Here is a 144,179-nt window from a genome sequence, read left to right as displayed (position 1 = left end):
TTATATGGATGTATTTCTGCATCAGGGTCCCAGTTGAATATGTATTTTGCCATTAATGCCTTAGCAGGTGTCTTTCTGCATGTCAGTGAAAAAGGGGCACATTTACCTGCTATCACAGGCTTCACTTACATCCATTATTATGTCTTTGACTTTCTAGTGGTGTACTATTGCACCAGAGTCCAAGGTACATTCAAATGTTTCCATTACTTTTTAATCAAGTTTGTGCGGCACATGGTGGTGCACAGCTCCACTGAAACATGCTTAGTGACTGTAACTGGCAGTTACTATATTTTGTTTAAACCACCTGTATTAATTAAGAGTTGTGTGACATGGCAGGTTAATGAAGTGGTCTGGAGGTGTGATGATCTTGGGTTTGAAATATGGGACAGGTGTTTATTTTCTAACTATGTATTACAGTTTTAAAAACACATATATTCATTATAGGTCTATTTAGCTGAGCTAAGCAAAGCTGAGTGATGTGGTGCATCATGCAGAGCCATGCTAAAAAAATATAAAGAAAAGAAAAATGGGGAGATAGGAAAGTGGTGAAATGGGGTGCTAGCAGGGAGAAAACATGTCCAAGAAGGGTGTAGGAAAGAACCATAGCTATCCATTTCTTGTACAGCAACAAATGTGCACTTTGACAGAATTTGTACATGACTTTGGACTCTTACCTCCAGAGAGAGAGGGGTGAGGACAACATAACTGTGTTGACAAGCCAAATGTATTGTGTCCAGTGGACACGTGAAATGGAGAGCTATGTATGGAATGATATATATATATATATATATATATATATATATATATATATATATTTTGGGACAGGTGCCCATTTTTTTTTAAGGTGAGAGTGGAATGTTGGGGAAGGGACATAGGTATGTGTGGGGGAGGTAAGTTGGGTAGGTGAGAATGCATTTGCAGACAGACAAGACAAACAAGACAGCAGACAGGGGCAGTGTGTGATACATGAGGGGGTGAACACCTTGGATAAGGAGGGTGTTGTGGAATTTAAGTCCCATGTGCCTCCACAAGGCAGCAGCATGACTCACATCTCCACCCATGGGACTGTCTGTACTGCTCTGTCACTATCCCATGGGTTCCAGTGGAGGCTGGGTACTGGAGCAAGGCTACCCCACCAGGTTGGCCAGCATGTCCTCAATCCAGTGCAGGCGATGGTCAAACCCATGGTAGACTATCCTGCACACCAAAACCAGCAGCTGAAGACTCCCCCTCCACCACTGCTCCCAGAGGGGGGCTCATCCCTTTCCCGTGGGGTGGTACTACCTGATGCTGCAGGAAGTCCAGGGGCAGCAGAAGGGGCACCACTTTTCTAGGTCCCAGACTTGCTAGGACCCGAAGCCTCGGCCGGATGAGGCAAGGTAGGGAGATCAGCCTGAACTGACCTACCTTGACCTGCTGTGGTAAATGAAGTATAGCAATAAGTTAAGGTTGTAATAAACAAACCACTGTTAGTATTCACAGAATGGAACCTCATATTTATCAATCCAAATACATAGTAATGTATATTATGTGTAACAGAACATTAAGTAACATAACATTCAGTATCTTAACAGCATGCCAGGAAGATGTAAACCATAAGGCAAACAAAACAGTTTAACAAAATATGTTAATATTGAATCATAATAAAATATAACAGTAAAACATCACATTTTGCAAAAATATAGTTAGTTTAACAAAATATGTTAATATTAAACCATAATAATAAATAACAAAAATAAATGAAGATAAGGGATGGGGAGAGAGAGAGAGAAAAACATTCCATTACTGATAATGCAGACTATACCCCTGAAAACTCTGTTAATACTCTACAGGTGTGTACTGTCAGTTTTGAGTACAGCGACTACAATTATAGCTAATGTAACACATACCTCTCAAGCTGTTAGCATGGGTCAGTATAGGCCAAGCAATAACAAATGCAGGTACACAACTACACATAACACTTTCACATAATGTGGACTTCTATAACTATCAAGCTGTTGTGTAAGCAGATTTGGTAATACATTGCATTCCAGGTGATCATTTTTCTAGTAATCCTATGACAGATGGATTAGGCAGTTCTAATTACATTACAAGAAATTGTGACACTTGAGAGGCATGTTTGTGGACAGTATATAAACTAGACAGCCATCATGCCTTAGGTGGCAGGCATGGGAATAGAACCCAATAGCTGTCACTGCAGGGGACATCTGCAACAAATGTAACAATTGACTGCAGCTACTTAGACAGACATGCAATGAATACAGACATACAGCCTTTATTAACAGATTTCTTTAAGAATCAACAATGCTGCTTAACACTTTATTGGTATTGCTGATAAGTGTCTGGGAAATATAAACACAATCATATCTGCTCATACTTCAACCACTTTTGTTCCTGGAGTGGGAGGAAACGAAAGCATTATGTGACTGACTTCATTTTGCATTCTGGGAAGTATTACACTGTTATAATTGATTGCAGTGACAGTAGAACACTCATGCATGAAATACAGCCATTTATTAATTTATTATGTTATCTATTAAAACAGATTTCTTTAGGAATCAGCAATGCTGCTTAACACTTTATTCATATTTCAAATAAATGTCTGTGAAGTCCACACAATATCTGCCCATAGAGTGGGCTACCTCACCCATATAGCTTTATTACCTGGTGTTGGAGGAACAAAGAGCATAATGGGACTGATATTGGCCTGGAGAGTGTGTTACACTTGACTGCAGTGACCTTAGCATTAACAAGCAATGCACACAGCTGTACTGCAATGGTTATGACAACACTATTCTTCTGTACACCATTTTACTTACTGTTATTGGTATTGTTTATTGCAATACAGTTTTTATTGTTCATTTATTCCACTATAGCTTTAATTGCTCATTTATTGCACTACAGATATACTTGCCCATCTATTGCACTACAGTTTTTATTGTTTATACATTATTGCAGTAAATGCTTTACTCTTTTTTGACTGCAATTAGCATAATAAATCCATACTCACGCCACTCATGCAACAGCCTGGCCAGGTGCCCAACATGGGACTCAACATTGTGTGTCCTTTCAGCTGCAGCTGTTGGAAAAGAAGCACACCGTTATGCATACCAGTTTTGTAGACATTCAGCTTGCAGTTTGATAAAACAGTGGAAAACATATTTACATATTTGTGGGGCATTCCCGGCTCATGCCTCTTGGACCCAGGTGTCCAAGATTCCTCTCTTTCTCCTCTTAAGGACATCATAATGATGATGACACTGTTCACCAGTGCAGGGGATATCAGTAGCACTGGTAAGTTCCATGGCCAACTGGTCCTAGGCCTCAGCCTTGCATTCTGAGCCCAGGAAACATTCTTGCAGCAGCCTGGGATCATAATCTTTTAACTGAGGCCAACAAAGACCATGGATTCCTGAACACCCCATCTCTGCACCCAAAAGCGTGCACCTTCACCAGTACCACCTGCCAGATCACAGTCGATTATACTCCAGTGAATGGTACAGAATTCTCACCTATTGTGCCTAATATAGGCTGTTTTCCCACCCTTACACATCATTGATCAATATTCAAAAAAGTGTTCCATCACTTAGTAGCACAGAAACCAGCTAAGCAGAGGTAAGCAGGGAGACAACTCACACAACCGAGGTTTTAGCGAAGCCTAGCACTGTGCAAACAGTAGTAGCTGTTAGTATGTTTAAGCAGAGCTCAGCACAGTGCAGCAGTGCCATGTTTCACAAATTTGTTTTTAAAATTAAACATATTTAATACATTAAATTACAGACATCTTCTCACTGCTACAGACTTGAACCCGGGACTTACAAAGCATTAGGCTGTAACTCTACCCATTTACCTACTTGGATATTATGAAAACTAGTATGCCTTCACATATACTACTGGGCTACCTGTTAGAATTGCTAACCATAACACTGCGCCATGCAAACACAGTTAAACATACCAAGAAATAAATAATTAATTACATCTGGTTTCTATTTTAAGATGTCTGGCATCCATTGGCTATGTATATATGAGCGCCACTTGGCTCTGCAGTAAAAAAATAAATAAAAAAACGCAAACTATATAATTATGATAATTAATGACATCCAGTTTTTATTTTTAGATGTCTTGCAGGTGTCAGCTGTCTATATATGACCATAGCTTGCACTGCTGTGCTCCATGCTGCACCGCAAAAACATACAGAATGGAAAAAATCATAAAAATAAAATATTGACATATTTAAAACAATTGACAGCATTTTAACAGTAGCAGGGACTAGTAAAGGGAGCCTCTCCATGTACGCATCCACAACCATGAGTAGCCTCTACACTTCTCCCTACACAGATTCAATATCCCTGTTCCTATGCTCTCCCTCAGCAACGTGCCATCATTAATATGCATGGCAAATTGCCGAAGAGGAACCATGGCCATGTACATGGATACATTCCATGTAGGCTCTACACAGTGCCTACACAAATTTTATTAAATCCTGGGGTCTGTTCCTAAATGTGGACAAACAACTATTCATGCCTTACATCTCTTTATTCTCCTGTCTTCACTCACTTCCTTATTTCTGTCACTTTCTTTCCTCTGCTTTCTTTCTAGATATACCATAAGCCTGCTTTTTCTCTCATTTTGTATTAGAAGTCCTGTTTGTATTATACTAACTTACCTTTAACTTCTCTATAACTGGCTAAAATTTCTCTAACTATTAAATCATTGTCATATAACTTGCACCTATTCTTAACCAATGTTTTCATATTATGTCTAATTTGGTATAATTATTTAATACGTATTTGTTGGGGCTTATTTATATTATTTTTCAAGACTATAAAATTATTTTTCTTAACATGTTTGTAATACTTTGAAGATTTTGTCCCTGGGCCTCTGCTGAAAATGGGCTCCTAACAGTCAGACTTTCCCAGTAATCAAATGTCAATAAATAACTAATAAATCAGATTTTCACACTTAATCTGTCACTTCCTTTTCCAGGGAAACCAAAGTTTTTTTGTCTAAGTATTTTTTTCTTAAATATGTTATATTAATGAATACACATCTTTATTTGAAGGATTTTACAGCTTTTCTTGTGAAAGCATTTTTCTTTCAACTAATTTCTCTTTTAACTCTTCTAAATATCTTCAATTTGGAAAATATGGTTCTCTTGCATAATAATAACAAATACATCATTTGTCACTTATTCTCAGTTGTCTACTTTGTCATCTTTATAGATATTTTTATCCTGCCAGATTTTGTGTTTTTTTGTGGACTACTTCCTCCGTCTACAACAGAAGGCTATCACTGACAGCATGTGTCATAGGGAGGGTGGGTGACATCAAAATGCATACAAGAATACATGTAATTGAGGTAGCAATTTCACACTAAAGGAGACAGACTGTGTACAGGGCAACAAAGCTATAGTCATCCACATGTGTGGTGGTGGGTATACATGTTATGTTATGGGGGCAATAATACATAGAACACTTGTCAGGAAGCAGAGATCCAGTCAGGCTACAAAGGCATGCTGTACGGGTACACACTGCCTAGTGCAGTGTATTAAAGCTACAGCTACAATACATTTCAAATTGTTGCCCTGCTGCAGTCACCTTTAAAGGTGGGCTGTGCTTCTGTGTGGGTCAGGTGTTGCATAGTCAGTGGTACTTGTGGATTATGTGATGGGGTACCGTAATGTAGGTGTGGCAAATATCATAGGTAAAAAGATTAACATATGTCTTTCTTCACATTGTCAGGACAGGATGGCTCCAACTGAGAGGCAGAGAATGGAGAATTTCTCCTAGGAAGAGACTCATATTTTCTTGCAGGTCCTCTGAGAACATGGTCAGTAGATATTCCTTACAAGAGTAACCAGGCCATCCATGTACATGACTAGCATGACCTTGTTGCACCAGTAGACATTGTTGTTGACTATAACATGTTGCAATAGCAGATACATCATTGGCCACGGACATGATCTATCATGTCTATAATAAGGAGCACATGGACATGGGTGGAGGTCTGACTATCCAGTCATCCCTAACAGAGACAGAGGATTTCTTAGCATTTCTGTCTGAGGACAAGTCTGCTCCCTCATGCCCACTGAAGAGCTTGCTATTGGTAAGAATTTCACCCACCACCACAGGTGCCCAAGTGGGTATTGCCTTGAATTCATTATGTGTATATATATATATATATATATATATATATATATATATATATATATATATATGTGTGTGTGTGTGTGTGTGTGTGTGAGTATAGACACTATATATTCCAGATTTCTATACTTGTAATATAAATCTTATGATAGTCATATATGTAATTGTCTCTGGACCTACTTTACATCCTACCTCTTAAATACACATTAACATTTTCTGCCCTACCTAGTTCCTTCCTTCACTTCCATTTCTTTGAATTACTAAGTACTAATTACATGATCTATTATCTATTATCTATTTGACAAACACACTAATACACCTTTTCAAATCCTCAGTGTTCCGCATCTACTAATGCATAAGTATCTTTTATACAGTAACAGTTAACGTCCAATTAAATATAAATTCCATCTAATTAGCAAACATATGTTTAATTGTTGGTATGTTATTTAATGTGTGCTCATGTATATTACAAAATATAATATTTTGTAGCTTTTCTCCCTGGTCCTATATATATGATATATACACATATTTTTTTTGATCAGCATGTTTACTTCCTGAATGTGCCTGGACCTCTCACAAAAACACATGCACAGTGCAGTAAATTCTTTAGAAGCTGTGTTCGCACACAAACTCTCACATCAAACACCACTACCCACCTCTGTCATTTTAACCCACACTGGAGGCAGCACACCCTCCCAGAGCAGTCATCCCAACTTACCACATACACCAGGCCATGATACACAGACACATACACATTCATTAGCCACCACACAGTGTTCACTAATCACTTTTATTACTGTGACCCTCATTTCTTGTGCATATGATGACAACTGCACCTGTGCAACCTACTGTCAGTGCTGTGTTACCAAGGTAACCCTTGCTGTGTCACATTATAGCCAGTCTGTATATGATGTAGCATACCCTGGCTGTAGCTTTGCATGCATAATTGTTACTCTTCATTATATCAAACCTGCCCAACAACTTTGAACCTGATGCTGACTGTTAGCCAGTGGCACAGCATACTGAGCCCATAACTACCATGTTTCATCATCTCCTTCATTTGGGACCTCCACAAATTCCTCTCCAGGCACCTCTTCCACTACTGTCTCATCCTGTCTCCTGATGTCAATACCTTACTTTATCTGTTTACATACCAACATTGTATGTAACAGTGTACACATGGTCATTATCTTCCATATGCTTCTGGGATAAAATACTGGGAATCACTGGAGGCTTATAAATACTGGAAGTGGGCCTTCATCAATCCAAACCCATTTGACCATGTTTCAGATCTGCAGCAACATATTGTTGCATTAATTCTCTGCTATGCTGTTTTGGTTTCATATCAGTGCTATTAGTCACAGCACTAAGCTATGTCTTGCATCACCAACAAGATATCTCCGGGGGACGTCAGCTAACTCAGATCATTGATATAAGTTACACATAAGCCAAATGTAGTTACTTTGGCAATGCCTGAGTGGTGCACTGATACATTGTATGTTGTACACTGTGCATTGCAGAGCACCTGGAAATTGATGGAGTGGAATCCCTATCTGTTGATATACTGTTGTCCCTGTGCTCCTGGAGGGGTCTTAATTGCAATGAGGAAGATGTCCCCTTTTGGATATTGAATGGTCCTTATAGCTAGGATTTTCAGTGCTACCTATACCTTGTTGTCCACAGAAATGTGCGTTATATGCATTTTACAGGCCTGCATGTGAGGGTAACACATCTCTTCTAGCTTCTGAATATTGTCTGTCTCTATGGGTCATTGCTCCAATATTTCTGTGTCATGGACTGGGTGAAATATTAGTTGCATTAAGAGGCTTCTGCAAGTGCATGTGTTTGGGCTGCTGAAGTCAGGGTTCCAGTGCCTAGATATATCTGGTGGAGTCCTGCAGTATTCTTCAGCCACACATGCACATATATTCACAGTATGTGCTATGCTACAGAATATGATCCTCCAGAAACAGCTGCAGCCAGAGCAGCAAAGGGAAGGGATACACATCCCCCCACCAGTGCCTAGGTCACCACAGCCACAGACACAGGAGAATTCAGAAGCGGAGCCCCCTACTGATGTCCCTGTAGGCAGACATAGGTGTGCTAAGTACACCCTATCATTGGCTAAGAGGCAATGCATAGCACATTCACTGACAACATAGGGCTCTAGGGACTGACATCTTACTCCTACTCACCTCACATACAGAAATAAAAAATGATGGCAGGCAACCCACACATCCCGTACCTGTATTGGCTGTGTACTGCTTGCATCAGACATAGTCAGCCCAGATCTACAGTTGTGTCAGCTTCTGCATTTGCAAGGTAAGTCTGTATCATCCACAGTACTCATAAGGATTATAATGATATGGCATTGTATGTTGGATGTGGTACATTATACAAGTAAATATAGTGGAGTACTTGCACAGAAATTCAATCCATGTGGGACTATAGATACCCATTCCACTAATTGTTTCCAAGAGTATTCTCTAAGCCCTATGCATAGAATACTCATGCAGAACTTCTGCAACAGATTACTGGTACATCTGTCAAGGGAGATGTTAGACAGTGGGGTGACATGATAGTCAGACTACTGTGTATCCCAGCAGAACAACTTATGGTGTTCCACCACCCCAACACAGCGGTGTTCCCTTGAAACTGCTGTAACACAGACTCAGCAATGGTATAGCAGTACACCAGGCAGTATCAGGACAGTAACAAAGAAATTGATCATACATTCTATATCTTACTTAGTGCAGGAGTAACTATATACATATGGCTGCAGTGGAATAAGTGATGAATGTTTGTAATCTGTCAAGTAGCCTGTGAGGCTCAAAAGACTAGGGCAGTTATCTTGTGAAGTGGTGTTCAGGATTCTAATCTAGACAGAGTCACTTATTTTGGATGTCAGGTCGTATTGCCTTTTGTTTTAAAGACCATCAATCTTGTGTGCGGAACAATATTATTAACCTTTGTAACATATTAATTACATCACACAACTGAAAAAATTCATAGCCAAGTTCAGTGATGTGCAGCAGTGCAGAAAAAGGGACAGGTGTCATATGTTATGTGTAACACAAAAATCCTGAACTAGAGTACAGTTAATGTGGGCTGGGGTCAGGTTTTAACTAGTAAAACCCCCATTGGGCATGCTCAAACACTTAGTTAAGCATAATGAAAGTCTGTTGCTCCCCACTCAGAATGACTTGTTAAACATAGATATGTCTACAGATACAGACATATATGTATACATATTTTGTCTGTCAGTATCTCACTCTCCCTATAGAGATATATGTATGTATATATATATATATATATATATATATATATATATATATATATATATATATATATCTGTATGAATATAAACATCTATACACACACAGGCACACACACCCACAGATATATATATATATATATATATATATATATATGTATACACACACACACACAGACATCTCTGTCTCCACTCATGCATCTACATAAGAAATATACATATAGCATGCACACAAACACATACATACACACACACACACACACACACACACACACACACACACACACACACACACACACACACACACACACACACACACACACACACACATCCATGTATAGTTACTTCCCTGCTATCTACTAATATATGTTTATACATCTGTGTATGTTTGTATTGTCCTACATACCCTGATAATGGTGATTAAAGCTGCTGTATGACAAATATAAAATGTTGCTTTATGGATTAAACATAAGGGTTTAGCATTAGATAATGCACTTCCCTACAGACTCCTGTGCCTGCTGGATGTCACAACATATACAACAACAGGTGGTATGTACCATGTTGTGTATGCACACATTGACATGGCACGCTGTTTTTTCCCACATGCTTGCCCATCCAAATGCAAACAGCCAGATATGGGAAAAATGGCTACTGTTGACACATAGCTAGGATAAACAACAGTTATCTGACTGCAAGGCTACTAGATGCAGAGAACAGTTGAGTAGCAATGTCACTTTGTAGCCCACACATGCTGTTCAACACAAGCTTAGTTTATGTACTCCACTAGTATTTGCCTGCAGGCATGTGTAAAATTAACTTAAGCTGTGGCATGTGCTGTAAATACTGTGATCTGTAGTGTATAACATTAGATGGGTGGGGTACTAATCTCATACCGGTCCATTTGCTGTGTGTGTCTATGCATCCCCCTTTAATAACAATCCCACTTTTCAATGGGCCTACACTTTTGGCCCTTGCAGGTGCTGCCAGCCTCCAAACTGCTCTCTTCCACAAGACCTGCTGATGTCATGTACCTTAACACTACCAATTGCCATAGCAATATCACACTTAAGCTGTGGCATGTGCTGTAAATACTGTGACACCCCTGCACTGGTCCAGTAATCAAGAAGCCTAAATCCTCACCACTGGCAACAGTGAGGGATGTACATAATGGGAGGATGACAAGTACACACATAGTAAAGTACAATTTCCCTTAAGAGCACACAGAGATCACAGTCAGCGTGGGGCTGCATTCTGCCTCTTTCTCTATATCCCCAGTACGATTTCCCACTGGCACAGCTATAGGGTTAAGATCTCAGCCAAGTGGTCAAGCCAAAACCTCCAGCCCCCTCTCTGTACAACCAGTGCTTCATTTCCCTGTCCAATTAGCTGACACACACACACACACACACACACACACACACACACACACACACACACACACACACACACACACACACACACACACACACACACACACACACACACACATACACTTTGAGATTTGATTTATATACAAACACATAGACACTCCTGGGGAAGACTGGCACAGGTTTACTAGCTATGCTCCCTTTTGCCCAGACAATAAGGTAGTTATCACTGCCATCAAACACTACTTATCAGCTATTCTAAGGCCCTTACAAAGGGTGACCAATCCTACTGTGTAATGTTACTATTATCCAAATGGTAAGTGTGACCAAGAGCAAGGCTAATGGAATAGCCTATACCGTGTCAACAAATACATATGCAAGTACTCTAAGAGCTTAATTATCTCTAAATAAACCAGCCACAATTGAAAGGTTTAAATATATTTAATAATAAATATAGATACCAAATGCCCAGCCTTTCTCTGACAGAGTTCTTAAATTAATAATCAACATTACTGCTGGGTTAGCTCGGATGACATTACTCTTTGTCACCTGACTTCAGTTCCCAGGCTAAACAGATACTTAGAATTTAACACCTCTGTGTCAAAAATACATATCTCTCAGAAGTGTGCAGCTGCTAGGATGTCATAGAGCAATAAATAAACTTTTACATTTGAAACCTAGTAATTATTCCTGTTTCAAGACAATAGGAAAAACGCCAGCTCTAAACATTGTGTCTGCTTGTTGCACTGAAACTGAGATAACACAATCGTAAAACATTTTAATTTTCAACTTATTTTCTTGAAGTTTTGCAAGTTAACTATGTATGTTCCAGCTTCTACTATTAAAACATACATTTACACAGATATATAGTTTATATACATTTCTGTTCATTTCCAGTAGGGTACAGTGTGGTTACATTCTTGAAGCTCAGTGCATAACATACAGTTCTCTTACATTTGCAGGTCAAACATATATGAATTATATTACTATTCACAAATTATATATGATTATTTACAAAATTCTAGATAGCTGGGGTGGCATTGTTACAAATACTGTGACCTATAGTGTGCAACACTAGATAGATAAGGGTTCTAATCTCACTCCAGTCCACTTTGTATGTGTGTGTGTGTGTGTGTGTGTGTGTGTGTGTGTGTGTGTGTGTGTGTGTGTGTGTGTGTGTGTGTGTGTGTGTGTGTGTGTGTGTGTGTGTGTATGTGTGTGTGCATCCCCTTGCATGCCAAAGGGAAATCCCATATTTCAATGGGCCTGTACCTTTTGGGCCTTGCAGGTGATGTCGGTCTCCAAACTCCTCTCTTCCACAAGTCCTGCTGATATCATGTACCTTAACACTACCGATGGCCATAGCAATGTCAAACATAAGCCATGGTGTGTCCTACAAAATAAATCTGATCATTACTCTGACTTAGACAGAGGTAGGGTTTTGCAGTATTTTGTCTGTCGTAGGTGACATGCCTACAGAGTCCCGACCAGAACAAGGCCTGCTGATGTCATCTACCATAACATTACCTAAAGAGATGTTAATAGCACATGAGACATGTGGTGGGTGTGTTAAGTCCTGTGATCTTTAGTATGTACTGTTAGACAGGTATGGATTTTAATCTAATTGCAGCCAACTTGAAATGTGTATGCTGTGCACTGTCCTGTATATATGATTTGAAAGTGGTACTACTCTTACTGTAGCCAGGTGTTTGTGTGTACAGATGTTACAGCTTTTTACATCAGTGTATGGGATCACAGGATCACTGGACAGTAGTAACCTAATGGACATAGGTGACATAAAATTCTAGTTATGTTCTAACCCTTATTTACACAATCAGCATATATTGCCCCTGACCACAAGGGACACACACAGAAGCCCTATGGTGACTTGACAATCTTCCATGCAATCATACAGATTGCATCTGAGGAGGGCCAATAAGGTGCACTGTTTTGCCATTAGGTGGGAGTCTGTTTCAGCAGTTTGTGACAAGGTGGTACACATATCTCCCCTACCAGCATGTATTATTAATGTCACATACCAGGTAATGACACCCACTGACATCCCAGGATGCAGCCTACATGAACACAGGCAGGGACTTACAGCATCTTTAGGCATTCTATTCAACCAAATCCTGAGTACCAGCTTTGTCCCAGCTGAGTGGAGAACAGCCACTGTCATCCCTCTGCACAAAGGTGGAGGTTTCACTGATCCAGCAAATTATAGACCCATCAGCCTAACTAGCCTGATCTGCAAGGCCATGGGATGGACTATCATGGAACTCATTAAGAAGGACATTGGCAACCTCCAAATACTCAATCCCACACAGTTTGGTTTAATCAGAAGAGGTCATGCCTGTTAAATGTGGTTGACTTCTTTGAGACTGTCTCCAAAGCCATGGACAAGGGGAAGATGGTGCACAGTGCCTACCTTGACCTGTCCAAAGCCTTTAACACTATTCCTCACTTAGGTATAATAGATAAACTCTATCAACTAGGTATCACTCTGTATTTTACCAGATGGGTAGCAAACTGGCTGACTGATAGAACCCACCTACTCAAAATAGGGTAAGCCACCTCAAGAAGTAGACTCGTAACGAGTGGCGTACACCTGGGATCATTCCTGGGGCGGATGTTGTTTGGGATATAGTTTTCTGAGGTGCAGGCCAAAACCAGTGGGTTATGGATGACCAAGTTTGCAGATGACTGCAAGCTGGCCACTGTTATCAATTCCCCTTGTGATGTGGAAATCTTCCAAATGGGTCTCACCCAAACAAATGCCTGGTGCCAGAAACATGGCCTCAAACTGAATGCTAAAAAAATCCTCATCATCCCCTTTGGGAAGAGTGATGTCCCCATAAATTATCACAATAATAACAAGGACCTAAGCACCCAGTCAGTCATGAGAGACTTGGGCACCCAGGTTGATAGCAAAATGACTTTTGACCCTCATATTACTTCCATTGTACAGAAAGCTTTCTACACCGCCCACCTCAATAGGAAGGGTCTCTCATCCAGGGGCAAGGAGATCATAACATCCCTGTATTCTTTCCTTATAAGATCCATTATTGAATACAATGCCCCTTTTGGCATGTACCTCACAAAGCATATGCAGCAGCGTGAGAGAACACAGAGGTTTTCACCAGGATAATCCGGGGCCTCAAACATCTAACCAACACAGATAGGCTAAAAGCCCTGTCCCTCTACTCAGTCTCATACAGACTCCTCAGAGGTGGCTTCTGTCTGGCATACACAGCAATCTGAGACCATTGATGGGACTGCTGCATATATGCAAGTCAAGCTCCACTTGCGTAACCCACATACATGACCTCAACCTGGTTTGTGACATCAATAGGACTTGTTGGTGGGACAGATTTGTGTCCCAGAGACTCACCCTTCTGTGGAATAGACTCCCTCTCAACAACAAGCTGAGTACCTCATTAACCCATCATAAGCACAACCTTGATAACTGCATGGGGAACAGAAAATACAGGGGCATCGGGTGCTAATGTGTCAGAGCAAAGGCTAAATTCTTGGGTAGGCTTTTAAGGGGCTCGGGGCCAATAGCCTAGTAACTTCCTATGATCCTTTGAACCTATGTCCTTACAGTGGGTAATACATGTACCATTCCACTCACAGAGTTGCAGCATGTCCAATACAGCAGGGTCACACAATGCTGTGTGTGCAAGGCAGAGATCACTTCTGAGTGCAATATATGACACAAGCTACAATGACAGTAATTGCACACGATATCCATAGGTCAGATACTGATGACTTGACATTCCCTTGTGAGGAATGTTTGTGTTGTGTCCAGTTGCCAGTGGTGCTTGCAAAGGTACATGAAAAAATGGCCATTGCAGTGAAATATTGGCATGCTGATGGAAGAGCACACAGAGATTATAAACACAGCATTATTGAGTGACAGTGCCCTCACTAATGACATGAGCATGATATACTACCCATCTTACTCCTGTTGAGACGTGGTGGTCTATGGTAAAGTAGGTGTAAACCTGTGTGGCCAGGCATGTGCCCATGTATATCAACCCTGAGTATGTACATCAGGTGTGGCTAATGAACTACTTACCAGGAACATTGCTATTACTGACGGAAATTATATTACATAGACATTTGCATAGGGTTATGGGCATGAGTATGCAAACAGGCATTTGTTCATGAAGACTCTCTTGTGACAGAGTGACATAACTGGTAGATTGTATGACTGTTCCCAGTTTGCTGTGCTATGAGGTGTTACTTGTCCTCCTGTCAGCTACAGCCAAGTTTATGCAGTTGTACAGGTGCCACACCTTGCAGTGAAGATGTGGATGTCCGTGCATGCACAGAGAACTTGTTCAACTCTGTCATAGTTACTCTGGCCTTCCTAGTCTGCACTGCCTGTCAGACTACCAGACAGCACACTGGATGTTGTGTGGCATGATGTGGGACCACAGACATGCGTTCTGGTTACATAAATGTACAGTTTGACATACATAGGACAAGTGTGGGTACACAAAGTTTGGACAAAGGTGCCCACCCCTCTGCAGTATGCCTCAGATCCACGGCATGCAGACATGCACCATGAAGCTGATGATGGCCAGGCTGCATGAACTCCTGTGACATTCTGACCTGGCAGGGATCACTGCCACTGTGGTGCTTGCCCGAGTAACCTTGCACGTGTATGTCACCGGACATTGTACATCATAGTGTGGCACTGCAGCTGTGCTCCAACTCACCATCTGCACATCACCCTATTGAAACTCAAGAACCCTGGAATACTAGGCATAATACATGCCACACTGTAATGATTGCTCTGATTGCTACTCAAGGAATCTACCTGGTAAAGGGTATGTCAAGGATACAGAGACTTGTATGAAGTGGGACAACTATGTGGATGAACAAAGAGGCTGTGGCCTGCACCTTGTGTAGAGTTTGGTACTAACAGTTTGCTTTTGGTGTGAGATGAGGTGTAAGGGCATGGCATCCCAGGAGATAGTGGTTGTGATGAAACCAGCAGTTGTAGTAGCCAGGCAATAGCAATTCAGGGGATCCCCTTTTGTCAGCATTCCTCACAAGGTAATTGTGTCAGGGCAGTACACAGTGATTGAGTGGTGTGCAGCTGCAGGATAACTGTATGAACAGTGCCTCCTTACCTTTCCAGGGTGTATGTATGAATCCCCCCCACTGCTTGCCTATTGTCTCTATAGACACAGACATATTGGTAGACTACCTTATTTGAAACCATGCTGGAATTAAAGTCAATACATACTTGCACATGCAGTGACAACTGGTGTCCCCCGATGCCTCAGTAGTGTCACATTTCCAGCCCTGAAAACACTTATCATGGAAATGATCACTAACAATGCAATACACCTGCAGACACTGGCCCAAACCCAGTTTATGTTGTTCAAGGTCAGGTCATGCCTACCCTAAGCTTTGTACCGAATTCAGTGTTATGGACTGTGATGTATGAGGGGAAAATGACTCATTCCACCTACCATGGCCTGACAACGCATTTGTCAAGATTAGGCCATTAGGCATTGTGGACACACTGTGGAGGTGTTTTACAAACTTGCATGAAAGACATTGGATAGCCAACTGTCTAACAGTCATTATCTGGGAAGATAGGTTTTTGTAGGCCAGTGCTACAGTGAGCCCAGCACCAGTGGACACACATCATTCCTGGGACTACCTCTCCTAGAAATTCCCTGCTCTGCAGTCATGGCCACTGTCAGTGACCTCAGACTGGCTACATTTGCAGATGATTGCAAATAAGGGATGATCAATGTTTCGCCCACAGAACCAACAGTTACCCAGGATGGGCTGACATACACATTCAGTTGCTGTCAGAGCCATTGACAAATACTACATGCCAAGGTATGCACAATACTATAGTTTTGGCAGTCAGCCACCCCCTGGACAATAGCGTATTGTCTGCACACTTCCAAAATTTGACCATATAGGCAGGAACTTATGGACACAGAGAGCGATGTAGCCTTCGACTTTCACTGGTAAGTAAGATGTGGGACTTCATGCACTGTTGTAAAACTATAGATAAAGGTATGGCATGTAAATCTCAGAATGTCATTGTTACACTGTATGCGGCACTCAAAACACCTATCATTAAGTGCAATGACACCTGCGGTATGTAAGTGCACAGGCATATCTGACACATGTAACAGCCAGAGAAGTCCCACAGTAACCAAATACACAGTGTACATAACATGTCTAATGCAGACTGTGTCAAGGGCAAAACTATGTATTCTGTCCATTACATGATTTGGAGGGGAGGTGTATGGCTGCCATACAGGGAGCTATCAGCTCCCACTGTGTGCCAACTGTACATCCAGGAAAGGACTAGTATGGGACATACCTGTTGTAAACAGCTGCACCTTGACTGAGATATAAATAGGCCATACTGGGGAGACAGGTATGTAACCATGACACTATACACTACATGTAACAGGCTCCCCATCCATATGAACCACACTTCTGCTGTAATGCACATCATGTGTAAGTAACACAAGGGGATGCAGAACAAGGCAAACATAAATAGATGGGGACAAATGTCTGTAAAGGGCACAGGGTTGTAGATGGTGCATCTTCAACACCACAGCTTATAGATGTGTCAGCTCCCAGAACTCTGCTTACACTTATCAAAGAAACCACATTGTGTTAAAGATTATGGATTCAGGAGTAGGCTGCATGACAGTATTGTCTCTGTTAGCCTGTGATGCATATATAAAGCTATGGAGCCATGCACCTCTATTGCTTTATGTTTGCAAAGACATTTTGATTCTGTGCTGACATTCCTTCCTGTCCTCTGATGTTTACTGGCTTATTGTAGCACTGTAGCCACAGGTCTGTTCTAAAAAATCCATAATCTGAAACATAAACAGTTCTATGAGACACCATTCATTTTGTAAGTATACAGCCATTACAACATCATCCAACTTAATCTACACAACATAATGTGGTGTGCTCAGTACAAAATCCAGCAGACATCTGTCAGTGATGAGTACAAGTAGCATGTGAAAGGCAGCAACAGTGGACTAAAGGAATACACAGCAATTTAGGAAGTCATCCTGTGCATTAGACACATAGCTCCATTTCCCTGCATCAATGACAAGGATGACAGGGATGTGACATAGGTATCATCACTTGCACAGGGTGTTGTGTGGTGGTAAAGGAGGCCAGAGCTAACCCAATAGGTTGGCAAGCATGTGTTTATGAGTCAGGAAGAGAAGCAAGCAAGATAGACCATGGAATGTGTTGTGTGTGTCTGCAGGTGACCTGATTATGACAGTGCTGTGTGTGAGTATCTGCATGAACAGTCAAGTTCAGTGCTAGCCCTATGTGACTGTATCTTGTTCAGCTTTGAACCATGCATGGCAGAGCTGATAGTTCACTGTCTCCACCACCCGAACATGAGAACTGCCGCTGCCAGGAGTTACACTGGCACCTCCATGCCCAAGGTCAGAAGTGGCACTACTACCTGAGGGTGACTGCTGTCTGCTGGGACCATGTTCTCCATTGGAATGCCAGGACCATGTGTTCATGACCTGCCATGTCTTGGTGTAGACAACACGCTAGCCTCTGGGGCACTAGATGTACTGCCACTATAGGAGCGTGAGTGAGCATGGCCATGTGGACTCCTAGCTGATGTAGTTGCTGAACTATGTCCATGGGGTCTGACACTCAACTCCAACCAGATGTTCTATCACAGACAATGACCATTCCAAGACACATAATCTGCAGTCTCTCTCAGACCACTGCCTTTCCACTGCATCAGTCAGCCAGTCAAGGGTATCAGCATCATGGTGGAGGCAGTCACAGATGTCAGACTATACTGCATCTATAACCCTGAGCATTCATCTGGCATTCCTTTTGGAACATGCCTGTGTCTCCATGATGGTCTTAAACATACGCTGAGTGACTCATGATGGGACACCTGCAACATGTGGTGGAAGGACAGCAGGCCTCCTACGAGCACCCCTATCAATCTGCCTGTGTATCTCACCATTTCTTTGTCTATGGACAGTATCAACACTCACTGCAGCCATAGTACCAACACTTTCCTGTTCAATGTCCCCAACTTCTGCTGTCCAGTATCTGTGGCTTCAGGAGATTGGGTATGTATAGGCATACTGACTGTGTGCAGTGATAATGAGGGCAGAAGAGAGATGTCAACCTCTGTGATAGATTCAGCTCCTGTAACCCCCCCCCCCATAACTTACTTTGGCCACCATCATCATCAGAGTCTGAAGAGACATTAAAATCAGGTTGTGAGAGAGACAGAGACCAACCCCCTGGTCACCTGTAATAAAAAGGGAAAAGTACATTAGTATATGCACTACTACACTCTACAGTACTATCTTGCAATATATATCAAGCTGTATATAATGCTGTCAGTATTACAGACTTGTGTAACCCCCACCTTCATAAACCAGGACCTGAGGACATTACTTTCTAATAAACTTCTGTAGTTGCTTGTAGATAATAAGCTCCTTATTCAAGGTTCTCATGAGCAACAGTGATGTACACTGCTGACATTTTTCAACACTCTGCACAGATGACACATAAGGCGATCTGAACTGTCCTACAAATACTGCAAATCTATCAGTGTGGTCACAACTACAAGGCATAAGTATGAGTGCAAACTGTGTTCCATTGGTAAAACTGTGAGGTTGGCAATCATGCAGACAGTACATTAATCCAGCCATCAGGCCTGGGATGACACTTTAGCAAATACAATGCACTCAATCTGCATCTGTATAACAACAGTGCTGTGCTTACCAGGAGCAGGATCATGGCTGTGCATGATTCCTGATGGTCCTTTGAAAAATTGAGGGGGAGGTAATGTAAACAGCACCCTATGTTGCACTATGACAGGTCAATACATTCACAGATCTCACATTTACAGTACATACTATTTTACTTGGTATACATACCACAACCTAGGCATGAGAGTTACACTGCAACTAACCCCCCCCAAAAAAATAACTGCCACCCACATAAAAGTATGTACAGCATGAAACACCGAATGCTACAGTATTCCAATGCGTATCCAACTAAGCATACCTGGATGTTCCTCTTGTTTGGAAACTGTTGCACCCACATCCACAGCATACTGTGTGATGGATGCCTGGGAGCTGTCCTTTGTTCCTAGCTTTGCCAGGAATTCCTCTGTGGCTGACAGTAGTTGTTCCACTGCAGGCCCTCTAGTGGTGACATTAAGATACCTGGCCACATATGCTGCTATTCTGCAGGTAGAATTTATCATATCTGAGGCACGGTGTTATACCTGCTCATATGTCCTGTTCTGGTGTCCAATGGCATTCACATTGCAAACTAGGTCAGCCCACAATGCTGCCCTCTCTTACCTGTCTGTCCTTCCCCTGGACAGCAGGAGTCAGTGATGCTGACACAGGGTATCCAGGATAGCTTCATTTTCTGCCTCTGTGTAAGGGCCCTGGCATATCGGATGTATATCTCCTGAAAGACAACAAAATAGGAACATATGTCAGATCACATATGTGGCATAGTATGTAGAGATACAGCAGTAACAGATGGCCACCAGTAACCACTGCTTGGTTACACATCTCACATTCAACACCATGCAAACATAGTAAGGGTGTGGATGTGAGTAGGATAGTGACAGTACTCATTTATCCCTGCTTGTACCATGACAGATACTGTTGTATGGTCACACAACCAACACAAAAGTCCATTAAGTTGTGGTCCATATGTGTAAACCCCCTTGTAATATGTAAAACAAGCAGTGCCACATAAATAGCAGTGTAGCATTTCCACCTCTATCAGCATGAAATTTCCAAGAAAGTGGTATACCTATCTTACAGAGAGTATTCTACCTGTACTGTACAGTAGTTCCTCTGTAGGTGTAACCCATCTGCAGATCAATGACATGTCAGAAGTACAGTTTCACGCAAGGCTTCACATTCCCCCTAAGTACATGGACAAAGTCATGTTGGGAAACAAAATGGTTACATACTTGATGGAATACAATACTCCTTTGTTGAATGATACCGATATATAGATGCTGTGGCAATGTGTTGACAATGAAAAGTAATTCTCATGCACAATGTTTTTCCCAGCTATCTGTTTTCCTTTTTAACATGGTTCTGTATTAGAGAGTGATTGCCTCAGAACCAATCTGTGCTTCTGAACTGCTAATTGCAGCCAGCACATCTGCTTTACATTATAATCAGCCATTCCCATGCAACCACTGAGCAAGATATAAGACCTCAGTGAACATTACAACCCCTTTCTCTATGCTGTGTTTGGAAATAGTGGGGGGTGGATCCTATGTCTGTAGCAGCTACTATTTACATACACATATGTATTCTACAGGCTGAAGCTGAAGGTGATGCTGCAGGCAATAGGCATAAGCAGTGAGGGTGAACATTTTGAAGGATAGCAAGCGTAAGAGTAGGTGTGGGACTTGTGGCAACCTTGGTTTATAGCCAGAGCCAGACTGAGTGTAGCCACCCCACTGGGAAGTAAGATATGAGTGTCAGGTAAGTGTGTCAGCCAAGGGTAACAGTAAGACAGTGCAAGCCAAAATGCTTGGTGTGTCCTACAAAAGAGGTAGGTGTACATTAACCATGATGTCAGTCAGGTGGACAACTGCTAGATCAGTTGTTATGCTATGGTATACCCCTGCTGAATGTGTGCTGGCAACCCTTGCGTCTAGCTCAACCACTATATATATATATATATATATATATATATATATATATGTTACTTGTGCATCTGTGGTTGTCTGTGATATCACCAGCAAAACATTGTGGGCTGCAGTGTGATACTCCTGGGGCACAATTTCAGTACACACTTCAACAACCAGTGGGAATGTAGCCTACTGCATTACCTTTTGCACTATGAGTAGGATGATAGTGGTCTTATCTGTATGCCTCTCCCCTCAGTAATATAGATGCAGACATTCCAACTGTACTGTTTTGGGTGGATAAATAGGTGATGAGACAGGCATACATATCACACTTTATAATATTAATGGCCACATACATGTATTTTCATTGGTAGACGCAGCTGTACTTGAACCTAAGGCCATGTGTACTAAAAAGTTGTTTTTTCAGTGCATTACACAGACTGAGCTACAGAGTCACTGTCATGGCAGGTGAGTTCTTACATGTTGTAGTTGTCATTCCATTGTTATCTGCTGTTAAATACCACACTTACATCTATTAGTATGTACATGGCTTTAGAGTGGTGTATTTGTACAACAGAGTCCCAGTTAACATTCCCATCCCCTTTTCCATTAATGTTTTATCAAGTGTGTTCTTACATGTTGTAGACGTAACAGCAGGATTACCTGCTATAAGATACCTCAATTATGTCTAAGCTTATCTATGTGCCCTTATAGTGATGCATTTGTGTATTAGAGTGCTAATTGCAGTACTATTTTTGTATGAATTTCTTAGCTGATTTGCATGGTGTGGTACTATGTGCCTCACCATTTAAACATGCTTAATGGGGGATCTACAACGCTGCTATGTTTTGCTTAAAACAGCTGCTTGTGTTAGCAGCTGTGTGGCTTGATGGAATGATCCACTGTTCTGCAGGTGCGAGGGTCATGGATTTGAAATAGGATGCAGCTGTACATTTTGAATGTGATTAATATTGTTCCAAAAGCATTTATCAGTACAGCTCTGTTTAGCATATTTAAGCAATGTGGCGCACTGTGCCACAATTGTGAAAAAATCTTTAAAGAAAAGAAAAATGGGGAGATAGGACAGTGGTGAAAAAAGAAGTGCAAGCAGGTGGAAAACATAGTGAAAGGCAAATAGGGATGTGCAGGATGGGTGTAGAAAAGAACCATAGCTATCCTTTTTTTCATCAGCAACAACTGTGCATTTTAACAGATCTTTTAGCTGAATTTGGACTGTCACCCCCAGAGAAGGGTGACGACAACTTAACTGTGTTGTCAAGCAAATTGGACCAATTTACATGTGTCCAGAGGACACGTGTGCAAAATGGAGAGCTATTTATGGGATGATTTCTTTTTTTGGACAGGTGCCCTTTTTTTGAGGTGAGAGTGGAATGTTGGGGAAGGGACATAGGTACATGTGGGGGGATAAGTTGGGAAGGTGAGGAAGCTTTTGCAGATAGACAAACAGAAAGACAGACAAGACAGCAGACAGGGTTGGTATGTGACAAAAGAGGGGGGTGAACCCCTTGGATGAGGAGGGTGTTGTAGAATCTCAGTCTCAGGAGCATCCACAATGTAGCAGTGTGACTGAAGTCCTCACCCATGGGACTGTCAGCACTGCTCCTTCACTGCCCCTGTGGTGGCAGTGGTGAAGGCTGGTGTCTGGGGTGAGGCTGTCCCAGCTCTCCATCCAGCACAGGTGAGCTCTGAAAGTTCAATGGAGTAACCTGCACACTATATATGGTATTTTATCACTGGTGACAAAATCACCCCCTCCACCCCCATCCTGTGGGGATGAATTACCCAATGCTCCAGGTAGTACAGGGGCAGCAGAGGAGGCACCGACTGGCTGTAGCCCAGACGTGCTGGGCCTCGGTGCCCAGGTAGGTGGATCACCTGCAACTAGCCTATCTTGTTGTGCTGTAGTAAATTAAATGTAAACATAAGGTAAGATAAGTAATAATCAAACAAATGTTAGTGTTAACATAATGGAAGATATATTGATTAATCAGAATGCATATTAGTAAATAACATAATGGTAAGTGTGTTAACAGCAAACCAGTATGAAATAACCCATAAGGAACAACATAACAGTTTAACAGAATATATTAATATCAAATCAAAATAATAAATAACATTAATAAAGTAAAGATGATAAGGGGTGGGTAGGGAGAGAAAAACATACTATTAGTCAACTCACAGATGATATCACTAAACAGACTACTAATACACACTTCTACATGTGTGCAGTGTCAGTTGTGAGTACAGTAATTCTGATTCTTGTATAGATGATGTTGCACTTATATACCTCTCAACCTGTTAGCATGGGGCAGTATGGGCCAAGCACTAACAAATGCAGGTGCACAGCTACAGGGAACTGTTTCACATACTGTGCTCATACATTACTACCAATGTGTTCTGTAAATGGATTTGCAAATAAATTGCATTCCAGGAAATCATTTATCTGCTCATCAATGACCAGACATATCGGGCAGTTGTCATTACATTACAAAAAATCATGACAGTTGAAAGTATGCTCATGTACATTAAATAGATTAGACAGCCATTCTTGTCTTAGTTGGCTGGCATGGGAGTAGAACCAACAAGGTGTGACTCCAGGGGACATGTGCACTTAATTTAACAATTGACTGGAGTCAGATTAGAACACGCATGCAGTGAATACAGCCTTACTGCAGTTATTTGAACACATTACTCATCATAGCACAATACTGCTTTAAACTTTATTGTTATTGTTACTTATAATCTGTCACTTATACACATATCTGCCCAGAACATGAGCTACCTTACTCACATACTTTGTTCCTGGAGTGGGAGGAATAGAGAGTGTTATTTGACTGAAACTGGCCAGAAGACAGGCCTGAACCTTACTGTGAGTAGTGCACTTCACTTATCAGGCAATTACTTCTGCATTCTTTATTATTTTCCTTTTTACAGTTGACTGGTGTCAGATTAGAATACACATACTGTAAATACAGCCCTACTGCAGTTATTTGCAAACATTACTTATCACAGGACAATCCAGCTTTAAACTTTATTGTTATTGTTCCTTAGAATCTGCCACTTATACACATTGATATCTGCCCAGAATGTGAGCTACCTTACCCACATACTTTGTTCTTGGAGTGGGAGGAAGAGAGACCATTATGTGACTCAAACTGACCAGAAGACAGCCCTGATCCTTACTGTGGGTATTGCACTACATTTATCAGATATTTTCCATACTTACCACACTCGTGCCTCATCCTGGCCAGCTGTCCTACATGAGACTGAACATTGCAAGCCCATTCAGCTGCAGCTGTTAGAAGAGAATTAAACCATTACGCATACCACTTTTGCATGGATTCAGCTTGTATATTAGTAAAGTAGTAGCAAACATACTGACATATCTGTGGGGGGTCTGCTAGCCTGAGCTTCTTGGACCCAGGTGTCCAAGGTTCTCCTTTCCTCCATTTCAGGTCATCATAGTGGTGACTACACTGCTCACCAGTGCCGGGGATACGAGTAGCACTGATAAGATCCCTGGCCAACTGATCCCAAGATTCAGCTTTACATTCTGAGGCCTGGTAATAGCCCTGCAACAGCTGGGGTTCATAGTTGCTCACCAAGAGTCCAACAAGGACTCTAGACTCCTGCACACCCTACCTCTGTACCAAAAAGATCACTCCATCACCAACACCGCTAGGCATATAAACAGGCTACTATGGACTCCAATGAATGGTGTAGAATTCCCACCTATTGGCCTTAATATAGGCTGCAGTCCTGCCCTTACATGTCAAACTGTAACTTTCAAAAAAGTGCCACATTGCTTAGCATCACACAAACCATTTTAGTGGAGCTGAGCATCATGCAAACTCATACAACTGTGTTTCAGTGGATCTTAACAACTCACAAACAAGAATAGCCACTGGCCACATTTAAGTGGTGCTTAGCATCATGCAGATTTTCCAAATGTAACAATTTTGTTTTTGTATTAAACTGCTCTTTAATCACCTCACACATTTTCAAGGCATTATATTTAAAAAGTTATAACTATTCAGGACTCAACCCCGGAACCTACTACACTTTAGGCTGTGACTCAACCTATTTAGCTATTTGGATAGTGAAAGAACCAGTATACCTTCACATATACTTCTAAGGTGCCTGTTAACATAACTGAACACCTCACTGTATCATGCAAATGGGTATTAAAAAAATTAAAAGAAATTAATTACACCCGGTTTCTATGTTTAGATGTCTGCCAGGTGTCAGCTGTGTATGTGTAAACAAAGCTCAGCAATGCTAAGCACTGTGCTGTGCAAAAGAGCATTACAAAAAATAAATAAATAAATAAAATTCAAACATATTTATACAACAGCAGAGTACAGTACTAGGATTCTTATCCTGTTTAATTACATCTGTCCAGGAATTTCCTAGACAATCCACTACTACGAGACAGGCTCTACACTACTGCGTACACTAATTCAATATCTGTGTTACTGTGATCTCCCTCAGCAGTGTGCTATGATTAATATGCATGGCGTGCTGCCAAGGGGGAACTGTGACAGTGTACATGGGTACAGTCCTTGTAGGCTCTACACGGAGTCTACATGGATTTTATTGAGTCCTGGGGAATGAGTTCAATATCCAAAATATTACATGCATATTATTCAACATAGAATTCGTAAGTTCAAAACATTGTTCTAAGCAATGAGTTCAAAACTCAAAATTCTACATTTATGTTATTCAACATAGACTTCAACAATTAAAGTTCAAAACATTGAACTACAGATAAAATTTTAACTGCAGAATTTGTTACATACATACATATATTAGTAAAGATTTGTATCTGTCGATTGATTGAATTTAACAGGTAAAATCCTAGAGCTATAATTCTGCACATAGAATTCCACAGGTAGATGTTCAAAGACAGGTAGAATTCTAAACACAAAATTCTGCAATAGAATTCTAAATGTAGAAAACTTCAGATAAACTTCTACAGAAATAATTCTAAAACAAGAATTACAAAGCCATACATTGTTAATAATATAAATCTGGGATTCTAAAGTTAGAATTATATGCAGTTCATTTTGCAGGTAGAATTTCATCAGCTAGTAATCAAGCAATGTATAGATAGAATGCTAAACAAAGTGGTCTGAAAACAAAATCCACCTGTATAACTCTACTAATATGATGACAGAATTCTACAAACAGAAAGAAATATAAGCATTTGCAGATTGAATTTATTGGACAGTATTCTAAACACAGAATACAATACTAAACAGATAACATATCTGTCCTACAAATATTATGTATTGAAAACAGCTATAGCAATGTTTCTGTATTTTTGTATGCACCTTTATTTTGTATGTAATGCTTACAAGTCTACTGTTTGTATCTTTATGGAGCTTTTCTCCCTGGGCCTCCATGAAAATGGGCTTTTTGCCCAGTCGGACTCTCCTGGAAAACAAATGTAAAATAAAGGTATTTATTTATTTATTTTACATTTGTTGATTGGGTTAGTCTGACTTTGCCAAAAGCCCTTTTTCAGCAGAGATCCGGGGAGAAAAGCTCCATAGGGTTACATGAAACAATCTGAAAAAAATTTTAAAATAGTTTAACAATTTTCATTTAAATAACAGTAGATGAACAGTATTAATTTAAAAAGCAAAATACAGTAGGTAGCATAAATACAGTATGATTTGGAATGAGTAAGAGGCTATAGTAAGTATGGGGCATGTGAGTTAGAATGAGAAGAAAAAAGAGGAGCGTTAGAGCAAAGGAAAAATATGGATGCCAATGTGGTTTAGTTGCATCAGGTCAGCTCTGCTAGTTGTTACAGGTAGTAATGCGAAGTACTTAGCTTTGAAGTTAGAGGTAGTAATGCGAAGTACTTAGCTTTGTAGTTAGAGGTAGTAATGCAAAGTACTTAGCTTTGTAGTTAGAGGTAGTAATGCGAAGTACTTAGCTTTGTAGTTAGAGGTAGTAATGCGAAGTACTTAGCTTTGTAGATAGTAAAACTGAGCAACTGAGAAGAATCAAGAGAGAGACAGAGGGAGAGTAAGTGAGAATAAAATGAGAATAGGTTGGATTTAATATGAGAGTTGGTTGAGAATTAGGCTGGGAGGGAATGAAATTAAGGAGGCAATGTGCAGAAGTAGGACTAATGGTTTATAAAGTGGTCTTTAGTAGCAGCCTTAAATTGTTTTGGGTTGGTAAGGGTCCTAATATTTAGAGGAAGTTTATACCAGGTAATGGAGGGGTGGTAGCCATATATGTTGCATCCGAAGGTGGTTTTGGGTTTGTAGATCTGGAGTACATTTTGGTTACTGCTTTGTAGTTGTCTAGTGGGAGGATAGTGGGAGATAACAGGAGATAGAGTTGGACAGTAAAAAGGCTGGTATAGGATAGAGTGAATGATTTGGAGCTGAAGGAGAAGAAGTTGGTGGGGTAGTTCTAACCAGTTTAGAAGTTTTAACGAGATACAGTGATGGGATTTGTAGGTTTTTTTGGGCAACAATCTAGCCACCTTATTGTAGGTAGTTTCAAGTTTAGCAAGAAGAGAGGAATTGAGGTTATCAAGAATCTGAGAGCCATACATTAGACTGGGTAGAAGGAAAGAGTGGGCGAGAGTAACCCTGGCACTGGAGAAAAGGACGTTTTTTGATCTAGAGAGCAGTCCTAGTTTCTGGTGAGTCTTTTTGATGTAGTTATGAACATGTATGTCAAATTTTAGTTGGTCATCTATGGTAATTCCTAGTAGTTTGGTGCTGGGTTCAACATGAATAGGAGTGTTATTAAGGGATAGAATGGTAAATGAAGGTTTGATATTGGAGAAGGTTTTTGGGAGGAAGAGTTTGTTTGTTTGTTTATGTCTTTCGGCTTTTCCCGGTCCACTAATGATTTAGTTGATTTTTACGTACCGGCTTACCAGGCCTGATGCACAACCTTCAATGAAGGTACGCCCATTCACGCATGTCTCTACGCAGAAGACACTCTAGCTGAGAATCCAACCAGACAGCATCTTACTGTGAGGCGACAATGCTACCACAGCACCACCACCGCAGGTAGTTTGTTTTTTTTAGGGTTGAGTATGAGCTTGTTGTCAGTGAGCCAAGATTCAACTGAGGTGAAGGATGTTTGGGTAGCAGCAAGGAGGTTGAAGGATGAGTTAGCAATAGTAGTAACAGTAAAGTCATCCGCATACTGTTCTAGAGATTACTGAGGACAGGAGGTATAGAGTAGGTTAGTAAAGATGTTAAAAAGTAGTGGTCCTAAGATTGATCCTTGCGGTACACCCATTTTTACTGGGAGGGGAGAGGGCAGATTGCCATTTAACAGATTGGGATCTGTCGGAGAGATGGCTTGAGAACCACATAACAGTATCTAAGGAGAAGTTAAGATTATGCAGCTTGTTCAACAGGAGAGGGTGAGCAAATGTGTCAAATGCTTTTGACATGTCCAAGAATAGGCAATAAATTAATTTGTGCTCATCCCTGGCAAGAGAAACTGTGTTAAGAAAGGATAAGAGTGCAGTGGTAGTACTATGTTTGGGTCTGAAACCATGTTGAGTGGGTGTTAAGAGATTTTCCTGAGTTAGATATTGCATAACTTGTTTATGTATACACCTCTCAAGCACTTTTGAAAGAGGAGACAAGATGGCAATGGGTCAAAAGTTTAAGATATCAGAGCAGTTACCCCCTTTATGTATTGGAAGAGTCTGGAATTGTTTCCATATGGATGGGACTTTTGCTTCTAGAACAGAGCAATTAATAAGGATAGATACTGGTAGGGCAAGAGAGTCTGCTGCCAGTTGGAGAAAGGTAGTAGGAATTTTGTCAGCAGATGTGGAGCAGGGTTTTACGTTAGAGAGTAAAGTTTGATATAGCTAGTAGGTACAGGTTTGAGGGTGAAGGTAGTAGATGGGTGTGTAGTGGTTCCTGTGAAGTGAGAGGTAGGAGCTGAAATTAAGTTAAGTTTTAGGAGCTTAGATATGAAGTCAGTAAATTAGGAATTAAACATCATAGCAATTTATATTGATGATCTTTCAGGGGAAGGATTTGGGGGACTGGGGTTACCAGGATGTAGTATTTGATTAATGGAATTCCAGAAGTTTTTAGAGGTAGGTGGGTTGTGGTAAAAATCTTTTTTTTCTTTGTTTACATTGTTTTAGTTAAGTTTCTGACTTCTCTGTATTTTTGTGTTAGCAGGGAGTTTTGTTTGGGACCACATTTTCCATAGTTTGTCTCTGTTTTTCATTAGGGAGAACATGGTTTTTGATAGCCATGGGGATATGTTTGATTTAATGCATATGGTTCGGATAGGTGCAAGGGAGTTGAGTTGAACTGAGGGACTGCTTCATCAACAGAGAGATTGTTAAGAAAATTCCAGTTAATATTAAAGAGAAGGACACTGAAAGTTTCAGCACTGAAGATAGAGAGTTTACGACAGATAATAGATCTGGGTGGTTTGGAGAAGTGGGGAGAGAATCTAATCACTTTTATTGGTGAGTGGTCGCTCAGGTAGGGTTTGGGAGTTATATTTTAAAGGTTGAGATACGAGTACCCAATCGATAAGGCTACTTGTGGTATGAGTATTATTTGAATGAGTTGGATGTGTGATAAACTGAGAGAAGCCACATGAGTTAATATTTTTGATAATAAATAAAATAAAATAAACTCTGTAGATTATTAAACAATCTAGACACACATTTATTCAAACTACATTCTAATCACAATATTTTATAGATATAATTCTAAACACAATCATATAGATATTAAACAAATAGAATTCACAATTCAATAGCTATAATTCTAAAAGACACCCATGGGTATAATCTAAACACAGATTTAAAAAGGTAGAATTTTATAGATAGAATAACATACACTTAACAGGAAATATTGCATACAGAATTAGACAAATACAGTTCTACAGATATAATTTTAAACACGAAAAAATCTATAGTAAGAATTATAAATGCATTTTTTCAGTTGTAATTATACAGGTAGAATTCAAGACTCCAAACAGAATTCCGAACTTAAGATTCTATAGATGGAATTCTGAATACACATTTCTACAGATGGAATTCTCCAGATATATTTCAACTTGCGTAATAATTCAGAAATATACAGATGGCATTATAACCACAGGCTTTTGTAAATAGAATTCTAAATGCAAAACAAGGGTTTCTCTTGACAGAATGCAAAACATGAAATTCTATACATAGAACTCCAATTTCAGATTTATAAACACAAAAGTCTACACATAGAAATGTACAGAGCATGTCCTACAGTGTCCCTTCTAAATATAGAATTCTACATGTAACATTCTACAGATATTATTATAAACACAAAATTTATATGGAATTTGAAAGACAGAACTGCCTAGAAATATCTGAGCACAACTCCCTTATGGAATTTACACATAAAATCTTAAACTCGGAATTCTACAGATATAACTATATATGCAGAATCATAAAGATATAGTTCATCACACAGAATTCTAAAGACCGAATTCTAGTCATTGATATCTGGAACTGAAGTTCTAAAGACAAATTCCACAGACAGAATTCTAAACACAGTTATAACCACAAAATTCCAGAAATAGCATTTTAATCACAAAATCCTATGCTTGGAATTCTAATGACAGAATTCTTAGTATTATAAACATATACCTCCAGTGGTAAAATTGAATAATAGCACTGTAAACATAGAATTCTAAAGAATTAATTCTAAATACAGAGTTGTATTGCTGCAAACCTAAACACATAAATATGCAGTGGCATAATTTCAAATACTGAATTTTATTACTTTTCTATTTGACTTTGACCAGATTATCAGCACTTAGAATAGTATCAATGAAAAGCTGCTTATGACTTGCAATGGTGCTTATTCTCCGTGAAGAGTAAGAAGCTGGGTGTTGTATTTTATCACTTTCTCCCTCTTTATCAAATTTGTACAATCTTACATTCATTTTATATATTGGCTAGACAAAGGGACCGAGCTACGAAAGATGTGCAGCAGGTAAAGGCGATAAAAAATAATGAAGGAAACATACTTACAAGCGAGAAGAGTGTGTTGAGGAGATGAAAAGAGTACTTTGAGGGGCTGATGAATGAAGAGAATGAGAAGGAGAGAAGGTTGGATGATGTGGGGATAGTGAATCATGAAGTGCAATTAATTAACAAGGAGGAAGTAAGGATAGCTATGAAGAGGATGAAGAATGGAAAAGCTGTTGGTCCAGATGACATACCTGTGGAAGCATGGATGTGTTTAGGTGAAATGGTAGTGGAATTTTTAACCAGATTGTTTAATGAAATTTTGGAAAGTGAGAGGATGCCTGAGGAATGGAGAAAAAGTGTTTTGGTACCGATTTTTAAGAATAAGGATGATGTGCAGAGCTGTAGTAACTACAGGGGGATTAAATTAATCAGTTACAGCAAGAAGTTATCAGAAAGAGTAGTGGAAGCTAGGTTAAGAAGGGAGGTGATGATTAGTGATCAGCAGTATGGTTTCATGCCAGGAAAGTGCACTACAGATGCGATGTTTGCTGTGAGAGTGAAATATAAAGAAAGTCAGAAGGAGTTGCATTGTGTCTTTGTGGACTTAGAGAAAGCATATGACAGGGTGCCTAGAGAGGAGTTATGGTATTGTATGAGGAAGTCAGGAGTGTCAGAGAAGTATATAAGAGTGGTACAGGATATGTACGAGGGTAGTATGACAGTGGTTTGGTCTGTGGTGGGAGTGATGGATGCATTTAAGGTGGAGGTGGGATTACATCAAGGATCAACTCTGAGCCCTTTCTTATTTGCAATGGTGATGGACAGGTTGACAGACGAGATCATACAGGAGTCCCCGTGGACTATGATGTTTGCAGATGACATTGTGATCTATAGTGAGAGTAGGGAACAGGTGGAGGAGATGCTGGAGAGATGGAGATATGCTCTAGAGAGAAGAGAATGAAGGTCAGCAGGACTAAGACAGAATATATGTGTGTGAATGAAAGGGAGGATAGAGGAATGGTGAGGATGCAAGGAGTAGAGGTGACGAAGGTGGATGAGTTTAAATACTTGGGATCAATAGGTCAGAGTAATGGTGAGTGTGGAAGAGAGGTGAAGAAGAGAGTACAGGCAGGATGGAGTGGGTGGAGAAGAGTGTCAGGAGTGATTTGTGACAGACGAGTACCAGTAAGAGTGAAAGGCAAGGTCTACAAGAGGGTAGTGAGACCATCTATGTTATATGGGTTGGAGAGAGTGGCACTGACAAAAAGGCAGGAGTTAGAGCTGGATGTGGCAGAGTTAAAGATGTTAAGATTTGCACTGGGTTTGACGAGGGTGGACAGGATTAGGAATAAGTATATTAGAGGGTCAGCCCAGGTTGGAAGGTTTAGAGACAAAGCCAGAGAGGCAAGATTACCTTTGTTTGGACATGTGCTGAGGAGGGATGCTGAGTATATTGGGAAAAAGATGCTAAGGATGAAGCTATCAGGTAACAGGAAAAGAGGAAGGCCTAAGATAAGGTTTATGGATGTGGTGAGAGAGGACATGCAGGTGGTTGGTGTGACAGAGCAAGATGCAGAGGACAGGACAAAATGGAAACAGATGATCCACTGTGGCGACCCCTAATGGGAACAACCGAAAGATGATGATGATATATATATATATATATATATATATATATATATATATATATATATATATATATATATATATATATATCCCCTTTATTAAATTGAATTACCATAATGACGAGTGTGAGAACATCAAGACTAGAATGTCTAAATTCCAAAACACTGAAAATTTAAATCGCTGAGTCTTGTAACATTGTATATGTTACAGCGTTAATGCTGTAGAGTGTAAATTTGGTAGTATCAGTTTAAGAAGTGATGATGTCTTGCAAATAAACATGGCGGAGGTAAGTTTGTTGGTGTAAGCTGATTTTTGGCATTAGTGGTTTAGGTGTTAGAATGGGGTAAGAAAGTTTTTTTTTTTTTTTGAAAATTTTTTGGTGGTATTAGAAGTTTAAGTGGTGGGAGAAGTAAGTAGGAGGGTAGTGTGTTTGTTGAATATGTGTAGGTGTTTTGTGCATAGAAGAGGCGGGTGTGTGAAAGTTATGAAAATTACTGTACAGTGTGGATCAGGAAATTTACTTTTTCTCCACTATAGTGTGATCTCAGAGTTGGTATATTTAATGTGTAGGGGGTGTGGGGGTGCAGAGGGGGTGGAGTCTCCCTGCAGAAACATAAAGAATGCAGAAAGAAATAATCCAGCACCCCGAGTAGGTGTAGCAGAATAATCATTTTTGTGAACCAGACCGGTTTCAGCAATTTGCTTTCTTCAGTGATATGGTCATGATACTTCAACAGACCCTATTTATAGAAAATGCAAATTAAATGATATGACATCATTTCCTGTTTATATAAATCTTAAAAAAAATAATAAATCATGACCAAAAAAGTGAAAAGATCTAATGAGACAATGGAAAAAAGTTTAGAAAAAACCATAGACCATCACAATTTCACACTGGGTCTGTTGAAGTATCATGACCATACCACTGAAGAAAGCAAATTGCTGAAATTGGTCTGGTTCACAATAAATGATTATTCTGCTACACCTACTCGGGGTGCTGGATTATTTCTTTCTGCATTCATGTTTGGTTTATCCGTGCATCTACCGTACGTGCTAGCCTGCTCTTTTTGCACGTGCTCCTTGTTGCTGGCTGTTGGTGTCTGAGGGTGCAGCGTCTTGGCAGTGGATTCAGTATCTGTGGTGAGGATTCTTCTCCCTCAACTTGTGGAATTACAACAGTCAAACCATCTGTTGCTATTGGGTTTGTGGAGATTGTCGCACTTTCATTTTTGTATTTTTGCCAATCCTTTGCCCATCCAACATATTTTTGCCATACTGCATTTTGGCTTTTCATTGTTTAGCGTATACACAGTATTCGGTCGCCATTTTGTGTTGAGCTTGGTCGTTTCTTCAATTAACCATTTGGATTATTGCAGTCTTGCGATGACTATCCAGATTCCTGAACTAAGAACATTCTTTGGATTACTTTATTGGGATTTCTCTTGGACATACTGGTCGCTACTTAGTCTACCTGGTTGCACGTGTTTATACTGTTTTGAAGGATAGAAGTACTGTTTCTTTTTGATTTTTCCATTTACTTTTTATTTTTTTGGAACTTTATATAAGAAATATAAACAAAATTTTTTTTAACAGTTATTTTGGCATGTCGCTATATGCAGGGAATGTGATTCTTACGTTTTCATCATTACTTTGTCTGGGGCTGTGGAACTAATATTGTGTAGATTGGAAGTAGCATCTATACATTAGAATTGTGCATACTTTCATGTTCTACAGGAAACACTACAACTTATGTCATTGTGATTGTATAAGGTAACTATATATAGGGCATTATTCCTAAACACAGATGGTTCAGATTCAGTCGATTTGTGAATTTTTTCTTGGTATTATTCATTTTTTCCAGCTCATTGTACAAATTGATTTGGACGTGATTTTGTCACCAAGCCGGGATATTTCTGAACAACCATCCTGATATTTGGCTTTATTGGACTTTGTGACTGGGAATACTGCTATTTTCAACAATTGGTCCTTCTCTAAATGTGCATATGGAGCTCTTGGATACAAGTACTGTTATAGGACATTCAGTCATCATTACTTTTACTTGGGTCTGAATTGGACTGGTCTATCAGCTGTGTTTAACGAAGAGCTTAATGACATTAAGCACCTCGCTTTACCCTGCTCTTATTAGCTTTGTTGATTTTATTGCTTGTAATTTATAATTTCAGTTACAGCACTATGTATGCTGGGTCATCTGTGGGAACCATTTCTCTTTGATCCAATATATTTTTATTGGTTTTGTCAACATATTAGGGTGAGGTGCCATGGCGTTATACTAATTCCAAGTTACACTTTTGAACATCATTGCATTTTATATGCTTGTGTTTAGTGGGACACAACATAACTAGAGCTATTGACTGTGCAATAATTTAAACAATTTTTTGTAAAAGATATACATATACATTGTGCAGCACTATATTTCTTGCTCACACCTTGCCTTCAACATTTTTTTGATTGTACAGAATTTTCTAATGGTTAAGTGGGTACATGAATACAACAGCACTAGCTTGGTGATGTTTCAACAATATGACATGACGGATGTAGTTTCAGTCTCATTATGTAAATGCTTATGTGAGCACATTCCAAATATAGTATATTTTTCTGGGTTTCCTGCGTAGCACTATGGTCAGGTGTTACATGTTTTATGCTTTCTCATTATTGAGTCTGCTGCAATTTGGTAGGGGCCTTTTTCAGTTGTGACCACACTATACAGCCATCTGGATTTTAAACTTTTTCATGTGTTATTTTTTGGTCCTTTTGCATTCCCATACCTATTATTAATATCTTGACTGGTCAAGACATTTCTTTTGGAGTCTTTTTTGGAGGTTGGTTCTTTTGTATAAGATTGATTATCCCAATATAAACAGGAATTTGATTTATTTCACATCACATTTGGCTTCAACATACATACAATCTATTGTCATGGATCTTAATAATATGGTACATGGATTATGCGCAGATAAAGATGACATTCATGTTTTTGGGATTGATTCAAGCAAGGGATCTGCTGCTAGTGGAACATCTGATCCAGTTGACGATTGTGGTATGTTATTTACTCAATTTGGCAAAAAAAATCAAAACATTACGTTCCAACATCTGGCACTCCAGATTATTTAAGGCATATAAACATCAGGACAGTGCCCCGAGGGGTCTTACAACTAAATTGCAACCTTTGGTTGGTCAACCAGATGATTTATTGATCAAGGAGTGGAATGTTGCACAACAAGATTCGGCCATGATGTTTGTCAACATTCTGTCTTCATATTATGATTGGACCATTCAAGCCAATATTTGTGATGTGCAAAAAATGTGTGAAGAATTAAAGTTGTATGAAAACCAGCAGAGCTTTCATGAATCACTTAGTAAATTATCCAAAGAACTCTCAACCTCTGAAAAGACTCTTAAAGAAAAGAAATTAAAAAAATTTTCCAGAGATATGGAAGACTATAAAAGGGGTAAACCCTTTGAGTTATACAAAGCGGTACGATTTTCAGAGAGCACCAAAAATTTTACACACACATGCAAAAAGTGGCCTAGATCCATACTGAAAAGAGGGACATCACCCAACAGGAGTTCGGGTGAAGAATCATCCACTACTGATACTGAATCCGCCAATATGTCGGATTCTCCCACTCCCAAAAGGGTACGCAATACTGATCACCCTTTAGGCATAGACACAGGGGGGGATGCAAGCATAAGAACGTTAGAAGAACTGTTTCTGTCAATTGTCAAATGAATGTAGACTGTCTGAATGTACATAACATTTCTGATTATGTACTAACACCCATGGAAGAGCTTTTATTAAATAAAGGTCTAGGTTTTATTCCTGGTTTCTTTGTTGATGAAAGCACATTTGCATCAGATGTTATAGATTTTTGTAGAGGATTGAATTTAAAAATCTTTTTTGACCAACAGGAATCTACTCAAAGATCCACTGAATTCAGGTTTTTACCATCCAAGTTTTGTCCTCCAATGGACAAACATGTAGCCATATTTCAGAATGCTGTTCTCAAAGATCTACACCACCAGTTGGGCATGGGGAACATTATCAGAAATAATTTAAATGTTCAGGAACAACAGACTCTCATAAATCTCAAAAATAATACTGACAATACCATTCTTCCTGCGGACAATGGTGGGGCCATTGTGGTTATGAATTCCAGTTATTACTGGGCTGAAGGAATAAGACAAGTGTCTAATACTCAGCATTATGTACATATGCCGATAGACCTCACCCCCAGATTCAAAAAAAAAATAGATGATTTCTTACAACTTGCTGTTGAAGAAGGTATTATCGGTATGAAAATGAAACCTCAGCTTACTGTTCATGACCCAGCCAAACAATATTTGTTCCTGCTGCCAAAAATTCATAAGTCTCATTCTTCACCTCCAGGCAGACCAATTGTTTCAGGCATTGGATCACTGACGGAACCCCTATCAGTTTTCTTGACCCAATATTTGAAGCCCTTGTTGCCACATGTATGGGCCAGACTTTAGAACACTACGCAGTTCCTCCAGATTGTCTCTGAATCACAACTTGAAGTTAATTGGATCATGTGTACGTTAGATGTTACATCATTGTATACTAGTATACCACACTGGGCAGGTCTAATGGCACTGGAATATTGGCTGCATAAGACCAATCTTTATAGTCCAGGATTTAACACGTTACTTATTTGTATGGTGGAACATGTTCTAACCAAGAACGTGTTCTATTTCCATAACCAATGTTACTGGCAAATTCAGGGCACGGTGATGGGTGCCTCTTTTGCACTGATTTATGCAGATCTCTTTATGGGATATGTGGAAGATCAGATTATATACATTGAAATACACAATCTCTATTTGCCAGAAATGGATATTTGGAGACGGTACCTGGATGATTGCTGGTTAGTTTGGAAAGGGGGAACTGAGTATCTTATGGAATTTGTTGAATATTTGAACAGCAATAAATGAGATGTTAGATTTACAGTTAATTATGACACAGATCAGATTGACTTTTTGGATGTCCACATTAGCAGGGAAGTGGACAACACTCTTCGCTCCACCGTGCATAGAAAATATCCACAATACAACAGTCTTCTACATGCTTCTAGTCTTCATCCTAAACACATTATTAAAAACATTCCTAAATCACAATTCATCAAGAGCAAGAGAATATGTTCATCCAATTTGGATCTTCAGCAATGTCAGAATGATCTCTCAAACAGATTCATACAGTGAGGTTATAATAAAATAGATGTACAATCTGTAGTTAGTATGACTAGCAATTTATCCAGGGACAGTCTGTTGGGTTATAAACATAAGATTGCTCACTCTTCGGTCCAGCCTCTTAGACTAGTAACAACATTTGGAAGAAATACTTATCAACTACAGGACATAATCAGTAACCATTGGAATATTTTGTGAACTAATACACACTTAGCCAAGTGGTTAGATGATAGATGTCTTTACTCCTACCGTAAAGGTAAAACTCTGGGATCACATTTCTCACATTTTAAAAGAATTACACCTCAGGATGTTTCCATGACTCAGACTACTCTATCAGGAGATAAATTAATTGGCTGTCACCCTTGTGGTCATTGTTCTTTCTGTAAATATATATTCACAACCAAGGAATTCACCAGTAAGAATACAGGCAAGATATTTAACATCAATCATTTTGCCAATTGTAGCACGGACTGGGTGATTTATTTAGCCACATGCACATGCCGGGCTTTCTATATTGGGCAAACATCTAGACAATTCCGTATTCGTATATCGGAGCACCTAGGAGATATAAGAAATGCAAGATCTACCGATGCTCTATATAAACATACTCTTGTACACAAAACGGCTCATTTTTCCTTTATCTGCATTGACAAGATTGTTGGCAATCGAGCTTTTAAAACAGGATGGCACAAACTGTTAGATAGTAAGGAAACAAAATGGATAGTCAAATTAGGTGGTTTGTTTCCGCCAGGTCTCAATGATAAATTATGATGAACTATCTATTACCATTAAGTTTAATATTATAATATACATATTTCTGCTACCTTTGACATATATATCACATGTACAATATGTTTATTATTATTTGAAAATAATATGTTTTTTACATTCTACTTTTTGTATATACGTCAGTGTGAAATTGCGATGGTCTATGGTTTCTTCTAAACTTTTTTCCATTGTCTCATTAGATCTTTTCACTTTTTTGGTCATGATTTATTATTTTTTTTAAGATTTATATAAACAGGAAATGATGTCACATCATTTAATTTGCATTTTCTATAAATAGGGTCTGTTGAAGTATCATGACCATACCACTGAAGAAAGCAAATTGCTGAAACTGGTCTGGTTCACAATAAATGATTATTTTGCTACACCTACTCGGAGTGCTGGATTATTTCTTTCTGCATTCATGTTTGGTTTATCCATGCATCTACCATACGTGCTAGCCTGCTCTTTTTGCACGAGAAACATAAAGAAGGCATGATTTGGAGTATGCAAGTTGGACAGATTGTTTTAGGTCATAGAAGGGAGTAGTGTTGTAAGCTGTAGTTTGCAGTAGTTTTGTCAATGTTATGTGTTTACGATGTTTAGACTGTCGATGTTATGTATTGTCAACGGGTTGTGTTTTAGTTGTTATGGTCTCGATATTTTGTAGTTACATGTTTTGATAATTCAATTTAATGAAGTAGATCCATATATATATATATATGTATATATATATATATATATATGTATATATATATATATATATATATATATATATATATATATATGTGTGTGTGTGTGTGTCTGTGTGTAAACAGAGAGGTAGATATATAGATATATTGTTCTGGGGTGCAGAACTTGCCAAAACATTTGGTGGAAAATGAGCCTTGCCCCATCTAAAGAAAATTTTTTGTGTTAGCAACATTGGGAATCTCACTGTTTTGAATGGTGACCTACAAGGCCCAAGGTTTTAATGTTCTGAGACTGAATAATTGCATGTTGATTAAATAAGACATCATCACGTATAGAAAACCCATACAATTCTTCAGATAGAATTCTAGACATTGAATTTTATAGAAAGAAAAGCAGCAGCAGACTGATAAAAATAGAGTTCACCAAATAAGATTTTGAATACAGGATTTTAGGGATATAGATGTAAGTAGAACACTGGATGGATAGTATTCTTCAAATGAATTCCTACTGATATAATTCTGAAAGTTGAAATTCCGGCTTCAGTATAATTCTAAACACAGAACTGGGCAGATGAAATTCTACAGGTAGAAGTTTATATGAACTCCAAGAAAATATTTTACAGTTAGAATTATAAATAAATAAATCTTCAGATATAATTATAGGGGTAACATTCTAAATCTAGAAGTCTTCAGATGAAATCCTGAGCATTATTATGAATATAATATAAATGATAAAGGTTGAAATCTATACAGAAAAAAAATAAATTTTATAAATAGAAATCAAGACACGTAATTTTTCAGTTATAATACACAAAATTCCAGATTAAATCCCAACCACATGATTCTACAAAGAGAACATAATAAAGAGTATTCTGCAGATAAAATTCTATTGGTATAATTTCATAGGTAAAATTCAAAATGTAGAGTTGTGCATAAAAAGTGTTCTAAAGACTTGTACAGATGTAGTCATGTTAAATAATAATTAAATAAATAAAATTCTGAACAGTGAATTGTTTAACTTGAATTCCAAACAAATAATTTTACATGAAGAGTTGCAAACCAAGAATTCTATAAATAGAATTTTAAATATAGAACTCCATGGGTAGAATTCTGCAGAAATAATTATTTGCAGTGAATTTGGCATATAACAGTCTAAACACAGAAATGTACATATAGAATTCTCAGTACTGACTTCTTCAAATCCAATTCTTTAGACAGAATTCTAAATACAGAATTTTACAAACTGAATGCTAGAGATAGAATTCACCAATACAAATGTAGGCACACAATTTTTCAGACATAATTCTAAGCACAGAATTCTAGCTATAAAATTCTGAACACAGAATTCTGCACACAAAATTATAAACAAAAATTCTATAAATGAAGCTTACAGATAACATTTTAAACACAGTTATTTTATAGGTAGAATTCACCTGATACTATTTTAAACATATATTTTCAAAACACAGAAGTCTACAAATACTACTCAGCTTGAACTCTGAAATCATATAATTACAGATAGACTCATACTGAAAAAAATTCTAAGCACTACATTTAATACAGAATTGAGTCAGCAAAAACAACACCAAAAGGACATAAACTACCACATTCCGCTGTCTCATTTTCTAAGCCCATAAGGCATACCAACAAACAACCCAATATTTTAGTCATAGGACACTCCATTGTGAGACACACAGATGTCCCATTCACTAGGCTAGGTAAGGAAAGAATTACATTCAGCTATCTGTCAGGGGCCAGGATCAATCAAATCATGTGTGCATTTTCATGTCACTGAATATCAAGTACCAATATAACTCTGTCATAGTTCATGTGGGTGCAAATGACCTGAGACCTACCTCCTTAGACAATATGAAGACAGACATGGTGGGGCTCTCAGATTATATGTCCCAGAGTAGTATGAGCCTAGCACTGTGCATCATTGAGCAGTATTCAAATTTCCCCACTTTAATAATTCGATTAATTTTTGGTGTCACTCCAAGGGGGTACAATATTTGTCAATATGGGAAGATATAATTGATAGAGCTCACTGTTTTGTTAATGATGGTCTACACCTGTCCCCTCTAGGGTTTTGAATATTAGGTAAAACATTGTCCTCCCCACTGTGCCTTTTTTAGGCAGTGCCAAACTGAAAAAACTTCTGACATACCAAGAACTTCTTCTTCTTCCGGCTTTTCCCGGTGAGGGGTCACCACAGTGGATCACCTGTCCGCTCATACCAAGCCAACCCTAGATAATCAGAAGGTGTTACTGCTCAAAACCATGAGCCTAAACAAGAAACTCTACTCTATCCAAGCTCTCCTCACCTTGGAGAATGCAGACATTTGTGCAGTTACCAAGACATGATTTAAAGCCATAGAGAACATGCCAGCAGTACAGGGCTACAATGCCTTCCAAACATTTCAACCAGCTACTGCACAGGCAAGATAAGGGTGAAAGAATTGCAATTTATATCAAAGACCATCACATTTCAAGATTGCTCAAACAGGATGGCATGCTTGAGCTTCTCCACATGCAATTCACCATAGGCAAAGTCAAATATATCACTGCAAGCTATGGGTCCCCATTTATGACCAAGGAAACCCATAAAACATACTTAAACTTACTGGAGTCACCCAATATCATATTCACAGATGATTTTAACAACCCCACTCTAAACTGGGAATTATACATGATTCCTAATGTGCAGGCCCAGAGATTCATGGACTTTGTCAGCAAACATCTTGGACCAGATAGTTCATATACTGACTAAAGGTGAAAATATACCTGATTTGTACTTAATAACATAGGAGAATACTGTACCCTACCTTAGCATGATGTCTTCTCTGGTGAAGCCAGACAATAAAGCCATCTTCTTTGAAACAAAAACAAAACCCAGGACCCCTGCTAACCATGTAACATTTAGGAACTATTATAAGACAAACTTCCTACTATTAAGTAATAATCCAGCAAGATTCCAAACCCCTCCACAAGTCCCAAGAACACTGCTGCCTATGAAAAATTGTTCACAGAGATCCTGAAGATCATGTCAATAGATGCATAGAGGCAGCTGTGCCTACCATAAATGAATGCAAAGTAAATGCAAAAAACAAACCACCCTGGTGGAATCCAAAAATAAATTGATTTTACAACATGGCAAAAAATAAGGAAGTGCAAGACCCAGCAGGATAAAAAAAATTCTTATCAATCTAAACAAGCAACTCAGAGGACAAATTAAGTCTACCAAAGCCAGATTTGAGGTAAAAATAGCCTTCTAGGCCAAGGACAACAATTAGGGTTTATTTAGCTATGTTTGCAACCTTAAAGACAGTACAGAACAATGTACAGAACTAATTGTAAATGGGGCCACATACACTGAGCCAGACAGTATAGCAAACCTACTGGTGGATAAATTAATTTCCAGTTTTACCTCTGTCTTTCTTCCCTAGCATCCCCTCTATAAATACCATCGAACATAAGCCCTCAACTATCACTAGAAAAGAAGTCTTCAATGTGCTCTCCAAAACCAAAAATACCACATCAATGGGCCCCAATAATATTCCAGAAAGCCTCCTAAATAACATGAAGCATGACCTATCAGGGTCACTAGAATCACCACTTAGCCATAGCTTCCAGAAGGGCTCTTTGTCACATGAATGGAGAACTGCAAACATCATTCCTCTGCACAAGGGTAGCCATCTACACACCCCAGAAACTGCAGACCCATAAGCCTCACTAATCTCATATGCACAGACATAAAAAGAAATATCATAGAAAGTATTAACAATGACATAGGAAATCTCTTGACAGTGGATCCAATCCAGTTTAGTTCCAACAAGGGCAGATCATACTTGCTTAACCTAGTGGACTTCTCCAAGAAGATCACAAAGGCAATAGATGGGAGCAAACTGGTGCATACTGCCCACCTTGACCTGGTCAAGGCATTTGATGCAATAATGCACTCAGGCATTGTAGGTAAACTTATGGAATTAGGAATAAATGCCTATGTCACCCAAGGGATAGTTGGGTGGCTCTCAGACAGAGCCCAAGAAGTTAGGATAGAGGAGCCCACCTCCACAAAAAGGCCATTAGGATAGATGAGTCCATCTTCATAAACAGGCCATTCACTAGTGGAGCCTGGCAGGGCTCTGTGCTGGTTCCACTCCTTTTTTGGTTTCTACTTCTCTAAAGACATGACTAATATCAAGGACCTCTGGCTGATCAAGTTTGCTGATGATTGCAAACTAGGTGCAGTCATAGAATCCCCACAAGATACAAGTATCCTTCAAGAATGGCTGACTAAGACAAATAACTGTTGTCAGCTGAGCAGTCAAGTGCTCGGAATTATGTGGAACACTCCACATTCAACAATAAGTGAGCCCACTGTTCCGCTGTTCCTCACTGAAGAGCTTTGGCTCCCCTACACAGCTTTTGATTGGTTTATATACCACAATTACTGACAATCGACATCACGGTATGCAAACCAATCAAATAGCTACTCCACTGTTCTGCAATGAACAACGTTGGCTGTGCTATACAGTTTTTGATTTGCTCATATTCTGCAATTTTAGCCAATCCCCATTGCAGTATGTGAATCAATCAAATAATTGTTCCTGAGGATGGGAGCCAATGAGAGGTCCCAAATACGTGACCATTTGTGTAAGAATGGTTGTGGAAAATCTCGTTTAAGGAGAGAGAGAAAAAATAAAATAGAAGCAAAACAATACAAAAGAAAATAACTGCAATATCACCAGTTAAAAGGAATCTTTTCTACTGCTGGCATTGTAGTTATCTACTTTGATACTGTTTTGCTTCTATTCTTTTTCCCTCTCTATAAATGGATCATATCTCTCATCCTCCTAGAGTAAGAAATCTGGTTGCTAGAATAACAGGTTTGTGTTGCCATAAACTTTCTGAAAGATATGATGTCTGAAACAAATTTCTGTACATGATCAAAAAGATATGGTCTGAAACTTCAATTTATGTTATTATCTTATTTCATTCCTCTGTGATTTGCCAGAAAACTACATATTTTATGAGGAACAGACCAAAAATATGAAGCAAAAAATGTGGGCATTCTGCAAAATTCTGGCAGTTGAGAAGTATGACAAGGATGACTGTGTGTGTGTGTGTGTGTGTGTGTGTGTGTGTGTGTGTGTGTGTGTGTGTGTGTGTGTCTGTCATAGCTCTCAACCACTTAGTACAAGAAATCTGGGCATAGCGTTAATTAATGGGGGGACAAAGGACCAAAAAGGAACCAATTTTAAATATTGCTCTTATAAACTTAGAAAATTGCTAGAATAACAGGCTGGCTTTGTGTTACTATACATGTTCTGAAGGATATGATGTCTGAAACTAAAATTTCTGTCATTACCCTATTATTTCATTCCTCTTTGATTTGCCAGAAAACTATATATTTTATGAGAAAAAGACCATTTGCAATCTGCAAAATTCTGGGCAATTAAGAGGTACGACAAGGGTGAGTGTGTGTGTGTGTGTGTGTGTGTGTGTGTGTGTGTGTGTGTGTGTGTGTGTGTGTGTGTGTGTGTATATTTTGGCTGAAAGGTCATGGCCATGGTCAAGGTATGCTTTTCACACAGTGCAAAAATGGGGTGGTCCACAGTTTGACTGTCACACACTGCTATGGTCTGTGTTCCATGTTGGCTTCTTAGCACATTGAGACCTAAGATTGTCAGAGGTAATGCCCATAAATGCATATTAGTACCCTTTGGTAATTGATGGCACACTCCCAAGAGTGGATCCACTAGTCAGGGATTTGGGGATGCATGTGGATAGTAGCCTGGCCTTTGACCATCATTCAACTATGATAGTAAAGAAATCATTCTATACTGAGCAACTTTTAAGCATGGGTATGGCATCTTGGTCCAAGGAAGCCATTGTTCTAATATGATCAGCCTTCATCACACCAGTCATTGAGTATAACACCCCCTTCAGGCAACAACTGGAATGTCCACAGAGATCCCTCACAAAAATAATAAATTGTATAAATGCATTCTATGGAGATCATCTCAAAGCCCTTTCCCTGTATTCAGTCTCCTATAAATTTTTAAGGTGTGATCTATGCCTGATATACAAGGCATCCTTAGATCCTGCTCTCTGATAGATCTTCTGCATATCCACAAATCAAATAGCATCAGAAATAACCAATCTAAGGACTTAAATGTTGCTTTCAACAACAACAGGATTTTTTGGATGGACGTATGTAGCACAGAGAATATCCCATCTTTGGAACGGGCTTCTCATCCATGTGAAACAGAGTTCTTCTTTAATTTAAATCAAGAGTAATTTGGTCTAGTGGATGGGAAATCAGAAATTCACCCCAGGTCTATCAAGTATGTCTGCTGAATGGAAGCAGCCCGTAAATTCTTAACCACCTAAGCCCTAGCCTATATATATCCCTTAGAATAATCTTAAAGTACCTAAACTTGTCAGATCCATTTGGGATGCATGGCTATTCTTAAAAAGGCCCCTGAAGTTGTTAGCCTTATAAAATCATACAAACCAATGAACTTTATCTCAGAAATTTTCCATATAAGCCTAACTAGTCTCATATGCAAAGACACTAAAAAAATATCATAGGCTTAGGGCTGATTCTGATACTGCTCTACCACTAATGTCTGCCACTTGCAGAAAGCCGTTTCTTGGGTGAAGTTACATGATTGTGCTACAGTCTGCCAGAATGACAAATGCTAATTCACCATGTGCTGCCCCGTGGAAATACCTGAGGGTCCAGAATTACTTGACCCTACAATTGACAGACTCACTTGGCCAAGTAAAACTTGTGCTAGGAAGTAAAAGAGAATGTTGTTAAAAGATCGTGGTCACCCATTCACTCCCATCGGACCACTTGCAATACAGCTATGTCCAGAAAAGCCACAGGTGTGTCTTTATATGTGACAATGTATGTGTGCATGTCTATAGGGGAATGAATTAGGTTGAAAAATGAGTGCAACTTTTGGGGAGAGTGGCTAATGTTAATTAGCCATGTGGTATCTCCCCTAGAAATGTTCACTAGTCATAAATGACTCATCCAAGCAATTCACAAAATCACTCGGCCCAGTAAAATTTTATTCTTGGAGGAAAAATGAATGCAATCCCATTTACACCTATGGGATCACATGATGTAGCTAAATCCAGTGAAGCCATGAGAGTTGGGGGGGGGGGGGTTCAATGTGTAGATGTGTGTGCATTCATGTCTATATAGGCACGAATGAGGCTGAATCACTATGCACCTGTCTGAGTATGTGTGTAAATGTCTGCTTGGGTGGTCAAACTAAAGGAATTAGGTAGGAAATAACTAGTCCACATGTGTGTTCGTATCTGGGTTTGCCTGCCTGGGTGGTCACTGTAAGTTTGCTAGGCAGGTGAAGTTGAGATTTTAGGGTGTGTGTGAGGGGGTGTAACTGTGTGTGCATGTAGGATTGTTCTTTTGCTAATGAGGTGCATAAGTTGACAGAAGAACATTAGTATATTCATATCTGACAGCATAGTTTTCAGTTCAGAAAAATGGAAATGAGACAATAATAAGGTGTTTCACATTGTGGCTATTACATATTTCTGAACTGGAATTCCTCTCTTTCACAGTAAATCACCAATGCACGTAGGGCAATTAGTATGTCAATTAGTGAACTGGGGGGATTCTCTGAATCCGAGGGTTAGAATTCTCAACATAATTCCACTGAAAGAATTCTACAGAGAGAAAAACTGCAAAATTTGACAAGGAGAATTTTAAACACAGGATTCCAAAAGTCAATTCTAAGTGACTTTAACAGATAAAGTTACTCAGATAAAATATTACTGATGAAATATTAAAAACAGAATCCCACACACAAAATTCTAACCATGGAATTTTGCAGATTAAATTATACAGATGGACCTCTAAAGGCAGAATTTTACAGATAATGCTTGGCATAAAAAAACGTTTATTCTAGCAATGTTTTAAGCTTGTAAGAGCAATATTTAACAATTTTCCCTGTGTTAGTCCTTTGATCCCCACATTATGTTTGGCTTTTTCCAGGATTTCGTGTGCTAAGAGTTTGAGAGGTATGCCCACTGACAGTGTTCTAAACATGGAATTCTACAGACACAGTTCTAAACCGAAGAATTCTACTGATAGAATGCTGTAGATAGAACTCTAGACGTATTCTTTTAGTAGAATTCTAAACACTAAAACAGTATTACAGACAAAATTAACTTTTAGTTATGTACTCACCATAACTTCAGATGTTTGGGATCCATCTCGCCTACATTCTGAATGAATGGTTTCGAGCCCTCCTCTCGGCTCCGGCTGGCACGCTTTATGCCAAAGAGCTAAGTCTCTTATTGGCTGAGCTACTATATCCCAGGATGCACCACCAAGTCCCCCAGTTTCTAGTTTGTTTATGCCATACATGCATTGCATGCTTATATATATATATAACATCACAAGATGAAACAAACAGTGGAGCAAAAAACCAAAACCGCTCTCTGATCTGCAAGGCAGGGAGGGGGGGGGGGGGATCAGGAATGTGAAATGAGATGGAAACTTATCTGAGATACAGGTAAGTACATAATAAAATGTTGTGTGATCCTATCATGTTGATTGATGAGCAAATGATGGGACAGCCTGAAGCACCCTGAATCCTGGCTGCTCACTTGGAAAACACTGGGAACCACCGGGAGCACTCGCCCCTGATTTCGCTCCAATTGGCAGTATCCAATTTGAAAAAGGAAATGAAACCAATGAACCGGCTGGACAAATCAGAATAGTTGCAGCTTAAAATGAATAAAAAAAGAAAAGCCCTATGAATGGTAGAAGAAGCTGATAGATGAGATGATGATATTTGAAGAAGAATGAATGATTTGAGTTATTATTGATCCATTTTGAGATTGATTTGTGATGATTTGTTGGTTGAGATTATTATTTTGTGATTCAACAACATCTGGTCACTACTGTTGCTGGGTCCTGTCTAAATAGAAGCTGTGCGGTGGTTCCTGCCTGGCCGTGAACATGAATTGATTGCCCTGTTAGAGAATTTGGCCTCAAATAAAATTTTTAGAGAGATTGGTGAAAGAAGAGATTAATTAGAGCAGACCTAGAGCAGACAGATGAGAAGGAACTATTATGGCCTTTCTTGGTGAAATACTTGGTGATATAAGACTCTGGTTTTTGAAGAGATATGGAGACTCTGCTTGCTCTGACTGAAGAACTTGGACTTCAAGCTGCCGCTTTCCAAAACAGATATTTTAGATCAAGAAGTAATGCCAAGATTCCGGGGGAGATGTGGGAATGCCGATCACTAAATCAAGATCCTAAGATGGTAATCACTGGGGCACTTGATCAACTCAGATGTGGGGATTTAATGAATGTTTTGCATAGCCTGCTGCTCATCAAAGGAGATGATCCAAGATTCATGGAATTTGTTCGAACGAGAAGGACTGGTTCCCGGAAGCCCGTGGCCTTCACACTGACCTTGCCAAACTAAACGTCAAGTGGGCGAGCACTATCCGACAGGCAGGGGCCTGGCCCCTGGGCCAAGCACCAGGCCTTGAGGAGACCTAGAGGGAGGGGGCAAGGGGAGAGCCACTGGAGGGAGTTTGAGAGGATCTCAGCTCTGTCTGATCATGAGACATCATCAGAGGACTTCGAGGAGGGGACCTCTCTGCATCATCCAGGACTCAACGGGGGTGATACTGCACAGTCCACGTGCGTCCTCTGATCCTCCTGGTCCGGGGGTCACCTCAGAGACTGGGAACCCCCCACTTCCCTCTGACCCAGGGGGCCCCCCTGGGGGGCCCCCTCTCCGGATCTGGGAAAAAAAACCACCAAAGTCCCAGTCCAGGCGTGGGCCCGGGTGCCATGGCTGTGGTAGGGCCACCCCCCGTAAAACTACCAGATTTCCAGGGTCAGGATTTGACAAAAGACAGAGCTCGCCTGGAGTCAAGGGGCCATGATAGCCGGAAGAAGCAGTCAGTCTCCGAAAATTGGAGGGGAAGTCCCAAGAGCGGGCACAGCGAAGAGGGCTCCTCACCCTCAGGTCGAAGAAGGGTCGAGCTCGTCGGAAGAGGGCCACTCGTCCCCGTCTCTATCGGGAGCCCAACGGTCGGAGTCCAGCCTGGTACCAGTTCCCTGCTGAGTTCTCCTCGGAGGGCCCAGTCGGACCGATGGAGCCGCAATTGTCGAGGAGGCCACCGCATGGAGGACTGGTTGCCCCACGGAGCCGGAGCAGCCAGCTGGGAAAGCTTAAAGAGATCTGGCAAGATGTCTGGGTGAGAAGTCCCGGGGTCATATCTGAAACTTCATTTCGGAAAGATGAGGAGGAAACAGAGGGCGGAGAAAGGGAATCTATCCAGGAAGAACCATAGAATCGGGCCGAGGAAACACACACACACCAGATTCCGGGGGGAGCCGGAGCGCCGCCCCGATGAGGGACGCCTCCGGTGGCATTGCCCGATTCGATGAGAGGTGAAGGCACACTTCGCCGCGAGGATAAGTGCTTGGCTCCGGCCCCCTGTCGAGTCGAGAGTCGGAGCCGGGCACCCGGCTCCTCTCCGGACCTCGCCCCAAGTCTTTGGGCCCGGGCGAGGCCCTCGCTACTTCTCTTGGGCTTTGGAGCGACGGACTGGTCTTTGAAGGCCCTTTTTCTTTTGGCAGGAGTCTGGTCGGAGAGAAGGCTTTTCTTTGGCAGGGGAGGAAAAGCAGGAATCGGAATTTTATTTTTCCGAGGCTGAAATCAACCTTTAAGAAAGGATTTACTTTTTGACTCCTGCTTCAACCTGCAAAAAAAAGCACAGAAACCCCCTAGAGTAAGTCTCTGCAAAGTCCTAATGAAAAAACAATAAACAAAGCAAAGATCATCACAAACAGAGTGCATAGTAGGACATAGTAACAGCAAAACAAGCCCGAGATGAAATTTGAGACATAATATTTTAGTGAAAAAACCGGGAAAATTACAGAAATGTAAGTTCGTTTAGAGAAGACCCCGAAAAGGCTTAGGAACACAGTAAAACAAAAACCTTAGGTGTACAAACCGAACTTTTAACACAGTAAAAGTTCCACATATAGTTTAAACCTTAAAAAGTACAAAGTAAGAAAAACAACACAACTTGATCAATCACACAACAATAGCAGTAGTACTCAATAAAGAACAGCAATAGCAATATAGCAAAAAAAATCGCCGTTAAAAAGTTCAAATGAAACTATCCAAAACAGCACACGAAAATAAAAACAATAGAAAGCTAGCCAATAAGAGCTTGGCTCGTGCATCCTGGGATATAGTAAGCTTCAGCATCAAGAGACTTGCTGGTGGCGACCACTGCCTGCAGCTAAGCCATGCAATCCAATATCTCTTGATTCTACAGCTTGAATTCAAACCATTTAATTCCACTGGTAGAATTCTAAACACAGAATTCCACAGGCAGAAGTTGTAGCACAGAATTCTTTAGCTTGAATTCAAACTAAAGATTTTCACATGTAGAATTCTAAGCTGAGGTTAGTATTCACAGTCAATCTGCATATTAGTCAATACATCACTAATGTAAGAAAACAGAATATGAGCAACTTGGTAGCAATTCACAGAACCAGCAAATGCTGAAAGACAATAAACAAAAAGGTATGGGAATTTGGAGTATGCAAATAACCATATGATGCTATGCAAGTGAAGATGGGCATTCTAATGCCACCATAATAAATGAAATGCAAATAACTGTGTGTGTGTGTGTGTGTGTGTGTGTGTGTGTGTGTGTGTATGTGTGTGTGTAAGACAAATACTACTCATAGTCATCAAGAGTGAAAACATGAAACTGCCTGCATCTCAGTACAAAGGTAAACTAAAATTTGTAGAGTTGCAACTGGCAAACATGTTTTGAGGGGTACTAGGAGTGGCACAGAAGCAGTTAATGCCCATAAGCACTGCCAGCCTCCCTGTCAAAACATGGTATGACCACACAATGAAAATGAAAGAATGGAATGGTGCAGGCATAAGATAACATGTCCCCAGCTCAGTTGACAGAGATATAATAGTCATGGTGGCAATCCAGTATGGCTCAAAGACTTGAATGGAAGAATGCATGCAGAGGATACCAAGGTATGCGTAGCTCTTAATACTGTAATGACAGGTACCATTCAAAGACAAACAGGGGACACCTTGGGTATATTACATATGTCACCGTACACAATAATCAAGGCATTCCTCCTGAATATTTCCAACATCATACTGCTCACACAGCCCCCACTAACATTCATCTTGACTTTAAACCTCTAGTGAATTTCATGGTTCTACTCTACAAAGTGCATATAGAATTATCCAGTCTGTTTTATTGCCAAATTAAACAGCTGCTCATAAATGAAATGTGTGTTTTCTTTTCTCTTTGTACATCATTGATGTAAATCTTGATTTGACGGGTAATTTTCTCATGTATAATCTTATCTCATATTACAAACCGTTATTGATTTTTGTTAGTATTGTTTACTTTCCATTTTTTGGAGCTTTTCTCCATGGGCCTCTGCTGAAAAGGAGTCTTTGTGCTCAGTCAGATTTTTTCCAATAAACAAATGTAAAATAAATAATTAAATAAATTAATTACCACCTGATCAATTTCTGCCTCACATAGATAAGCATAGCAGTTTTCCCTAATAAGGTAGGGAACAGAATCACGGCCATGCATGGCTTCTATAACATCACACACCTCCACAAAGAGCTTGAAGTTACAGAGTGCACTGATTTTGCAATAAAGACGCCACCAGGTCCTTCACCAGCATTATATCAATAGATAGGGCTACCATTCTGTCATCTGTCAGGTAGTGGGCAACACACTAGAACTGATAAACATGATGTCTGCTCAGCATCCTGCCCTTGCCCATGATTCTCACACATAGAATATTATAGCAATAACCCACGCCTAGGTGTGGGTACCCATGGTTGGTGTGGTTTGGTCATGAGGGCGAAGCCCGAGTGGCCAAACAAAGCCAACCATGGGTAAATCCAGCATTACCCACACCCAGAAGTGGGTTATTGCTATTATACAATGACATTATTTAAGAAAAAAAAATTACTTTTCTTAAATAATGGCATTGTATAATGCCTCCTTGCTGCCCTTCCACAGCTGTCTGGTATTCTGCAGCAGTTCTGATGTACTGCGCATGCATATGCTTACGCAGTACATCAGAGCTGTGGGCAAAAGCAATGGAGAAAGCAAGATCTCCGTTGCTTTTTACAAACTGTTTTGCTATGTTAAACGAGTTTAACATAGCGAGACAGCTTTAAAAAAGCAACTGAGAATCTCCATTGCTTTTTTTAAAGCTGTCTCGCTAGGTTAAACCCATTTAACATACCAAGACAATTTTGAAAAAAGCAATGGAGAAAGCAAGATCTCCGTTGCTTTTTAAAGGGTCTTGCTATGTTAAATGGGTTTAACATAGCGAGACAGGTTGTAAAAAGCAACGGAGATCTTGCATTCTCCGTTGCTGTAACAAAAAAAAAAAAAAAAGTTATACTAATAGAAAAAGTCTGGGCGACCAGACCTTTTTCTATTACTATAACTCTGATTTACAACATGCATGCTGACCAATCAGCATGCACGTTTTGGAATATTAATGGGGGTCATTGTATAAAAGTCAGTTCTATCACTGATTCTTGCAGAGAGATATTACAAGTAGCCACCTAGCAGACACATGTTACACATATATTTACAGCTACAAACAGTAGGCACCCAGGTCTTACCCCCATGTCTATACTGCTTTTCAGGTGATGCAGGATACCTATTTTAGCCCTGATTAATTGTGCCAGTTAGGAACTCACACAGTACATTGAAATGCAGTATAACACCACCCATTCACAAACTCAGAGCATTGTAGATTGTAAACATTGTAAACTCTGGCCTCAACTTATCTTCTTCCTTCCTTATTATATGGAGCCCCTCTCCTGACCAACCTGTCCTTCTTTATCACCTCTAAACTAGAAAACTGCTATAACAAAATCTCTAAATTTGCCACTAAATCTAAAAATACCACCCATCACTGCCTAACCCTACAATCCCTGAATTGGCTTGAACTCCCAAACTACCTAGACTATCTCTAACTCACTACTGCACATAGACTCATATTTCACCCATCAAAATGTCCCGCTCTAACTAACATCCTTCCCCCTTATAGACCCAACAGAGCTGTCAGATCTGAAAATCAGAACTTAATTACTATCCATAAACCTAAACATCCTGCTGGCCAACTTCTTCTATCTTTCTCAATAGGCAAAAAATGGAATTCCCTTCCCTCCACACTAAGAACCATATCAAACTCAGAAAACTTCAAAACCCAACTATTCAAACACCTGTCCACTAAATGGAAATGTACCTGCCTTCACCCAACCTAATCCAAGGGGGTTCTCGCTCTGGTTCCCAAGCTCTGCAACTCTTATAGTTATCTTCCTATGAGCCTATCTAAGCTCTCAACAATTTCTATAGGTTCATAGGTTGGTACTAGGCTATCGGCCCTAGAGCCTATAGAAGCCTAGTCATAACAATTCCCTGGCTATTTCTTCCCACACTATTTACTTCCCTGGACGCCTGTCTAGCAGGGTGACTGACGTGATCCCTGGGGTGAATTTTCTTTCTCCCATCCAATCATCAAGGTTCCTTTTGAAGAGGGCCAATGAGGTGCTCTGCTTGACATGTATGGGCAGTCTATTCCAGAGACTGGGGAGTTTCTGGGTCAGGAACCAATCCCTCCAGCATGTTCTGTTTATTGTGATGACAAGGTTTAGATCCCTGGAATGTGTGGCTCTGAGGGATTGAGATTTCTTTAAGTGTAGCATGTCCAACAGCTCTGGGTTTGACATGGCCTTGTATGTTAAGCAGAGATTACCTCGGAGTAGACAATATGCAACAGAGTATAGCTGGAGTTTTTTAAGGCGGTCAGCATAGGGCATCTGCTTTAGGCCTGTGATTCTTTTAGTGAGGTATTTCTGCGGCCTTTCCAGTTGTTGCAGATGTCTTTAGAGGTACATACCAAATGGGGCATTGTATTCTATAATGGGTCTAATGAGAGATGAGTACAGTGGGACAATGACCTCCTTTTTTCTGGATGAAAAGTCTTTAGTGATGAGGTGTGCCACATAGAAGGATTTCCTGACTGTTGTGGCGATGTGGTTATTGAAGGTGAGACCACTGTCCACCTGTGTCCCTAAGTCTCTTATCACACTTTTGGTGTTTAGTGTACTGCCACCTATGTGGTAATTCATGGGTACATGTTTTTTCCAAAGGGGATAACTATACATTTATTGGCATTGCGCTTGAGCCCATGGCTCTGGCACCAAGCATCTGTTTCTGTAAGGCCCTTTTGTAGAATATTGACATCATTTGGGATTTCAATAATGGCTCTCAGTTTGCAGTCATCTGCGACCTTTGTTAGCCAGAGTCCCTTAGTGTTGGCCTGTACTTCGGAGAAGCAGATGACAAACAAGAGAGGTCCCAGGACTGAACCCTGAGGTACTCCACTTGTCACTTGTCTGGAGCTGGATTTAGAGTCAGCTACTTTTACAGTGTGGGTTCTGTCAGTAAGCCAGTTGGCAACCCATCGAGTGACATAGGGATAAACGCCCAGCTTAGTAAGTTTATCTATGATTCCACAGTGGGGGATGGTGTCAAAGTTCTTGGTGAGGTCCAGACAGGCTGTGTGGACTGCCTTACCCTCGTCCACGGTTCTGGAGACTGATTCGAAGAAGTCAATCAAGTTCAGGAGACAAGATCGGCCCTTCACAAACCCAAACCGGGTGGGGTCCAGTGTTTTAAGGTTGCCAATGTCTTTTTTTATAAGTTCCATGATAATTCATTCCATGGCCTTGCAGATCGGGCTCGTCAGACTGATGGGGCGGTAGTTCCTGGGATCCAAGGTGGATCCCCCCCTTGTGGAGTCGGATAACTTTAGCTGTGTGCCACTCAGTGGGCATGAAGCCTGAGGTGAGGGTATGATTAAACATGACACTTAGGTGAGGTGCCAGTTCATTTTGTAGTTCATGTAGTACACAGCCCAGGATGTCATCTGGTCCCATGGATGCTGTATTCTTAGCTTGGGAGAGTGCATTCTTTGCCTGTGTGGCCGTTATTACCGGAATTTGGCAATCTTTCGGTATTGAGATGGGCGATTTAGGGGGTGAGAGGGGGGTGAAGTTGGCACTGAATCGATCTGCCAGGATATTGGCAATATCCTTGGGATCAGTATATTTAATGCCATTCTGTTGTAGCTCAGAGCAGATCTGAGCATTGCCATTTAGATTCTTGACATAGTTATAGAATGCCCTGTGGTTGTCTTTGGAATCTTTGGCAATTTTATTTTCGTAACTAGCTTTGGAGGATTTTATGAGGGATCTCAGCTTCTTATGAGTCTGGTAAGGGAGTTTTTTGCATCCTGGGATTTTCCTCTTTTCTGCAACAGTTTCTTCCTTTTGTTGTAATGTTTGTTTATGGCAGGGGACCACCAGATCGGCTTCCTTTTTTTGGTGGAGAGCATCTTGGTTCTATTTGGGATGGCACGATTCATGCATGAGTTGATGCGCTCATAGAGTGCCTTAGTGTAGGACTCATAAAACACTGTTGGCCAGCAGAAACGTGTAGTACAAAAATATATTTTATAATATAATATAATATTTAAATATTAGCCTTCATCAGTGACATACAGCCATATTTAAATGCTAATATTTAAATGCCGAAACCGGTTTGATTATTTTTCAATAAATTACACAACAGCAATTATTTGGTTTGATATATTTTTGTACTACACGTTTCTGCTGGCCAACAGTGTTTTATTGGTACATTCCGGCCGTGCAGCGCTTACGTGCATGGCATAGTGTTTGAATTTAGTGTAGGACTCAGCAGTCGAATTTTCATTTCCCGTCTGCATGGGTGTCATGAAGTTTGTAACTTCTGACTGGAGTAGCATGAAGTTGACTTTGGAGAAGTTTTTTATGGAGGTTTCCTTACTGGGGGGTGGGGGTGGGATGTGGATGTTAAGGGTGATTAGCTTATGGTCTGATCTGACCAACGAGGGGGTGACCATAGGTGTGGAGCATCGATTTCCCATGTTGGTAATGACCAGGTCTAGGATATTGGAGCCCCTGGTGGGACTATGGATTAGTTGATCCAGGGCATTGGAATTTATGAATTCCAAGAAGCTTCTGTCTAAGCTCTCACCTCCTACAGCTACCTTCACACAGCCGAACCTTGTAAATATTGTAAATAGCATTCTACTGTTGATGTGTGTATGTAAAGCGTATTTACATTTTCTTAAAAGATTTGTTGTAATCTGTTTCCACACCTAACCCATATCTGTTTTACTCAAATGAAACTGTGTGATCCCTACCTTCAACTTTAATGAATTTGTTAACTATGCATGATATTGAATGCATTTATGAGTAACTATTATACATAAGATCTTTAATATTAATTATCATTTGTATCTAAATTGTATAATGCATCTTGGAGCTTTTCTCCTCGGGTCTCCACTGAAAATGGGTCAATTCGGCCCAGTGGACTTCCCCGGTAATCAAATTGCAAATAAATAAATAAATAAATAGAGTGAGTGTTCAGCTTCCTGAAACCTCAGTTCTGCAACCTAGACAGCTCTCCGGGCACTGATGTACACTCCTGCCATTTCCTAAAAGTATGCTCTATCCTATACTATGATCATGAATCAGACAGTCTAGCTCTCAATCCAAAGGACCCCCCAGATCTGCAACACCAGGCCTGTTACAGTGCCAAAAATGCATCCTCCAGTAGTCATGACAGTGATAATGCCTGATGGCAACTTATAGTTACAACACAACCCATACAGTGTTGTTCATAATATATGACAGCAAAGGCAAAGCAGCAACATATAGTCCCTTCTATAGACCATAGCAGGGAATATTGTTGCAGCACAGTATCACACAGATCAAAATGATGCATGCAGTAGTACTTAAAGGTTATGATGGAGCACTGTATGGTGAAGTGACACAGTGCAGCAAACATTTTCACTTACACCACACAGGAGGTTGGGAGAGAGGTGTGGGGCATAACAGGCATCATTTCACAGGTGACATATTGACACATGGCTGCAACCATAGTTTGGGAGAGGATTTGCATGTCAATAGAATTAGAAATTTGGGTTTTATTGGGAGTACATCCATATCAAAGATAATATCCTCTCTGGAGATGGTGTGTTAGCCAGTAAGGGACCATGCTTCTGGTACACTGCAAAAATTGGAAATTACAGTACTAGAGCCCTCCTATTACACTTCCATTGGGGTATCCAGTTCATGAAGGATCAGTGCCATTGCCTCCATCAGTGTAGGGTGACAGAGGTTGAACCTCCAAGTATCTAAGGCACAGGCTATGCTCTCTGCAATGGCTTCCCTCAGTGGCTAGTCTGAGTACATATATGCCTTTGATCACAGACATCATGGCCAGAGTAGTGAGGATGGCACTTGGTAACCTCTGCATGGAGATAGACATGGCACTAATGTGTAATATCAGTGCACTGGTCAACCTTTTTAGGTATGACAGTCTGATAGCATATGCTAGTCAGCTTATGAAAGCTGATATCAATGGAACTATGCTTAATCAAGTTTGACTACGACTGCAAACTGAGGATAATTATTATATTGCATTCTCTTACTCAAATTCTCCAGCAAGGTCTAGACCAAAAAATACATGGCACATTAATATCAGGCTTACCATCAGCATCAAGATATGCATGGCAGTTCCCTCCGGTAAATCTAGTATCAATAATGCTTACTCTATAGATAACATTCAATTAGCCATAGTCATCGGGAACTTGAGTATGCATGTTGATAGCATACAGTTCTTATCACATCTCTGTCTTCTCAGCTCTGATTTTAAAACTGATCTGGATTCACTGGGATATGTGGAGAGATCTGACTTAATGTGGGACATTGCTAGTCTCCCACCAGTATTGGGGCTCCCTATTGAAATGTCAGCGCTCAAAATGGCAAGTGTTGAAAAACTGAAAAAAAAAAGACAGAAAACCCAGAGAAGAGTGAATCTCAAAAATCTTTCTTTGCCTTAAAACTTCTTTTTGCAGGGGAGCAAATCCTCAACACCCTCGAACTTATATATGCCAACTCCGAGATCGACATACCTTGGAGAAAGGGAATATTCTGATAAATGGCATCTCAGACTTCATATATGTGAGCTCCTTCTTACAGGTATTCAGCAGGGGCGGCTCGTGCTATAGGACTGCAGGACTACAGCCCCCCACCTAGAAACAAAGAAGAAAAGGGAAACAAAAAAGAAGAATAAAATGAATGAGTCCGGAATGAATGCGTGCTCGTGCTGTGCTTGGAGTTCTAGGTACTCTCTCAGAACTCCAGACTGCTCTGTTAGGCAGTCTGGATAATGGAGAATAGCATCCCTGCCCTGCAGCCTAGAAGTCTGTGCAGTGATGACAACCATGGAACAGAACGACACTGGAGTGCATCTTCAGCAGGCTGGGGCTTCCAGCCTACTCTCGTGGGAAAACCAGCATTGTCAGCAGGCTGAGAAACCTACCAGGAGGACCGAAACCCAGCTGTTAGCTTGCACAGGCTGAGGAGGAGACTGAGAGTGAGTGAGTGTGTGTGTGTGTGTGTGTGTGTGTGTGTGTGTGTGTGTGTGTGTGTGTGTGTATGTGTGTGTAATGCCCCAGAGAACACATGGTGGTGGGTAGAGAATACCTCAGGCTTGAACCCTGTACCATGGATGCAAGTGACAAGGGCCTGAATTCCCTACCCACCACCATTTATAAAAAAGTTTGCAGATTTTTGCCTCATATTTGTTCTGTTCCTCATAAAATCTATGGTTTCTGTAGGTTTGTTTTTCCTTGCACAATCAGTAGTGCAGTGGTGCACTGGTAGCATTGTTGCCTAATAGCTGCAGGTTCTCTGGTTTGATTCTTGGCTTGTGTGGCATCTGTATGTGTGTCTGCAGTGTTTCTCCCTGGGCCTCTGCTAAAAATTGGCTTTTGTTCCAAGTCATGATCCAAAAGAGAAGTACAGGAGCAAACCAAGGCTGACAACAAAAATCAGCATAAATACAGCAGTCACTAAGGCTTATTCAAGCAGCAGAAACAAATGCTAGTTCAAACAATGACTGAATCCATGCCAAAGACAAGTAAAATCCAAGCTTTTTTTTTTTATTGGTAAGCGCTTTGTCAAACCATAAGAAACAAACATTGAATAAAATCAAGTCACATTTTATAAGGAAATAGGGCTGACATCACTTCCTGTTCCTGATTGAAACTTTTCAGTATGCAAAAACAATACATAAAAAATGTATATAAAAAATTATAAATATAAACTATATATATATATATATATATATATATATATATATATATATATATATATATATATATATATGTATATATAAAATGCACATCTGTATATACAGGCAAGTATAAAACATTTGTTAACATTCTAAAATATGTATGTTTATCTCACAGTATGTCTCCTATTCTTGAGAATAGGTTTCAACGGAATTTTGTCATTCAAACCTGGTATCCGGTCTGCTCTAAGTCTGATAATCCATTTTAATTCCAGTGTTTCAGTGTAATTGCTTATATCCCCTCCCCTAACACTGGGTTGATTGATCTGTATAACTAAGAATATAAATTAATGTGTATTATCACTGTCTATAATGTGTTTAGAAAGTGCACTGCGTGGAGACAGTGTGCGGATGTGATAAAGTTGTTCCCTTACCCTATCTCGTAGGCGTCTGTCTATCTTGCCTACATAGAATGCTTGACAGGCAGTGTACTTGGCTAAATAAATGACATGTGATGTATTGCAATTAGCACTGAGTTGAAACCTGAAATAGGAAGTAACAGGGTGAATAAACTGGGAACTGATGTCTACACATTTGCAGAAATTACAACAATTATACCGAACAGTACCCACAATATTGTTCAAACACTCATTAGGCTGTGTAGATAAGCAAGGGTAACAAGTAATCTATGTAGGTTAAACCTGTTCCTATATCTAAAATATGGCTCCTCACCAACAATGTCTTTGAGTTGTTAATCAAGTAAGAGTAAATTCCAATTCTTGTTCAAAACCTCTCTTATACTGTTTATATCTTGTGTATAACTAACAGAAAAATCTAACTTGTGGATTCCTAACTTCAGGACATATATCAGGGACATTCTCCACTAGATATGGTTGTGAGAAATATGGTCTAGCAATTCCATTCCTCAGCTCCAGAACACCTTCAAAGTGGGAGATGATCTCATCTGGCCTATATGCTCTTTGTAAAAGCCTGTTGTTTAAGTTTGACAACTCTTGTAAGAAGCTATCATAATTTGGAATCATCCTGGATGCTCTTATCGCCTGTCCCCTTATCATGTTCTTATAAATGTAATCGGGGTGCATACTTTCTCGATGTAATAGGGAGTTCCTATAGCACGTTTTTCTAAAAACTCCAGTACTGAGCATCCCATTTGGCAGTCTGTCAACCAAAACATCAGAAAAAGTAATACAACTAATCGAGCTTTCAATAGAAAAGTCCAAAAAAATGGTTAGACTGTTAATCTCTTTATGAAAGTCATCCAGGGCTTTATTTGTACCAGTCCACAGGAGGAAAAGATCATCAACAAAACATGCATATAAAACAACATGTTTCTTGAAACTATCTAGGACAAACAACTTATTACATTCCCAGTCCAGCATGACAAGATTGGCGTAGTTATTGGCACATGAAGTGCCCATAGCCACGCCATCCTTCTGAATATAGGCTACCTCATTAAAAAGAAAGATGTTATTTTCCAGGACAATTTCCAACAAGGCACCAAATAAATCCTTCATAGCTGGACTGTAGGCTTCACAACTCTGTAAACATCTCATAACACTCTCAACACCTTCATAGTTAGATATCATAGTAAAAAGGGACTGTACATCCAGGGTAACCATTTTATAATGCATATCTAGCGGTAGATCTACAACCTTGGAGTATAAGTCTAATAAAAAATGTTTTGTGTCTTTGAGAATATGTGTAGATTCATTCACCAAGGGTCTTAGGTGTTTCTCAAGGTAGATGGATAAGGGCTCCGTTGCCCAACCTTCGATTTAAACTAGAATTCACAACCCTTACAACTCCATTATTCTCTGTAGACAAAATAGAAGAGCCATTAACATTAGTGTAACTGGCAATATTAACATTGTTATTTCTATTAAAATTAGCACTGTCATTTCTATAAAATTCTGTCCTCGGCCAAGAGAAGACTTGGCCGTTTTTAAAATCCACTGCGTCCCTCCATATTTTAGAGCGTTTCTGCTCAAGTAGCTTCTTCTCATACAAAAAACATTGTCTAACAGTCGCTCTGTTAATCTACCTACAGTAACTGCAGGAAAATTAGTAGAAATAAAGTTTTGTGAGTTCTTGATCTTCTCCCTCAATAACAGTTCTTCAGGAAAGAAGAATGCATTAAGTAAAGTCATGTACTTAATACTGACCTCCAGATTGAGTTGCTGCTACTTGTACAACAACTCTGGATAAGTAGAACCTGTTGTCGCCATCTTAAGAATGTAGGTAATAGGTTCATAGGTTCATACTAGGCTATCTGCCCTAGGGCATTTATTAGCCTAGCCGGAATATGTTTGGCTTTCGCCACCCATTTTAAATTTATTTTGCTATGCCCTTTTTCGAGGTTAGTATACTGTGCCTCTGTCCAACAGTGACACAGAAGTGATACCCGGGGTAAACCTATGATCTCCCATCCACTCATCAAGATTCCTCTTGAAGAGAGTCAATGAGGGACTCTGCCTAACCTGGACTGGGATTTTATTCCAGAGTGAAGGGAGCCTCTGGGTTATGAATCTGTCCCTCCAGCATGTCCTATTTATTTCAGTGCTGAGGTTCAAGTCTCTCGAGCGCGTAGCTCGATGGGATTTGGATTTTCTGAGGTGCAGCATGTCCATTAATTCCGGGTTGGACATGGCTTTATACGTCAGGTACAGATCGCCTCGGAACAGGCCGTATGCCACTGAGTAGAGCTGGAGTTTCTTTAACCGGGCAGCATATGGCATCTGTTTGAGCCCTTTGATCCTCTTCGTGAGGTACTTTTGGGGTCTTTATAGTTGCTGCAGGTGTCTGGTAAGGTACATCCCAAAAGGGGCATTGTACTCAATTATGGGCCTGATGAGGGATGAGTAAAGAGGCACGATGACCTCCCCTGATCTAGATGTGAATCCCTTCATGATTAGGTGGGCTATATAAAATGTTTTTCTAACCACTTTGGCCACGTGGTTGTCAAATGAGAGATTGCTATCAACTTGGGTCCCCAGGTCCCTAATTACTTCTTCTGTACTTAATGGATTACTACCTATGTGGTAATTTGTGGGCACTTTGTTTTGCCAAAGGGATGACTATACACTTTTGGCATTTAGCTTGAGGCCATGGCTCTGGCACCAGTTGTCTGTTTCTATGAGGCCCTTTTGGAGGATGCTTGTGTCGGCTGTAGAGTTGATTATGGCACCCAGTTTGCAGTCATCTGCAAACTTGGTCAGCCACAGTCCTTCCGTGTTGGCATGTACCTCCGAGAAATATATACCGAACAAGAGAGGTCCCAGGACTGAGCCTTGTGGGACACCACTTGTAACTGGTTTGGAGTCTGACATGGCTCCAGCAATTCTAACCATGTGGGTTCTGTCCTTGAGCCAGTTTGCAATCCATCTAGTGACATAGGGGTTTATATTTAAGCTGGTGAGCTTATCTATAATGCCCGAGTGGGGTATTGTATCGAAGGCTTTTGCGAGGTCCAGGTAGGCTGTGTGGACCACCTTCCCCTCGTCAATGGCCTTGGTGACTGTTTCAAAGAAATCAACCAGGTTTAAGAGGCAGGATCTGCCCTTAACAAAGCTGAACTGGGTAGGATCCAGTGTCTGTAGGTCCCCAATATCTTTATTTATGAGGTCCATGATGATCCTTTCCATAGCTTTGCAGACCAAGCTAGTCAGGCTTATGGGGCGATAGTTTCCAGGATCCATTGAGGCACCACCTTTATGGAGAGGGGCCACTGTTGCTGTACGCCACTCTTTGGGCACATATCCTGTAGTAAGGCTGAGATTGAACAGTAGTTTTATGTTTGGGTTTAGCTCTTCTTGGAGTTCATGTAGGACGCAGCCCGGGACACCGTCTGGTCCCATTGATGCTGTGTGTTTTTGCTTTGGAGAGGGCGGCTCTTACCTGAGCATCTGAGATGTCAGGGGGGCAGCACTCTGCTGGGATAGATATTTGCCCTTTTGGTGGGGAGGGGGGGGGAGTTTGCACTGAACCTGTCAGCCAGGATGTTGGCAATGTCTGTGGGTTCAGTGTATTTTTTGTCATTTTGGACTAATTCTGAGCATATCTGGGAATTACCACCCAGGTTCCTAACATAACTAAAGAAAGCCTTGTGATTATCCTTAGTGTCCTGTGCAATTTTTCTCTCGAAGCTGGCCTTAGACAATTTTATGAGTGCCCGTAGTTTTTTGCTAATACTGATCAGTGATGCCTTCCCTTTTTGGGATTTTGCTCTATCATTTAGTAGCTTCCTCCTTCTAGTGTATAGTTTGTTTATGGCTGGGGTCCACCAGACAGGACGTCTGCCTTTGGAGGATTGGGTCTTGGTTTTATTTTGGATCGCATGATCCATGCATTCCTGAAGGTGTTCATAGAATGCGTTTATAAAGGATTCTGCGGTCTGGGCCGTATTTTCCACAGGCCCGGGCCTTTGAAGGATTCCACCTCGGTTTTGAGGAGTGTGAAATTTGCTTTAGAGAAGTTTTTCACTGTGGTTTTCTGGGCAGGGGGTGGGGTCGGGATGTGAATATCCATTGAGATTAGTTTATGGTCTGATCTTACCAGTGAGGGATACATTTCTGGTCTGGAGCATAGAGTCCCCATGTTGGTGATGATCAGGTCCAGTATGTTTTCCCCTCTTGTGGGAGTGGTAACAAGTTGTTCCATAGCATTTGAGTTTATAAATTCTAGGAACCTTTGGGCTAGGGTGTTGGAGCTAGAGTAATGCTCCCAATCTATGTTTGGGTAGTTGAAGTCACCCAATATAATGGTGTTTGGAGAGACCATCATATTTTCCAGTGTTCTCAGGAAGGCCGAGTGGGGTTCCTGGGTTTGGGAGGGTGGTCTGTAGCAGGCTATAAACTGGAAGGCAGTTTTACCCACTGTTAGTTGCACATGGATAGTCTCTGATGCTTCGTGCTTTGCCACCAACCTGGAGATGTGGGTATCTTTGATGAATATCGATACTCCCCCTCCTTTTGTGGTTCGGTCCAAGTTTTGGGGCCGAAAAGCATGGTATGAGGTATAACCTGGTAGTGCTGGGGTGCTCTTGGGAGCCCTGAACCAGGTTTCTGTTACTGCACAGATATCAATGTTCTCCATGCTAAGGAGAGTTTCGAGTGCGTGCATCTTCAGGTTTAGACTTCTGGCGTTGAGTAGCATTACTCTTAGTTTCTTATCCCTTGTGATACCTATGGAGGTGGGTTTGTCTTTTGAGCCTTTCCTAAAAAAGGCACTATGGGGGTAGCAAGAGCCTTTGCCAATATCCAAAAGCCCAGGGGTGACAGGTGCAAGCTGTCCCTAGCGAAGCATCGTGGCTTGTCGAGCATATCATCCCAGGTTGACAGGCATTGGATCCCCTTTGAATGACACCAGTACTTAAGCCAATTGTTGAAATTGATCATTTTGTCTTCATATTGTGGCATCATTCTTGGTGAGGGTAAGATGCTACTCAAGGTCAGGGTCATACCGGCCTGGGCTACATGCTCAGAAAGCTCCTCTATGTCTCTTTTCATGTAGTCCAGGGAGGTACGTCTCAGGTCATTCACACCAGCATGGACAATGACTGAGTCATATTTGTACTTGCCTTGGAGTGACCTGAGTGCTTGTGTTATGTGGCGGATCCTAGCGCCTGACAGGCTGCTCACCGTGACCCTCTCCTTGTTCAGCCTGGTGAGCGGGACGTCAGTGTGCCTGGCGATAGAGTCACCTATTACAAGTGTATCAGGTGTGTTGTTTAGTCTTAAGGGCTGTGATTGTTTGGCACACTGGTTTTGTGAGATATGTGTTGCACATGTTTTGTTTTGGGGTAGCGGTTCCTTGGGTGTCTGCTTTGGAGGTCTCTGCTGCTTAGGCAGATCTTTATTTAGAGCCTCCGAGTATGTTTTTGTGTGATTATGTGTTTGGTTTGCTGTCGTGGTAGGTCTATGTGAGACTGGAATTGTAGTGAGTGTGGTTTCCTTCTCCTCCTGACTTGTTATGCCAGTACTGAGTTGAGAGAGTTTAGCCTCCAGTTTGGCTATATGGTTGCATCTCTCACATGTGTTGGAATTTGTTGGGAGGAGGAGAGGGTTGTCTGTGTACATGAGGCAGTTGTAACATTGCCTCAAGATTCCCAGATTCACCAGCTGGACCGGAGAGGAGATTGACAACTGACCTTTGGACATGCTAGAATAATATTGGGAATTCTTTATAATTGAAAACAAGGGCCAGTGGGGAGTGAGGGCGTAGTGCTTTTAATTTTTAGTGCTGACTTATATAATTGCTTTAGTGAGCAAGTGCCAGGTAACTTAAGTGCAATGTGTTACAGGTAACTTAAATGCAAAAACGACAAACTGTAACTTTCTTTCAAGTGAAACAAGGAAATAAGTACAGTAAGCAATGCAGATATCACTAGTGATTCACAGAAGCGCTGAGAAGCCGCGTATTAGGTGGAATTAGCATTCCAGGGAAATAACAAGCAAACAAACAACAAGCATATAAACAAAGCTAGATTCAGCAGGCTTGGATCTAGTCTATGCTACAGCAAACAAGGTGTACCAATTTCAGTAAGATACAGTTCAAATATTCAGGCACTATAAACCTTTAAGCAGGAATTCCCAGCTCAGAAGGGCAGAGTCCAGCCTCTTCTCCCACAAGAGTGCAGACCACGAACCTTCTTAATGTAAAATAACTGGCCTGAAGCCCAAGTGCTTAAACCAGAACTAATACACTTTAAGAATAACAGACTCTGGGCTCTCAATCAGCAGTTCCCAACTTAGAAGGATGAAAGCTACCTGTCCTGCCACCACAGTGCATGCCACAAACCTTCCTAATGTAAAACAACTGGTCTGAAGCCCAAGTGCTTAATCCAAAAGACTTAGAATGATAGCTACACTTTAATCAAGTTACTACCAAGCAGTAATAAATACAATTGAATACTTTAGAGAATGCCTGGATTAGTGCTCAAGTTACACAAACAAAGCTAAATTCAGCAGGCCCGAATCCAGTCTATGCCACAGCAAACAAGGCGCACCAACTTCAGTAAGAAGCAGTTCAGATATGCATGCACTATAAGCCTTTAACCAGAAATTCCCAGCTCAGAAGGGCAGAGTCCAGCCTCTCCTCCCACAAGAGTGCAGACCACGAACCCTCTTAATGTAAAATAACTGGCCTGAAAGCCCAAGTGCTTAAACCAGAATTAATACACTTTTTGAATAACAGACACTGGGCCCTCAATCAGCAGTTCCCAACCTAGAAGGATGTAAGCTACCTGTTCTGCCACTACAGTGCAGACCACAAACCCTCTCAGTGCAAAACAACTGGTCCGAAGCCCAAGTGTTTAAACCAAAAGGCTTAGAATGAGTTACACCAAGCAGTAATAAATACAATTGAGTACGTTTAAGATGATGCAAAAGTAAAATAAAGTAGGTAGAAACACAAGTACAGTAAAAGCAGATGAAATTTTTTTTTTCTGAACAAGTGCTGAGATCAAAGAAACAGATTTGAGTGCTGAAACTAGAAAACTGGCTAGTTATAAGAAAAAACTAAGCTAGAAGGCTTCCCTCCAACACAGAAGGGCTTGGGGGCTCAGAAGCCTACAATAGTCTATACCACTTAACAGGAAAGGCAGGAAACAAGCTTAAATTTTTTTTTTCTGTTTCCCAGATGCTCTCTTTGTACACAGTAGGAGTGCCTGAAATCAGAATATGATCTCACTGCACTCAGTTGAGTGAGCAAATGAGATGGGCCCAGAAGGAGTATCCAAACACAAATTTACAAGAGGCGGCAGTTTCAAGGCCACTAAGATTAACACCAAAACAAAAACAGGGAGGGTGGGTGCGACTAACTGAAGAGCAGAGTCAAAACTTCCAGTTCAGTTAATATTCCTGCAACACAGTTAAAATCAATTTAAATACTGTATTTTTTTTTTAAAAAAGTGCAGATAAAGGTACTTAAATTCTCTTATACGTCCAGTTGAATACAACTAGTTCTTAGCCGGACAAAGCTGAGGTTTTTAAGCAGAAAATATTTCACACTGTACCACTGAAATAGGCAAGGACAGGAAATCAAAGAATGTGGCTACCCCCACACCTGTAATTACTAGTAAATAACAAAATTCAGCAAACACTGACTAACTTCCAGTTCAGTTTATATTCCTGAAACACAGTTAAAATCAATTTAAATACTGTATTTTTGAAAAAAAAGTGCAGATAAAGGTACTTAAATTCTCTTATACGTCCAGTTGAATACAGCTAGTTCTTAGCCGGCCAAAGCTGAGGATTTTAAGCAGAAAATATTTCAAACTGTACCACTTAAATAGGCAAGGACAGGAACTCAAAGAATGTGGCTAACCCAACACCTGTAATTACTAGCAAATAACAAAATTCAGCAAACACTGACTAACTTCCAGTTCAGTTAATATTCCTGCAACACAGTTAAAATCAGTTTAAATACTGTATTTTTGGGAAAAAGGTGCAGATAAAGGTACTTAAATTCTCTTAAACGTCCAGTTGAATACAGCTAGTTCTTAGCCGGTCAAAGATGAGGTTTTTAAGCAGAAAATATTTCACACTGTACCACTTAAATAGGCAAGGACAGGAAATCAAAGAATGTGGCTACCCCACACCTGTAATTACTAGCAAATAACAAAATTCAGCAAACACTGACTAACTTGCAGTTCAGTTAATATTCCTGCAACACAGTTAAAATCAATTTAAATACTGTATTTTTGGAAAAAAAAGTGCAGATAAAGGTACTTAAATTCTCTTATACGTCCAGTTGAATACAGCTAGTTCTTAGCTGGCCAAATGATTTACAAGAACACACTGACTGTACCAATGATATACTTGGAAATACACAACCAACTACTTCAGAACAGACTATGCCCACCCTTCAACCCAATGCTACCTCACAACCACTCCCAGTTCCTTCGGTTAGAAGGAAAGAGCCCTCTTTGGTAGGTGCACATGGGTTTACCCCTTTCCCTATAGATGAACAACACAGAGGAGGGAGGAACAGATCCATGAGTCGGGGCAGACAGAAAAGGAAAGCCTCAGGAGTAGAATTTATGGGACAAACACTGAAGAAGATGTGGGACAAAGTCCCGAGACATTAGTTTGGAATCTTTCAGATAGGGTGTTTTCCGAGGACGAAATAGAGATTCTTAACAGGGGTCTATCTTTTATACCTTCAGTTAGGAGTCAAATCACAGACACTATTGTTGATGTGAGGTTGTTCAGTCGGAATGTCCAGCTTAAACTGGACTATGGTATTTCCTCTAAGGACACTCTGCATAATAAGATTTTTTAAAAACCTAGTACTTATGTACCAGTATTACATCCCCTCCTAGATGCCTTTACTAAAATGGTAGAGGATGATTTGCACACCCTAGATCAGAATAACAGGAAGAAGAAGTGGTATGGGAATTTAACCCCTAGACTGAGAACAGTTTTGAATAATTTAAGGGATGATAAGAAACTTATTATCAGACCAGCCGATAAGGGTGGACCCATAGTGGTGTTCAATAGTGTTGATTATTTACAAAAAATTACTCTCATGTTAAGTGACTGTGATTTTTATGAAATAATTAGTTTGAATGAAGTCTGGAGTAAGGTGTGTAACATATCATATAAGTTGCAAGATTTATTAATAAATGAGGTTATAGATGAAGACCTGTTTAATTTTTTACATGTGATAGATCCCTTGATTCCAGTCTTTCAAGGCCTCCCCAAGGTACATAAAAATCCCCGAGACCCACCAATGAGACCAATCGTGGCAGGGAGAGGTTGTGCAATGGAGCCCTTATCCATCTACCTTGAGAAACACCTAAGACCCTTGGTGAATGAATCTACACATATTCTCAAAGACACAAAACATTTTTTACTAGACTTATACTCCAAGATTGTAGATCTACCGTTAGATATGTATTATAAAATGGTTACCCTGGATGTACAGTCCCTTTTTACTATGATACCTAACTCTGAAGGTGTTGAGAGTGTTATGAAATGTTTACAGAGTTGCAAAGCCTACAGCCCAGCTATGAAGGATTTATTTGGTGCCTTGTTGGAAATTGTCCTGGAAAATAACATCTTTCTTTTTAATGAGATAGCCTATATTCAGAAGGATAGCATGGCTATGGGCATTTCATGTGCCAATAGCTACACCAATCTTGTCATGCTGGACTGGGAATGTAATAAGTTGTTTGTCCTAGATAGTTTCAAGAAACATGTTGTTTTCTATGCACGTTTTGTTGATGATCTTTCATTCCTGTAGACTGGTACAGATAAAGCCCTGGATGACTTTCATAAAGAGATTAACAGTCTAACCATTTTTTTGGACTTTTCTATTGAAAGTTCGATTAGTTGTATTACTTTTTTGGATGTTTTGGTTGACAGACTGCCAAATGGGATGCTCAATACTGGAGTCTTTAGAAAAACATGCTATAGGAACTCCCTATTACATCAAGAAAGTATGCACCCCAATTACATTTATAAGAACTTGATAAGGGGACAGGCGATAAGAGCATCCAGGATGAATCCAAATTATGATAGCTTCTTACAAGAGTTGTCAAACTTAAACAACAGGCTTTTACAAAGAGCATATAGGCCAGATGAGATCACCTCCCACTTTGAAGGTGTTTTGGAGCTGAGGAATGGTATTGCTAGACCATATTTCTTACAACCATATCCAGTGGAGAATGTCCCTGATATATATCCTGAAGTTAGGAATCCACCAGTTAGATTTTCTGTTAGTTAAACACAAGATATAAACAGTATAATAGAGGGTTTGAACTAGAATTAGAATTTAGTCTTACTTGATTCACAACTCAAAAACATTGTTGGTGAGGAGCCATATTTTAGATATAGGAACAAGTCTAACCTACAGAGATTACTTTGTTACACTCACTTATCTACACAGCCTAATGAGTGTTTGAACAATATTGTGGGTACTGTTCGGTGTAATTGTTGTACTTTCTGCAAATTTGTAGACACCAGTTCCCAGTTTATTCACCCTGTTACTTCCTATTGTTTCAGGTTTCAACTCAGTGCTAATTACAATACATCACAAGTCATTTATTTAGCCAAGTGCACTGCCTGTCAAACATTCTATGTAGGCAAGACAGACAGACACCTACAAGATAGGGTAAGGGAACACCTTTATCACATCCGCACACTTTCTCCATGCAGTGCACTTTCTAAACACATTATAGACAGTGATAATACACATTAATTTATATTCTTAGTTATGCAGATCAATGAACCCAGTGTTAGGGGAGGGGGTATAAGCAATTACACTGAAACACTGGAATTAAAATGGATTATCAGACTTAGAGCAGACCGGAGACCAGGTTTGAATGACAAAATTCCATTGAAACCTGTTCTCAAGAATAGGAGACTTACTGTGAGATAAACATACACATTTTAGAATGTTAACGAAATGTTTTATACTTGCCTTTATATACAGATGTGCATTTTATATATATATATATATATATATATATATATATATATATATATATATATATATATATTGTTTATATGTATAGTTTGTTATATACATTTTTTATGTATTGTTTTTGCATACTGAAAAGTTTCAATCAGGAACAGGAAGTGATGTCAGCCCTATTTCCTTATAAAATGTGACTTGATTTTATTCAGTGTTTGTTTCTTATGGTTTGTCAAAGTCCTTACAGGGTAAGCACTTACCAATAAAAAAAAGCTTGGATTTTACTTGTCTTTGGCATGGATTCAGTCATTGTTTGAACTAGCATTTGTTTCTGCTGCTTGAATAAGCCTTAGTGACTGTTGGATTTATGCTGATTTTTGTTGTCAGCCTTGGTTTGCTCCTGTACTTCTCTTTTGGATCATTTATTTATTTTATTAGTAACAGGAGCATTTGGACCGTGATAACATTTACTCTCATAGTTTATTTTGTTCCAAGTCAGACTTTCCTGGTTAAATGTTAAATAAATAAAAATAACAGGCATTTGAATTTCAGACTTCATATTCTTCAGAAAGTACATTGTAACACAAAAGCTTTTATTCTAGCAATTTTCTAAGTTTATGACATGGGTATTTGAAATGTGTCCCTATTTTTGGGACTGTAACCCATCATTATTGGCTTTGTCCAGGTTTTTGTGCTGAGGTTGAGAGCTGTGGTGAGAACTGAATTCTCTGAATATGTTTGGGGGCTGTATTCCCCCATTATTGACTTTGTTCAGGTGTTTTGTGCTAAGAGGTTGACAGCTAATGTGAGAACTGAATTCACTAAATGGTAGCCATTTAAGTTTGTCTTCCTCTCTTTCACAAAACAGCTGATTTGGCATAGTGGTATGTTGCTCTGACTGTTTTGCACTGGGACCTGGGTTTAAGACTTGGCAGTGAAATGTATGGTGGTAACATAGCATTTTATTCTAGCAACTTTCCAACATTATACAAGCAATGTTTAAAATGTGTACCTGTATTTTGGGCCCCCCCAAATAGATGTTGGCTTTTTCCAGATTTCTTGTGTTGCAAAGTTCAGAGATACAGCTGAGTGTCGATTAGATTTTACAAGGAGCTGAGAGCTGCAGGGGAACAAAAGTTTAGTGCTGCTTATGCTGAGTCAGCTTGCATTGTTAATAGCACAACAGGTAGTGTACTTGCTTTTGATGAAGAAGGCTGTAGGTTCTACTCCCACAGTAGGTAGATGCATTGCTCATACTGTACTATGTAGTAAAGGGGGTAAATGCTGCAGTCTTTTTTGGCGAAGATACCTAGTAACCATGAACCTGTCAGTTTGCCATCCATTCCCTATTGCGATATTACTAGCTTATTATTTTTTAATTCAACGTAGGCACTTTATTTGTAGATGAAACAATGACATATAAAGTTGTTTGCTAGCAGCGACCTCTTAATTAGTTATAGATTTCTTTAATGTGGAATTTAGATGACTTTTACTTCTTCAGAGATTGTGCATATTTACTGATACTGGTGGATTGTAGAAGTTTGAGTAGACTATTATGATGGAAATGTTCTGAATTGGGCAGTTTTGTCATTACTGGTGCATGCATTTTTGTTTCATTGTTTACTGGAAAAATGTTCAAAATAATAAATTTAAAATGCCCTCTAACAACTGTATTGTATTGTACATGGAATATAATTTAATACAGTCAGGAAGGTGTATCAAAGAGCACGTGTATGTTTCGTGTTCAAGGGGCCTATGATTTGAAAACAGCCCAAAGTTAATCTTTATCTGTCACTGGCAAAATGCATTTTCTTTGAATGTGGGTTTCAATGCTGTTTCAATGAATGTGAGTTTAAATGGCAGAGAAGTTTTAATGCTAAGTCTATTTTCATTGTGAGACTACATTACTTTGTTTAGCAGATATATATTAGTGTTTGTGCTGTAAAATGCAAAATAAAACTTTCAAATGAAATCCAAATAATCCCAGACATAAAGCGGTATGCACATTACAGTGTTTATGGTAAATGGGGCGAAGTAAATAAGGAATGGGAAATTGGAATGGCTGCAGGGGGGAGGCACCATTCGACCATGATTTTGTGAGGGGGGGAAGGGCAGCAAACTCAAAGGCAGTCCCAGCTGAACTATACTTTTCAACTGTCCAGATTTTTGCTTCTGATTTTTGGTTTGTTCCTCATAAAATTTGTGGTTTTCTGGCAAATCATTTAGGAATGAAGTCACTAAATAATGACAGTCATTGAGTTTCAGACGTCATAACCTTCAGAAAACTGCATGCTAAAGCAAAACCTGTTATTCTATCAACTGTCTTGAGTTTATACAAGAGCAATTTTTAGTACTGTTTGTATGTTCCCTCAATATATTTGGCCTTGTCCAGATTTCTTGTATGAAGAGGTTTAGAGGTACATGAAAATAAATTGCTTTATAGAATTAGGCATATCCAAACTTCTTAACTGTCCCCAATTTTGCCTCAAAATGTTGCTTTCCCCCTAATAATCCCTCTGCAAAATGGTAATTTTGGAAGAAAACGTGGAGGGGTGGAGGGTTTACAATTATAAATATCTGTAATGATCAGAGTTATAGATTACTTTTATTTCAGAAATGCATGTAGATGCTCTTATTTTGTCAGCTGCTCAAGTTAACAGTACTAATATTAAAAAGGTGCCCTTTCTTTGACAGGTTGTGTGGCAATTTTATATTTGTGCATCACATTTTTGGTTGGTTTTACATAAAATTCTGGTTTTCTGGCAAATTAGTGGCAAATCATTAAAGACTGAAGTTAGAAAATAATGGCAGACATTTGAGTTTCAGATTTCATACCCTTCAGAAAATTCATACTAATGCTAGACCTGCTAATAGTCTATTATCTTTCTAAGTTTATAACAGCAATATTTAACAATTGTTCTTATTTTTGGGCCTGTGTCCCACTTTTATGTATGGCTTTTTCCAGATTTCTTGTTCTGAGGTTGAGAGGTATGAGCCATCACCATCAGCCAGAGACATTTCAAATTCTGACATACTTGTTGCACCCCACTCCCCACTGTAGTGGCTTTAGATGTGTCCAAGCAAGGCAAGGAGCAGTTATGCAGTGTAAGTCTGCAGAGTATTCCCCCATCCAAGGTAGACCACAAGTATGACCATGGCTTTTCATCTGGCATTGACTTTGCAGAATGTTCTGGTTTTCTGTCATATTATTATACTGTTGATTTATGCTTCTTATTATTCAGAAAGTGCATGCTGTTGCAGTGCCCTGTTGCTCTGTGTTTAAGTTGCAATGCTTTACTGACCATCAGGTAAGCTTGTCAGAGATTGTTAAGATGCAAGTAAGCTTTACTAAGCATACTGTTAAAGAATTACCAACATTGAAAACCTTTTTGTAGTTGCCATGCAGAGAATATTTACATAGCTAGATAACGTATAAGCATTAGGTATTGAAATGCATATGACAGTATTTGTAATAAAGGACATGATTACAGTATTTTCAGAAGCTCATTACATTTGCTGGTGACTTGTAGTCATCTTTGCAGACTTTACCCATAAACTAAACAGAATGCCAATCTATCATGTGTGGTCCATAACTTGAGCAGTAATTTTTTAAGCAATTTATCATGAGCTTGTTTCTCGTTCGCTGTTCATTTTTTACTTTGATCATGTCTTCCCTATGAAACAAGTAGATAGTTGTCAGGCAGCAGCTCTTTTTTGGATAAGAAACATTTTTTACAAGTGGGGGTATCACACAGATTGCTACGTTCAGCATGTTAATTAGTAATTTTATAAAGCTGAATATAAATTATAATTAGAACTGCTTTTGACTGGCATTCCAGTAATGTATTTAAAAAAGTAATTTATTTTTTCATGCCTCACAACCTTTGTGTTTCCATCTAGATATTAAGTAAGTTGTCATGTAGCCAATGCATTGAAATATTTTTTTCTTCTACGCTTCATTTTGTCTTGATTGGACTCTAGTAATGACGGTTTGGCACCCAAGGCAACGTATTTAATTAAAATTCCAGTTGTTGTGGTTTTGAGCATAGTTCCACCCCTTTCTAGTTGGCCACACCCTTCCCATTGGTACCACTCATTCAGCTGTCTCCTGCAGCCCCCCTTTAATTTGAAGTCACCAGCCACCACTGGTATTCAGTCTCTATATTTTGGGTTTCGCTGAGTGTTGTGGCTGTGTTTCTCAATGGGCTCTTTGTCTTTGTCTGAGAGCTTAGTAAAATGTATGAACCAATGAATCCATATGTCAACTTACTATATGCCAATAAATTTAAATAAATCACATTTGCTACATTATGTAAACAGATAACAATTCCTTGATGAATATGTGTCAAACAGCAATCTCAATAAATGAAAATTAATAAAAACTGATGAGTTATAGACTGAAAAATCAAACAAAAAAGTTTGTGTCGAGGACTGGAGGGAAAGAACTGAAGTAATCAAAATGGCAACTTGTGCTCAGTATCTTAAATATTTAAAAGCAAACATTAACAAGAAATGCTGTTCATGAAAGGCTGCAGACTTAGCTTAAGGAGGAATGATGCCCAACGTACTGCTACAATAAATAAGTTCAAAGATATGTCTTAGAGTTTGCTACAAAAGGCCTAATGGTAAAGAACTAGGGTTAATAATAGCTGTACATAGAATTTACACAAATGCTTTGCCACTCCCACTTTCCTTTGCAGTGATCTACCTTACGATTATTAATGAGGAAGCCCCGCTACATTAACGAATTGAATTAGAAATATGAGAGTAAATTAGATTAGATTAATTGGAAGAGGCATAACAGCGCAAGTGTGGAAAGAAAAATGTTTAGGTACAAGAAGGAATAAGAAAATATGGTACATATTTGTAGAAAGATATCCTGTTGACTACATGTGTTCCATACCTAAATGAGCTGATAAGAATATATTGGTGGGAGACAGACTGAAAGTGATACAAATTCTGTATCCTCACACTTGTGAGGTTGAGACAAGAATATTATAGAATTCTTTATTTGTTCAAACATACTGGTTTTTAAGAGGTGTACGTAAAACATACAATGTGAAATCCAGGTTTGGAATTTATGGGGAAACAAAAGAAGTGTTGAGGAAATATGGAGTTTTTACATATTTGGGATATGAGAGAGAACATTTTGATATCAAAGATGTTGTTTAATGAACAAATGTACTTGGATATGGTGTAAGGAAGGTTACATGAACTCTCTATTTGATTTGGTAACCTAACTATTTCCAGTCAAGAAGAATCTGTGATAAAACCACTTGCAGTTACAAACTTAGCTAGTCAGACGATGAGGAAAAGACAAGCAGGAAACTGTAGTGAGATAACTTAAGGCTAAAATATGAAATAGAAAAGGCAACTATAGGAAAGAAATGAAAATCAATTGAGAAGCTTAGATTTGTAAGCTTTAGATTTGCCAGCTGCTATAGATTTCTAAACAATGCATTCTTGACATTTTATACCATTGCTTTCCAGGGGAGATGCTGCTCTTCTTCATTTTTAAACTCTTTGTGTTTGCATTCTTACTGTATTATGTCTCTACTTTGCTCTTCCTGTGATCCTTGAAGTGTGCTCTACAGCAGAGATGCTACTGTTCTGCATTTTCTAAAGTCTTGAGATTAAAGCAAAAGACAGGGAGCATTCAATGAGCTGTACATTACTGAAGCCCTCACCCTGGTGATTTTGTCTCTCACAAGCTGTAGTTGTATTTACAGTAAATGGACTTTGCTGAGCTGAGTACAGCAAGTGCCTTTCCCTCCCATCCCTATGTTCTTATGTGGATCAGTTCTGCTTTTGTCTTCAGCAGGCTGTCTGTCCGTCAGTGGTGTTTTTGTTATCCCCTGGTATGATTTACTGTTAAAGCATATCACTGGGTTACTAGACTTTAAAAAAACAATTAGTCTTTCTGTGCTATATGGTATGTCTATTACTCTAACACTGTAAGTACAAGTTCATTAGGGTTAACATCTGCCACTTGTTCTTTAACACATTTTGATGTAACTTGAGCTTACATGAAAATGACATCCTGCTCAGGTGCTGCACTGAGTTTACACAGACTGATTAGCTGCTACAGATTGGTGGGGCTATTAGCCACTTCACTCCCTTCTAGCCCTCAGTGTCACAGCTGCTCCTATATAATTACATTGATGCCCACTGAGTACTGCCCATGTATCTTTTAATTCTGCATTCTCATCTTAACACTATTATATGTAATGTTTCACTGCTATAAGTCATTATTTAAAACATTTCTCCCTGCCTTCCACTTAACTCAATGCAACATACTGATACCTCCAGGTGTTTCTGCACTTACATCCAACTGACATTTCTAGGCATCAAATATTGCCTATTCATATTTGAACTAATAATTCCACAATCAAGTTGCATATAAGATATTAGAAGAGTTCATTGTAAAGCTTTCACACTGGCAAACACAGCTGGACGAATATTTCATCTCTGTCTAATGTAGATATTGAATATCATTTGTATTCTATTTATTTCTATTTTAATGGAACTGCTTAGCCTCATATGAAAGCTGACAGCTGTATGAAAAAATGCTGCTGGCAGTATGTGTGTTGCTTGAACAGTTACTGAGATATTATATGCTGTTCATACAACATTATACAATTTATATTTACCCTTGTTATTGTGGCTTATAAAATCTAGTTTAAAATCTATAAAATCTGGAACTGAATGAATTCAGTCATTGCAAAGGATACTTTGAGTTGAATAGTTTGCTATTTACAGATTTCTAGTAATCCTTATGGTTCTAGAGATATGAACAGTTGCTTGAAATGGGAGGTGATAACTTCATTTTTAAAAAGTCTCAGGCCATGCCCACTGGGAGTTATAGAGAACAAACTCAAAAGAGCTCCATTTTAGGGAAAAAGTTAAACAACTTACCTTCATATCACATGAACATGCACATGCAGTGTACTACTCCTCCACTACTCCAACATGGTTTGTATTTCCAGTTCTTGTCAACTGACTAGTGGATAAAATACAAACCCATCTTCACTGGCCTTACAATGTAAATTGTAGTTCTGTTTCTGTCTCAATGTATACAGCTGCCCCACTAAAAGCAATTATTAAATGGCAGAAACATGCTTAACTTCTAGTACTCTTAGCTGTAATTCTACCTGGTTATATCTTTCTAAACTCAGGAATAGCTTCCTTGAAGCAGCTGTCTATTGCATATCTAAATATTTGTAGTGTCAATAGCAAATCAGCACAGCTGGAATTCTGGGTCTTTCAATACATTCCCAACATCATTGCGGTAAAAGAATCCCAGTTTAAGGATTCCTCCATTTTTCCATTTTTTTTCTAATAATTATCATACACTTTAGTATAACAGACCATACTCAAAGCAAGAGGAATCAGTTGTAGTAACAATAAATGAAACCATCAATCTCTATCACACCCAGCATAGACATTTTCTAATATACAAAACTTAATGCATTGATTATCTGTACAGATCTAATCTTAACTCAAAGTTACTCTCAGTAGATTACTCAGCCTTTACATCCTCTCTCAGCTGCTCCAGGAAGGCACTAGATTAAATGCTAATTCTAAAAATCATTGTATTATTAATATTATTTTTTACTAATATATGCACTAAGCTATCCAGAAAAATCATTCTCCAAAATGTATTTAGTGATCACAGTCAAATTTTACCCACTGGTCCCTCAAACATCACCACTCCACTCTTAGACCAATTATTTCATACTCCTTTCCAAATAACATTGAACTCTCTAGTCAAACAGAAATTACTTCTTGTAGATGGGACACAGATTTACATTTGCTTAAACCTCAAATCAGCCATATCCATTTTTTACAATATTCTCTCATCTGTTCAAGATAAGCTGAATACAACCTTGACAACATCTATGAAATCATCACATGCCTCTTGTATTTTCTGTTCCTTAAGTGCACTCTTCAAAGAACGCTACAGAATGTGGTTAAACTTGACAAAGGACACCAATAACACTGCAAAAATTAATGCCTTTCAAGAAATCTACACCTCTCTCACCCTAAAAGACCAAAACACTTCTGGAAATCCATAAAATCTCTTTCAACAGCAGTCCATCATTCCCTAATTATTCAGGTTAATCCTTCTTTATAGAAAACATCATACATATATCTTTCACTAGATCATCATTGCATCTCTCTCTCTCTATTAAAATCAACACAGTTACTCCATGTCAGCCATACATGAAACTCATAGATATCCCCTGTATTACTACAGGTCATTTACTAGTAAGCAAGCTGAAAAAACCCTCAGAGGAGTGAACTACAAATACAAGCTCCATTTTCACTCCCTGCACCCTCTCATCATTACATCTAAAAAGCATATTCTTCCCAAACCTTTAGCCCATATCTTTAATCTGTCTCTCACCATTGGTACTCTTCCTCCTAGTTTTACACCTTTATCATCCCGCTATCTAAAGTTCCTATCCAAATAAACTGCTGCAGGTTATAGGTCAATAGCCAACCTCTGTCCATTCAGAATAATGTATAAAAAACTGGGTCAGCAAATCCTAGAATATATTCAAACATATAAAATCCTTACTAGTAATCAACATGGCTTTAGGCCAAAATGCAACACCATTGTTGCCATTGTTTCTCTTACTTTTGAAATTTATGAAAGTATGGGAGAAAGGGTTGTTAACTAATACCTTTCTTGTCATAAAGTGGGCCCTTGAAACTGTAAAGCATGATTATATCATTTCCAAACTAGCTGCATAATGTTCAGCATTATTGGATTAAACAGGCACTCCTCTTCAGACTTCATTAATACTGGGATGCCACAAGGTGCTGTTTTAGAGCATCTTCTTTCCTCTCTACATATTAACAGCCTCCACTGGAAAATATCATATCTGATCATCACACCTTTCTCTGATAATATTGTGTTCACTTCATCTTACAAACATTCTCTGTAGGTATCCACAATCCTGAAAAATCTCATTATTTGGAACCGGTTTCAGCAAAACAAGATTTCCAGCAATACTTCACAATTTTCTGTTATCTCTTTGGCATTTCTAAAATGTTAGCTGATAGTGTAATCCCTCACATCATTTTCCAGCAGGAAGTCGAATACCATTCACAAAAATCATAAATAACTTGATATATTACTGTATGAGACTATCTCCTGTCATCAGCATATCTATTCTGGTATTTCTAAATTGGCACTCCAAATTAAAGTGACATACAAATTCTCTAATTTGCTGTCTCCTGAATCACATTAAAACAGTGCCATCAACATCATAATTCCAAGGCTTGTTTATGCTCAGCCCATTATATTGCCTCTTTTTTCATTAAAATGGCTCTACTTTTCTGTGCTATATCTATCTTGTTAGCCCTACTGAGCACCACTACTCCGCAACCACCAAAAACAACTGACTTCCAGGACCAGAAAGGCCATCTTACTTACTGCATTTACTTTTTAAATATTAAATGACAGATATTGCCTTTCACTTGCAAAACAGTTAATTATCCATGAAGCCTCTTATACTCTTCACAACAACGGAGGTATTAAACTTGTTAGACCACTGTTTGTGAGAAATATTCATCAAACCTGCCACAACATATTAAAATATTCTGGCTACTGCTATTAATACTCTATATTTAAGCTTATTGCATATTAATGTAGGACAAGCTATTTTTCTATTTGTGTGATGTTTAGTCTATGAATTTACTGCAACTGTAACATTTTCTGTAAGTACTACACCTGTTAAAAATGTGTACCACATTGTTATAATATATGTTTCCTGTTTTGTTTAATATTATGTTATGTCTTGCCTATGGCAAGGGTATAGACTGAAAATGTTTTTTTACTAGTTTTTTAACCCATTTAGTAAACTTAAATAAAAATAACTAGATAGATAAGCATATTTAGTCATTTGTAATATTGACAAAAGTCGACAACTTTCCCACTATAAAGGACATTGCAAATTTTACATAGAAAGGATGTTGAATTTTCAATACATTGAAAAGCAAATATTACAATAACTGAATAAATAAACAGAGTAAGGGGGGTGGCATAATTGTTAAGGTGCTAACCTCACAGATACAAGGTACAGGGTATGATTCTCATCTTGGGAAGCATAATTAGGCTTTAAAAGGTCCCATGGGGTCATTAGCCTGATATGAAACCATGAACTACAGATAGCTTCATAAATACAGAATTCCAATCATGGAATTCTAAGAACGTATGACACAGTTCACTGATTTAATTCTACAGTTAGATTTCTAAACATAGACATCTGCAAATAAGATTCCCAAATTAGGCACTCTCATATTGAATACCATACACAGAATTGTAAAAGACAGAATTCTATAGAGCAAACATTTTGCAGATAGAATTCTACAGAGTGAACCCTTGACAGCAGGATGTGGTGGTTGAGTATGATGGCGTCCAGTATAGCATCATTTTCTGCAGATGAAAATGGAGGATGTCTCTGTTGATACATCATTCCTGCAAGACAACAAGAGGGGAACACATTACAGGACCAGATACATGGGTGTCCACTATGTACAGACCCTACACACCCATAATAGCCTGCACCATCCACTGCTCCCTCACACGTCATAATCCACAGTTTGGCAACACAGTACATGTGTGGCTATCATCAAGACAGTAGGTTTACTGGGTAATGTCCCTGTGTGCTGTGACAGATTCTGCTGTATGTCTCTACAGCCCTCACAGCATTGTACTGTGGTCTGACCCCTATGGACAAATCCCAACTAATATGTGATACAGGCACTGTCGGACAAATAGTAGTATTCCAGCAACTATATGGGGACAGTCCAGCAACACCAGTGTGCCACAATGACAGACAGCAATGCAAATTTGCTGTAGTATATGTTCTATGTAGGCATCATACCTGTCAACTATGTAGATGTTTGCAGAATGTCACCATGTTTGCATCATAGATGTAGTCCTTCTTGCACAAACTTGTGGATGTCTGACAAATGGTTGTCCACTGATTGATGGTTGCTGTCAGAAAACTGACACAGAATCTGTCACCCATCAGACCCCTCAGACAACACTTATGCTACAGTAATATGTGTTACTCTAATCACATTCTTACTTTGTATGGCCAATATGTATACTCTTTTACTGAGTTTGGGCATTTGTCCCCCCATTAAATAAGGCTTTGTTCTGCTTTCTTACTGTAGGAAGTTGAGAGGTGTGTTAGGCACAGTTCTCAACCAGATAGGGGATGAATGTACACAAAACAAGAACTTAACCAGAGTACATCAGGGACATTCAGGGACACTTTTACAATCTTAGTACTATTTATGTATGACATTGACAGACTGAGAGGAGGTGAATTACAGTACATCATTTGATGTTACAGGAGAGTACACCCTTATTTAGTGTCACTATGTCTTACATGTAATCCACTATTTTTACTAAAACAGTCGACCATTGTAGGATAGCTGGAAAGGGACAGAGCAGAAATGTGATTCAAAGCAGGGACAATTGAAAAACATGCCTGTTGGACAACAGAGTGTCACTGACATGTCATTATCATAGATCTAATGCAAGCCTACTGTTTTAATTCCTGTTCCCCATACCACCATCCACCCATCTGCATCCTGTTTTATGGAAAATGTAGTACATACCTGGTAGAGTGATGTATTCCTTTTTTTGAAGTGTTCCTCTGCAAATGCTTTGCACATACACTGTCTCTGTGAGTAAAACCGCATACAGATCTGTTCCCCATAAGTGGTTGCTTGCCTTTTGTAGGTAATGCTCATTAACATGTAATTTCCTCTGCACCAATCTGTGGCTCAGAATTGCTAATTGAATCCAAAACAGCTGCATTGCACTATCATTAGGCAATGACATGGCACCACATTACAATGTATAAGGCCTTCATGTAGGCCTTGGCCCCTTTCTTAGCTTTTGAGATGGACATTTCTGAGGTGTGGAGACTACAGCATTGCATAGGGTAAGTACAAATACTGTCCACTGTAGAGATGTATGCAGTATGTCCACAGTATTACCTCTTATGTTTGGTCACTGTCCCATGACAGTGAGGTGATCTGGTAGTTCACTGGAAAATATTGTGGGTTGAGGTCAGAAAGAGTAGAGAGACATGTGACTGTCACACATCATACCCATCAGAATATGCATGCTAATGCAGTAGCTGCTATTCTAGCAACTTACTATCTTTGTAGGGGCAAACTGCGAAACATGTATCTATCTCTGGGTCTTTGCCCCCCCTTTATGTATGGTTGTGTCCAGATCACTTGTTATAGCGGGTTGGCAGGTATGGTTGGTCTGTAGCAGCTACCTTAACATACGGTCATGTATGCTCCAGGCTGCAGCAGCTGCTGCAGCCTAAGACACAATGGGGGCGGTGTGAACACTTTGGAGGCCTACAAGCTGTATGTTTAACTGTGGCAGCTGCGACAGCCCTGTCATTACAGCAAACCAGAGTAAGGGTAGCTATTACAGTCCAATCGAGGCATGTGCTTAAGGTATATCTGTTATGCAACAATGCCAATAATAGTGTAGTTAGCGTCATATATAGTTGGGCTATAAGAATATGTGCAGTGTGTCCCTACCTGCAGGCCTGTAACTTGCAAAACTGGGTAGCTGATAATTCAGTAGCAGTAACCTATGGGGATTAAAAGTGGATTACTTGCTGTGTTCACAACAATGTAATTGAAGTGCAGCACACTGGAATCAAACCAAGGACTGTGTGTGGCAAAAAGTTCTGGATATAAAACATTTAACAGACTGAGCTACTGAGTGCTGCAGTAGCTACATTTGCCAGATATATGTGCTGACATACAGGCTATGACACACTTCTGCATCCATCAGTATTTGCATGGCTTTCAAAGGCAGTTGTTCTGCAGCAGGATCCCATTTGAACATATATACTCTGCCACTGATGCCTTAGCAGGAGTGTTTGCAGATGTTACAGGTAAAAGGGAACATTTACCTGCTACCCCAGGCCTCACATACTGCCATTATTATTTATTTGGCTGTTTACTGGTGTATTTTTGCATCAGAGTCTAAAGTACATACCCATTTGTCACATTAGGTTTGATTTCAGTCTGTCAGTGGCAAATAGTATGTATTGCTGGAAACATCTGGCTTAACTAAGAGCTGTGTGGCATAGTGGGTTAGTGCTGTAGGCTGTAGTTAACAGGGGTCCAGCTTTGAAATGTGGCAGTGATGATTATTTGATACATGTGCCTAAGAGTGTGAGAAACACATAGGATCATTAAGGCACTTTAAAGCGCATTTAAGTGAGTTTGCAGGGTGCAGCACATTGTTCTGCATCACGGCAGTCCACTTAGCTCCTTGAAAATCTGAGCAAAAAATTAAAAAGAAAAAGGGGGTGATAGGACAGTGGTGAAATGAGGACAAGCAGTGGGATAAACAAAGGCAGGTAGGGATGTGCAGGATGGGCATAGGGAAGAACAATAGCTATCCATTTCTTGTACAGCAACACCTGTGCAGTTTGCCAGATTTTGTGGATGAATTTTGACTCTCACACCACAGAGAAAGGGGTGAGAACAACATCAATGTGTTGTCAAGCCAACCAGACCAAATTAGTTGTCTCCAAAAAGAAAGTATAATTGATTGGATACTTACTAATAAAGAAGGACACAAATATACAACTGGGACCCTCCCGAATGATCTCAGTGACCACCACGTCACCTACGTAATAAGAAACAAATTGACCAACATAAATCCCCCTTTATATAGACTTGTTAGAAATAAGAAGAAATTTGTACCAGCACTATTCCTAACTGAACTTAGATCCTGTAACTGGTCCAAGCTAAAAACCCTGCCCCTTGAAGAGAGTGTGTCTTACTTTACTGACACATTCCTCAACATTCTTGACTCTCATGCACCTAACAGACGCATCCGTACCAAGACTCGGATAGCACCATGGCTAACTAGTGAAACCAAATCTAAGATCAAACTAAGAGATCAGGCCTGGAAAAAATGGCGAACTACTAAAGCACCTCTAGATCGCATTAAATTCCAGGAACTTAGAAATTTAACAAAAAAAGACTCCACCCTAGATAAAAAGAACTACTTCTGTCACCTTCAAGAGAAACACCAGAACAATCCAAAGAAGTTTTGGGCAGGCTTAAACACCCTCCTCCACCCAGGGAAAGCAACTACTCCCACCCCAGAAACACTTATTGGAAAAAACCCAGTAGAGATTGCGAATACTTTTAACTCCTTTTTTACTGAGACCATTCAGACCCTGGCTAATCAACTTCCACATCCTTCCTCCCCCCCGACCAAGGTTAATGATGAATCCCTAACCCCCTTTACTATCCAGCCAGCTCCCACCTCCTATATTAGATCACTACTGAAGAAACTTAAGCCAACCACCCTGTCGGCCGACCGACTCCCAGCTGAATATCTACAAATAGCAGCAGATGTCATAGCATATCCCGTCTCAATTCTAATTAACCGAACTATAACTGAGGCCACTATCCCCTCCATTTGGAAGGTAGCCCATGTCATCCCACTTCATAAGGGGGGCACCTCTACTGACCCATCAAACTATAGACCTATAGCAATACTGTCGCCAATAGCTAAAATCTTGGAAAGATGTGTTCATAAACAACTCCTTAGCCATCTCATCCTAAATAATCTACTGTCCAAATCTCAGCATGGTTTCAGACCCCACCATAGTACGACCACCGCCTTACTCTCATTTACCGACTCAATCAATAAAAACCGTAATAACAAAAAAATTTCCTCAGCCCTCTTTCTAGACTTGTCAAAAGCCTTTGACATGGTCAACCACCAACTACTACTTCACACTCTTGAAACCTTTTACCTTGATTACCCGGCTCTTAACTGGTTTAAAGCTTACCTCTCTGGAAGACAACAGGCAGTTCGATGGGAAAATAAGATTTCTCAACCATTGCCAAATACCATAGGGGTCCCCCAAGGCTCTATACTTGGTCCTCTTCTCTTCTCTGTATTTATAAACGACCTTTACTCAGTCATCCCTAAGGCCACCTGCATCCAGTATGCGGATGACTCCACATTGATTTGCTCGGATATCTCCCTTTCTGACCTACAAGTAACAACCCAAAACTGTTTTACCATAGTTGAAAAGTGGCTCTCAGAACGGAAACTCATTCTAAATCCAAAAAAAACCAAGTTATTAGTATTTCATCCCACCTCAGCTAGTTCATCAGTCCAAACCACAGCCCAATCCAATAATTGTCCATTCTTTGTGCAATCTATTAATGGTATCATGATTGAGCCTGTTACCAACACTAAACTATTAGGAGTCACCATTGATAGTAGGCTTAGATTTGATATGCATGTCAGTCAAACCGTAAAGACTGTAAATAAGAAACTTGGTTCCTTGTATAGAATTAAAAACTTTCTAACCCCTACTGCCAAACTAACCATCTCCGTCGCATCTACTTTCTACATTACTGTATGCCTCTCCTGTGCTTTCATTCCTTAACAAAAGTGAGATCAATAAACTCTCTGCTGCCTATAATCACATCGCCAGATTTGTAGTAGGTGGTCCTTACAGAACTCATCACTGCATTAACCTAAGGAAACTTGACTGGCTAGAATTATCTAATCTTCTTAAACTAAACCAACTCACAGAAGCATTTAAAATTATTAAGCAACCAGATAAAACCCCCTCCTTGCAAAATCTTCTTACACCATACTCTAATCTTACCTGTCTTCGCTCCTCACATAGAGTCCTGGTCCAAACCATCAAATCCAACAACTCAGCCGGAGAAGCCCTCTTTGCTAACTCTATAGGGAAAGTCTGGAATTCCCTTCCCAATAATTTAAGACTTACTACATCCCAATATCTATTCAAAAACAATCTTAAACAATTTTTTAAAGAACATTGGCTGTGCCCATGTAACAACCCAGACTAGTTCTCTCTGACACACAACTAGTAGTTTTCTCCACCTGTTTGACTAGGTGTTTTTTTCGTCCCCTTAATCCAAACAATTTGTAAGCGCCCACCCCCTAATTCCACCATCATGGGTACCTATGAAGTCAAGCTCCCCATTGCCTGACTTGACTCTATAAGCAATGGGATATCAACCTAGAATTTCAACTATAATGTATCTAAATACAGTTGTGAAGTATTTATGTGTATCACTGATTCTGTTTATGTGAACCTCGAATTTTTTATGTATTTGCATTAGGTAGTGTACTTATCTGTATATACATGAAAGTGTAACTTTTTTCTCTGTGGAGCTTTTCTCCCCGGGCCTCCGCTGAAAATGGACATGTATCCAGTCGGACCATCCCGGTCAACAAATGTAAAATAAATAAAATAAATAAAATGTGTGTGAAATGGAGAGCTATGTATTGGGGTGGTATTTTTTTGTGGGACAGGTGCCAATTTTTTTATAAGAGAGTGGAATGTCGAGGAAGGGATATAGGTACATGTGGAGAGGTAAGTTGGGTAGGAGAGGATGCAATTGCAGACAGACAAGACAGCAGTCATGGTCAGTGTGTGACACATGAGGGGGATAAACACCTTGGATGGGGAAGGTGTTGTGGACTCCAAAGTGCATGTGCTTCCAGACAGCAGCAGCATGACTGTGGCCCCCACCCATGGGCAGGCCACACTGGTCCTTCACTGCTCTGAAGGTGGCTGTGCTGGAGGCTGGGAGCCAGGGCCACCCTGTCCAGTCTCCCCTCAATCCAGTGCAGGTGATGTTCATAGCTTCGATGAACAATCCTGCACACCTGCACATCATTGCCAGTAGTCCTTCCTGGGTGACTACCACCTATCTTCCACCTCTCCCAAGGGGTGATGGAACACATCTCCTGAGTAAGTTCCACCCAAATGTGGTGCAGAGCCAGCAGAGGGGGCACCACCGGCTTGGGTCCCAGACATGCTGGGACCCAGTGCCACTGCTGGCTGTGGTTGGGTAGCTGGATCAGCAGGAATTGGCCTACCCTGACGTGCTGGGTTTATGGAATTGAAGCAGTACTTTTAGGTTAGTTATGAATAAAACCATTGTTAGTAATAACAGCATGTCAGAACATTGGAAATTGCCCCATTACATTTCAATGCATATTTTGTGAAACACAACAATGAATAACAGAGCAGTCAGTATATTAACAGCACATCAGGAACAGTTATGGCATATGACCAACAAAATAGGTAATTCAACAAGATATGTTAATACGCAACCATTATAATAAATAAATGTATAAAACACATACCCCAAAATAAAGTTTATGGAACAACATATGTTAATAGTAAACCATAACCAATGCATAACAATAAAAATATTTGCAGATAAGTAGTGGGGAGAGAGAGAAATACAGTCCTTTAATACCATTATAGGCTATAGAATTGACAAGAGCACTGCTATATATTGCTAGGTCTGCCCTTTATTTATGTGTAAAAGTGCCCTATAGCTGCTGTAGCATGTACATACCTCTCAAGCTATCCTCATGGGACAGTATGGGCTGAGCAGTAACAACTGTAGGTACATAACTACACAGAACAGTTGCACATCACGTGTACCTATATAACTACCAAGGTGTACTGTGGGCTGATGTAGTGTTACTTTGATATTTATTTATTTTATTTTACATTTGTTCACCAGGAAAGTCCGACTGGACACAGGTCCTTTTACAGAGGAGGCCTGGGGAGAAAAACTCTAAGAGTAACAAATACATATGATAGAGAAACAAATATAGCCAAGTGAAAAGCATATACATACAAGATAGTGGTTTCAGACTCAATAAGTAGAGCAACAGTAATTTACATAAAAAATGGTTGTTTACATTTAGTGGATATATCCAAATGATTATGTACAGTTAACGTGAAACTACCATTAGTGGTAGATCATGCTAGTAGAGTAAGAGCAATGATAGCAGAGTGGAAAAGAGGAATAGGCTATCCAGGGGAGTTGCAGATGCAGAGCCTGGTGTGAGTAAGGTGTGTTTTTAGAAGTTTTTTAAATTGAAGTGTTGAGGAGTTAGTTATTAGTAAGTTAGGTAGATTATTCCAGTGTTTGGAGATGTAGTTAGAAAAAGGTGATTCACCTGCTGAATTGTTAGCTTTGCTGGTGTGTAGAAGTAGTTTGTTGCTGGAGCGAAGAGGTCTTGAGGAGGAATATGGCTGAATTATATCTTTGAGCACATGGTTATTTCTGATTAATAGAGTATTTTGTAGGCGAAGGTAAGTTAATTAAAGAGAAGAAGTTGAGGGAGTTCAAGCCACTTGAGCTCCTTAAGTGATGAGCAGTAATGTGATTTGTATGAGGCATTTGTGGCAAACTTGGAGATTTTATTGTAACAGGCTTTGAGTTTGGCTAGATTTGTCTTTTGGAGGTTGGTTAAGACTGGGGAGGCGTACAGGACAGTTGAGAGGAGGTGGGATCTAGCAATGGTGGCGTTTGTGTTATTTGTCAGAAATCTATTGTTTCTATATAGGAGACCTAGTTTTTTTTCTGAACTTTTTTAATGGATTGAGCAATGTGAATATCAAATTTCAGGTTATTGTCAATTTCCATGTATCCATATTTCCATTTACATAATCATGTCAATGATACGTCTGTGACAGAAGGATTACGGAACGGTAAGTAAATTCCATGACAGCGTGACACTTGAGAGACATGTATGTGTACAGTACAGACAGTAAACAACTATTATGCCTTGCTTGGCAGGCATGGGGATCGAACCAAATAGCAGTGAGTCCAGATGACACATTTTATTTATTTTCTTTTATTTTATTACTGTTACACTTGTTTCCTGTATTTCCTGTATTTTTTATTTTTACATTCCTGGTAATAATTGTAACAGTCTGTGACATGTAAACACACAATAATGTACTCACCTCACCCATTTACCTGTAGTTCCTTTGGAAAAACATCTGTAAACATTACATGACTGATAAATGTACTTCATGCTGTGTATGCTACTGAGTCACTGCTGATTAGTGACTGACAGATATTTGCCTAGAGCTCACCTGGAACAAATATATGACCTGCTAATAGTGGTACAATTTTATACTTGACTGCAGTGACAGTTGAACAGACATGCATGACATTCAAACACGACAGAGATACTAGGTAAAGTATACATTACTACATACAATTCAGGTGTACACAATACATTGTTAGTGTGTTGAAATATCTGTGAAGTCAACAAACAATATCTGATTGTGGGTTATTATTTGCAGTCTACAACTAGTACACTGTTATACCTGACTGCAGCACCGTACCTCACAGCCTGAATGCTTGTAGCTGACATGCAATGGTGAAAACCAGACAATCCTGCTATACATGATTTACCTTGCTGTTCTTGCTATTGGTCCATGTGTCATTGCAGACCAGTTATCATAAGTGATTTCTTACAAAACAACTCTGAACCTACACTTATTGCACAACAGCCTTTATTAGATATACCTTTATGCACGCACTATTACTTTGTGTTTTTATTCCAGAACAGTTGTAATACTTGATTTCATCCCAGTTGCACAACAGACTTTATTAGATATACCTTCATGTAGGTACTGATACTATTTTGTGTTTTTATTGCGGAACAGTTTTAATAATATATTTCTTGTAAAACAGCCCTACTTAGGTACATAGGCTCATAGGTTCATAGGTTGATACTAGGCTATCTGCCCTAGGGCATTTATAAGCCTAGCCAGAGTGTGTTTGGCTTTTGCCACCCTTTTAGATTAGTTGAATGTGCCTCTGTATAGTAGGTCACAGAAGATAGCCCTTTTAAGGTTAGTTTATTGTGCCTCTGTCTAGTAGGGACACAGAAGAGATCCTAGGGGTAAACCTACGATCTCCCATCCACTCGTCAATATTTCTCTTGAAGAGGGTCATTGAGGGGCTCTGCCTAACATGGATTGGGATTTTGTCCAGAGTGAGGGGAGCCTCTGGGATATGAATCTGTCCCTCCAGCATGTCCTATTTATTTCTGTGCTGAGGTTTAAGTCCCTGGAGCGTGTAGCTCTAAGGGATTTGGATTTCCTGAGGTGGAGCATGTCCATTAATTCTGGGTTGGACATGGCTTTATATGTCAGGCACAGATCGCCTCTGAGTAGGCGGTAAGCAACTGAGTAGAGCTGGAGTTTCTTTAGCCTAACTGCGTAGGGCATCTGTTTGAGTCCCTTGATCCTCTTCATGAGGTACGTTTGGGGTCTTTCCAGTTGCTGCAGGTGTCGGGTAAGGTACATCCCAAATGGGGCATTGTATTCAATTATGGGCCTGACGAGTGATGAGTAGATGGGCACAATGACCTCTCTTGATCTAGATATGAACCCTTTCATGATAAGGTGGGCTATATCGAAGGTCCTTCTAACCACTTTGGCAACATGATTGTCAAAGGAGAGATTTCTATCTACTTGGGTCCCCAAATCCCTAATTACTTCTTCCGTACTTAATGGATTACCACCTATGTGGTAATTTGTGGACACTTTGTTTTTCCCAAAGGGGATGACTATGCACTTTTTGGCATTTAGCTTTAGGCCATGGCTCTGGCACCAGTTATCCATCTCGGTGAGACCCTTCTGGAGGATGCTTGTGTCAGTCAGTGAGTTGATTATGGCACCCAGTTTGCAGTCATTTGCAAACTTGGTCAGCCATAGTCCTCCCGTGTTAGCCTGTACCTCAGAGAAATATATACTGAACAAGAGAGGTCCCAGGACTGAGCCTTGTGGGATGCCACTTGAAACTGGTTTAGAGTCTGACGTGGCACCTGCAATTCTGACCATGTAGGTTCTATCCATGAGCCAGGTTGCAACCCATCTTGTAACATAGGGGTTGATATTTAAGCTGGTGAGCTTGTTTATGATGACCGAGTGGGGTATTGTGCCGAAGGCTTTCGCGAGGTCCTTGTAGGCTGTGTGGACTACCTTCCCTTCATCTATGGCCTTGGTGACTGTTTCAAAGAAGTTGACCAGGTTCAAGAGGCAAGATCTGCCCTAAAAACCGAATTGGGTAGGATCCAGTGTGTGGAGGTTCCCGATGTCTTTGTTTATGAGTTCCATGATGATACACTCCATAGCTTTGCAGACCAGGCTAGTCAGGCTTATAGGGTGATAGTTTCCAGGATCTGTTGTGGCAACACCTTTGTGGAGTGGGACCACTGTTGCTGTATACTATTCCTTGGGTACATATCCTGTAGTAAGGCTGAGATTGAACAGTGACTTTATGTGAGGGTTCAGTTCTTCTTGGAGCTCATGTAAGACGCAGCCCAGGACACCGTCCGGTCCCATTGATGCTTTGTTATTTGCTTTGGAGAGGGCAGCTCTCACCTGTGCATCTGTGATGTCAGGGAGGCTACACTCTGTTGGGATAGACATTTGCTCTTTTGGGGGGAAGGGGGGGGAGAGGTTTGCACTGAACCTGTCTGCCAGGATGTTGGCAATGTCTGTGGGTTCAGTGTATTTTTTGTCATTTTGCACTAACTCAGAGCATATCTGGGAGTTGCCACCCAGTTTCCTGACATAACTAAAGAAGGCCTTGTGATTATCTTTAGCGTCTTGTGCAATTTTTCTTTCGAAGCTGGCCTTAGATAATTTTATGAGGGATCGTAGTTTCTTGCTAGTACTGATCAGAGATGCCTTCCCTTTTTGGGATTTTGCTCTATCATGTAGTAGCTTCCTCCTTCTGTTGTATAGCTTATTTATGGCTGGGGTCCACCAGACAGGTCTCCTGCCTTTGGAGGAGTGAGTCTTGTTTTTTTTGGGATAGCACGATCCATGCACTCCTGTAGATGTCCATAGAATGCGTTTGTAAAGGATTCTGCGGTTTGGGCCGTATTTTCCACTGGCCCGGGGGCTTTGAAGGATTCCACCTTGGTTTTGAGAAGTGTGAAGTCTGCTTTTGAGAAGTTCTTCACCGTGGTTTCCTTGGCTGGGGGTGAGGACGGGATATGGATGTCCAGTGAGATTAATTTATGGTCAGATCTTACCAATGAGGGGTATACCTCTGGCATGGAACATAGAGTCCTCATGTTGGTGATGATCTGGTCCAATATGTTTTCTCCTCTTGTGGGAGTGGTGACCAGTTGTTCCATACTGCTGACTTCCACAGTCATTGCGCAACAGACTTTATTAGAGAAACCTTCAATCAGTTACTGGTATAATTTCATGTTTTTGTTGCACAACAGTTGTCATTATGCAGGTGTTACAACACAGCTGTAATTCCACATAGTTATTGCATTGAAAACTTTATTGTATATACTTTATTACGGTTACTTCTTTAGTCTTCCCTGCTTATCGCACAACAGTTGGCAGTATGCAGTTCTTGCAGTACAGGTTTAAGTCCACATTCATTGCAATACAATTTTTACCGTATATACCTAATCACAGTTAATGCTTTACTCTTTCTTGCTTATTTGATTATAGATAGCAAAATATATCTGTACTCACCACACTCACAGTGCAACCTGGCCAAGCGCCCGGCATGCACCTCGATGCTGTGAGCCCTCTCCTCTGCAGCTGTTGGGAAAGAAGCACACCATTATGAATAGCAATTTAGCAGACATTCAACATTAGATATTGATGAAACACAGGTAATTGTACTTACATACACGTGAGACATTCCCAGCCTGGAATTCTTGGACCCAGGTGTCCAAGAGAGCCCCCTTCCATCTTTTCAGATCATCATGGTGGTGATGACACTGCTCACCTGTGCGGGGGATACAAGTTGCACTGGTGAAGTCCCTTGCTAGCCAATCCCAGACCTCCACCTTGCACTCAGAGCCCTGGTAACCTCCCTGCATCAACTGGCCTTGATGGTTTTTGACAAGGAATCCAACCATGACCCTGGACTCCTGAATGCCCAACTGCTGCACCTGAAAGTGAAAACCCTCTCCAACGTCTACCATTGTATCCTTCAGAGACAGAACCCCAAAGGAATATGCTGTATTCCTGCCCATTGGGCTTAATATAGCCTGTTTTACCACCCTTACATGCCACTGGGCAATATATAAAAATGCAGCACATTGCTTAGCAGCATGCAAACCAGTGCAGCTGAGGTGAGCAGTGCCAAAACCTTTATGGTTAGCAGTGCGCAAACCAGCCAAGCGATGCCTAGCAGTGCATATACATTACCCGCTGTTAATGTGTTTTTGCAGTGCTTAGCAGGTCTTAGCAAAGCTTAGCTGAGTGCAGCAGGCCAATATTTAAAAATAATTTGCATAAGTTGTATTTCGAACAAAAATGCTAACTTGCTCTTTCATGTATTCAAACCCTGCACCTACTGCACATTAGACCATAAATCTAACCCTTTATCTACACGGATAGGTGAAATTTTGCTATACCTTTACATATACCCCTGAGCTGCCTTTAAGCAGTGATGAGCACTGTGGTGTGCTGCACAAACCTACTTTGCTATGCTTAAACGTGACCTTTACAAACTAATTAAATATATCTGGGTTCTATTTTTAGATGTCTGTCAGGTGTCTCAGTGCTGCTTAGCACTGCTCCACTCCACGCCACTCAAACATACTATAATACAATTGGACAGTGCAGGAAGTGTGTTACGCATCTGTGGACACAGTTAGCACCACACTTCCTACACTGATTCTCTCCCTCGACAACACAGCATGATTAATATGCATGACATGCTGCAGAGGGGAAACCATCTACACGGGCATGGTAACATTCTGTGTAGGCTCTACACAATGCCTACACAGCTTTTATTAAATCTAGGAGAAATTTTATAACCAGAATGCTTGACACAGAATTCCAGAGATGGAATTCATGGCACAGAATTCCTCTTATAGACTTCTTAACATAAAATGCAATACATAGAACTTTAAAACCAGAATTTTATCAGTAAAATTCTACAAACAGAGTTCTGAACTCATAATATTTGTGAAAAAATTGCTACCTTGTACGGTGCAGTGGTGCAGCAGTAGTGTTGTTGCCTGACAGCAAGAGGTTCTCTGGTTTGATTCTTGGCTGGAGTGCCTTCTGTGTGGAGTCTGCATATCCTCCCTGTGCTCATGTGGGTTTCCTCTGGATGCTCTGGTTTCATCTAATGTTACAAATATATGCATCTGTAACATTTCTCCCTGGACCTCTACTGAAAATTGGCATTGTTCCAGGTCAGGCTTTTCCAGTAAACAAATAATAAATAAATACAGTTTTAAGTGCATAGTTTAGAAAATAAAATCCGATAAATAGATTTGCAAAATGTGCTGTGCTACAAATAGAAATCTAAACTCCTTCTAAACAAATAGGATTCTAACCACTGAATTCTACATGTGCAATTGTAAACACAAATTTCTGTGGATAGAATTTTAAACCCAGAATTCTACATAGACACTTCCAAGCATAATATTCTGCAGATACAATTCCAAACACAAATTTCTAAGCATACACAACTACAAATAAAAATGGACTTACTTGATTATATTGTGAGCCTTCCAAAATGTAGAATTATACAGACATAATTCTAAACAAAGAATGTGTCAGATAGAATTCTAAACACATAATTCTACAGCTGCAATTCTATAGACAGAGTTATATACATAGTCCTTTATAGAATGTTAATAGAACTTTACTAGTAGAATTATAAACGTGGAATTTCACAGAATGAACTCAAAAACAGAATTTTACTGACAGAATTCTTCATATAAAATAATGAACACAGACATCATCAGCTGGAACTCTAAACACTGTACTCTAAAAACAAAATTATCAGAGGGAATTCTGAAGTTAGAATTATAAATATCAAATTATCAGCATATAATTCTATAAATAGAATTCTAAGCAAAGAATTGTATACATAGAGTTCTAAATACTGAATTCTTAGGAAGAATGCTAACTAGAAGTAATCCCCCTCCCCCCAAAAAACTCTAAAAACAAACCACACAGGTGGAACCCTAACTTTGATAGAATATATGACAAAAGGATAAAAAGACATGACTAAAATCAGGAAGAGTAACTCCCATAATGATAGGAGCTCTCTAATTAAACTAAACAGGAATGTAAGACCTATTTAAGACCAACAAGGTCAATTATCCAGCCAAGATAGCCTTGCAGGATAAAGACAACAACACGATCTTCTACAGCTATATCTAAAGCCTCAAAGGCAGCACACATAAAAGTGCTGAACCCATGGTCAAAGGTGCCATCTTCACTGACAAGAGTGGCATAGGCAATATGCTGGTTAACAAATTCAGCTCAAACTTAGGTGCCATCTTCACTGACAAGAGTGACACAGACAATATGCTGGTTAACAAATTCAGCTCAAACTTCAAAACCCCCAACCCCTGACTTCCCCCATGAAATACCTAATGTAATATCCCCCCAAATGTTAACAGGGAGCAGGTCCTAATGGCATTTGCTAAGGCCAAAAATACAGCCTCATTGGACCCTTACAACATCCCACATGCCTCCTAAGTAACTTGAAACATGACTTATCAGGACCACTTGAGTCACTGTTCAACTATAGCCCTCAAACAAGCTCTGTACCATGAGAATGGAAGACTGCAATGGTTATCTCACTTCACAAGGATGGACTATAAACTGTCCCCAGAAACTATAAATCTATTAGTATGACTACTCTAATATTCAAAGCCATAGAATGAACTATCATGGAAATGATCAACAATGACATAGGCAACCTTCAGACATTAGATTCAACCCAATCTGGGTTTTTCAAGGGAAGGTCATGACTACTAAACCTGGTGGACTTCTTTGAGAAGGTCACCAAAGCAACTGATGAAGGAAAATGTGTGCATACCACCTCCAGTACATGGCCAAGTCATTTGATAAAATACCCCCTTTGGGTATAGTTGACAAACACAATGAACTTGGCATAAACCCCTACATAACTTGCTGTATTGACAGCTGGCGCACAGACATGATCAAGAAAGAAAGCATTGATGATACTACTGCTAAGAGATCAGTCACCAGTGAGGTACCTCAGGGCTTCTTGTTTGAACAGCTCCTATTTAGCATTTACTTTTCAGAGGTAAAGGCTAATGTGAAGGGCCTTTGGCTGAACAAGTTTGCAAATGACTGCAAATTGGCAGCTATTATAGATTCCTGCAATGAAACAAGCATCTTATAAGAGGGTCCAACAGAGAAAAATGACTGGTACCAAACTAATGGTCTAAAACTCAATTCCAAAAAATGCATTATAGTGCCTTTTGGGAAAACTGCCACCCAGGCTAATTACTACATTGATAAGGTACCCCCTAAGAGTTTACCCAGTAGTCTGGGATTTGGAAACATATTGTAGACAGTATCCGGCCTTTGACCAACATATGGCCAAGAAAGTAAGAAAATAGTTCTATGTTTCCCAACTTATAAGTAAAGGCATAGGTTCATAGGTTCATAGGTTCATACTAGGCTATCTGCCCTAGGGCATTTATAAGCCTAGCCAGAGTGTGTGTGGCTTTCACCACCCCTTAGGATGAGAATACTATACCCATTAATTTGCTGTGCCTCTGTCCAGCAGTGATACAGAGATGATTCCCGGGGTAAACCTACAATCTCCCATCCACTCGTCAAGATTTCTCTTGAACAGAGTCAGTGAGGGGCTCTGCCTCACATGGACTGGGATTCTGTTCCATAGTGTAGGGAGTTTCTGGGTGATGAATCTGTCCCTCCAGCACATCCTATTTATATCCGTGTTGAGGTTTAAGTCTCTTGCTCTCGTGGCTCTGGTGGATTTGGATTTTTTGAGGTGGAGCATGTCCATTAATTCCAGGTTGGACATGGCCTTGTATGTCAGGCACAGATCACCTCTGAGCAGACGGTATGCGACTGAATAGAGCTGGAGTTTCTTCAGTCGGGCATCGTATGACATATGTTTGAGCCCCTTTATCCTTTTGGTGAGGAACTTTTGGGGTCTTTCCAACTGCTGCAGGTGTCAGGTAAGGTACATTCCGAATGGGGCGTTGTACTCAATCATTGGCATCCAGGTCCAAGGAAGTTATAGTGTCACTTTATTCAGTGCTTATTAGACCCATCATAGGGTATAATGCCCCCTTCAGCATGTACCTGACCAGGCATATTCAACCATTGCAATGCCTATAAAGTATCCTTACTAGAAGATTCCAGAGTATAAACACTCCAACCTATACGAATGGCCTTAAAGCCCATTCTTTGTACTCTGCCTCCTGAAAGTTACTGACAGTCAATCTATGCCTGACATACAAAGCATTCTCAGATCCAACTGTGATGAACCTTTTACACATCTGCAAAAGGAATAGCATCAGAATAACTAGATCCAGGGACTTAAATGTTGCTTGTGATATAAATAAGACATAGTAGTGAGACAGAAAAGTGTCTCAGAGGATCCCCATGCTCTGGAATGTGAAGCAGCGTCTACCCCTAATCATATTAAAGGGTAACCTTGACCAATGGATGGGAAATCCAAAATTCACCATGGATCTGGCCCATGTCTTAAATAGATAGAGGCAGACTATAATGCCCAAACTAACATACTCCCCCCATAACCTCTAAAAACTTCCTAACTAAAATACCCACCCCAACAAATGCCTATGATACATAGGAACACAACTGAGTTGAATTGCACAGCTATTGTTTGTTAGCTTAGTATATATCTATAAATCTATAAGTACAGAATTCCTTTGCTGGAAGTCAAAACACAGAGTTCTACATATACAACTTTTGCAGCTAGAATTTTTAAGTATAGAAGTCTGCAGATGTAATTTTAAACAAATAATTGTACAGATACAATTCTACATATAGGAGACAATAGAACCCTACATCATTCCAAACATAGAAATTTACAAATATAATTCTAATCACTGAAAATGTAGACATAGAATTCTATAAGCACAGCTCTAAATACAGTTCTTCAGATAAACTTCTATACAGGAAATCTACAGACAGAATTTTAAATACAAAATTATAGAAATATAATTCTTAACACTGAAGTCTGTAATTAAAGTTTTATCCACAGAATTACATTTATCTCTAAGCAAAACAAATGTACAGATGGATGTCTTAATGAATTCTAAAGTTAAAAATCTAAATAGTAATTTCTGTTGATTTGGATTCTTAATGCAAGGAGTCTACAAATGAATTTCCAACAAATAATTCTTCATCTAGAATTATACAGATAGAATTCTGAAAGTGCAGTTCTAAATAAAGAGTTCTGAAAACAGAATTCTATGGCTGGAACTTTAAATTTAGGGAGCTATAGACAGAATTTGAAGCACTGAATTTGCATATGGAATTCTAAAGACTGAGATCTCCAGTTAAGATTCTAACTGCCACATTCAACAGTTAAAACTCTAAAGCCAGATATATATGGACAGAATTCTAAGCACAGTACTCTACATATAAAATTCTAATCACGGTATTTTACAGATACCATTCCAAATACATATTCCAAAACTGGAATTCTAAGGAGTGAATTGTACTGACCATATTTTATGAAAAATCTTCTAAGTGCAAAATTCCACAGATAGTATTCTAAACAAATTATTCTATAGATACAATTATATAAAGGCCTTGGAAGCTGGCTTCCTGTTCTATCTTATATAGGATACAACCTATAGCAAAGGCTACTGCAGCAGTAATCAAATGAATAACATCACATGTTTGTTCATTACACTCCTGAGTCAACAAACCTTTACTACTTATGTCATTAAGCCTGGGAAGCCTAGAAAGAAGAGCCATGTAATGTACCTCCATCAAAATTTCCTCAGTTTACAGAAATCCAAAAGAATAGTCAAAAAGCAGCAAAGACCTTGTTTACAACAAATTCCTTACTGTACTAAATCAAAGATGTTTTAGAATGAGGTAAGGCAGCTGCCTGGTGCCATTACAGGCTCCCCTCCCAATAATAATAAACCCAACACAAATAAAAAATCAGGATACACTTGAGAAACAAACATCACAAAAGGATTCTCATCCAGAAAAAAGAGGTCATTGTTCCCCTCTACTCATCACTCATTAGACCCATTATAGAGTACACTGCCCCTTTTGGTATGTACCTCACAAGACATCTACAACAACTGGAAAGTCCACAGAAATACCTCACAAAGAGGATTACTGGCCTCAAACAGATGCCCTATTCAGACCGTCTCAAAAAACTATAGCTTTACTCCATTGCATATCGCCTACTCAGGGGCGATCTCTGCCTAACATACAAAGCTATGTCAAACCCAGAGCTGTTGGACATGCTCCACTTAAAGAAATCCCAATCCCTCCGAGCTACATGCTCTAGGGACCTAAACCTTGTCACCACAATAAACAGAACATGCTGGAGGGATGGATTCCTGTCCCAGAGACTTCCCATACTCTGGAACAGACTACCTATCTATGTCAAACAGAGCTCCTCATTAGCACTCTTCAAGAAAAATCTTGATGATTGGATGGGAAATGGGAAATTCACCCTGGGGATCACTTCTGTGGCTCTGCTCGACAGGGGCACAGGAAAATAATTTTCTTGGGTGGCGAAAGCCAGGGTACATTTTTTGGCTAGGCTTGTATGGGCCCTAGGGCCGATAGCCTAGTACCTACCTATGAACCTATGAGAAATTTGAACATGCTGTCAAAGAACATGTTTTTCAGGCACCCCAGAATACCTCCTACAATTGCAACGATTAATTCTAGGTAACAATTCAAGCTACCAGTACTGCACATATTAATGCCCTTGTAGTTGAATCTTTATGCTCTACTCTAAATATTGTTCAGTGTTTCCTTACCGTATATATAGGTATATAACTTTTGTTTATAATTCAAGTGTTTTGTCAGTGGATTTCTACTTGTTAATTGCTCGTTTATTGCTAACAACTTAGACTTATATGCTTTGACTCACTTTTTCCTAATTATACATCTGTTTCTGTGCTTATTCTGTATTTATATAATTTTTGTACTGTTGCTCTCTGAGCCTTGGTCATGGCTGAAGAAGGTTAAAGGACTAATGTATTTCCCTGGTCAATAAATAGTAAATAAATAAATAAGCTTTGGTAGCTCTCCTGCATTTAGGTCAACCTACCACTCCCTATTATGTGCTGTAATCAAACCATCAAAACCTAGCTCACAAGAGTAAAACAAATGTTGTTAAATCTCTGTATACTTATAAATGCATAAACAGTGGATTTCTTGCATCCTTGGAACAAATTGTATATAAACGTTTATACATACATTATGACACTTCTAATTGTTTTCCAGCACAGAAACTGTCACTGTTTGCATATTTGGCCAAATATATAACATTGGTAATATTACAATTATATTTTCTTCTTGCGCAAAATGACCTTTCACAGTGGCACAGCCTTACAGATTGTTCCTGATATGTACATAGAAGTAGTACTTGCATGTACCAAATTCAAAGGAAGTCTAAACAGGCCTGTTTGTAATACAAAATAAAAACACTTAATCTCAGTTATAGGCTTTCAGTGGAATTTATTCCCTGTGTGTTGTACAAATTAATTTTATGCTACTGTTCTTTTTCCTGAAGACCATTTATGAACTTTTACTATACATTGAAATCATTTTTCAGTGGTATATTTGTCTATCTAAACCCCATTTTAGCAGTAGACACCACACACCTACTAGATCTGTATAGAAACTCTAATATTGCTGCATCATTTAGAGAAGGGTTAGTTCTCTGTAATACACCAGTCTTGAGCTTGGTATATTTTTCTTGTTAATCATGCATAAATGTTCACTGTTCTAAGCAGGACACTTGTTTGAACTTGCAGTGGAAAACTATTTGCTATAGTAATTTGATTGGGGTAGTTTATTTAGCAAAGTGTTCTGCCTGACCAAGTTTATACACTAGGATGACAACTTGTACATTTTCAAAAAGAATAAAGAACATATTTATGCAATTGAAAATAAGGATGAAAATCATGACATTTATAGGCATATGAAAGAAAGTATTAAGTGTGCAAAGTTTTATTTTCTTTATTAAAGCATGAATCATTAGACTATACAGGGGGAATTTTAGAACTAGATTAGATTCCAAGGAAACTAATTAGTAAATTAGATTCCAAGATGCCAATTTTCTCAGGCTTAATGAAGTTATAAATACTAAATGATTTTTAAGGAAATACTGTTATATAAAAATTAAACAATGTGATTATTGCTGTTTTTGTAAATGTTTTAAATGTGTTTTATTTATAGTCATGTGATTAGCCATGTAAATATAATGTACATAAAAGAGTGTTTAAGAGTGTATGTATTTATTCTGAAGGCCTTTTAAGGGTCTATATTACATATCCGAATGCTTAAATGTTCGAATTGCTAAAGATCGACCTTTAGCGATCAAACATTTAAATGTTCGAATATGAATAAAAATTAAAAAAAAAACAAAACAAAAGGAAAAAAAAACTAAAGGGTGTAAGGAGGGGGGCAAGCTCCCCTGCACCCCCACATAGGGGGTTGCACCCCCCACACCCCCCCGCTACTTAAATATACCAACTCCGAGATCATGCTACAGTGTAGGGAATGGGAAATATCCCATTTCCACACTGTAGCGCACTGAAGTGCGATCTCAGAGATGGTATATTTAAGTAGCAGGGGGTGTGCAGCCCCCCACATGGAGGGTGCAGGGGGGCTTGCCCCTCCCCCCGCTTAAACACTTTCCTCTTTTTTTTTTAATTTTATTTAATTACATATTCGAACATTTGAATGTTTGATCACTAAAGGTCGATCTTTAGTGACTCGAACATTTAAGCATTCGGATATATAATATAGACCCCCTTTTAATGCTATGAATGAAAGCACTTTATAAATTTGATAGCCTTGTTTATAGCTTTGTTTCTAGCTACAGAAGTGTTATTGTAAATGTTTTTGTGATTTACAGCAAGCCTGAGGCTTGGATTTTGTTGGTTTTGTGTTTATGATTCCATTAGGCTTGTGAATGTTCAATAGGTCTGACAGAACAAGGTCTGTTGAAGCACTAAATGTGAGGCTCAGGTTGCCTATCTGTAGCCTATATAACACTGAGAAGTGGGACACGGCTTTGATACAGTCTGTCACAAAAAATGCCACGAGCAATGCCTTCCAACTAATACTGTTTATTAACTTTAAACGCAAAAGTACAACACGTTTTTCGTTCCGCTAAATTGCGAAACTTCTTCAGAAACAGTTCTCTACTCACACAGGCGCTTATATTTATAATTTCTTAAGTATTTCATCCTAGAATGGTGCCAAAAACAAATCAATTAAAAATTTGAATATTTAAATTCCTTAAAGATATCTTAACCATAATATACGATGCTCTAAATTGCACTTTCATACAATGCATTATTCCAAACTTCTCAAACCAGTGAAAATATTTCAGATCAAATCGCAGGCACATAAATTAAGTTAAATTAAAATCTCAACCATCCCAAGCATAATATACGATGCTTTGAAGTGTATATACACGCAATAAATAATTTATTGCGTGTATATACACTTTAAAGCATCGTATATTGTGGTTGGGATGATTGAGATTTTAATTTAACTTAATTTATGTGCCTGCGATTTGATCTGAAATATTTTCACTGGTTTGAGAAGTTTGGAATAATGCATTGTATGAAAGTGCAATTTAGAGCATCATATATTATGGTTAAGATATCTTTAAGGAATTTAAATATTCAAATTTTTAATTGATTTGTTTTTGGCGCCATTCTAGGATGAAATACTTAAGAAATTATAAATATAAGCGCCTGTGTGAGTAGAGAACTGTTTCTGAAGAAGTTTCGCAATTTAGCAGAACGAAAAACGTGTTGTACTTTTGCGTTTAAAGTTAATAAACGGTGTTAGTTGGAAGGCATCGCTCGTGGCATTTTTTGTGATAGTTTGGTCTTTTTTTGAGTGCTTTTTGATAAAGTCTGCATAGTTTTGATTATTTAGGCCTTTGATTTTATAGTGAAAAAGTGCTGTGGTCATTCCAGTTGTAACTAGTTAATGGACAGATACATATCAAAATGGGCAAAATGCTCCATAATTAGCATAATGAGTGCCAAGTACAGTAGAACGATTACATCCCTGGATCTGGATGTAATATCTTTAGATGTATGGTGTGTGATGAAAAAGGAGTTCCTTACATCAGTGGATACATTTTGATTAAAGGACAGTTAATTGTCAACATAAGTCCCAAGGTAACTATGGGATCAGTTTTCAAGGGTGTGTTGTCAAGGTTATAGTTATAAGGAGAGTCATGCTTGCCAAATGATGTGATTATACTCTTCTTGGTTTTCAGTTTTATTCCATGGTATTAACATCAACTACTTGTTTGGGACAGACCCTCTTTGGAGAGTTTATAATGGTAATGTGTTTGTAGTCATCTATAAACTTGGTAAGCCACAAACCCTTAACATTAGCTTTGACCACCAAGAAGTAAATGCCAAAGAGTATTACCATCTGACTGGCATCCTTTGATTAAAATGAAATATACTTTCTTGCTGTTCCACTATAGAGCATTATTTCTGTACTTGCCACCAATGAAAAATTAATTCATGCCAGTATTTATTGATAATTTATAAGCCCGAAGGTTTTGTCCTCCAACAGCATTGATTTCATTAGCATGCACAAGAGTGGTTATATTCATGAATTTTAAAATTACATGACATTTGGGTTTTTCTAATTCCCTGTTATATTTTAACTCTTCAGATAACTGTTACTACTCAGTAGGCTGATACCACACAGCTAGAGTTCTGTTCCATATATTTCAACCACTGTATATTCTGATTGTGTTCTCTGCTCACAGGCTATGGTGATCTGTATGCACAGTAGACAAATGAATGCAGGTCTCCTTCAGTAGACCAATAATTCACTTACCTGACATTCAGTTAGCCGAGACGAAAAGGCCGACAACTGTAGAACACTGACATCCCGGAACACTAACTTCCCACTCCAGGTAAGTAAACATCCTGAAAAAATAGTAAAACCGAAGGAAGGTAAACCCAACCTATGTGGGGGGCTGTGCCACCCACACACCCCCACTAAATATACCAACTCTGAGGACACACTACTGCGGGAGTAAGGGGCAAACTTCAACAGGGTGCCAAGCAGTTACTTACCTGGAGTAGGATGTCGGTGTTCTGCAGTTGTCAGCCTTTTCTTCCCAGTTAACTGAAAGTCGGGTAAGTGAACTTTCAGTCTACTGAAGTAGACCCATGAAGGCAGAAAGAATCAAACTCTGTATACTTGACTACAGGATGCAGCTCATTAAGAGCTTGGGATCTTAATCCTCTGCATAAATTGCCAAACCTTCATTTTTTTGGTAAATCACTGAGGATAACAGTCTGCTAATTATGCCAGTCATTAGAGTTACAAAGTTTTTGTGGTTCAACAACTACACGTGGATGCAAACCCTGTTGTGTTAACATTTTAAATGAATTGGAATACTGTCTCTAGTTTTGCAGAGTATCTCCAATTTTGTCTCATTTTTTCTCTGCCCGTCATTCACTGGTCTGCTCATTAGCACAGTGGACTAAATATCTGAGCTATTAATGACCTGCTTCCTGTGTACATGTTTAAGAGTTTGATTCCTGACACATAAACTCACCTTGTATTATGGGATTTTTTTGTGCGTGCATTGTCAACAAACCATAGCAAGACTTCCAGTTACACTTCTTCCCCTCCCAGCATATACCCACACAATTCATTGAAAATTGAAATGCCATGTTAGATATTTTGTTTGGCTTCAGTAAATTCAGATTAACATAACATACTATGATTAGTTTTTCTTGCATGTATTTCTTTCTCTTTCTTTCACTCTGTATATATATATATATATATATATATATATATATATATATATATATATATATATATACAGATATAAATGTTAGTGCATATTTTTAATATTTCACATTGTATTTCATTTTATATCTGGTTGAAAAAATAAGTAAAATTTATTAAAAAAATCATATCTGCTTATAAGCAAGAAGACATATTAAGAACATGCAAAGAAGCTGGATCCATTCTAGGACTAAATTGAATCCCAGGAGCTAATATTTGTGAAACAGAGGTAGACAATAGAGAGAGAGAGTCCCAACTGCAGGTGACCTGGCTTTCATTCTTGGCTCAGGTATCTGTAAGAGCTGGCTGGGTGGATGGACGTGGGAGGCCACTGTCGGCTCACCCATCCTGGGTGGATGAAGATGCTTTGGCTCACCACAGAGGTGACTCTTAAAAGAAGCACTAAGTATTGATCAAGTGGGGTTCTGAGATCATTGAATTATTGCTGTCACTGTGTATTTGTGCAATACAGAAGCAAGCTTCCCCTCAAGCAGCAATGACTGAGGGTTTTGAGGAAAGGGAGTAGTTCCAAGATCCCAAGAGAAGAGAGTAGGACACCCCCCTGGACCTGCTCCATATCATTTACATCTTGGTGGGATATGGAGAGATAATATGGATTCCCAAGCTGGAATGGAAGGGCCATAGGAATCTTGCCTAGCATGGGAATACATAGATCTTATTCCTCTGGAATGAATGGGTATTTGCATGATGGTAGAGATGCTGCTGGGCAATATTCTGGCAAAGTGGGGCAAAATAAAATGTCAAGTGAAACATACACACAGATGAGTTATATGTTGTTCTTATTGTGAAAAAATGCATAAATACATATATATAATTACTGAATTAAACAATATGCACTTGCACTGTAGAAAACAAGAAGGAGACTTGGCTTATTATTATGCACATGTCAAAAAATTGAAAGGTGATGGTTAGAAACTGGTTACTAAACAGAAAATGCTTTTCCACTTAAACTGCAAATTGATCCCATTCTGATTTTCTGTAATGTCACATACAAAAGGTCTGCCAAGATCATGCCATTTATGAATACTATGTCAAGTTAATTAAAGGTATTACAAAATTGGAAATCAAAATCATTTCCATGCTTTAGCTTAACAAAGTAGTAGAAATGGTACTCCAGTATTGTAAAGGCTGAAGAAATACATACCAATTAATCCAGTGAATTCAGTTGGGAGGGTGGCCTAATGGTTAAGGTGTTTGCCTTACAAGCACAAGGTGCAGGGTTTGAGTCTCACAAGGGTTAATTGGCTAAGCTTAAAATAGCTTGCAAGGGCAGTTAGATTAGTACTAATCTATGAAAGAGGTTTATGAATGTAAGAAGAGGAACAATATTGCTCGTTTGTAAAGTAATACTTTATCTATACATTGCATTCTGTGTCATAGGTGTTCCTATGCAAAATACCACTAAACTGAAATAAAAATTACTATGAGTAACTAAGTAGAAATGCAACAGGGTGTTTTCAGTTTTGGATGAAGGAATGGCAAAATGGAGAGGGGTTGACATAATGGTTAATTTCTTTACCTCAGAGATAGAAAATGCAAGGGTTTGGGTCTGACCTCTGGTTATTGGCTGGGCTTGTAATAGTCTGGAGACTGATAGCCTAGTTTCGACCTGTGAACCTATGGTAATCTAGATATTTAAAGACAGAAACTCATTTCCTTTCCACCAAGCAAAAAAGCTGAATCATTTTTTACTTCTCTTTGTGTGGCAGTGTTAAGATGTGTTACAGCTTTCAAAGTTGTTAATTGACTTGGAAGGCAGATATGTGTGGCTACAGCCTGTATGGCTATGCAAGATTTTCTTAGCTATAACTGGAAGGCTTGTATGTCAAAATACGTAAAAAAAAGTCTTAACATTACCTGCTTCCTGAAAGTAGGCTCTTTTTATGAACCTCTTTAAAAGAAGGCACATTTTTTTCTCTCATTTTTTTAGCACATTCAGAATTTTCCATGTATTGCATAACTGTTACCCTTTTCGCAATTAGGATATTTTAATTTTGTATCAAGAATGCCTAGTTAGGGGCATCATTGACAGACTTTATAACGGGTCATCATTATCATTTTAATTTTGAAAAAAAATGTGTAGATGAACGACAGTTACAGAAATCTTTTTAAAAATAACTTAAGACAATAAGCAAACAAGTGTTTCATTCATTCATTATGTGTTCATGCAGAAATACAACTCTTTGTGCATGCTGAGGCTAAGCAAATGACTGCAAAACAAGCATCTTTAGAGTAGCCAGCTGATCTATTAACTCCTTACACTAAGGTGCTGCATTGACTATATAAATGCACTTAATAATACACAATGTATCTGCTTTTACATAACTGATTCATTGCATGCAGCTTTGACAATTAGTCAGCCTACTGTCCGCAGAGATAATGGGTTGAAACCATGCCTCCAGCCAACTTAATAGTACCACCACACAATGTAATTAAACTCACAGTGCACAGTAGTATCATCTATGTTTAGTACTTAATGACTTCTTCCCATAACACTTAGAATCACAAACATAAATAGCATGGAATTTTGCTTCATGGCCAGGCAAGGAAGAGCACTTTAGCGGATTTGCAGAAGAGTTTACAAAATGCTTTGTGTACAAGTTTAAAGCCAGGATGAGTAACCCGATGCAGTTATTAGCTCCATTAAATGAGCCAGTTATTGAATCATTACCAATTTGCTTCAAAAGGCATTTTGTTTAACTTGAAATTTTAATAAATAATGTCAAATAGCATTCTGAATCATACTTAAAGGACAACCGCGCCCTCAGACTCAAAAAACATATTAATTTCATCATGGTTTGATGTTTCCTACATTTTAATAGCACTCTGAGACTATTTTGAGCTTTTTAGATATTTTTAGATGCAATTTCTGACTCTGACCACATGGGATCTGGCATATTGAAAAAATTCAGACTGTTTACTCTGCCTCAAATAATGCATTCTGGGATACTTAGTCTCCAAAAAATTGCATCAGATCTGCGCTGCTGTCACTTCATTGACTTAACAGGCATTCACTGCAGTCTTAAAATCCCCTAATTTTGGTTAAAATGTTATCCTTTTTAAATGACCACTTGAAACACAAGCAGTGCAAATGCTACAGAACAGAACTGAAAGGTGCATTTTCTAGCCCTTTCATCTTACAAATGCTAAATTGCTTTCTTTTGTGAAGGCTGAAATCTAGCTCTTCAAGGAATCTCCCCTCCCACTTCACACCTACCTTCCCTAGCTGTCAAAGAGCCAAGGGTAATTTGACCCATTATCTGCATGTGATTGACAGCACGTCACAGCAGGTGACCAGAGTAATGTACTGTTTGCTTGTCAGCCTTTTCCTCCTTACAGTGGGAGACTTTTTTTGTTGCACTACTCCTGTCAAATTTAAAACCAAGCAACATAGCACTGGCAATAATCCCTGCTTTGCAAAGCAGTTCGCACTTATTTTCCCTTCCTGTTTAAATAGCTAACAAATGATGCACTATAAACTTGAAATATTTTAGACTTGCATGACAGCACCCACATGCTTTTTTAAGTCAATATTTAAAAAAAAATTATGGTAGTGCATACATACACGCAGACACACACTGCTTTACTTCTACAATGATTTAGATTTTTACATTTTATAGCAGTGTACTAACCAAGCAGAGAAATCTGGTTCAAAAGCAAGGATAAATTGTTCCTGAAATACCTATGAACCTCAAATTAGGACAAAGCCATACATAGAAGTGGGACAAAGGCACAAACGGAAAAGTGCAGTCTGGGTCTGAACTGTCTGCAAACAGCTACAGTTAACTTTGAGTATGTGTCTACCTGTTTGAGCCAATATTCATTTTCCTGGAGAGCACTCTGCTTTGGCTTGTCACACACACATTCCACTTTCTCTTATTCCCTTCTGTTAGCAAATAGTATCCGCCATAACTCATCAAGCATTAAACATAACTGGGAAATATAAACCCTGGATCAAAATGAAAATAAGTAGGCCAAGCTAAAATGCAGCAAAAGATTAACTCCACTAATGTGCAATTAAAAACTTGGGAGGACACAATATCAGGGCTAGGGAGGCATAGAAACAGGGACAAATTACATTTAGGATACACTATTAAGAAGTAATAAGACTTACCTTACTTATGAAGTAGCAAAACGCTGGTGAAGAAGAAGTGCTTCACATGAATAGAGTCGACCAGATTTGCTAACACAGAAAAGGAGTTCCACACAGCACCTAGTCCATTTATTAGGTTAACAGTGTGCTGGGAAAGGCAGTGTTGACATCACAATGTGGGAGGATCACAGGGATTCTGTACAGCATGCAAATAAGGGAGTGTTAAACCTCCCAGGATCTTCAGCAAGAGCTATGGCAGATGTGACATCATTATTTAAGAGACGACTAGACAGTTTTCATCTTGGTTTTAAAACTGAAAGTCAAACAGTATGGAAAAGTATGAAGCCTAAGCAGTAAAAGAGAATAGTGATTTTTTTTTAAAGCTGCGGTTATGTTTTTTTGAGGCTGTATCACATAACAGGATTTTAGGGAGACATCAGGTAGAGATATTTGATTTGATATCCCGTTGTTTTCCTTTAAAGGGGTTATACAACAACTAAACAGACAGAAGGACTCCAATAAAGAAAATATGTATCTGCTCTTAACATATTCATTTGGGGATAGTGCAGGTTTTACGACTAGATTGTTTAGCACCTTCCAGTAGATAAATGGCAGTTTTCAATAAATAGACATCTCTCCAACCCAGAAAACAGAGTCAGGCATACTATTTTTAGTAAATAACTGGCGTGCTGTTTCCCTAAGCTATAAAAGGGCATACAGAGCAGATCTAAATAAAATGTGTAAATTATTGACACTGCTCTTACTTTATTCTATGTATAAACATTTGCAAATCTTTAATCATTAGAATGTACTAAGATATCATTTAGTTCTAAATGAATGCAGCTTCACAGTTCTTCCTTGGTTTGTCTTCACAAACCACATCACTCAGTGAGCAACAAATAACAATATACCAAGCATATGGTCAATTATATTTTTAACTATTCACAAAAATTCATGAATGCAGACAAAAAAAAAGGCAGTTATTTTTCTTACAGTGTTAAAACATATTATCCTAGAAATATGTGCACATCAACATCTGTCTTTCAATTCCATGGAAGTCATGTTAAACAGATACATTGGGAACACTGCATACCTTATACCTATGAAAGGTCATGTTTCTGAGTGAAAACTGTTTCGTTGTTGAAATGTCCCCCCTATCTTTCAAATACCTTCACTGGGCAGTTTTGTAACAGCAGCCAAGTAAGACACAATAGGTTTCAGCTATAAGCCATATAACCATTTTACAGTTCCCAAAACTAGTTTCTCAATATTTTGTACAAAATAGTAATAGCAAAAAGAGTCAGTCCTTTCCTTCCATGGTCTCTGCTGCCTGCTTCTGTTCCCAAACCTAGATCACCAGTGCTGCAGAATTGCAAGAAATCTGTATTACCATGCTAGCTACCTCTATCCCTATAACCAAAATATTGCAGATCTCTTCATAAAGCTTTTTGATTGGTGAAAAGTAAAAAAGGTGAATCTAGCCCCCTACATCCTCTCAAACTTATATATCTCAGGGTTTGGGAGTTTTCCCTTTCCTGGAGAAATGTACAATCTCAGAGTTAGAATATATAATTAGCAGGGGGGTGTTTTATTTTTACTTTTTTGCATGTGCTGAGAATGATGCTTGGCACATGAGTAGTAGTATATCAATATGCATAATGTCACTCATTTGGTGTCAATATTATGCACGTCCATATCAGTGCTGCCTGACAAAGGTAAGTAAATCCATTTAAATATATATCACAGTAAGACGCTGTCCAGTTTGATTCTCAGCTAGAGCATCTTCTGCGTCGAGACATGCGTGAATGGGCGTACCTTCATTGAAGGTTGTGCATCAGGGCTGGTAACTCGGCACGTAAAAATCAACTACCAATCATTAGCTGACTGGAGTTCCGCTGTGGCGACCCCTAACCAGGAAAAGCTGAAAGACACAACAAATATATATATATATATATACATATATATATATATATATATATATATATATATTATATATATATATATATATATATATATATATATATATATATATTTATTTTGTGGTTTTAGTATTTAACGTGATGATAGTTTTATTTTTCTGTTAGTAAAAATATGAAAAAAACAATTGACTTAATAGATACTGATTGACTGGACTGGACTGGGCTGGGCAGTATAGAGTATCTTTAAGGACATAAGTGGCGGTTGTGGTATTCATCTTTGATAAGAGGATTAGGTGGAAAACTAAAATAAAGATAAATGTGAAAGCAACAACACTGCAATTATTCACTAGAGATAAGAACAGAGAGAGAGCGAGAGAGAGAGAGAGAGAGATAGACAGAGGGCCTTTCCCCAAGTTTCATAAATTCAGTTTTGAGAGCTGTTGAAAGATTGGAACTGTAAGAGAATGTGAATTTGGGATACACTTAAGATAAGGGAGACAAAGTGAAAATGAGTATCCATCATCATGCCAGATATATATTTTCCCTTCAGCCTCTGCATACTTCACATTTAAAGGTGATGCAGCATACTCTAACAGTTATGCTGGATACACAAGTCCACATCATGAATGTCCCACTGCTGACTCATGGTGCAGTAATTAAGAAGCACCATATGTTATGTCAATAACCATGTAATGCAATCCTGCTGTTGGTGTCCACTCTGTAAAATGAATTCTCTCTCTCTCTCTGTTTGGTGGTGTCATTTGTTTAAAAGACATTAGCAATAGTACCCAAGTGAATAGCTAATTGTGACATGCCCCCACCATTATATCAGTGGGTGAAATGCTTGTTGAAAATTAAATTTATGAGCTGTTTATGAATGTAAAGAGGAAAACATTTTATAATCAGACTAAAAAACAAATTGCAGCCATACAATCATTAATTAATAAGACTGATATAGTAGTTTAAGATAGTGATAAAAGAGGGGGAGTGGTTGTTTCGGATGCTGAATGATTTAATATAACAATGTTAAATATGTTAGTCACAGATGATTATATACAAATTGTAAGAAAATATGTCATGAGGATCATCATTGAAGTTAATTCCACTGTATATAATATGCACATTAATGGAGAAGTACCTTTAGATATATTGGAATACCTATATGTGCCAACACTGAAAATTCCAATTATATACGGTATTCCCAGAATACATAAATCTTTAACTAATCTCCCTTAGAACAAAATGCAACCATAAAATGATTGAAGAATAACACTGATATAGTAGTTAAAATGCTGATAAGGGGGGGGGGTTGTTTTGGATGCTGAATGTTTTTATATAGCAATGTTAAATATGTTAGCTATAGATGATGTTATACAAATTGTAAGAAAAGATGTCATGGGAATCATCATTGAAGTTAATTCCACTGTATATAATATGCATATTAATGGAGAAATAGCTTTAGATATATTGAAATACCTATATGTGCCCACATTGAAACTTCCAATTATATACGGTATTCCCAAAATGCATAAGTCTTTAATTAATCCCCCTTTAAGACCTATAGTTTCTGAGAGTGGATGGGTTACATAACCTATTTATAAGTATTTAGAAAATAAGTTGAAAACAGCCTTATGGACATATGCGACAATTATTAAGGATACAACTGATTTTTTGCAACAACTTTTCAGCAGATCGAGTAACAACAATATCAAAAATTGCTACTTTGTAACTGGATGTAGATTCATTATTTGCTTTGATACTAAATGAAGAATGAATAGAATATATTAGAGACTATATCTCTCAATAAATGTCATTTACTACTTTAGACATAAATATGATATGTGCATTGTTGAACATAATCTTGACGAACATTTATTTTGTCACGAAAATATAAACAACTGAAAGGTGTGGCCAAGGATACTCCTGCAGCAAACACCTATGCAAATATTGTTATTAATGTGTGAGAAAACAAAAACTTTTTGTCTAAGCAACAAAATCAGTGTTACTACAATGCAGTATTTTATAAGAGATTTGTGGATGATTTATTCTTGATAAGGGATGGTTCGCTAATTTTGCTAGATGAATTTATCACATATATGCATACTACTACTAATTTTTTCCCAGATAGATTTTCTGGATATTATTGTGACAAAAGGGAAATACTGCCAGCCCAGCTAGCTGGAATTTTGTAAATAGTTATATGTCATTTGTGAATACCAGCATGACTCAATTGCTTGTGTTGCCACCATATTGGAATTGTATGTTGTGTGTATATTAAACTGCTGATACAGAAGTCTCTGTTGAACAGGGTTTGTAAAGTCCTGAGTAAAATATAACCACAGCATGCCCTGCTGGTTTAGAACAGAAATGTATATAAACTGTTGTAATTGTGTAAATGTATATATTTTAACAGTAAAAACTAGAACTTTGAGGGTTAACTTGCAAAACATCAAGACAATCAGTTGAAATTAAATTGTTTTATGATTGAGCTATAAAAGTTATCTCTCAGTTTCAGTTCAGTAGCAAACACAATATGTAGAGCTAGTAGTTTTTGTATTGTCTTGGAAGAAAAGTAATTACTAGGTTTGAGATGCAGAAGTGTTTTATTGTTTTATGACTTCCTAGCAGCTGCACACCTCTGAGCAAACATCTGAAGGCTATGTATTTTTCACATAGAGGTGTTAAATTCTGTTAGTTTCTGACAAAAGGGGGCTTAGCTTAAACTCAGGTGACAAAAAGTGATGTCATCCAAGCTAACCCAGCTATAATATTTTATATTAATTTAAGAACTCTCTTAAAGAGAGAATAGGCATTTTGTATCTTGCCTTTGACCTAGAAAGATCCACTCATTACCACATTCTGCACTTGCCTTGCTGAAAGTAAGTATTTTAGGGCATAACAACTGTTTTAGATTCAGATAAGAATATAGTAAAATATAGCTTAGATGTTTTCTTTATTTTTTATTTTTATTTTACATTTGTTGACCGGGCTAGTCTAGCTGGAGGTATTTCCATTTTCAGTAGAGGCCCGGGGAGAAAAGCTCCACATACTTAATAATAATATAGAAAATACAAAGCAATAAGAGGCAATGCCACGTACCTTAGGAAGGAATTAACATAACATTGTACAGTAAACCATCAGGATTAACAAATTATGGTACATAACATTTACAGAACATTTGTTGCCAGAGTAGTAATTTAAAGAAAGAGTGAGAAGTGAGGTTACAAGCTAAGAGTAGCGTATTAGTCAGGGTTGCAGCAAGGGCATAACCAGTGGGTTTTTAGGTGATTTTTAAGATTATGTTTGAAGAGGGGAAAGGAGGAAATTGAGGTTAGGTTGGGTGGCAGCATGTTCCATTGCTTACCAGTGGTGATGGAGAACAAGGAGTCACCAGCCAAGTTGTTAGATTTGGGTATATAAGATAGGAGTTTATTAGAGGAGCGTAGGGAATGAAGATTATTATAGGGTGTTATAAGATTGTTTAGTGTAGGTATGTTGTTAGGTAGAGACTGTCCTGCAATGTTGTTTTACATATTTCCTATGATTTTGAACTCTGAAGTTACTGTGTTGATTTACTGTGTATTGTCTTGTTCTTTTATTATTTATTATTAAATATATTTAAACCTATCTTTGTGGCTGATATTTGTGAGACATATTTAAGCTCTTAGAGTGCTTTCATATCTATATGGTGAAACTGTGGAGACCACTCCTAAATAGCCTTGCTCTTGGTCAAACTACCATTTGATAATAGTAACATTACACAGTAGGATTGGGCATCCTTTGTTAAGGGCCTTAAGTAGCTGATACAGAGTTGGCTGGTGGCAGTCAGAACTACTTTATAATCTGGGCAGAAGGGGGCATAGCTAATAAACGTCTGCCAACATTTTCCAGGTATGTGTGTGTTTGTATATCAATCAAATCTCAAAGTGTGTGTTTGTGTCCACTACTTGCGCAGGGACACAAAGCACTAGTTAGACAGAGAGGGTGCTGGAGGTTTTGGCTTGGCCACTCAGCTGAGATCTCAACACTATAGCTATGCCAGTGGGGAGTCTTATTGGGGATCTGGAGAAAGAGAGACAAACCAGTCCCAGACTGACTGTGATCTTTGTGTGCTCTTAAGGGAAATTGCACTTTACTGTGGTGTACTTGTCATCCTCAAAGTGTGTATGTTCCCTGCTGTTGCCAGTGGTGAGGATTGAGGCTCCGTGATTACTGGACCAGTACAGGAGCATCACATGTTAATTGCTTGGCAGTGGTGAGAGAGCCCGCATCACATATTAATTGGCTTGTAGTGGTGTGGATATTGAATTCCTGCAGCCTGTAAACAGTGGTCAGTCAGAGTTTCATATCACAACTGTTTTATTTTTTTTTTATTAGGTTAGTTAGTCAGCGAGAGCAGGCATGCATGTCAGCAGAGGAGTATGGCAAATTGACAAGGAGCCAGTTGGCTGAGATATCCCAGGCTAAAGGCCTTGTGAATGCCAACCTGACTAAGGCAGAAATGATTGTAGCCTTGGGCATAGCTGCATCAGACCAACAATCAGGAGGACAACTGGGCTGGTCTTGGAGATGTACAACTCTAAGAAAATGGACATTACAATCTTTCCACAGAGGACTTAAAAATAAACCTGAAGTTAAAGAGACTTGAACTGGAGGTGAAGCATTTGGAAATAGAAGCAGCAGAGAGACTGAGACATCTGGAGGCTGTGGAAGATGAGAAACTGCAATGTCTGGAGGCTGAGGAGAAGAAGAGGCAGAGACAACATGAGAAGGAGATGATAACTCTTCACCAGGGTCAAGGAGGTAATAGGGAAGGGAGTAACTGAACTCCAGAAGCAACAATGTTCATTAAATTTCTTTTACAATTTGCAGAGGGGAATCATTTTGATAGTTTCATTCATATGTTTCAAAGGGTATGTGAACAGTATAATGTTGACCAAAGGGATCTGGGTATGACTCCTGATCCCTAACTCCATGGTAAAGCTGTAACTGCCATTTCTAAATTGTCTGATACTGATTGCTTAAATTATAATACTGTGAAGAATTGCATTTTAGAAAGTTTTAAGTTAACACCTGAAACGTATAGGAAAAAGTTTTGTAAGCATAGACACAAGGCAGATGAAAGTGTGTGTGCATATGTTGCTGAACTAAGCACTTATTTTTATAGGTGGGTGAGTGGATGTCAGGTCACCACTTCTGAAGGGTTGGAAGACCTTCTGGTGAGGAAACAAGCCCTTAGCACTTTGCCTGAGGACATGAGAATCTGGTTAGCAGATGGATAATGCAGTACTGCAGATGAGTTGGGGAAGAAAGAAGACCTATACCTAGCAAGCAGGGTATCACTGCACAGGAAATGGAGACCCAATGCTGCTCATGTGTCTAAGGGAACCCATGCTGGGCAGCCCAGACTGCCCCAACAGAGTCTGCCAGTAGCAGGAGAAGCCACTATTCCAGGTACATGTCCAGGACCAAGGATGAAATGTTTTAAATACAACCAGTGGGGTCATGTAGCATATTGATGTCCAGGGAGGCAAGGTGGGGAACAAAAGATGAGAGAGCCAGTAAGTGGGAATGACGAAATGCCAGCTGTAAGTTGTCTCGAGACAACAAGGGTACCAAACTACCACAAGAGATAGATGAGATGGATGGGAAAGAGGCCACTGGTAAGAGAGACACAGCCTCTGACCTAACCATTGTGAAGCCTGTAATGGTTAAAAAGGAGTACTACTTGCTTGGGCAGTCTACTCCAGTCAATACTTTTGGCTAGGGTTCACTTTTACTGGGAGGGTGGAAAAGGAAGCCAGCAAGTAGGTGTGTTTGAGGATATCCTTGCAGATGTCCTAATAGGGAATGATTTTAATAATGCAGTACCGTGTGTGCATGCAGTTACATGCAGTCAGACTTGGAGACAAGCATGAGGGTCTGGTGGCCTGCAGGAGACCCAGACAGACCACACACTTGCAGCAAGAACTGGTAAGGTGGTTACTTCCGGGAGGGAGCTAACCAGTAGCAGTGAGACTGAAGGTTAGCCATTCTCCATCCCATATCTGGGGAATTAAGATATAATATTGTCATATCCTGGGTATTATCGGTAGGCTTGTAAAGGCTCTTGTGCCATTAGCCTAGCAATCACTTATGAACCTATGTACACAGGTTTTCTTGTTGAAATCAACAGAGCTACCAACTCCAAATCTATACTGTTAGTTGTGATGTGCATTATTTTTCTCATTCAGTTATTAGTTGAGATGTGCATTACTTTTCCCATTCAGTATAAGTTGTAATGTGCATTATTTTTCCCATTTGGTATCACAGGTCCTTTATTCAGTGTTGTCATCTGTTCACCCACAGCAGGATTATGGATGTCTGGCCTACAATTTCAGATGTGTTTATTAATCACCATTTCTGCCTTACTGCATCCTATACTTGTCCTTTTCTACAAATTCTTAGACACTGACAGCAATCATTCTGCCTCCACCTGTGAGCAGGGAGAGGTACAGAATTGCTGTCTGGCAGCAAGAGAATTGGTACAGTATAACTTTTGGAGACTTTTTTTCTAGTTTATAGAGCATCACAGCCTGTTTTCACTCTAATAACTGCCAACAATGCCAAGGGCCATATCCTGCATTTAAACCTATGGAAGGAACTGGAACTTTCTTAACAGAAACTACCAGTTAATGTAACAATAAGTGAAACTCCTACCTGTTATGTACTAAATATTTTCCTTTCTCTGATGGAAACTTTGAAACAGAGCAGTGCTGCAGAGGCCCATTATATCTTTTGACTTTACTGCAGCTAACTTTAGTACCTTTGCTTATACAGACTTTATTAAATTGCTTAATAAGATATGCAGATTGAAATCTGCATGCTAAGCCAATCAATGGTTTAATCAATTAGAACAAAGATCCTTCTTCAGTCAACAGGCCTTCAAAACTCAAAAACGCTCTGGTCTTTTAGCTGAGGGGCTGTCTTGTGTAGAGATACAATAAAGCAGAATATTTTATTCTACTGAGTAGCTTTCAGTGTGTACCTTTCAGCTTGTGCAGATCTCTCTTCCAGGAATTGTATTACCTTTCAAGTTGCACTCTGTCAATGGACCAAATTTGCAAAACACATGTCCTGCAGTTGTGTGACCTTGGAGGATGCTTTAGAGATGTTGCAAAATCTTTGTTGGACTCGTTTCCTTCCCTATCTTTTTTTTCTCACTGAAACATTCTGTGGCAAGAAATGGGGTGACCACCTGCAAAATTATTAACCTTTTGATCATCATTTTGCACTGCCTCGTCTCTAATCCTGCACTACTAATCTCTGCAAGTGCTGTGACAGTGACCATGGATGCCCCTTCACTGCTACTTTATACAGTATGACAGGTGCTTGGTGGTACCTTGGTTCTATGTTCCTATCCAGTGGAATAAAGATTTGTTCTTGAATTGGTGGAATTTAATTATGTGAACCAGTGTGTGTTTTATCACTTGAAAACATGCAAGCACTGGGTTTAGTCACATGTGTGAAACACTAAGAGATGGATTTTAGACTCTCATCTTCCCCAAACATATTACTCATATAGCTTGCACAATTGCTAGAAACCAGTGACTGGACATTTTGACTGCCAGTAACCTGAGAAGTTTTTACCTTTTGTTCTCCTCTGCCATTGTACCATGTGAAGCTTTACTTCACTAACTCAGAATGGAAGGTCACGTGATGCATTACTTCCATGAGCATTAGCTCCCCTAAATTATATACCCACTTTGACTAAAAATTCACATATCGCTGTATAAGTGGCAGAGAAAACAATGGGCTCCAAACTTCCAGCACTACAGGAGTTATACACAGCAAGATGTTACAACAGAGTTACAAAAATAATCACGGATCCTACACACCCTGCTTATGAACTGTTCACATGTTTGTCATCCAGCAGAAGATACCACATCGTGCATTGTAAAACATCCAGCTTTAGAAACAACGTCTTCCCTCAGGTGGTGAGACTTTTGAACAATGGCAATAATCTCAGAGAAGCTGGACACTGACAAGATATGGTCATCCAACTCTTCTGGTGCAAATAAATGAGAGACAGTTTGGATTCTAAACATAAACAATACGTACATGGTAATGAATGTGCAATATTATACTTACTAGATCCTTTTATTCATTTAAGAATCATACCGTGCAATAGGAACTTGTGCAATAAGAAATCATTCAGCTGCTGAAAAGTATAGATAAGGTAAACTGTGATACTATGTAGGTAGAGTAACCTATCTAATGTGAAATGATGAATATATGTCTGTTGTATGTGTTATAGTATGTATGTATGTATGTATGTATATGTCTTCTCAATTCAAGCCTGATGCATGCAATTTCATTTAGACTGCACTTGTGTAGGCTAGTTGACAATAAAGTTTACTTTGACTTTGATATGTGATGTCTCCTTACTTTAAATCAACTATGAATGTGTGATACAAATGTGATATGAAAGCAGGGGTGGCCCGTGCTATTGGACTGCCGGACTGCAGCCCCCTCAGAACGAAATAAAAATAGAAAAAAAATTTTTTTTAATTTTCGCGGACTTCGCGCATGCGCAGTAGTCCCGACTACTGCGCGTCTATGCGCATGCTCCAGGCAGTCCGGCAGGACCCATAGGGAACACATGGAGACGTCTGTGCACTTTTAAAGTGCACAGACTCGCTGGGATGATGTATCGGGGCCGGACTGCAACAGCAGCAGTCAGAACAGTCTCGTCGGGAGGTTTGATTTCAGGGATCTCGCGGGTCTTCGGAGTATTGCGCGGGCAGGATGTACGTTAGCTGGATATTATGGAGAAGGAGAACGGACAGGTAAGTGTATGGTGCTTTTTACTTTTACAATGTATGGTACTTGCTTTTATACTTTGTGTATGTATGGTACTTGCTTTTATACTTTGTGTATGTATGGTACTTGCTTTTATACTTTGTGTATGTATGGTACTTGCTTTTATACTGTGTGTGTGTGTGTGTGTGTGTGTGTGTGTGTGTGTGTGTGTGTGTGTGTGGGTGTGTGTGTGTGTTTCTGTGTGCACATGTGCCTATATAACAGCAGGAAGAAAAGACATGATTTTTATACATCAGAATGGAACCTCCCTAAACCCAATTCACCAAAATGAAATGACTGATCCAAACTTTAGCCCCAAATGCTTACTGCTACACAGCAGAGGAATCTGGTGCTTTTGTATGAAACTTGTCTGTTCCTGTAAGGATCTACAATTCTGGAGGCTGCTAGAAGGAATGGGAGGTTACAAGACATGCACCCTGTCAGAAGTATTCATGTTGCATAGTGTTTATTTGTTTTGTACAGGGCCAGATTGACATTGAAAATACATGTTAGATGGGCAATGTGGCTTGGAACCAAGTATGAAAAATGACATTTCTGAAGCTCCTCAGTTCCTGAGGGAAAAAAAAAACAATAAAATATTCACTGATGGTGTTTCTAATAGAATTTTTAAGATAGAAAACATAAAATCCCAGGTCACCAAGGAGAGAAGATAATGTAAAATCTCAGGTCATCCTGGATAGTTTATCAGTGAGGCAGAAATGTCACTAAATAGTAAAAAAAAAATTATATAAACTCTGTCTGTACAGGATGATGAGAGAAATGAGAGACAGGTGGGGGCTGTCCCAGCATAAGGACAAATGTGGGTCACTTGCAGCAAGCCTAAGAATAAACTCCAGCAGCTAGAATGCTTCAAAAGCTGACCAGGACAAGAAAGATATGATCTGCTTTATCTGGAAGAGCTGCATGGCAGCAGGCAGGATGAGCCTGAAAACATGAACTGCAAAGACAACACGAAAAGTGTTGATGTTTCTGAATATGTAGATGGGAAAGAATTGCATTCCTGCTTTTAACAAGCCAAATAATCTGGACTCCTCTATCAATAGGCTCCACAGGCTAACACCAGTGGATAGACATTTACAGGGACTGATACAGACTGATAGATCTTCCAGTTCCAATAATACATTTCAAAAGAGTGGTTCTTAAGTAAAATATATCAGATTAAAGGGATGAGGTAAATAACACTATAAGAAAGCTTTTCCAAATCTATGCAAGATAACTAAATTTCAAATGATTTGCTTACTGGTGCTGAATATGATTGGTCCTGTATACCTGTATGATCTGCCTCTCAAGAGTAGCAGTGACAGCAGATAGTCAGAAGTATGCAATCCACTAGAAAGCACTTGGTTTCACTTGCATTTTAGGAGAAAGAACAGGCCATAATATATTTGCCTACATACCTCTTGACTGTCCAGATTTTTGCAGTATGTCTGGATTTTTGACTCATATTTTTGGTCTGTTCCTCATAAAATTTATTTTGGTTTTCTGGCAAATCTCTGAAGATTAAAGTTACTAAATAATGACTTCATATCCTTCAGAAATTACATGCTAACACTAATCCTGTTACTCTAACAACTTTTTAAATTTATAAGAAAAACATTTAAAATGTGTGCTTATTGCTGGGCCTTTGTCTCCACATTATTTTAGGCTTTGTCCAGATTTCTTGTGCTAAGAGGAGTTAAGAGGTATGTAATTGTCCCTCAGTTTGGTAACAGAGGATTTAAAGCTGCAAAGGCAGTGTTTGTACCTAAAACAGAAGAAAAGTATTGTAAGATGAGTAGGATCATGAGAATGGGCCAATGAGTGAAAAGGGGAAATGAAGACAGACTCAGAAAAGAAACGATGGCCTGAGGTAAACCAACATAGACTCTTGCAAGATCTGGCCTGCAAGGGAAAAGTTAGATTAAAGGGAACTGAGATGTAGAAATAGAAGGAGGGAAGCCAGATTACAGTACATTAAAATGTCCAAGGAATCACTGAACAAAGGTGAAGATGAATGGGTACAGTTACGGAAAAGCTATGGAGAGAGGAGGAGAGGTCAAGGGGTGAACTACTGAGTTTTCCAGAAAGGAAAAAAAGAGTGCATGAAGCCAAAAAGACAGTGCCTGTGCTGGATTGTCTCTCTCTAGATTGCTTAAGATTATCATGGATTGATGATAAAGGTAGAAAGTGTCACATCAGCACTGACCATGTTTATCTGTATTATTTTAAGAGGAAAGACTGGGTGAGCAGTACAGTTATATATCTTCCCCGTGTCTGTGACTTTCATCAAGGTGTCTGGCTTTTCTCTCATCCAAATGCATGCTGACAGGTGATTTATAATTGGGTAGTCCCATTCCTACAAACTAGAGATCCTGCTGTCAGAGTATATATCCTATCTTGACAGCCAGGCCAAGAATTTCTTGACAGTTTGCTGAAACCCTTGCTGTGTGGGTAGAAATCTGTTCCCTATACCAGCGTTTCAACATCTAACAGACAATACTGATTCTGTTTACCACACATTCATTCATTCTTATAATCTCACATCATCAAATTCAAGATCTGACACTGCAGAGGATTGAGATGTTAACTGGTTGCTTATTGTGGTCAAAGTTTTAAGCCCCTTGGCCTTCATTTGTCTGATGTGCAACTCTGAACAAATCACTGAACTAGACAGTGCTCCTTGGGCAGCACTAAAAAAGGTGGGTGTGGGTGTGTGTGTGTGCCCCAGGTGCTCATGGTGGTGTGGTAGGGAATACCTCAGGCTTGAACCCTGTACACTGTATGCAGGTGTTAAAGACTTGAGTTCCCTACCCACCACCATTTGTAAAAAAAATGCAGATTTTTGCCTCATATTTGATCTGATCTGTTCCTCATAATATCTGTGGTTTGTAAATGTTGCAATGCTTGATATTTGATGGTGTAGTAGTAGCATTGTTTCCTCACAGCTGCAGGTTCTCAGGTTTGATTCTTGGCTGGGGTTCCTTCTTTGTAGGGTCTGTATCTTCTCCCTGTGTTTGTGTGGGTTTGCTTTTGTGTCCTCCCATGTTACAAAGACATGTCTGCATTATTTCTTCCTGGGCCTCTGCTGAAAATTGTTTTTTTGTTCCAAGTCAGACTGTCCTGATTAACAAATGTTAAATAAAATTGACAGGCATTTGAATTTCAGACTTCAGGTTTCTGAATGTTTAATTCCTTGCATATTTGATGGTGCTGTGGTAGTATTGTTGCCTCACAGCTATAGGTTTTCTGGTTTGATTCTTGGTTGGGGTGGCTTCTGTGTGGAGTCTGCATCTCTTCCCTGTGTTTGTGTGGATTTGCTCTGGTGCCCTGCCATTTTACAAAGACGTGTCTGCAGTATTAATCCCTGCGTCTCTGCTGAAAATTGTTTTTGTTCTGTCCGCAGTAAAATTGACAGGCATTTGAATTTCAGACTTCAGGTTTCTGAATGTTTAATTCCTTGCATATTTGATGGTGCAGTGGTAGTATTGTTGCCTCACAGCTGTAGGTTTTCTGGTTTGATTCTTGGTTGGGGTGGCTTCTGTGTGGAGTCTGCATCTCCTCCCTGTGTTTGTGTGGATTTGCTCTGGTGCCCTGCCATTTTACAAAGACGTGTCTGCAGTATTAATCCCTGCATCTCTGCTGAAAATTGTTTTTGTTCTGTCCGCAGTAAAATTGACAGGCATTTGAATTTCAGACTTCAGGTTTCTGAATGCTTAATTCCTTACATATTTGATGGTGCAGTGGTAGTATTGTTGCTTCACAGCTGTATGTTTCCTGGTTTGATTCTTGGTTGGGGTGGCTTCTGTGTAGAGTCTGCATCTCCTCCCTGTGTTTGTGTGGATTTGCTCTGGTGCCCTGCCATTTTACAAAGACGCTTCTGCAGTATTAATCCCTGTGTCTCTGCTGAAAATTGTTTTTGTTCTGTCTGCAGTAAAATTGACAGGCATTTGAATTTCAGACTTCAGGTTTCTGAATGTTTAATTCCTTGCATATTTGATGGTGCAGTGGTAGTATTGTTGCCTCACAGCTATAGGTTTTCTGGTTTTATTCTTGGTTGGGGTGCCTTCTGTGTGGAGTCTGCATATCCTCCCTGTGTTTGTGTGGATTTGCTCTGGTGCCCTGTCATTTTACAAAGACGTGTCTGCAGTATTAATCCCTGGGTCTCTGCTGAAAATTGTTTTTGTTCTGTCAACAGTAAAATTGACCGGCATTTGAATTTCAAACTTCATGTTCTTCAGAATACATAGTAGCACAACCTTTTTTTCTAGCAATTTTCTAAGTTTATAAGATGAATATTTTAAATTTGTCACTATTTTTGGGACTGTATTCCCCCATTATTGGCTTCGTCCAGGTTTTTGTGCTAAGGTTGACAGCTATGGCAAGAACTGAATTCACTGAATATGTTTGAGGGCTGTATTCCTTCATTACTGGGTTTGTCCAGGTGTTTTGTAGTAAGAGGTTGACAGCTATGGTGAGAACTGAATTCACTAAATGATAGCCATTTAAGTTTCAGTCTTCCTCTCTTTTACAAAGCAGCTGATGTGGCATAGTGGTATGTTACTCTGACTGTTTTTTGCTCAGGGACCTTGGCAGTAAAATGTATGGTGGCAACACAACATTTTATTCTAGCAACTTTCCAAGATTATACAAGCAATGTTTAATGTGCCCCTGGTTTTTGGGCTTTTGACCCCCCCCCCAATACATTTTGGCTTTTTCCAGTTTTCTTGAGCTGCAAAGCTTGAGATGCAGTTGAGTATTGAGTAGATTTTACAAGGAGCTGAGAGCTGCAGGGGAATAGAAGTTTAGTGCTTGGCTTAATTAATACTATAGCACAACAGGTTGTGTACTTGCTTTTGATGCAGAAGGTTGTGGGTTCTACTCCCACAAGGGGTGGATGCTGCCGTACTGAAAATGTTCTCCTTGGTGAAGATACTAACTATGAGTCTGTTATCAGTTTGCCATCCATTTCCTCTTGCAATATTATTACTAGCTTATCATTTTTTAATGTAATATAGGCAATTTATTCCTGAGGGACGACAGACACTTTATTTTTCGATGAAACCATGAAATATAAAGGTGATTGCTAGCAGCAACCGCTTCATTAGTTACAGATTTCTTTAATGTGGAATTATTTAGATGACTTACTTCAGAGATTGTGCATATTTACTGATAATGGACTGTAGAATTGTGCATATTTACTGATAAAGGTGGACTGTAGAATTGTGCATATTTACTGATAATGGTGGACTGTAGAATTGTGCATATTTACTAATAATGGTGGACTGTGGAATTGTGCATATTTACTAATAATGGTGGACTGTAGAATTGTGTATATTTACTAATAATGGTGGACTGTGGAAGTCTGAGTAGACTTTTTTATGATAAATGTTCTCAACCGGGCAGTTTTGCCATTATGGGTGCATATGGTTTGTTTCATTGCTTACTGGAAAAATGTTCAAAACAAATTTAAAACACCCTCTAACAAGTGTACTGTATTGTACAAGGAATATAATTTTAGTACAATGAGGAAGGTGTATCAAAGAGCACATGTATGTTTCATATGCAAGTGGCCTATGATTTGAAAACAGCCCAAAATTAATCTTTATCTGCCACTGGCAAAATGTATTTTCTTTGAATGTGGGTTTCAATGCTGTTTCAATGAATGTGAGTTTCAAGGGCAGAGAAGTTTTAATGCTAAGTTTTCATTGTGAGACTGCATTACTTTGTTTAACAGATGACTTAGTGTTTGTGCTGTAAAATACAAAATAAAACTTTCAAATGAAGTCCAACTCATCATAGAAGTAAAGCAGTATGCACATTAGTGTTTATGGTAAATGGAGTGAAATAGCCAAGTAATGGTTCATTGGAATGGCTGCAGAGGCTCCATTCAACCATTATTTTGTCAGGGGGGGAAGGGCAGCAAACTCAGACAGGCCCAGCTGAACTATACCTGCCAACTGTCCAGATTTTCAAAGAATTAATAGATTTTTGCTTCTTATTTTTGGTTTGATCTTCATAAAATTTGTAGTTTTCTGGCAAATCATTTAGGAATTAAGTCACTAAATAATAAGTTTCAGACTTCATAACCTTCAGAAAAATGCATGTTAAAGTAAGAGCTGTTCTATCAACTGTCTCAATTTATACAAGAGCAATTTTTAGTACTGTTTATATGTGCCCCCAATATATTTGGCCTTGTTCAGATTTACTGCATTAACAGGTTGAGAGGTACATGCAAATAAATTGCTTTATAGAATTAGGCATAGCCAACCTCTCAACTGTCCCCAATTTTTGGCTCAAAATGTTGCTCTTCCCCTAATAATCCCTCCATAAAATAGCAATTTTGGAAGAAAACATGGAGGGTTTACAATTAAGAAATAACTGTAATAATCAAAGTTATACATTACTTGAAATGCATGTAGATTCTTTTATTTTGTCAGCTGCTCAAGGTAGCAGTACTAATATTAAAGTGTCCCTTCTTTGGCAGGTAGCAGCTGTATTGTGTGTCTATTTTATATTTTTGCATCACATTTTTGGTCCATTTTTCATAAAGTTGTGTTTTTGGCAAATTAGTGACAAATCACTAAAGACTGAAGTTAGAAAATGACAAGCATTTGAGTTTCAGATTTTATACCCTTCAGAAAATTCATACTAATGCAAGACCTATTCTATTATCTTTCTAAGTTTATTAGAGCAATATTTAAAAATTGTCCTTATTTTTGGGCCTTTGTCCCACTTCTGTGTATGGCTTTGTCCAGATTTCTTGCTCTTGAGGTTGAGAGGTATGACAAATGTGTCAGGGCCATCACAGTCAGCCAGAGAGATTTCAAATTGTGACATGCTTGTTGCACCCCACTCCCCCATGTAGTAACTCTGGATGTGTCCAAGCAAGGCAAGGAGTAGTTGTATCTACCTTGGATGGGGAGGACACACTGCGTAAGTACTACAGTGGCTATTCATCTGTCCTTGATTTTGCAGAATGGTCTGGTTTCTGTCATATTTTTGTACTGTTGATTTATGCTTATTACTCAGATTTATGCTTATTACTCAAAGTGCCTGTTGCTCTGTGTTTAAGTAGCAGTGCTTTAATGACCATAAGGTAAGCTTGTCTGAGACTGTAAGATGCAAGTAAGCTTTAATAAGCATACTGTTAAAGAATTGCCAACATTGAAAGCCTTTCTGTTGTTGCCATGTAGAGAATACTTGACTAGATAATGTATAAGCCTTGGGTATTAAAGGACAGGATTCCATTATTTTAAAAAGCTCATTACACTTGTTGGAGACTTCCAGTCATCTCTACAGACTTTACCCGTAAACTAAACAGAATGCCAATCATGTGTGGTGCATAACCTGTACAGTAATCCTTTAAGCAATGTATCTTGAGCTTCTTTCTTGTTTGCTTTTCATTTTTTACTTTTATCATGTTTTCCCCATGAAACAAGTTGTCAGGCAGCAGGTCTTTTTTGGATAAGAAACATTTTTACAAGTGGGGGCATCACATAGATTTCTACTTTCAGCATGTTACTTGGTACTTTAATAAAGCTGAATATATTATAATTAGAACTGCAGTGCAAGGAGAAGTGGTTTGAGTTGAGTGCTTCTGGTTTTTCTTATACTTGATTTTGACTGGCATTCCAGTAATGTATTTAAAAAGTAATTTATTTTTTCATGCCTCACAACCTTTTGTTTCCATCTAGATATTAAGTAAGCTGTCATGCAGCCAATGCACTGAAATATTTTTATTCTTCTACACTTGTTTTTGTCTTGATTGGACTTTCATAATGATGGTTTGCCACCCAGGGCAGCGTATTTAATTAAAGTTAGTTTTTTGTGGTTTTGTGCATAGCTCCTCCCCTTTCTGGTTGACCACAACCACTCCCCTTGACCCCACCCATTCAGCTGTCTCCTGCAGCCCCCCTGTGATTTGAAGTCACCATCCGCCACTGTATGAAAGGCTTTTACCTTGAGTAAATGAGAGATTAACTTCTGCCTCAGTATAGAGAACTGAGTGAAAGGGTTAATTTAATGAAAGAGAACTATTTTAAAACTTGTTTATCGTCTAGTCTATGTGACTAAAAGACATTTGTTTTATTACATTCTTTTACATTTCTAGCAGTTTGACAAGGCACCTGTTTATTAGTCTACATGACTAAAAGACACATGTTTATTACATTCTTTCACATTTCTAGAAGTCTGATAAGGTACTTGTTTGTTACATTCTTTTATATTTTTCTGAAGTGAAATTGCAGAGGCATAGGGGTTAACAGCAGGCTTGACTGAACTTTCTGGGATGGGTGGCCAACATCTCGCCTGTTCTAGAAAGTCTTTGTTGATCCCTAAAGATTAAGTTCCCAGGAAAACTGGTAAACAGCTAGGGTATAAAAACTGGGACTCTCGGTTGGTTGAAGCTTCATCTGTGGAATGGATGCACTGCACAGGACTTTCCCATTGCGTCTCCTACCTGACCACAATGGGGCTTCATGGTTGAAGTGTGGGCTAGAATGAAGTCTCTTGCTTCATTGGTGATGTATTAACTTTTTTCTTTCTCTTTCACTTTTTTAATATTAATGTTAATGCTTGCCTGACATAGAAGTATAGCTGGTTTGATATTACTTTTAATGCTTACCTGATATAGAAGTGTAAGAGTGTATTGTCTAATAAAACTTTGTTCATTGTAGTGAAAATCTTTGTCTTGATCATTTCTGTTTTTAAGCAATACAGCATGTTACAAATCTATTATGTACATTGGTTCACTAAACACTATACTATACTATAGATATACTAGGTATATATTCTGAAATACACAGAATAGTTTAAAAAAAGAGTAGTTGGCTGCCTAGAAAAATGCATATTCAGCACTGTTACAAGTTGACACTTTAATCAGTCTCTCAAATCTAGAACATTTACATTCAACAGGTTAAATAAAACTTATTTAGCAGCTTGAATCTTTACTTGAACCTATTTTATCAACATCAGGATCAAGTAGCTAGTAAATATTCCAGATCAGCTATAATATCAGTAATCAGGAAATTTAAACTCCAGGAAGTCAGTGATGACTTTTCAAGCTCTGGAACATTTAATAGTCTTTTTTTGTCATGTATGACTGTTAACTAAACTATTCATTGAATCTAGTAATTTAATTATGTGTTTTCTGTTTCTTCTGTACAAGTGTTTGCTAGTACCTCCTACCCAATATGATATAGAGGTGCATAGAATTAAATACAGTGCACTGAACAGAACTTTTTTGTGACATAGCAAACAAATACTAATATTAGCAGTGTCAGACTTTCTGTATTTCTTTTCTGGAAAAAATGAAAGCTATTTTGAATGCTCTGTCATAGTAAAACTTCTGTTTCAGTTGTAAACCCTGAAACAGCTCAACAGCAGTTTGTTTACTGTTAGGCTCTAAGACAGGAAATGAAGGAGGCGGGCTTAATTCTAGATGTCTACTAATTAATATCTGTTTCCAGATGGACCCACAGCCTGTAAATAGGTTATCTCTGTACTCAAGAAAAGATAACATACAAGCTGATAACTCATGTCACATTTTCTGATGGCATTTTTCACTGTCCGGACCATTTTCCACTTGACAATCATTGTATTTGGATTCACATTGATTCACAAAGTTAGGAAATTTCTGACACAAAAATATAAAGGGTGTTATCTGATATTACATTTTCAGAAATTACAAATCTAGTAAAGATGATTTCAGCACTGCAGCAATACTTTGATTTGGTGTCACATGTAACTGCATAGCTTTTAAAAAGTTTGAGTAGCAGTCTATGCATAAGAGATAAGTTCACCTTTGCATTAAACTAGTTAGCTCTCACATTCATCCAAGATAAACATGTAATACCATGCTGAATCATTTCCTATGTTTGATTTTAAATACTTAGTCATGTTACATACTTCACATTTATGAACGATTTGCTCTATTTGGTCATATATATTTGGTCATTATAAAATATTATGAACTCTATCTTTAAAATTGCTCATGTCCTGGAGCGACATGTCAATTGCATTTACTCTCTCTCTCTCTCTCTCTCTCTCTCTCTCTCTCCACCCTTTGAGTATTAATCCTTGAATATACATGTGAAGAAATTAGACACTATTTTAGTGCTAGCATGCATGGCTGAAGTTTTGTATATAATTTGAGACTGACCTGTGCATTGTATGCCAGCATAACTAGCTATGATATTGTAAATAGGTTCATACATGTTGGTTTATGATCTGTTTGTACAAAATGTTTTAAAGACTTGAACAGTGTCCTTTTACATTTTTAATTGCATATGTTTGTGAAGAAAGATTCTAAAGGCAAACTGTCTCAGATTCAGCAGCTCTACAGATGACGTCATCAGAATGTTGACAATTCATATGTGGTACTGTCAAAAACTGATAGGAAGGAACTTTAGTAAACAGCTTTTGGTTGATTTTCAAATTATGAAATGAAAATTAGAACAGCACAGTTGTGACAGTTAGGCTAGTCTATAAAAGAGCCTGCTAAAGAAAGTTAACAGTCAGTTGTAAGTTGCAGTTATAACCAGTTGTGAGTTGTTCACAGATGTACTGTGCAGTGGATACCCAAATGATTTTCCAACAACTATAAGACTGCCTTTGCTCTGTTGTAGTAATTTAGTTTAGATCAGGGGCAGTGTTCTTTAGTCAGATAGGAAATTATAACTAATCAGTTAGATTGGTTGGAGTTTTTCTTTATGTCAGATTTCTAACCTACAGTATTGATTTTATTTTCCTGGTGATTGAGCTGTGTTTATTTGTTAGAAATTACTGTTTTATATTTTTAATCATTTTGCTCAATATTAAATTGGAACCTGTGCACTGAGAGAGAGCCTTACAAGACTATCTGCAAATATATAGAGCTGAGTATATTTTTCTGTATTATTCTGTATTATAGAGCTAAATTGTTGCTTAGATATCTGTTGTCTTACTGTTCTGCAAATATACAGAGATCAGTATATATTTTTCTGGTTTTATAATTTGCATTGTGATTCCTCACATCTCTGTTAAAACTGTCTTCCCCACCCCCCTTCCTGTTCTTGGTTGTAGTTTAAATTTGGTGGCTTTTGCAGTGCCCACCCCACTGTAGATTTGATCTAGGACACTCCCCCAGTCCCATCTCTTTACTGCATTCTACCTAATAAACCCTTTCTGCACTTGCTTTTAGTCCTTTTTAATTTAATTACATTTTTTCAAACTGTGTGTGGACTAATATTGCTACATACTCAAGTGTGCCAGCTTGCACTGCATGTGAATTGTTTTTACTACTGTTTTTGCTACTTTTCTGAAAAAAAAATTGTAAGCCTGTTTCCTACCTTTCCTGTAATTAGTGTTCCAGATACAGATTTGCTGTATCCAGGACTGTTTGTAAGCTTCTGAGCCCCCAAGCCTTTCTGTGTTGGAGGGAAGCCTTCTAGCTTATCAGTGGGAGTGGTAAGCATTAGGTAACCTGTCTACCACATAAGGAGTGGTTCTGGCCCAGAATTTGTAGTTATTGGCCATTTGGGCGGTCTTCCATCTCTCTCAACTTTCTGATTTGAAGGCCTGCATTTGCACTTGTTTCTGTCCTGTAACTCCTGGGCCCATCTCATTTGCTCACTCAAAAAAAATGTATCTGCTTTTACTGTATTTGTGTTTCTTCCTACTTTATTTTGCTTTTGCGTCATCTTAATAGTACTCAGTTGTATTTATTACTGCTTGGTGTAACTCATTCTAAGCCTTTTAGTTTAAGCACTTGGGCTTCAAACCAGTTGTTTTACATTAAGAAGGTTTGTGGTCTGCACTGTAGTGGCAGAACAGGTAGCTTACATCCTTCTAAGTTGGGAACTGCTGATTGAGGGCTCAGTGTCTGTTATTCTAAAAGTGTATTAATTCTGGTTTAAGCACTTGGGCTTCAGGCCAGTTATTTTACATTAAGAGGGTTTGTGGTCTGCACTTTTGTGGGAGGAGAGGCTGGACTCTGCCCTTCTGAGCTGGGAATTTCTGGTTAAAGGCTTATAGTGCCTGCATATTTGAACTGCTTCTTACTGAAATTGGTACACCTTGTTTGCTGTAGCATAGACTAGATCCAGGCCTGCTGAATCTAGCTTTGTTTGTATAACTTCAGCACTAATCCAGGCATTCTTTAAAGTATTCAATTGTATTTATTACTGCTTGGTAGTAACTTGATTAAAGTGTAGCTATCATTCTAAATCTTTTGGATTAAGCACTTGGGCTTCAGACCAGTTGTTTTACATTAGGAAGGTTTGTGGCCTGCACTGTGGTGGCAGGACAGGTAGCTTACATCCTTCTAAGTTGGGAACTGCTGATTGAGGGCTCAGTGTCTGTTATTCTAAAAGTGTATTAGTTCTGGTTTAAGCATTTGGGCTTCAGGCCAGTTATTTTACATTAAGAAGGTCCGTGGTCTGCACTCTTGTGGGAGGAGAGGCTGGACTCTGCTCTTCTGAGCTGGGAATTTCTGGTTAAAGGCTTATAGTGCCTGCATATTTGAAATGTTTCTTACTGAAACTGGTACACCTTGTTTGCTGTAGCATAGACTAGATCCAGGCCTGCTGAATCTAGCTTTGTTTGCATGCTTGTTGTTTGTTTGCTTGTTATTTCTTTGAACCGCTAATTCCACCTAAAACGTGGCTTTTCAGCGCTTCTGTGGATCCCTAGTGATATCTGCATTGCTTACTGTACTTATTTCCTTGTTTCACTTGAAAGAAAGTTACTGTTTGTCGTTTTTGCATTTAAGTTACCTGTAACATATTGTATTTAAGTTACCTGGCACTTGCTCACTAAAGCAATTATATAAGTCAATACTAAAAAATTAAAAGCACTACACCCTCACAAACTCCCCTTGAGTACCTTGTTCCCCATTGGCCCTTTTTTCAATTATAAAGGAATTCCCAATACTATTCTAGCATGTCCAAAGGACAGTTGTCAATCTCCTCTCCGGTCCAGCTGGTGAATCTGGGAATCTTGAGGCAATGTTACAACTGCCTCATGTACACAGACAACCCTCTCCTCCTCCCAACAAATTCCAACACATGTGAGAGATGCAACCATATAGCCAAACTGGAGGCTAAGCTCTCTCAACTCACTACTGGCGTAACCAGTCAGGAGTAAAAGGAAACCACACTCACTACAATTCCAGTCTCACATAGACCTACCACGACAGCAAACCAAACACATAAACACACAAAAACATACTCGGAGGCTCTAAATAAAAATCTGCCTAAGCAGCAGAGACCTCCAAAGCAGACACCCAAGCAACCGCTACCCCAAAACAAAACACGTGCAACACATAGCTCACAAAGCCAGTGTGCCAAACAGTCACAGCCCCTTAAGGCTAAACAACACACCTGATACAGTTGTAATAGGTGACTCTATCATCAGGCACACTGATGTCCCGTTCACCAGGCTGAACAAGGAGAAGGTCATGGTGAGCTGCCTGTCGGGTGCTAGGATCTGCCACATAACACAAGCACTCAGGTCACTCCAAGGCAAGTACAAATATGACTCGGTCATTGTCCATGCTGGTGTGAATGACCTGAGATGTACCACCCTGGACTACATGAAAAGAGACATAGAGGAGCTCTCTGAGCATGTAGCCCAGGCCGGTATGACCCTGACCTTGAGTAGCATCTTATCCTCACCAAGAATGATGCCACAATATGAAGACAAGATGATCAATTTCAACAATTGGCTTAAGTATTGGTGTCATTCAAAGGGGATCCAATGCCTGTCAGCCTGGGATGACATGCTCGACAAGCCACGATGCTTCACTAGGGATGGCTTGCACCTGTCACCCCTGGGCTTTTGGACATTGGCAAAGGCTCTTGCTTCCCCCATAGTGCCTTTTTTAGGCAAGGCTCAAAAGACAAACCCACCTCCATAGGTATCACAAGGGATAAGAAACTAAGAGTAATGCTACTCAATGCCAGAAGTCTAAACCTCAAGATGCACGCACTCGAAACTATCCTTAGCATGGAGAACATCGATATCTGTGCAGTAACAGAAACCTGGTTCAAGGCTCCCGAGAGCACCCCAGGACTACCAGGTTATACCTCATACCATGCTTTTCGGCCCCAAAACTTGGACCGAACCACAAAAGGAGGGAGAGTATCAATATTCGTCAAAGATACCCACACCTCCAGGTTGGTGGCACAGCATGAAGCATCAGAGACTATCCATGTGCAACTAACAGTGGGTAAAACTGCCTTCCAGTTTATTGCCTGCTACAGACCACCCTCCTAAACCCAGGAACCCCACTCGGCCTTCCTGAGAACACTGGAAAATATGAAGGTCTCTAAAAACACCATTATATTGGGCGACTTCAGCTACCCAAACATAGACTTTGAGCATTACTCTAGCTCCAACACCCTAGCCCAAAGGATCATAGAATTTATAAACTCAAATGCTATGGAACAACTTGCTACCACTCCCACAAGAGGGGAAAACATTCTGGACCTGATCATCACCAACATGGGGACTCTATGCTCCAGACCAGAAATGTATCCCTCACTGGTAAGATCAGACCATAAACTAATCTCACTGGATATTCACATCCTGACCCCACCCCATGCCCAGAAAACCACAGTGAAAAACTTCTCTAAAGCAAATTTCACACTCCTCAAAACCAAGGTGAAATCCTTCAAAGCCCCCGAGCCTGTGGAAAATACGGCCCAGACTGCAGACTCCTTTATAAATGCATTCTATGAACACCTTCAGGAATGCATGGATCATGCAATCCCAAATAAAACCAAGACCCAATCCTCCAAAGGCAGATGTCCTGTCTGGTGGACCCCAGCCATAAACAAACTATACAATAGAAGGAGGAGGCTACTACAGGATAGAGCAAAATCCCAAAAAGGGAAGGCATCTCTGATCAGTATTAGCAAAAAACTACGGGCACTCATAAAATCGTCTAAGGCCCGCTTCGAGAGAAAAATTGCACATGACACTAAGGATAATCACAAGGCTTTCTTTAGTTATGTTAGGAACCTGGGTGGGAATTCCCAGATATGCTCAGAATTAGTCCAAAATGACAAAAAATACATTAAACCCACAGACATTGCCAACATCCTAGCTGACAAGTTCAGCACAAACTTCTCCCCCCCTCCCCACCAAAAGGGCAAATATCTATCCCAGCAGAGTGCTGCCCCCCCTGACATCTCAGATGCTCAGGTAAGAGCCGCCCTCTCCAAAGCAGAAAGCACAGCATCAATGGGACCAGACGGTGTCTCGGGCTGCGTCCTACATGAACTCCAAAAAGAGCTAAACACAAACATAAAACTACTGATCAATCTCAGCCTTACTACAGGATATGTACCCAAAGAGTGGCATACAGCAACAGTGGTCCCTCTCCACAAAAGTGGTGCCTCAATGTATCCTGGAAACTATCGCCCCTTAAGCCTGACTAGCTTGGTCTGCAAAGCTATGGAAAGGATCATCATGGACCTCATAAATAAAGATATTGGGGACCTACAGACACTGAATCCTACCCAGTTCGGCTTTGTTAACGGCAGATCTTGCCTCTTAAACCTGGTCAATTTCTTTGAAACAGTCTCCAAGGCCATTGACGAGGGGAAGGTGGTCCACACAGCCTACTCGGACCTCACAAAAGCCTTCGATACAATACCCCACTTGGGCATTATAGATAAGCTCACCAGCTTAAATATAAACCCCTATGTCACTAGATGGGTTGCAAACTGGCTCAAGGACAGAACCCACATGGTTAGAATTGCTGGAGCCATGTCAGACTCCAAACCAGTTACAAGTGGCATCCCACAAGGCTCAGTCCTGGGACCTCTCTTGTTCGGTATATATTTCTCTGAGGTACAGGCCAACACGGAAGGACTGTGGCTGACCAAGTTTGCAGATGACTGCAAACTGGGCACCATAATCGACTTTCTAGCCGACACAAGCATCCTCCAAAAGGGCCTCATAGAAACAGACAACTGGTGCCAGAGCCATGGCCTCAAGCTAAATGCCAAAAAGTGTATAGTCATCCCCTTTGGCAAAAACAAAGTGCCCACAAATTACCACATAGTGGTAATCCATTAAGTACAGAAGAAGTAATTAGGGACCTGGGGACCCAAGTTGATAGCAATCTCTCATTTGACAACCACGTGGCCAAAGTGGTTAGAAAAACATTTTATATAGCCCACCTAATCATGAAGGGGTTCACATCTAGATCAGGGGAGGTCATCGTGCCTCTTTACTCATCCCTCATCAGGCCCATAATTGAGTACAATGCCCCTTTTGGGATGTACCTTACCAGACACCTGCAGCAACTGGAAAGACCCCAAAAGTACTTCACCAAGAGGATCAAAGGGCTCAAACAGATGCCATATGCTGCCCGGTTAAAGAAACTCCAGCTCTACTCAGTGGCATACCGACTGCTCAGAGGCGATCTGTGCCTGACGTATAAAGCCATGTCCAACCCGGAATTAATGGACATGCTGCACCTCAGAAAATCCAAATCCCATCGAACTATGTGCTCGAGAGACTTGAACCTCAGCACTGAAATAAATAGGACATGCTGGAGGGACAGATTCATAACCCAGAGGCTCCCTTCACTCTGGAATAAAACCCCAGTCCAGGTTAGGCAGAGTCCCTCATTGACTCTCTTCAAGAGGAATCTTGATGAGTGGATGGGAGATCGTAGGTTTACCCCGGGTATCACTTCTGTGTCACTGTTAGACAGAGGCACAGCATACTAACCACGAAAAAGGGCATAGCAAAATTAATTTAAAATGGGTGGCGAAAGCCAAACACACTCGGGCTAGGCTTATAAATGCCCTAGGGCAGATAGCCTAGTATGAACCTATGAAACTATGAACCTATGAAATATTTTTATTAACTTACATTGTCGCTGGTCAATCAGTGTTCTCTTTAATGATTGAGAGTGCTTATACTTGCTTTGATAATTCCCAGGGCCACTCTACAACCCTGGCTGCTTAGATCATCTGCATCTATTTGTTTTAATATTTATTTTTTATAATTGGACACCCCTTTAAAAGGGCATGAAGACTCTCCAATTGGTGGCAACACATTACCATATTATTTTGGGGAAGAGACAAAGCTGGAAATATGTGCTAGGCTTTCCCAGAAGTGTTTGGATGTGTGAGCTTTAATTAAATGTGAGTGTATCAGAGGTCTTAACCCAGGACACATTGCTCTGGAGTGTGTAATAAGGAGTTACATTAGGGGTGGACAGAAGTATACAGTCCAGTCCCAGGTTATAGAGCATGTTCCTGTTGTGCTCTTAGGGGAAGACTGTGAAATATTACTCCTGTTTAAGTGACAGTCTCATATTGGAGTCAGTAGTGAGGATTAGTTTAGATTAGTTACTGACCCAGGATAGTAGAGGATGTCACATTATTGTTGGCAGTCCAGTGGGGTATTGTCTGGATGTTGCAACATGCTAGCACATTTCTAGAAGAAAAAAAAGCTTGAATGAATGTAATGATGTAGCATCATTTGTCCATCCTGGGATAATCATACCATGTGAAAGTTATAGTTCAAAATTTTCTTCTATACATACATTAAGCTTTTTTTTCCCTTCTCAACAGTGTTAGGTAATTGATAAATGATGCAGAGTCTTCCATATCTTTTTTTCAAATAAATCTTCTTTACAGTTATGCCAATATGCTATATTTTGTGTATCAGCTGTTTGCATTAATTGTCCAGAATTGTTTTGAGCTTGCAGATTACATTTTCATAATGACATTAACCTTCCTTTGAAGCTGTGTAGTGTTTTATGTACAGATTGGCTGAATATGCTTTATGATCTGATTCCATTGTGGCTGTTTTACTATACATTCAGTCATGAAATTTTTGCAGTCAAAAACGTTTGACCCATGAGCTGTTGGTCTGCACTGCTGCAAAAATCACTGTAGCAAGATTTTGCTGACTAGCATCTCCCTGAAGAATAGTAAGTTGTAGGTCATCAAAAAATTGAGATGTGGTTGCTGTTGTTAGCAAGCATTTAAGTATGTCAAAGCCATCCTTGTGTTCCTTTGATCATAGCCATACTACATCATACTTAAGAAGCTACATGAGTTATTATTATTACATCTGACATGTTGTGGACAGACTTGGAGATATACTACAACATACCTAGGAAATACATAAGAAAAGATTTATCATGATATTTTGCATATTCACAATTACATTAACTTGCTAGCATCAGGTTTAGCATCTTTTGATGTCAATGTATGCCTTGTGTACTTCAGAGTTGCAACACAAATATGATTATTACTTTTGTTCAGCTTTAAGCCTCTGTCAAAAAGCAACAATCACATCTATGATAAACAGCAAAATGGAAAGCATGCAATTTAGAGCAGCAGCAAGCGAGTAGAAACACCTGCAGTAACATTTTACAACAATTCAAAAAGTGTGGGGATCAAAACCAAACTAGAGAATGGCAGTTTATGTATCAAGGAGGACTATATCAATTTAAAAACAACTTGTGACTATGTGTACATGGTGCCTTGCCACAATGTATATTGCAGCTTAATGAGACTGGTAGGTCAAATCTGGTCGAAACAAGTCAAATCACATTAGCAACTGTAGTAGCTATGTGTAGCTCTGACCAACCCAGACAAATAAATCACTAGGCCATACTATGCAGCCAATTAGAAAATCATCTGCATTAAGACCTGGAACAAGCAGACATCCAGGACATTAACAAAGTCCTTCTTTTACAACACAAATAATGGTAAGTTCTATAAATTATAATTATATTTTAGCACAATTATATGCAACAGTCACAGATTAGCTGCATTTTAAACTTAAATATCATACAACTGACAATAGATTTTAAAAGGGTATAAGGCCAGTCAATTTTCTTTTCTTAAAGCAAAAACAAGCCTGACAATGTTCCTTCTCTTACAGGAAAAACAGCAACAACAGCAAAATATATTTTAAATGAATTAAATTCTGAAATAAGAAGTAGTCACAGATCAGATTTTAAACTGTATAAGGATTGGAGCAAGAAGACATCCAGAATGCTAGCAACTGTTATTCTGTCACAAGCAAAGCTACAAAAATGTTTTAAATAAATAAAGCTTGCACAAATTAGCTGTAGCATCATTTTAGTAATAATGGCAACAAATGTTTAAAAGGTCACTTCCTCAGTATCTTTATAGGTCCATGAGATTACTAGGCTAATTGCCGCGGGGCCCATACAAGTCTAGCCAAGAGTTTATCCCCAAAAAAGAAACCTCAATCAGCACCTGTTGCCCCTGTCATTGAGAGGCACAGGTGGAACCCCTGGGACAAATTTGTGGTTTCCTATCCACTCATCAAGATTGCGCTTGAAGAGGGTCAGTAATCTACTTTGTTTGACATGTATGGGGAGTTTATTCCAGAGTTGGGGCAGTCTCTGAAAGACAAACCTGTCTCTCCAGTAGGTTTTGTTAATGTCACATATTAGATTTAGGCCTTTCAATCGGGTAATGCGGGAGGAGTTAGACTTATGGATATGGAGCATTTAGGAACGTTAGAATGTCAAATCCAGTAAAAACAAGTCAAATGGTTTGCAACTGCACTAGCTGTACAAATGTCAGTGCAGAGCAGCCAACCACAGTACTGAGTTATGATATGCAGCACAATAAGCTCAGTTGTGGAACTCACAGTCATAATGAAAGGTTGGACAAGAGCTGTTCTGTAGAGTCTGTGCAAGTCATCTGGAGAAGCAGTCGGCTTTGTAGGAGATGGCTGCTTGAAAAATTAATGGGACTTGTTTAGACTACACGTTTGGACATTACAGATACTGGGTAGGTTTTCCTGCTGGTTCAAAGGAAACAACGATGCACTTCACACAAGAACATGGCTCCAGTGAGGCATTCTGTTAAATGCTTACAAGCCTATTGAAGGATGCTACAGAAACTACTCCCCTCTAACTGCCCGCATTCTGAATGGCACAGGCAGATAGATGAATAACTCCCAGCAGAGAAATTAGCTACTACTATTTCTGCAGCCTCCTTAAAGAGACCGCACAAGGTTAATAGGTCCATCATTATTAATTAAGTTGCTGTTCTGCCAAGCCGGTCTGGGTATAAAGCACCAAACTGCCCCCCTGTGAAAAGGCCCCAAAAGGGTCAAACTCAGCCAAGAAATGCTAGGCATCTCCTTTACAGGGCTGCCAACCTGTATGTACTAAGTCATAAAAATAACAGAAAATAGAAGGTCTAGACAAAGTACAGGACAAACATATAGAAAAGTGGATGAAAGAACTTTATCTTTACTTCAGAACTTTATCTTTTCTACTCACCTAGCTATCACAGACCTGGTGATACTCGTGGTCTGGTTTCGCTATGCTCTGGCTCGCTCCACACCTCTCCCTGCCCCCAAATTCCACCCGCCCCTGGGTATGTTAAATTTATAAGGCAAGGACCACACCCCCTCCCTCTTTATCCAACCAAAACTCATTAAATAGACCCCTCATTCTTCTAGCCCTCTCTACTTTCCTACTTTCCTTCACCACACCCTGTATATAGGTTAATAGCTAGACAATGACACAACCAATATTACTGTTAGAACTTAAAGTAAGAGTTATCTATACCCTGGTCCCATTGCTAATTATCCCTTATATTCTCACTGCCTATGAACATCAATGCTGCCTAGGTTTCCACCATCCTCATGCCCAAACTATTATCATGATGGAATCCAATACTTTAGACTATTTAATATATTCATATACTCCTAATCCCTTACATACTAAATGCCTTTATCATACTAGACCAAGTCAGGCCAACCATAAAAGTAAAATACCATAGTCTAATACTTAAATATCTAAAACTCATTTTTAGACTACAATCCAACCTAACCATGGATGGAGACATCCACCCAAACCCTTGTCCATCTCCTTGTAACAGTAATATAACCAATACCACTTTTTCCACTGACTTACTAATCATAAACAAACCCACTAACTCTCTCCTAATTAGTCAACTAAACATTAGAAGTTTAAATAATAAGATCCATCACCTTCATGCCCTCTTGGAAACTCTCTCCCCAGATATACTATGTCTCACTGAAACCTGGCTAAAACCAGCAACAAGAGCAATGAAATAATCCCTCCAGGTTACAACATATTAAGGCTTGACTGCACAACTCGGAAAGGAGGTGGGGTAGCAGTCCTATATAAAAGTACACTGGAAATGGCATCCATCACCCCACAATCAAAACAACTTGAGTAGATAGTGCTGAAATCCTTATTACTAAGCTACAAATAAGTAAGGACAAATGTATACATATATATATATATATATATATATATATATATATATATATAGCCTGTGTAACACAAGCTCCCTTGAAGATTTTCTTTGCTGGCTGTCAGATAACTACCCCCAAGAAACTATTGTGCTCGGTGACTTTAATATAGATTGGTACTCTTGCTCTACAGATCCCCCTACCCCTCATGTAAACCTCTACAGATTCAAGCAGGTCATATCCTCCCCCCACTAGAATCTGGAAACCCAAAAATAAAAAAGCACCCTAGATTGGATACTCATTAATAGTGATCACTATATGTATAAGGCAGGAACCCTGCCTGATGATATAAGTGATCACTTTCTTACCTATATAATCAGGCACAAAGCGGCTGTCCCTAACCAACCAACTTACAAAGCAATAAGGAATAGTAAGAAATGTAACCTTTCTGGTTTTTAAAAATAAACTTAAAGCATGCAACTGGTCAGTTCTAAAACATCTTCCACTGGAAGAGGCCGTAACCTACTTTAATACCAAATTCCTAGCCATCCTTGACATACATGCACCAACTCGATTAATTAGAATGAAAGCAAGAGGCGTTCCATGGCTCTCTAAAGAAACCAGACAAAACATGTCTCTTAGAAACAAACCCTGGATAACATGGCATACCACAAAAGCCGCCGCTGACCATCCTAGATATAAACAACTAAGGAATGACGCAAAAAAGTGATAATAACAGATAAAAAAACTACTACTGTCATCTACAACATAAGCACCAAAACCATCCTCAGAAATTTTGGGCAGGAGTAAACAAACATGAACCAAAACCTCCAGAATTAGTAGCCAATGCCTTTAATAGCTTCTTTACAGAAACCATTCAGCAGCTAGCTAGCCAACTACTGCCTGGATACCCAAACCCTACTGATGCATTATCTTGCTCCCAAATCTCCTTTAACTTCCAACCAGTTCCTACATCACTTATCAAAACTCTACTCAAGAAATTAAAACCAACCACCCTATCCTCAGATCTCCTCCCAGCTGAGTACCTTCAAAAAGTGGCAGAAGTCATAGTTTATCCAGTCACCATCCTGATTAACAAAACTATATCTGAGGCTATCATACCCTCCATCTGGAAGACATCCCATGTAATACCTCTCCATAAAGGGGGCACCTCCACTGAACTATCTAATTATAGACCTATAGCTATCCTGTCACCCCTAGCAAAAATAATGGAAAAATGTATTCACAAACAACTCATGAGCTAACTTATCAAGAACAATCTCCTAACTAATACTCAGCATGGTTTTAGACCATTCCATAGCACTACCTCTGTCCTACTCTCCTTTACTAATGTCATTAACCAAAATCGGAACAATAACAAACTCTTCTCTGCCCTCTTTCTGGATCTTTCAAAGGCCTTTGATATGGTTAACCATAAACTTCTCATACTAACACTAAAAAACATCTCCCTTGACAATCAGTCTCTCAAATGGTTCCAATCATATCTAAATGGTAGACACCAAGCTGTCTTATGGAAGGACAATTATCTACCTTACTACCCATCACCCTGGGAGTTCCCCAGGGATCTACACTGAGACCTCTCCTATTTTCTATCTTTATTAATAATCTGCATAAGGTCATCCCAGATGCAATCTGTGTCCAATATGCAGATGATTCAACTTTAATATGCTCGGCCACCACTCCCAGTAACCTTCAGATAGTTTCCCAAGCCACTTTTAACACAGTAGAAGACTGGCTGCTTAGCAGACAACTCTTACTAAATCCTAATAAAACAAAACCATTACTTTTCTCCCCCAACAGTAGACACCCACTACCAGCCTTTAATATTAGGTCTAACAATGGGACCATTATTTC

Source organism: Protopterus annectens, chromosome 1.part0 (genome assembly GCF_019279795.1).
Source record: "Protopterus annectens isolate FY-2018-M chromosome 1.part0, PAN1.0, whole genome shotgun sequence".
Classification (NCBI taxonomy): domain Eukaryota; kingdom Metazoa; phylum Chordata; order Ceratodontiformes; family Protopteridae; genus Protopterus; species Protopterus annectens.
This window is presented reverse-complemented; position numbering follows the sequence as displayed.